This window comes from Alligator mississippiensis, chromosome 8 (assembly GCF_030867095.1).
Source record: "Alligator mississippiensis isolate rAllMis1 chromosome 8, rAllMis1, whole genome shotgun sequence".
Lineage (NCBI taxonomy): Eukaryota > Metazoa > Chordata > Crocodylia > Alligatoridae > Alligator > Alligator mississippiensis.
The window spans coordinates 34916786-35060594 of NC_081831.1; the positions used below are offsets into that span (position 1 = coordinate 34916786).

The 143809-nt window shown below is 47.3% G+C and overlaps 2 protein-coding genes and 1 long non-coding RNA gene across 8 annotated transcripts; 1 reads left to right on the plus strand and 2 right to left on the minus strand.

The window, feature by feature from the left end:
* Positions 1–1546: 1546 nt before the first annotated feature.
* LOC106738039 (BTB/POZ domain-containing protein KCTD8) lies at positions 1547–64472 on the minus strand. 5 transcript variants are annotated; one of them, XM_019481884.2, is made up of 5 exons: positions 64384–64466; positions 64189–64245; positions 28438–28563; positions 7712–7816; positions 1547–2692 (listed from the first exon to the last, which is right to left on the minus strand). In XM_019481884.2, exons 1-5 carry the CDS (start codon positions 64409–64411, stop codon positions 2166–2168), a joined length of 843 nt encoding a protein of 280 aa, XP_019337429.1. In that variant the 5' UTR covers positions 64412–64466; the 3' UTR covers positions 1547–2165. The 5 variants fall into 5 exon arrangements, 3 of the variants coding, with proteins under 3 accessions (XP_019337429.1, XP_019337430.1, XP_059588603.1); XM_019481885.2 differs by lacking the exon at positions 7712–7816; XM_059732620.1 differs by lacking the exons at positions 64189–64245; positions 64384–64466 and adding an exon at positions 43562–43796.
* LOC109281791 (uncharacterized) lies at positions 53249–65393 on the plus strand. Its single transcript, XR_002088556.2, has 2 exons — positions 53249–53539; positions 64904–65393. It is a non-coding gene; the product is annotated as an uncharacterized LOC109281791 (long non-coding RNA).
* Positions 65394–127225: 61832 nt separating this feature from the next.
* Positions 127226–133732, minus strand: LOC102576170 (BTB/POZ domain-containing protein KCTD12). 2 transcript variants are annotated; one of them, XM_014609908.3, is made up of 2 exons: positions 133664–133732; positions 127226–130626 (listed from the first exon to the last, which is right to left on the minus strand). In XM_014609908.3, exon 2 carries the CDS (start codon positions 130600–130602, stop codon positions 129712–129714), a length of 891 nt encoding a protein of 296 aa, XP_014465394.1. In that variant the 5' UTR covers positions 130603–130626; positions 133664–133732; the 3' UTR covers positions 127226–129711. The 2 variants fall into 2 exon arrangements, with proteins under 2 accessions (XP_014465394.1, XP_006276436.1); XM_006276374.4 differs by having other exon boundaries at positions 133585–133668.
* Positions 133733–143809: the final 10077 nt, after the last annotated feature.

Genomic DNA, 143809 nt, shown 5'->3' on the forward strand with positions numbered 1-143809 from the left:
TTAACAATAAATATTGGCCTCTTTTTTTGCCTTTTAGCTTCCAGGCTGTTGGGCTACACTTCAGTCAGTTTTTAAGCTTTTCTTTGTAAGTGAAAGGGCTAAAAGTTTTTTCTTTCTTATAAAAAAAGAAAGAAATTAAAGCATTAGATAACTTCAGGAGCAGGTGCTTGAAAAAAATCAAACCCTGGGTGTTTTGGCAGCACTGACTTGAAGCTGATCGTGTCACACTTCCTGTCAGAAGCCCAGAGGGAGCTGCCTCCACCTGCAGTGCATTCCAGTGCAGCTGCTCCCAGTGCAGTAATCTCCCCTACTTCTCTTCCCCTCTTTTCAGGTTATGATCATGATTTTCCTTTTTTTCCTTAGGTTACACCTGGCTTCCTGTGCCATATTTTGCAGGCTATCATTGTGTTGCTGTCTATGACACAATGTCCCCATAATACTGGCCTGTCACTGTAACAGTAAGAGTTGCTATGCACAGGAACTTAAGGTATACATCATGGAGACCACATGAGAAAGCACTCGTAGTCTGAATCCATCCCCAGGTACAGCAAGATGTTGACCAGTGGTTCTCAACCTTTTCGGACTTGGGTACCCCTTGGAAAATGCCAGCTTAATTTTTACTTTTTTTTTGACTGCTGAAAAATAATACAACAATTTTTCTCCTGAATAAAACCTCAGAAAAATGACAACAGGTCAGAATGTTTTCAACCATATGGATTCCTATTCACAATCTCTGAGTTATCTTGTGAATCATATTTGCATACCTAACAGTGCTAACATTGTGTGGTATTCCATAGTACTCTTGAAAAGATCTCAAGGCATCCTAGCTGAGAATCATTGATGTAGGTTGGCTGCCCTGATGCTACTTAAAAGTGTGCCTATTCCTTAATGGAACTTGCACTTGATTCTAGCTGAGCAGCATACCTGCATGTTACATGTATGTTGGAAAGATTCAATTATGTACACCACCTTTAATCACCCATGTCTCGTGGAAATTTTTCATTAGGTACCTTATATTCCCATTTGCTCCTATAGACGGAGCTTCTTGGCTAGACTACATCTCCCAGGAGGAAGCATGGTTTTCTGTCTTAGCACGGGGAAGTGATACATCACGGTAGTCTTGCAGCCAGAGTACATCATAAGGAAACAAAGTCCAATGGGATAGCTTCACCCAAAAGGAAGAATGAGGGTGTGAGGGACCTAAACTAGTATTTCCAAATGGAACTATTTCCATTTTTTAGCCCAAACCTAACAACTCTTCATTTTTGAGCACTGAGAAAAAAAGGAAATGTGGCTTTACATGAAAAACAGACAATATGTGGGGGAAAAAAGCATCGTTGAAAACCCAATTTTCAGCCTCCCCCAAGAAAGGGTTTAGATGGAAATTTTTTTACCAGTTCTAGTTACATCTAGGGGATTTAGATGTGTAACTCCTATTAACTTCACCAAGAGCTGTACATCTAAATTTCTTCTCCCCTTTTGCACAGCCTAGCCCTGATATTTGTTTTGGAATAAAAATAGATGCAAAGGGACTAAGAAATTTTCAGCATCTCCTACATTTTATTATCTTGGATAATAAAATACAAGTCACACTTGTAAATGCAGGAATGTTCACATTCCTCAGGTGTAAGTTTGGCTCAGAATGTCCTGAACCACCCTTAGTTTTCTCCTTCTTTCTTCCTCCTTTTTTGAAATGACCAGTTCTAGCACTGGTGTAGCTCTTTTCATGACTCTATTGCTCTTCAGCCTCAAGTCATTGCCTGTGACCTCTCTGCCTATGAAGCAGCCATAGCTAGAATGACTGAGTGATCAAGACCACTGCTCTTCATTCTGAATGTGTAGGCCAAACTCTGTCCTTTGGTTATATAGACTCAATGAAGTCAATGAAGTTCCACAAGGTGCAAATCAGGGTCCCCGTCTCTCAAAACAAATTCTTTTTAAATAACATGCTGTCACATATGCATGTCTTTAAATAAGGTCTGATCCTGCAAGATGCTGGATTCCTCCTGGTTGCCAAAGCATGTTGAGGATATCAGCAGATAGCAAGTTGGCCTCTCAGGGAAAGGATGCAGAAAGGATTCTGTGGTTGTGAAAGTCATCTCCTCAGTATGGCAGGGTTTTATCAGTTTGGGAGTGAGGGGAGTTCTTTGGCCCAGTCCTTCCCCTCAGACATGGTATTTTTTCAGCAGTTCACTTTGCCACTGTCGCTTTCTGTTGGGAAAGGAGATGGGGATCTTGATTTTCCTGAAGTCCTCAATGCACTTTCCCAGCTCAGACTCTAGTGCCCTGCGCTCCTCACTTACTGGTAGCACCTTGGAGCAGTTCTCCACCCCATTCTCCTTGATGTTTGAATGGTCACTATTCCTCATCTGCCCCATCTGCTTTACCTCTTCCACATTTTTTAGGGTCTTGGAGAAATCCAAAGTGTTAGGCCGAGGTGGGCATTCCTCTGGGGCTTCCAGCTGTGGCAAGGAAGCTGTTGAGCTGGGTTCACCAGTCTCTACCAGGGGAACTTTGTCAGCAAGGTTTGATCTAGGGGCCAGAGCTAGGTCAGGTCCACAATGGCTGTCCATGCTGGAGGCTGGAAATTCACAAGTGCTGTTCATGCCAGATGAGTCCATGCAGGTCACTAGGGTTTGGTTCAGTTCTTCTGTTGCCACAGAGATGCCGCCTGCTGCTACAGAGGTGTCTACTGAGGGAGAAAACAGAAGTCCATGTTAGGATATTTGAGTCCTCTATACCTAAAAGATTGCAAGGCATGTAATATGCCAAAGATAGTTCTCCTCAAAACCTCAGAGTGAAAGTGGTGAGGGCTACGGCAGTCAGCAGAGAACCTAGCCTGTTTCTCTTCACCTGGAACCTGTTTTAATGGCATTTTAGGGCAGTAACGTGGGAAAGGAATATGACACAAGTGCTTATGGTTCTTTAGCTGTATTAGATTTTGCCCTTTTAGAAAGGATCATCACTTCATTCTTACCCCCCATATCTTTAATTTCTCTGTCTAGCAATCAAGGAGAATGTTACCAGAAGGGGAGCCTCACTACCATCTCCATCTACATAACCCTACTGCTGCCCAGACTACAGTTCAGAAATAACTGCTTTCATTCAAATAACAAACAGGTGGACACTATGGTGTTCAGCAATCACTTCTAGCTAAGCGACTCTTAACTCCTTTGAAGTCAGTAGCCAAGCTCCACCAATAACCTTTACAAGAACAGGAGATTAGAGAAGTCAGTGGGCACATCTACACAAGATGCTTAATGCACAGTACATTAATTCTACTTCACATTAGTTCATCATGGCAAAAGCTGTGCTAATGCACAGTAAAATTAGTCTGCTGTGCATTAAGCATCACAAAAAAATTGTGCACCTTTGGTACTGTGCAGTAGAACCAGCTACTGCACATTTAGTTAGTACCTCATATTAGAGGTACTAAATTTAATGCACAGTAGCAACAGCGTATTAATGTACATGTAGATGCACCCAGTGTGTATCATAACATTTCAGAGAGACCTAGACAAATTGGAGGATTGGATCAAGAGAAATCTCATGGGATTCAATAAGGACAAATGCAAAGTCCTGCACTTAGGAAAGAACAATCCCATGCACTGCTACAAGCTGGGGAATCACTGGCTAGGGAGCAGCTCCGTAGAAAAGGACCTGAGGGTTACAACAAACAATAAGTTAAATATGAGCCAACAGTGTGCCCTTGGGCATGTGTAGATAAAATGGGGGCCCTAAATTGAAGTGGTGGGTTTTAAAAAACACTGCTTCACTTTAAGGCTGATTAAACCCCCATGTTGTGCATACACCCCACTGACTTACCTGCCTAGCTGGTGGGGAGGGAAGAGCGATCTGCCGGCAGGCGGAGCAATCCCTGGGTTGCAGGGGGAGGGGCTGGTGCTTCCCTTCATGGCAGTGGTGGCCCCCCAACAGGCGGCACTCACCTGCAGGCACCTGGCTCGGATGGTCCTGGTGGGGGGCAGGCACCGCGGCTGCGGAGGGAAGCATCAGGACCCTGTGTAGCTCAGGCAGGCTCCAGGGGGGAGGAAAAAAAAAATCAGGCTCGCTGCTTTTCTTGGGCAGAGCCTGCTTTCCCAAGCTGTTGCCAAGAAGGCTAATGGTATACTGGACTGCATTGGTAGGATTGTTGGCAGAAGATCAAGGGAAGTGATATTTCCCTCTGTTCAGTGTTGGTGAGGCCACATCTGGTGTACTGTGTTCAGTTTTGGGCCCCCACTGCAGAAGGAATATGGACAACAAAAATGGTGAAGAGGCTGGGGCATATGACTCCCAAGGAGAGGCTGAGGGAACTTGACTTATTTAGTCTGGAGAAGAGAAGCCTAAGGAGGGATTTAATAGCAGCCTTCAACCGCCTGAAGGGGGGTTCCAAGGAGAATGGAGCGACTGATCTCAGTGGTGGCAGATGACAGAACAAGCAGCAATGGTCTCAAGTTGCAGCAAGGGAAGTTTAGCTTAGGTATTAGGAACAACTTTCTCACTAGGAGGGTAGTAAAACACTGGAACAGGTTACCCAGGAAGTTTGTGGAATCTCCATCCTTGTAGGTTTTTAAGACCTGACTAGACAAAGCCGTGACTGGTATGATCTAGTTGGGGGTGGTCCTGGTTTAAGCAGGAGGTCAGAAACATAGAAAGGGTTGGAAGGGACCTCAGGAGGTCATCTAGTCCAACCCCTTGCTCAAAGCAGGACCTTCCAAGCTCCCTTCCAACCCTATTTTTCTATGATTCTATGATTCTATATATGGGCTTGGCTGTTTTCCATTTCCTATGCAACTCATAAAACCTCACACAATTGAATCTCTTAAGGATAATTTGCAGAGCTGGGCTCAGCTCTTGTTTTGAAACAGGACTGTGGTTAGAAAGCTGAGCCCTGTTAATAAATCCTTCTGCAAACCTGAACTAAAATATTGGAAAACCTGGGGCTGAGCTGTGGGTTGGGGTGGATATCATGTAGAGCAGCAGTTGGCAAAGTATTCTAGCAGTGAACTAGAATGGCTCGGCCTGGGTCCAAAGAAGGCTGGCCCTAGGACCCAGCTGTGGCTGTCCCCATCACTTCTCCCCAGCTATGGCATTGGCAAAGCCCCCTACTGCTGAAACACCACCCAAGTCCCCTGTTGCTGGAACACCAGCAAGGCCCCCTGGCTTTGCAGGCCAGATCCTTTGGCTCCATGGAAAAGACACTGGTTTCATATAATTTTGGGAGCTGAACATGCTGGAACAGAGCTTAGCTGTGTGATGATTTAAATGAGCAACCCAGAGAAATGGAATCTAGAGAGTGAAGAACGAGTTATACCATCTCCGACAGGACTAGCTGTTCAGTTTCAAACAGCCTCCAGACAGTCACTGTTCACTTTTGTTTGTTAAAATTATTGGAAAAGAAGCAGTGACTACACTGGAAACAACCACTATGTTTCAATTACTAGCCCTAGGAACAAATCAAACAATAAGAGATACTAATGGAAAGTGATACAAAACCATTTAACAAAGGTCAGCCTTAATCCCTCACCTTGGCTTGGGGAAGAACTGCAGTCTTTGACTGATCCCTGTGCCCAGCCATGGAGAGATTGATTACAGGGCTACTCTCCTAAACTCATCTGATTGCTGCAGACTTTTAAAAGTTATCTTGTCAAGGCAGCAGCATCCTTGAGGTTCTCTTATGAGTAGAACACCCCTCCCCCCCAAACCGCTGGCAAAACATCTGTAGCTGGGAGGAAACATTTTCCCAGCACGCATGTATCCAGCCCAATTGCATGCCAGTGTGTGCCTGAAACATTACGGATAGGAGGCAACTATGAAAAACAAGGCAGTTCCACTTGCATGCTTCTAAAGAAGTTGCTGCTGTGTGACCATCTCAAATTCGGAGACACAAAGGGGAATCCTATAGATTAGTGAGAGCTGAATAGACAGTGAGATGAGCAATTTATGCAGAGCAATGGCTTTCTAAAGTCATATGTTTTGTTTTAGCTGCAGCATTACCAATTATAGCTGGTAGAAAGCTTTCAAAAAAACCTTTGGGGGCTGGCCATTTCTCAAAGTTAGAATTTTAAAAAGCATTTTCTTTAAAAAAAAAAAAAACCTTTTCCTATTATTTTATTGTTTTTTCTTTGAAATGTTTTTTATGTTACTATCCTGTTATTTTGCTGTATTTTACATTGCTTTGCATCTTGTTGATCAGATTAGTCTCATGGAAGATATTTTTTTCCAAAATGGGAAGCCTTCCCCTTGTTAATAATGTTGAATAGTTATAGAGCATATAGCATCAATAACTCTTTAAAAAATCTGTATAGTTTTTCCCATTTTGTAGATGTAGAAACTGAGGTACAGGGACCCAACAGACCTTGGTCGACCCAACAGGGTCTGTTACAGGTCTGTTGGTCAACCCAACAGACCTGTAACAAAGCTGGAACTAGAACCTACATTTTCTTGTTCTTATTCTTGTTCAATAGACCTTATTGCCTTCAATCAGAAAACTGTTGTATCCAAAGATCAAAATAATTGACTAATAAACTCCAGCTGCACATTCTGAAAACAAACAATGAAGAGTATTGAAAAATTCAGTGAGATGAAGAATGCTTTTAATTTTTTTTAAATCCCTATGGAGTTTATTCCTATTTAAAACACCTCTGCTAGGAGCAATTGTAATGAAGGCTATGTAGATAGCTCCATTTTAAGCCTTCCTCCTGAGTTAGAAAATTTCAAGGTGAATTTGCTTTTCCCCAAAACCTTTTGTGAGGTAACAGAGTTCTTGGTTATGTTTCAGTCTCTCTCTCTTTTTTTAACGTGACATTTACTTGTCAGTGGCAGCACTAAAATGACTGAAGGTAGAAAGTTGAAATTGATAGTGGAAATATCCATGACTAAAAAGTGCCCTTGAAAATTGCAAATCTCTCCAGGAAGTTCAGTGTATGTATCTTATTCCCAAATTCTTTGGCTGGCGTAGTTCAAAGTCTGTCTATCTAAGTACGTGGACAGCCCTATTCAGCATAACCAATGTTTTACAGTTAACTAAGTAATATTCTCCAATTGAGGAGCATCTTTGCACAAATGTGGAGCAAAAGCTCAGGGATTTACAAGTCACATAAGAGGCATGAAGCTGAAGTGGGAAGAGAAGTCTCCTGAATCCTAATCTAAAGCTGTAGTTATTAGGCCAATTAAGGCCAACCTTTTTGGTCAAAGTACCACAAGGTAAGTCCCTCACCTTCCATGAGTGCCACTTTGATCCCCTTCTCCTCTTGGATCTATTGCTCTGCTCTTTACTCCTTTCCTTGCACTCTCTGCTCAATCTGTCACTGTGCTTTCTGCTCCTTGCCCTGTCTGAAACAGCATTCCCCGCTCCTCCCTGATCTGCTGCATGCCAAACACAAAGTTTTTCATGCCACTTATAGCACTTGTGCTGTGGGTTGACCATCCCTGCACTAGAGACTATATAAAATAGTATGTAGCACTCATACAATACTTTTTACCCACAGATCTCAAAATACATTATCAAGAAAGGTCAGTATTATTGCTCTCTTATTGAGGCAGAGAAACAGAGGCAAAATGCTGCAGATCACCTACTACCAGAACTGAACATAGAAACCAGGTCTTCTCAGGCTCAGGCTCATGCTGCTCTCTAGTAAGCAACCTTGACACCTTGTCTTGTGGGTTCAGGGAAGGATGAGCTGGGAGTAAAGAAGCATCAGACACCAACCATCAGGTTTACACAGTCCACCCAGTTCAAAGCTGTCTGCCCTTCTGCTGAGTGCCTCATCATCATTTTCATATCTCCCGGGGGAGAGGTTACTGACTTCTGAGCCTGTAGAAAAACAATTCACAGCACAATTCACTGTCATTAATCAGAAGTAATGCCCATCCATTTAGAAGGTGGGAAGGGTGGGTTTTCCCAGGGTTCACAGGGGGTGTCAGTTTGCAGAGCCGGGCAGGCCACAGGCCCCCTGGGAGCTCTACCAATTCACTTCAGTCCTCGGAGGTATCAAGAGTAAACAAAAACTCCCTCCTGGAGTTGGACTCCACTCAGTATTGCAGGGGTGGGCAATTATTTTGGGCGGAGGGCCGCTTACTGAGTTTTGGCAAGCCATTGAGGGCTGCATGATAGGCAGCCAGGGGCAGATAAATATACATTTTCTAAATTTTTAGGGGCCCCGCGGGCCAGATAGAATGGCCTGGCAGGCTGCATCTTGCCCACCCCTGCAGGATTGACTGTTGTTCCCTGTTGCTCTCTCTACTCCTTCACAATCCAACCTGCCCAGAACTGCCTCTTTGGATGTGTGTGGATGCAAAATAACCTCATTCCTGGAAGAAGAAAAAAAAAAGCATGAGCAAATGTGCTCTGTAGAGTTGAAACATGCCTCCAAAAGGGAATGTTGGATGTTTTGAAACACAGACAAGAATCTCCCTAGGGAATGTCATTGCTTCTCTCTTGCTTAGTAAAGAAATTTTCTACCACAACAAAAGAGCTGGGACCAAAAGTTCTGTTCATTTTCAATAGGACTAGCTCCCCCCCCGCCCCCCACTCTGCAGTCTAATAAGTGCTTTTGAAAATCTCCCTCTACAGCTGCATTTCCTGGGAAAGGGTTACATCATTGTATTATACTTAGTAGGATCCTGCTCTTCAATACACTGCAACAAACTTCATATTGCAGTATCCATCTTTGCTAAATAATTTTTCCCTAGATGTGTATACACTCAGGGGCCAAAATCTCAGCTAGTGTAACTCTACTGACCTGGGCACAGCTCTGTGGATTTGCACCCAGCAGAGGTCTGGACTCCTATGCTCTCACAGTTCAAGCCATGCACATGCAGATCTTCAGTGTGAGGTGAACAATGCCATCTCTGGCTGCCTGAGAGGCTTTGCATTTAGAAGCAGGAAGATGCTAATGCTTTGCCTTTGAAATGCCTTAGCTCAGTACACTCCTGTTAGCTCAGTAATAGCACATATATATCAGCTTAGCCTTATTTCATCCTGTTTGCTGAGGGCATGTCCTCCCTCCACCCATCCACCCTGGCCCTTATGCCAGTGTCTGTAGAAATTATCTGCACTCAGCAAGATGTGTAGACTTTAACAGCTCTTTGCTCTCTCTGTCCAGCTGGTGTCATGACGCCCTCCTCCTGGGCATCATGACACTAGCCAACAACTCAGTTGGTCTAATAAAAGATATCATATCTACTCAAAGAATCTTGCCTGTCTATGTCCTTAGACCAACACAGCTACAACTAAAAACCTAGCTCCTCCTGGGCAAATGTCCCACATGATTCACATAGAGAAGAGCTCCCTTGAACTGGCAAGTATTTCCTGCATATAATACAGTACCAGGTAGAGCTAAAAGGGTGCAGAGACTGTTGTGTTCAGAACTGATTCACAGTTTTTTCCAGCAGGGGGCCCACATTTGATCATGCAGCCTGTAGTATACACTCTCACAGAATACTGAATTGCTAGACATCTCAGGCTAGTGATCCATCTAGTTCAATATCTGGTCTGTGCTGGATGTTTCAATGAAAGATGCAGAAACCAGAAGTGAGATATTACAAGAGAAATGTCTTCTGAACTCTTCACAGTCAGAGGCTGAGTGAGCCTTCATCTTCCCACTTCATGTCAGCAATTCCTATAACAGAGAAATTACCTAGAGACTGGCCAGAATTAAAATTTAAGATTCAAGAACCCTCAGGCATTAGGGCAGTTCAGATGCAATCCCAGCTACATGTATCAAGGCTGTCTCCTTGCTGGTTTGAGTTAAACAAGAGACCCCCAGCATCCTGGCATGCTCTCTGGGCTGGCAGGGGTTCTCTGCTCCACAGCAGGGCTGGCTCCCCAGCCCAAGCAGGAACAGGCAGGGGCAGGAATCTGGCCAGAGAAGGGTTTAATTCCCCCCTCCCTGTGCCACCGGCAGGGACCCAAGCTCAGTCTACCGGTTGCTCCCCTTCCTTCTGCAGCACTAGGCACCATGGCCCCTAAGGCAGATGGGGGCAGAGAGGAGAGTTAGTTTCCCCTGCACACCCACCCCCAGCTGGGCCTGCCCGCCCTCGCCACGGCACTCACTCCCTGCCCAGAATAGGCCCCGGCTGGCCCCTGGCACCACAGCAGGGTCTGCACAGCCTCTCAGCCTGTGCTTGGGGCCAGTGGCTGAATAAGCCCCCTCCTGCCCTGAGCACAGAGAGGCTGCTTGCACTGCTGCTGCCATTCTGTGTTCAGGGCTAGCTCCCTCCCAGCAGGAAGGGGCTTATTCAGCCACTGGCCCTGAGCACAGGGTGGCAGTGGCCAGGCTGGGCAGACCCTGCTGTGATGCCAGCGGCTGCATACGTCCCCTGCTGTTGGGAGCACAGAGACACTGCTTGCACCACGGCGGTGCCTGCCCAGCCCGGCCGCTGCCACCTCTCTATCCCAGCAGGAGAGGTCTTATTTAGCCACTGGCTTCTGGCACCTCAGTGGGGTCTGCCCTGCCTGCCCGCAGGTGAAACTTGGGGGTGGGGTGAACAATGGGCTGCAAGTTAACCCCTCCAGGACTGCAAGTGCTCAGGGCTAGTGGCTGAATAAGCCCCCTCTTACTGGGAGGTAGCTTGCCCCAAACACAGAACCAGTGGTGGGGGCCAGGCCCTGCCCCCGCCACTGCCCCCACCCGGCAGCTGGAGCAGCAAGTGGCTTCCCAGAGTGCGAGCCCCTTCCCAGCAGGGGCTGCGCTCTGGGGCTGGCAGAGCTGCTGTGGAGTGCAGTGGTGCTGTGGGGGGCTTGCAGGGCTCTGGCCCGCTCCAGCCCTTGGTGCTGCTGCATGCAGCCCACCGCAGCTATGCTGGCCCCGCAGCACAGCCCTTCACTGGGAAGGGGCTCACGCTCCCCCACATTATGACAGGGGCTGCTGCCCCCTCCCGGTGCAGTGGCGGGGATGGGGCATGGCCAGGCGGGGCCCTGGAGGGCAGGGACAGGGGTTATTTCTCCTCCCTCTGGTCTCTGGTGAAGGGACAGCCAGGGGGCCTATTCTGGGCAGGGAGTGACTGCCACAGTGACAGCAGGCAGACCTGGCTGCCAGAAGGGGTACAGGGGAAACTAACTCTCCTCCCTGCCCCCTCTGCCTCAGGGGCTGTGGTGCCCCGCTACTGCAGCAGCGAGGGGGGAGCACCAAGCCGACGTGGCTCTGGTCCCTGCCAGTGACACCCCTCCCTGGCCTCGTCAGCCCAGGTTAACCACACATCTCCTACAGCTTCCCTGCAGCCAAGGCATGCTCTAGCACCTCCCAGCACCTGGCCTGAGCAACTGCAGGCATGTGCCTGGATTGCCTCAGTCTAGAGAGCATGTTTGTCCTGTTACAAACTGTTTCAGCCTAGGCAGGTTAAACTAACCTGCAAAGGCTGAATGAATTCAGGCTCTGGCTTTTTAAATGTCTGTCCCTAGATTTACTGTATAGTCATGCAGCTTTTAACATAAGAGTGCTCTGCTCTCAGCTAATTTGTATTATCTACAAACAGTAAATAGTATTTAGCCTTCTCCTGAAAACATCTCACAGGCCAATTGCTCAATCAGAACAAGTTCCTAGTGTATAGCCTGAATTTTTCATCCCTTGCTGTTTTGAAGCCATTGCTGCTTGTCCTCTCATTCTATTTTGGTGTGACAGCTGGAGTGCATAAATGACATTTATTAAGCAGCCCCTGTGTGTCATTGTTTGTAGGAATCCTGCCATGCAGAATTAATGTGCTGGTACAGTGCATAGCCTCTGACTATCCCAGCCTCTTTTATCTTTTTGGCCATCTTATTGCAGAGTGTTTTGGTTGAAGATGAATTAAATGTGGGCAGGGAGACCCTGTCTTTCACTGGTAGGTTTATACTATTTTGTGTACCCCACTGTATCTGTGCTTTCAGCTGCAGACATTTCACAGGATCTTAGATATGGGAACAAACCTCAATGGCTCCAACCTATTCTTGGGGCCTCAGCAATATACTTTGAAAGCATCAAGGTATGGGAGAGGAAAACAACATTTCTAGTCTGAGGATGTTTGTAACCCCTTTAAGAGGCAGCTGTGTGTATTTGGCTTCTCCAGGGACAGACATTCAAAAAGCTTGAGCCTGAATTCATTTAATCTTTGCAGTTAATCTAACCTGTATAGACTAAACCGATTTGCAAGTGAATAGCCATTCACTTTTGATTCTGGAAAGGCAGGCACATGCCTACAGTGGCTCAGGCTAGACACTGGGAGGTGCTAGGGCAGTCCTCCCTTCTCTTCCTCAGCAGCCTCACAGTTGGAGGGAAGCTGACACGGTGGGGTGGGAGCATAGCCAGGCCCCCTGGCAGGTGGCTAAATATGATTGTGGAGTGGTTTAAACCCCCATCCTGGCTGGTAGGAACCCCAGCCGGGGTGTGCCTGGAGGGGGAGAGGGGAAACAGCCCTTGCTAGGCTTATCTCTGAGGCCAGACACTGGCTCAAGCAGCACCTCAGGTAAAGGGGGCAGGAGGGGATTAAACTCCCCTGTCTCCCCTCTTGGTCATGAGGACCCCAGCCGGGATCTGTCTGGCTTTCCCCCTGCTCACTGCTCGCATGACGGGGGCCTGGCCAGAGCCGGTTGTCATGACCTTGTCACCCACACAGGACTGTGGCTGGGGATGGCCTGTGGGCACTGCTGAGAGCAGACACAGAGAGACCAGCCCAGGCTGGGCTGCGGGTGCTAGGCCCATCCTAGTGGGTTGCAGTTTGGGCTGGGGGCATGGGGGCTGCGCAACCAGATTGGTCCTGGCTCCCTGCCCCCAGGCCAGGTGGGGCTGTCATGGAGCCGCAGCCAGTTGGGAAGGGCCTCGCTCCAGGATCTCTGGAGCAGACAGAACAACCCAGCCCAGGGTTGCAAAGCATGCTGGGATGCTGGGGGATTCTGGTTTAACTTAAACCAGGAAGGGGTCTGGGATAGAAATTGCATAAACTGGGTTGACCCAAATTAGTTAAGTCTGATACTACATTCAACCAGGTTTATCTTAAACCAGTTTGGGCCATTTTGAAACTGGTTTATATGCACTGAACTTCTGTTCTGTTGCAGGTTTAAACCAGTTTCTGGTTGGTTAAATCAGTTTATGTGTTAGTTCTGTCCCTGGTGTCCCAGCACATAGCAATGAACCTGAAGAGTACACAAAAAGGATCCTCAGATGAAAGCATTGTCAACCACTTGTAGGCAGAGGCTGCTTCTTCACCAGGACCTTTGCTTTTCCTCCATTCCAGAGCCCATGTTATCTCTCCCAAGAGGCACTCCAGCCAACACAGTTCCATCCCACCTAGGTTTGTCAGCTGTGTGCTTCACAGCGCCACATGCTATTATTCTCCTCCTGACTCACTCATGCATCTGAGTCCCCACCAACTCAAGGGCTGTCTAAAAGGAAGCACCCATTCTTAACCCATCCTTTGGGGAGCTAGACCAGGGGAGCAGTGTCCTCTCTGTATTATCATGGAAGAAGCCTGGCTTTGACTTAAAGCGTCCTGCTGCCATTTTGAAGCACATGGATACTGAATACATGAGATGTTATGGGTGCTTTAATTAGAGCAGCTCCCAAGAGTGTTCTAATTAAAGTGCCCCCCCACCCCAGAGCACAGGTAAAGATACCCACTATGGCTTGTCTCCAATTAGTTAATTAAGCTTCTATGAACTTGAGGGATGCACTCCCATGTTAAGTACAGACAGTCAAAAAAGCCTGAGGCTGTATTGATTTAATTTTTGCAGGTTAGTCTAAGCTACATAGCTTGAACTGTTAAGCAAATTAACTTTTAATTTTAGAAATGCAGCCATATGCCTGCAGTGGCCCAAGCCTAGGGTGACCACCTTTTCAAAAGGGAAAGGCAGGACACATGCCTGCCTTTCATCCTCCCCCCCGCCCACTTCCGCTGGCAGTGGCACAGCCGTACCAGAGCCAAGCAGAGCAGGGGGGTGGATGGGGCTGCCAACTGCAGGCTCAGGGATCCCTGCCCTGCTGTCTTTCTCCTGGAAGCCTCACACTGACCATGCACACTCCCTGCATGCCTGGCAGCAGCAGGGGGCACAACCCCATGCCACCACCACCCCCACTGCTACTGGGTGGGCAGGGGGCACTTCACCATGGTGATGCAGCCAACATGGAGCCCCCAGGGGCAAGGAAGCAAGTCGGGGAGCCCTGAGCCCACAGCAGGCACCCTGCATCTGCTCCTGCCAGACAAATCTGGGGTAGCACATGTCCCCCATGCCTCCTGCCCTCTGGACAAGCCACCTGTGGCTCCATCCTGCTCCATGCTACAGTTCCATGCACCGCTCTGGCTGGACTGTGCTCCCAGCCCCTGCCCCACTCCCTCCCTTGCTGTGAGAGCCTCCATCTGCCCCCATTGTATCCCTTCCCCCTCATACACTTACCTGCAGGAAGTTGCTCTCCACGTTGCTCAGCTGCATCCCCAGCCACGTGACCCCTATGTCCCACTCCCGGCAGCCCCTTGCAGCCAAGCCTGCAAGGGGAAACCTGCCATTTCCTGAGGATTCCTGCACAACACTGCAAATCCAGGACAAATGCTGTCCCAGAGTCATGCAGCCTGGCATCGGGACTTCAGGTTCCCATCCCGGGAACCTTCCCAATTAGGGATGGGTGTCCTTCCCAATTAGGGATGGGAGGTCCCACTCAATTACGGATGAGTTGTCACCCTACCCACCATGCTGTAGTGGGGTCGCTAAAGCATGTCTCTCTGCTTGGCTGGAGCAGACAGCTTGGGTCAAAGCTAGCCTGCTCACCCTCCTTGGGGGGCACTGCAGGTCAGGTGCAAAGTGTCCTGGGAAGTTGAGGGACTGTGAGTTAACTTGGAGGGGAATGTTTATGATTTAGCCTGGGCTGATCCATACAGATCCTGCTGCCTGGGAAGTGCCTAGCATACATGATTTTCAGTACTTATATCTGCCTGTGGTGTCCATGAGGAAGTCACCCAGAGTTTGCAAACCTATATTTGATTCTGCTTCAGCAACTGCTGACAGTGACTTACCCCTGTTGCCTCGTCTGGGAGGGAAAAGGCTATGTGTAAATGTATAGCTTCAAGTACATCTCCTTCAAGCAGCTCCCTGCCACATTTCTGAAAGCCTCAGTAAAGCTGGTGATGCCAGCAAAGGCTGTTCGCTAAATCTGGAAGGTAGTTGATGTTGCAGCTGGATTAACTGCCATGGCAACCCCTCTCTGACACCAGGGTGCCAGCACAAGGTTAGGCAAACAACAGAGAGCCTAGAGTTTGAAACTTGTTTGCTATAAGCCAAGACCTAGCAACCTAACAGTGTTTCATCAGCATCAACTTTCCTTGACTTTGCAAGTTATAAAAAAGTCCGGTTTGTATAATAAAGGCTGCAATGCAGCTAACAGTTGGTGAACAAGCTTTCTACTTGCTGCTGTGTCAGTGCACCTCTCTTCTCCTGACCTGCTGCCCCCACTGCTATTCTAGCAAATGATTACCTTCACGCACACCTCTGCTAATGCTCATCAGTCCCTTGGTATTCTAGCCCTAAACTTGTACTAACAGCTCCACCACTCCTGATCTTTAACAGCCCTTTCTGTTTTAACCCCGGCTCTCCCTGGGCCAGCTGGTGTCTGTCCTATGAGAGGCACTCAAAATCTGGTTATTGTACACACAGACAGAAGTGACAATTTTCACCTGATCTGGCACTCTACAGCTGTGACCAAACAAAGTGCATGGCTGCAAAGCACTTTAAATGGGCCCCATCCTGCAACTCTCCAAAGTGAAGCGCCTTCATTAACTTGTGTCTGCACACACCAGAAGCAGGGCTCGGATGATAGCCCAGCCCTTGCTCCTCAGGTTGTTTTCAGAAGGGTGGGGAGGGAGCAGAGGGAGCTCATTCTGGGGGTTGGTCAGCCAGCGCGGGATGGTGGGACAGGTGGATCGGAGTGGATTGGGTGGGGCAGGTGGACCATCAATCCACCCCCGCTCCATGTCAGCACAGCTGGGGAAACCCCAGAACAAACCTCCCTCCCCTGCTTTCTCTCCCTCCCATCCTGTGATAGAAGGGAGCTGGGAGAAGAGGGGCAGAACTAGAGAAAGAGGCTGCTGAGACACAGCCTCTCTCCCTGGATTGACTCCAAATTAAAGCTCAATCCTCCACCCTCCTGACCCAAAATCTAATGTCTCTTGGGTCAGGAAGATCGGTCTCACTCATGGCACTTTCTGTGAAGTGCCATGAATTAGACCCAGGACCTGCACTCCTGGGACTCACAATTGGGCCTGGTACATATATTATAAGAGATTGGAAACTGATCTATACTTGTAACAGAAGTTCAGCACGCAAAACCAGTCTCTACCCATAACAGAACAAAAATTCAGCACACACAGACTTGTTTAAAAATGGCAGAACCCAGTCTAAGATTTGCCCCCTCTGCCCCAAACAAAAGGGTGAATGTGTGTTCTGTTTACAACCAATCTAAACTACACCACTTACAGAAAACTGCATTACTTAGATCGATTCCACCTCAGGCTTTGTGAATGTCTGTACCTAGCCATAGAGGCCAACTTGTACCAAAACTCATTTTACATGCGATGTAAACCAGGCTCCATACACGTCTATACAGTTGAGACAATCAGGTGCTCCCTAGCTGCTCCTAGTCCCCAATGCTGCTTTTAATGGTCAAATCCTGCTCTTGCATCAAATTAAACTAGCCTGATCCTTTGAAAAAACTAGTCTTGCTTACTTAAAATAAGACTACTTGTATTCCCCTGCCACTCAGCAAATCCTTCACTGCCAGTATGAAGCTATGTGGGCTGAACACTCAGGAGCAGCAAAGGGAGAAGCCAGAGGCCAAGCAGCATCTGGTGAAATTAAAATCAGAGAAGAGCTGCCATCAGCAGAGGGGGACAGAAGGCATGTTTTAATTAGCAATCAAGAAAGCAAGGATTGGGTTTCTAGCTTCTGTTGCAAGTCCAGCTGTGTTTCCACCACAGTCCTTTGAGTTCTAGATTGGAAAGGAACAGAGCAAAAATTGTTGATACCTCTGAGGCCCGTCGGGGCACCTGCAAAATACCTGAAATGGAGGAACTGGGAGGTTTTACTGGAGGTGCAGTAGTCATGGCTAGTGGAGCCTTCAGTTCCACACTTAACATTTGCATATTTCCTGTAAACCCAATATATCCTCTGGTCAATGTGTCTTGACCTTATTTCCCTGTTTTATGTGACAAGTTAGTTTGTTCTCAATGCTTTTGGGCTTGTGCCTGATAGCTATGCAAGAGGGTTGTTTGTGCAACTTTAACAATATGTGAGGCACTTGTCTAGGATGGTTTAGACAGGGATGATAGTGCCTTGAGCAGGAGGTTGGACTAGGTGATCTCCTGAAGTCCCTTCCGGTCCTACTTTTCTGCAATTCTGTGATTCTCTGTGTATCACCCATGGCCAGCGCTTGCCATCGCATGCCTGATCCAAAGAGGTTGCAAGTCTGTTTTAGAGCTTTGCATAAGTTTTGGGGGCCCTTATTTGATCCCAGGTTGTGCTTAAAATGGTGGTCATTACTTATCACACCTGCAAAGTACTAACCCAGCCACCTCTGCTTAAAATCAGCAGCAGGATTCTCAATGTACTCTAATGGGGTGGGACCAGACCCTACGTGTGTAGCATTATTGACCTATATTTATGAAACAGTCTCCTTATAACTCACCTGTGGTTGTGTATGCAGTTGTATAACTGCATGCACAAAGGAGCAACTAGGCAGACATTTGATTGTCCTGTGGCCATGATGAGGTATCCAGTTGTGCTAATGCCTCCGTACAGAATGTGTGCTCTCCAGTTTAAAATTTAGAGCTGCTATTGATAATGATTGTTTCATTTTTGCACAGGTATACGGGGGAGGAGTCCTGGTGACGTGAAAGCTTATACATTTAAATGACAAATATGGGGCTGGTGTAAAGCAGCATGTCTCTGTTCTTTTCAATTTACAACATCTGAAGATCCAAGCCATCACCAGTGGTAAAATTAAGAACTCAATCAAGAAAACACTGAGAACCATTGTGGGAACTATTGTATGAACTACACATGGGTCAACACTCTTATAGTGAACAGCAGCAGTTAAACAGTAGTTGAGAGAGAAAACAGGGTAATATCTTCCCTGGATGGGCCTAGAAGGGGTGTGTAGGTAGGAACACATCAATGCCTAGGTTAGAATTTGCCCAGGCCACCAAAGTTAACACCTACTCTTACATAAGAATGTTGCTTGGGGTCATCAGTAACTAGCAGTTGTTAGAACATCTCCAGCAGCATAGAGGCACCAATACCATGGTAAGGTAGTGGCTCAGTGAAGACTATGACCCACTGGGAGAGATCTATGGGCATCTCACTACACAGAATGATCCAGTTGGTAGAGTACAGACATGGGACTTTGAAGATCAGGCTTCAGTTCTCCATTCTGCCACAGACTTCCAGTACGACTTTGGAGAAGCCATCATCATCTCTCCAGGCCTCAGGTTTCTACATGTAAAATGAGGATAACCATACTTGCCTAGCACATGGGGATGTTGTGAAGATAATGATAATCAAAAGATAATAACAGCAATAGAAAGAGGCTCTCAACTGCCATTCTTTGTATCTCCTGTTGGTTAGTGTCAAACATTCATCTGGTTTAGAGGTGCTGCTTAGCTGGCAGAATCACAGCACAGGAGTATCTAATTATGTGAAACTACACCCTCTTGAGAGTTTCCATAAAATAAAACAAATCTCTGTGTCAGACTGGATTTTTCTGCAGATTTCCTCAAAGAGGAAACTGTATTTGTGCAGTGCTACAAGCATAAGAGCATAAGAACAGTCATTAACTGGGTCCATCTTACCCAGTCTCCTGTATCACACAGTGGCAGGGAGTGGATGCTGAAAGGAAGAAAACTGGGTATGACCAAGGTTTTCTCCACTATTCTTCTCTCACTTGCACCTTCCAGCATTTAAAGGTCTAGGAAGTTCTGATTTAGAGATTGTGCCCCTAACACCCATGCTCAATAGCTACTGATGCATCTTTCCTTCAAGAATTTGTCCATTCCCTTTTAGAAACTGGCTAAACTGTTAGCTTCCACAACATCTTGTTGTAATGAGTTCCAGGCTTATTGGCATGGGGATGGGGTAACTGTCAGTGGCGTTCAGCAGACATAACTAGCCTTCCAGAAGCACCACACAAACACCCTTATACCCCTTCCAGTTTAGGAGCTTGGCATGTTTGAGAGCACCACTTTCTCACATAGTAGGTTGGCCATGTAGATAAGTCTTACAGGACCAAGACCTCCCTTTTGATCTAATTAGGATTATGTTTCTCCCCCGGCCTCAGATGATTCACAGGGCCCACTTGGAATTCATTGAGCAAATGACATAAAATATGCACGACTGCCATAAAACTGGAGCCAAATTCTCCAATGATTATAATTTATATCTCATTACTCTTGATGTCCCCCAGTGAACACTGATACTTATAGTCATCATAGTCCAGGCTTATACGATGGTGCTTTTTAGCCATAACTTCCTCCCTTATTGTCTCTTCTCTCAAGGGATCACAGTAGAGATGGTGGGTACTGGTCTTGCATATGTTGTGGTTAATTATAGTGGAGCAAGTTATATTAGAGGGTGGCAGCAATTTGACTCAGGAAGGGAGGAAAATCTTATGCTTTTCCTGCATTAGGTAATATAGCCCAGCATGGCCATTCAAGCCCAGTTCCTTTGTAGATCACTCATGACTACCAACCATTCCCTCTGCTGGTAACACCCTATTCACTATTTTCCCATTCTAGAACACTGTCTGGGATCCATAAATTTCCACACAACTGGTATTGTTTTGATCTCATAATATCTTTTTATGGATGATACATGCAATCCAATCTGATCACTTCAGCACTGAGAAGCAGCAGTAATGTTACTTGGTCTTGGAATATCCATGTGATGGGAAAAAAATACTGAGCCCCTCAGGGCTTGTCAACATTGCTCCCATGCTACATATGGAGCACCATTAGAAAGCATACCCTGGAGAACACTGTCTTCTTGCACCCAGTTAGTGCAAATCAGCTCCCAGAAATTAGGTGCTTTAGAGTGGTCCTGAGTAAACACCCTAGCACTATTGGCAAGATTTCTGTCTCAAGCATGCTTATTAGTATGTGCTCAGGACTAGTCCAGGACAGGTCCTTATCCCCAGGGTTTGGCATGCACTGAGTAGGAGTGAGTGGGTGCTCCCAGCCATAGGAGGGCAAATCTAGAAAGAATCAGCAGCAAATCTAGAGAGAAGTCCTGTCAAGTCTGGTCCCCTTTTTAAAATGACGATGCTGTTCCTAAATACTGGTCTGAAGTTGGTTTGATTTTTCAAGATACTGAGATTCCCTAGGTATGACCCAAGTGCTAGCAGCATCTTTCAGGTAATAGAATAGTATCTATGTGGCCCAAAAAACCCCAAAAAAACGTCTTTGGAGGACTCTCAGAAAGTGCTGACCAATATGCCCAGGCTAAAAGAGGTAAATTTTCATAAGGCCACCAGCAGCACCTGACTGTTTTGTCTGGTTAAGAACTTTCATAATTGAATCACAGTGTGACAAAAGCTTATGCTTTGGAAAAGTTGAACTAATGTTCAACTTAGTAGTGGGTCAGATTCAACCCTATTCGATCAAAGGTGCAGATCCTCAGCTGGAGTAAATCAGAGTAGTTCCACTGAAGCCAATGGAGCCATATGGATTTACAGCAGGAAAGGATTTGGCCCAAGGTATACATGTGTCTCCAAATGTTAATTGTACATTGATTACAAATACCATGGGTGCAATGAAAGTCGAGAGCCTTCATATCTTCATAATGTCATGTGCATATCCTCCCAATGTGACAATATCAGTGTCAACCACCTCATCTTAATCTTTTCCATGGCTTAGCTTTTCCAGTGTATTGTAGAGCTACCCTGGATGTTGTCTGAATACAGTACTGAATAGTTCACTGGTGGTTACTGTGATGATTGGATCAAGTCTGGAAAGACATTCAGGTCATGATGTAGGCCTCACCTTTTTGGGTAGTGATTTCCCTAAGCTTTGGAATAGCCTTGGTAATGTCTTCTTGGAGTGAACCCTGTATAGTTAGCTATGTAGAAGTACAAGTGAGAAGTGGGTAAGTGTCTGGAAGGGCCCACTTCTAAATGGATGTAATAGCACATAGCTCAGGGATAGCTGAGGACATTATTATATTGCAAGATGCATTTTGTAATGTAATTAGTCTCAATGTTGTTATTGCCCTTAAAATGCTAGTTTCTCCTTAGGTATAGGTCACTTCGCTGATTGCAGTATTTCCTAATCTTGCTATAGAGAATGGATAAAGACTGTTGCAGTGACTGGGGGAAGGTGATTTAGTTTTCATGGGCAGATTTTTAGGCCTTTCCATTTTTTCCTTATATCAAGAACACCCACACCCTGCTAGTCAGTCAAAATTTGGTCCAAAGTGTCAAGAATCATTTATCTGTTTGTTCCTGAGGCATGTCAGCTATGGCCCAACTGCAGCCTCAAAATCAGGTTTAACAAGATTATTAAGAAACAGATTTTGCATATTTAAAACTTAAGCAGTAAATTGTTTGTAACTGATTTAAACAAAACAAAAAGGGGGTTTCTCGATCTGTCCCAAGCCCAGGCTGTGACACAGTACAAGGATGTAATGCCTCATAGGGTTATATGTACTGGAGATGAATGCCTAACAGTTGGATTTATGTTTTTCTAGCTACCCCTTCAGTGAGCTAAGAGCTAGGCAAATCATGCAAAACACTGTTCATAATTTATTGTTTTTTAAATTCCTAGCTAACTTTCAAGGTGACCATGTCCATGTCCCTTTTTTGAATCTCCCATCGTTGGTGTTATTTTGTTTCTTCTTGGAGAATGGCAGTTTTTTTTTAGTTAATGTCTCAGGAGGTCAAATGTGGTTACATGTGAAAACAGATACTTGTCATCATTGCTAGTCTCCTCCATGCAATCAGGGGCAAGTCAGCACATTTATGCACAACATTTCAGCCATAGTCTGCTCTGATGGCTATAAAATGGTATCTAGAAGTTTGCTTTTTGAGAATTGGCTTGTAGGTGAAATAGATATTGCATTAAAACAATGGTCCAGGGGAACGGCAAGGGTTAATTGGTTAATTCTAAAAGGGTTCATTCTAAAAGCCAGTTTGTGACAAAGTTTCCTTCATGGCCCACTGTGTTTGAAGCCAGCAGATACATAGACTGGAAAATTGAAGACATGTACCACACTTTTCCATTACATGAGATAAGGTGGCTGTGACCGGGGGCCATCTTGAGGCCAGTCCAAATGTTGGCCTGCCCACTTTGTCATAAGTAAGTTAAATAGTTTTTCCTAGGTGGGAGGCTGCCCATTTAATGCCCAATGCCAAGGGCATAATAAACAGCTCTGTGCTGTCCCTACATTGTGTCCCATGCCTTGCAGATGGCATCACTATATGGCTCGAGCCCCACACTGGGCCCCACTATATTCCTACTGACATTTGTACCCCAACCTGGATCCCTTCTACTCAGGTGACCTAACCTCCACCATTATCCTGGGCTGCAAAACTCGTTCATCCCCTTTCCCCTCTCAGCAGTGGCCCCCTCTGGGACCTTTGGCTTTGCAGGCCCTGGCCTTACCTCTAGGCCAGTTGGGACTCCAAGCCTCTAGCTATCCCTCGTGGAAGGCATTCTTACCTTTTGACTTCTCATGGTCCTTGTCCCAGCATAGGCCAGTTGAGGTTCCCTGGCTAGGTTTTTGAGCAGCTAGCCCTCTTTCCCATATGGGTCTGGCTTCTCGGGCCCCTCCACTGTCCCCACTCTCTGAGCTTGTGGGCCACATAGTTACTCTCTTGACCCCTCCTGGGCCCTACACGGGGCAACAGTAGGGCCACCAAGCAGCAGGGCTGAGGGCTTCCGGCGCAGCAGGGGTGGGGAGGGAGTGAGGCTCGGGCTGGAGCTGAGGCTAGGGCTAGGGGAGGTGAAAGTGCTGCACAGCCAGCGGGGTGTGGGACTGAGCCACAAGGACTCATCCAGGAATGCAGCTCCTGCTGCTACGCACACCCGGGAGGCATGGGGGGTGTGTACCCCCAGATCTGCGTGGGGCAGGGCAGGCTGCTGCTGTGGGCTGGGAATGGGACTGCACCAGGCTGTTCCTAGTGAGGGAGGGTAAGTTGGGAAGATCCCAGTGCAACCTCCGCCCCTAGCCCACAGCAGCACCCTGCCATGTCCCATGCAGATCTGGGAGCATGTGGCCTTGGGATGCACGCAGTGGTGGGAGCCCCTACCCACTCCCTGCATCCCCCAGAGAGCAACAACAACTTGGGGTGGATGTGGGAGTCCTGGGGGCTCTGTCCCCTCTGGCCTGGCAGCACAGCTGAGGCTGGCCCTGCTCCAGCCCCCAGCTCTTGGCCCCCCGGGCGATGCAAGGCTAGGGCCAGTACGGGGAGGCAGCTGGGGCCAGTGCAGCGCTAGGGGGGTAGTGGATCCACTGGCATGGGGGGTGCCAGCACTGAGCAACAACCCCAGGCGTAAGGGAAGGGGTGGCCGCATGGGCACAGCAGGCCCCGGCCCTAATCCTAGGCCCAGCACTGCTCTGCCCCCTCTCAATCCCTGCCTGGCCTCAGACCTACTCCCTCCCTCCCATGGACCTTCCCCTTTCATCACAGACTTTCCCACCAGGTGGCGGTAGTATGCATGCACTCAACACCCCTGTAAAAAATGTTTCTCCCTCTGCCTATGCCTAGGGTCTGGGCTTATACAGAGGTTTCCCAGCCCTTGTCCAATCCAGGAGCCCTCTTACAGTCATGTGACTGCCTAATTAGGCCCAACTGCTCCTGCCTGCTGCTCACACCTCTTAAAGTGGCATGCATAATCTGTGCCCTGCTACAGTGACATTAGGTCACAATGCCAAACTGCAGAACCCTAGGGATGAGGCTTTGGTGAACAGACCAGGTTAGTAGGAATGGTAAATACCCAAATTAAGATGTGTACATGTGATGGGTTTATTGGAACAAAGGAATATGCTGACAGGACAGAATGTGAACAGTATGACAACCACAGGGGAATCCAATCAACAATGCCTGAAGATGAAGAGTCAGAGAGGAGAAAGAATACAAAAGGAGGGATTTCATAGCAGCAAAGGGTCCCCAAGTGGGGAATGCAAAGGCACCATGGACAGAGGGAACACCACCAGCCCATCTCACCCACCCCAGTTGGGGGGGGGGGGGGGAGGAGGGATTGGGCCTCAGCCCTTGACCTCCATGCTGCTGACATTCAAGGGAACCTCAGGGTGAAGCTTGTGTACTGGCCAGATGTACCTTCCCTCTGTGACAGCCTTAGACCTGGTAGATATAGAGTTGTTTGCATTATTCTTATCTGCTTCACTGCATGTCAATAAAGTGTACCTATTATCAAATGGAGAAGTCATGTTTGGTCTGAGGGTTTGGGTCCAGTCAGAATAAGGTATCTGGGTCATTAATCCACTGTCTACATGCTCTATGCTAATGCCAATGACATGCATGCTGGCTATCTATGTTCTTGAAACAGCTAGGCATGGCCAATTCACTGTGTGTAGGGATAGGTCTAGTGGCGTGTCCAGTATATTGCATGCTTCTCTGTGTATAAATGGTATGGCTGGGCAGACATCTGACTGTATTTGCTAAATTTTGAGAAAGGACACTTAGAATACAGAGATTAATTTTATAGAGCCCCATAAAAAAAAATTAATAAGCATTGTATGAAGGCTTCTATATACAGGCAAAGGTAATTAGCTGTGTTAGGCTGAAGTCAGGCAGAAGAGGCAGAGTAGATTTTCATTTTATAAAACAACTAAATCAGTCTATAAGGTGTAATTCTACCCTGGCTTTCATCTATACATAGACAGATTTTTTTATACATGTGGATATATCCAGGTACTGCCTAACATATTGCGTACATGTGTTCATAACCAGCTACTGGCTAGGCAGTGCCAGAAAAGATTCCTGGAAGAGTTTTCAGGTTTAAGAAGAAATTGTTGCTGCTGCAGACATGATATCAAATGTGCTCATAAGTGCATGACAGAGAAGGGACTCATGCATTGTCACGCTCAGAGAAAAGCAAATAGAGCCTGAACCATACAACCATAAATAAAAAATTCAGATTCCAGTAGAGAAAACTCTTAATGCAGTGATAAAGACTATACTACTTAACAGATACATGTATACTGGTGTTGTATAGGTCTTACAAAAATATTGTCTATTTAATCTGGCAGGTTAAAAATCACAGTTTTTTCCCTGAAAATACTGTTACAAATAGCATATAAGATTATTCAAGAGACTTTTTAAAGGAACTCGCTTTTGCCAGTATGGATTTGTTCATTTATTTTTGGTTTGCCTTTGCATGTTTCTATAGGTGAGCGCTGACAATAGGACTGGCCAATTTCACATTTTATTTTAGCCAGTTTTTATGTCAAGTTCTCATTCACTAGCGAAGTGGGAGCTAACATTTTTGGCAGGCATGCCACTCCCATCCCACTCCCCAGCTTGCTTTGCTTTCTGTTCCCTGCTATGCTGCCTGCCCCCTTCCCAGTCTGCCCTGTGCCCCACACTGAGGCTGCCTGTGCCATGGTTTGACCACCCCTGCACTAGCAGATGCTGTAAACTTCTGGGTGCAAACTATAGGAAGAATTTTTTAAAAAGTAAATGGCATACACTGGAATTACCTAAAGTGTTGCTGGTATGGTTAGGAATTGTATATGCTTAATTTCACAAGAGCTTGAGTTCACATTCATCATTTTAAATCAGGAATGGTATGATAAATTGAAACACAAACAGGTCCAATATATTTCAAATATCCAAAAACAGATCAAAAAGGCTTAGGATCTGCTGGAGCCTAGCGACTCATCGCATTAGTATCAATCACTGAGGCATGCCAGTTGCCTACAGTACAAAAGGGCAATCATGCCTGGCTGCCATTGACCCCCCAGTCCAAAAGACCAACTAAACAGTTACTACTGGGTTAACTGGGACCTTTGGCATAAGTCCAGAGTGAAGGTCAAACTCAAGCATTTACCCGTCTGTTGCCATAGCAGATAGATTATAAACAGCTTTATTGCATATACAGATAGTGATCTACATTCTAAGTATATTTATAATAATAATACTTGCATGTATGTAAGTAAATAGATATAGAACAGGGGCGGGCAATTATTTTGGGTGGAGGGCCACTTACTGAGTTTTGGCAAGCTGTTGAGAGCTGCATGGGTAACCCCACTGTAGCAGCGCACCTTCAGGTACTTGCCACTTTAAGGGCTGAGGGAAGCAGCCGGCAGGTGCCTGATGAAGGAGGCCATTTTCAAATATAGGCCAGCCAGGCAGGGCCAGCAGTTGGCTGCTTGCAGTTGCAGGAACAGCACTATCCAGCTCCTTTGCAGTGTGGAACATCCTGGAGGTAAAGGCAGGAGCTAGGGGGATGGCTTGGAGGATCCTGGTCCTGGGCATGACCTAAAACTGCACCCTGCCAGGGTAGGGAGGCCTGGTGGGGCTCCTTGTGGCCAGGCAGCCCCCAAGAAGTGGCAGGACCATGAACCTCCTTGGTGGAAGGTGGGTAGGGCTGTCTTAACCCCCCCCCCCCTCTGGTGGGTAATAGTATGAACAGGGGGAGCAAGGGGGATCAGATATGTTAGTAGTGAGAAACCTGAGCCCAGCAGGGAAGTGAAAACCTGGAGGCCCCAGAGGGGGTGGTTTGTGGAGTATAGTGTAGTGTGAGGGCCCACTCAGAGTAGGGTGCAATAAGGGGCACCTGAAAAACTAAGTGTGTTGGGGTGCAGAGTAGGGCTGCAAGAGTGGTTGGAAGGACTACACTAGGGGCATACTGAGTAGGGCTGCGAAAGTGGCTTGAAGGACAGTACATGGGCCAGCCCCAGAAGTGTGAGCATGAGAGCAGTTGCCTGGTTAGGGGCTTGTGGCAGAATCAGCTCAGGGTTTGGCACAAGGCTAGGCCACGTGGAGTAGGGGAACTCGCAGGAACCAAAGGACTGCATGGTAGGGCCAGCATGCAAGTAGCAAAGCCTGATGACCAAACAGGGACCACTAAAGAAAAGCAAGGGCAGTGGAGTGTGGCCCAATAATAGGCGGTATGCCAGAGGGTCCTGTGAGAGGGGGCTGAAGTGCAAGAGGCCTCCTGTGAGAGTGGGGGCAGAATGAATGGAGCCTAACTATGAACTGAGTTTGCTCTGGTCTCAGACTGGGGAGCAATTGTAATCAGATTGTCACCTGTGAGACATGGGCCACAGTGTAGGGAAGGTTTGGAGCCATGGATAGCACTCCCTGGCATTGGGGCAAGGAATGGGCAGCCTCCCACTTAATAAATCAAGTTAACAATCAACTCATGGCAGGTGAGTCAGGGTAGACTGCCCTAGGCAGGTGGGTGTCATTTTGGGATCTGTCCTTGAGTTTGCCCACTCTCACACCCAGTCCTTGCCAAGTGCCCTGCCTCCTGGTTGCCATCTTGGGACCGGAAGTCCCACCCCCTAACCGCCAACCTTTGCCACCAGAAGTCCCATCCTTTGCCTCCAGAAATACTCCTTTCAGCAAGGGGTTTTGCCATCTCAGAACCAGAAAAATACCAAAGTATATTCTAAATATCGAACATCTACAACATTCAGTAACCGACTTCAAATAATATTTTTGTCCTGATTTCCATGTGTTTGTGTACTGTACATAGATGTGATTGCACAAGACCTTAAAAGGAAGTCTGACTCATACATATACATATATGGGGGGTGGGTACAGGTTTGTGGAGGAAGATATGGGTATGTGTGGGGTGGATGGGTGGGGAGGTGGATATGTGGGGGGAGGGTGGGTGTGGAGGTCTGCATGTATGGCAGTGTGAGGGGAGGTGTGGCTGAACATGTACAGTGGGCTGTGCATCTGGGACTCACCCCTCCATTGCTGGCCTCTCCCCGCCATTCCATCTGCTTCGTTGCTGCCACCTCCAGGGGCCGCTGCCTCCATCCCCTGTGTCCCTGCCATCATGGTGACACTCTGCTGTGCCACCACCTCCTGTCCAAGCGCTGTATTCGCACTCTGACTGGTTGTTTCAGTCAGCCAATCAGAGTGCGAATGAAGTGTTATGGACCGACAGACAGTCAGACAGACTGATTAAAGCTTTTATAATATTAGAATTTATATAGCACATACTGTACCAGATCCCTGAGTTTCATTAAGGCTCCCAGGCAGCAACATAATACCAGCAAGAATATTCCTGCTAGCTAACTAGCTATTAAGAAAGATGATTGCTAATACTAATAATAAAACCAAGAACTTTGCTACAGGAGCAGTTGGCTCCAAATATGTAGGGGCTTCCACTGATACCCTGTGAATCATGTTTCCTATAGCAGTGGGACCTGGGATATTAGAAAAGATCTGCACTTGTCCTTATGTGCCCATCCCAAATGGCATATCATCCTGAACTGGCAGTCATTCCTACCTGTAAGTCCTGCAGTTACATCTGTCTTGAAGTCCAGTATGGGTTCAGAAGAAGAGGAGAAGTGTGTTTTGAGGCTCTGTGCAAGTTCTGTAGATGGGAGAGCAGCCATGTTGAGCCAGGAGCCACCTAATAAGCCAAAGAGAGAATGCTAAAGATGAGATTCCTAGCTGGAAAATTGGAAGAGATAGCAAAAACTGTAGGTGGTAGGAGTGCAGGGACTGCTCCCACAGTGCAGGCAGGACACAGCACCTCCTGACATTTCTCCCATTCCTAGATTCTCATCATTCAGTTGGATACTGACAACATCTGACTTTGCTTTTCCTCCAGTGCCTCCCACCCTGCTCATCTTTTCCATCCCCATAGTGATACCTTGTCTTATAACAGTACTTCAGTGCCACTTCACAGACTCTCCCTCATACAAAGTACAGGCGTATATAGTGTTCCAATCCTCTTTCAGTTTCAAGAGATCACAGAATCATAGAAAATGAGGGTTGGAAGGGACCACAGGAGGTCATCTAGTCCAATCCCCTGCTCAAAGCAGGACCATCCCCAACTAAATCATCCCAGCCAAAGCTTTGTTCAGCCAGGTCTTAAAAACCTCCAAGGATCCACCTCTCTGGGTAAACTGATCCAGTATTTTACTACCCTCCTAGTAAGACAATTCTTCCTAATATCTAACCTAAACTTCCCTTGCTGCAACTTGAGACTGTTGCTCCTTGTTCTGTAATCTGCCACCACTGAGAAAAGTCTAGCTCCATCCTCTTTGGAACCTGGTTCAGGTAGTTGAAGGCTACTATTTTTATCCTCTCTGTCTTCCACTGAGATCAGTCTAGCTCCATCCTCTTTTGAACCCCACTTTGGGTAGTTGAAGCCGGCAATTGAATCCCCTCTCTGTCTTCTCTTCTTTAGGCTAAATATGCAGAGAGGCTGAGGGAACTGGGGTTAAATCATGTGCCCCAGCCCCTCCACCATTTTTGTTGCAGTCTACTGGACTCTCTCCAATTTGTCCACATCCTGTCTGTAGTGAGCAGCCCAAAACTGAACAGAGTACTCCAGATGTGACCTCATCCGTGCTGAATAGAGGGAAATAATCACTTCCCTGGCCCTACTGGCAACACACCTACCAATCTATCCCTCCCTTCACATTTCATCATTTGTGTGGCCTCTTTCCCTTCCTTAAGAGTTTCATCTCACTACCAAATATACTGACCCAAAGAGAGAAGAAATATGCAGTTGAGTATTATATAATTAAATTAACAATCCAGTTACAATCCACCCAACTTTATTCCTTCCCATGCAATGTAACCCCTTTGCCTTCTAAATTAAGGTGCTAAATAGGCCTCTCCTAATATAATCTAATAGCCAAAGTTATCTACTCTCTCCCCCATACAAGGCCAGCAGAACCATTCAGACAGTACGTTTTTCCTTCCCTATAGTACTTGTAACATGGATTTGTAACAATATCATCACTAAAATGCCCTTGGGATTCTAAGGAAGACCTAAGTGTAGACTGTTTCATTTCCATCCATCATGTTATGTGTGTGTTTCACTGCTAGAAGCTTCTGCAGGATGTGGTCACCATGTGCCCTGCTAAGTGGAGGCTACTAGGACTACAAGTGAATTGCTCATGGGAGCCTGGGACACTGGAAAGTGTATGCATCTGTCCTCACATGCCCTGTGTAACAGAGCACAGGGTGTGCTCTGTTACTCCAAGGGGCATGGGCAGCAGTAAAGAAGTCTGCAGCTGGTTATTTTCCCAATCAGGCCTAATAACCTGATTGGGAACAGGGCCCAGCTGTTTACTTTAAGAGCAGAGCCCTGAGCAGCAATGCTAGAAGTCTGCTGCTAGCAGCCGGGAGAACACCACCTGGCTAGAGCTACTGCTTACAATATCTTGGAGGTAAAGGCAGATGCTATGGGGATGGCTGGAGGCTCCTGGTCTTGGGGCATGACCTAAAACTACACCCTGCTGGGGCTGGATGGTGTGATGGGACTGCTGGTGGCGGGGCAGTCTCCAGGAAATGCCACACCTGGGGCCTCCCTAGTGGAAGGCAAGTATGGGGCATGAGAAAACCTCAGCAGGCTGCTGTCTTGCGGGTGACCCTGTGGAGGGGAAAGGCTAGGGGAGCACACCCTGAAGAACAAAGCAATGGCCCAGACTCACTGTGAGCTCTGAGGTGGCATTACGGAGCCAAGTGCGTGGCTCCAGGGGAGTGGGGACCTAAGCCTGCGGCGAGCTATGCATGAGGCTCCTGGGGTGAGGGGATAAAGGGATTGCAACCCAGTGTGGGGCAGAGGATGAGGCCCAGTGTAGGGCAGGGGATGGGGCTGGGACTCCAGAGCAATGGACTGAAGGAGAGCCCAGTGCTAGGGTACAGTGACTGCAAGCTCCAATGGGGAGTGAAAGTCCCATGTGAAACTCTGGACCACGGATCACAGTTTGAGGCACTGGAGTAACATGGATGTCATCTGTGAGGCATGAGACATGGTATAGAGGAGGTCGGAGCCATATATATATATAAGCCCTTAGCATCAGGGCAAGTAAATGGGTAGCCTCCTGCCTTGTTATCATCATTCAATTGTATCATTTAAGGCATGGTGGGTAAAGTAGGCAGGCAGTTTGCCCAAAGACAAGTGGGTGATTGGCCCGGTCCCAGGATACCTGTTTGTTACATCCTGTAGTAAATTAACTATGCAGACTCTTAAGGAGAACAGGCTGTATGCATGCTGGAAGCTGTAGTGTAGAAGACTAAGTTTGGTGTCAATTAGGAAGGAGGATGTATAGTTAAGAGGGCGACTGCATGTGCACACACACTTACAGGGATGCACACCCTATGGAATGGTTCAGGTTTTGCAAAAAAACCCAACTAGGTTCCAGACATGTTTGTGTCTCAGTTTTGTGGCCAACAAACTTTGGGAGCAAAGGCAAGATTTACAAACACTTTCTCTCCCATCTTCTCCCCTTGTGCAAACCTGCACACTGGACAGTGAACAATAAGCTGGACACTGGTTACAGTGGACAATAAGCTGAATATGAGCCAGCAGTGTGCCCTTGTTGCCAAGAAGGCCAATGACATACTGCGCTGCATTGGTAGGCATGTTTCCAGTAGGGCCAGGGAAGTGATTATTCCCCTCTATTCAGCACTAGTGAAGCCACATTTGGAGTAGTGTGTTTATTTTTAGACCTCCCACTACAGAAAGGATATGGATAAATTGGAGAGAATCCAGTGGAGGGCAACAACAATGGTGAAGGGGCTGGGGGGACATGACTTCTGAGGAGAGGCTGAGGGAACTGGGCTTATTTAGTGTAAAGAAGAGAAGACAGAGAATTAAAATAGTAACCTTTCAGCTACCTGAAGGGAGATTCTAAAGAGCATGGAGCTAGACTTTTCTCAGTGGTGGCAGACTACAGAAAAAGAAGCAACACCCTCAAGTTGCAGCAAAGGAAATTTAGGTTAGGTATCAGGAAGAACTTTTCTCACTAGGAGACTAGTAAAACACTAGAACAGTTTAGGCAGAGAGGTGGTGGAATCTCCATCCTTGGAGGTTTTTAAGACCTGGCTGGACAAAGTTGTCTGGGATGATCTAGTTGGGGGTGGTCCTGCTTTGAGCCAGGGGGTTGGACTAGATAACCTCCTGTGGTCCTTTCCAACCCTCATTTTCTATGATTCTACACTGGTGTTACTTTTGATTTACAGCAAAGTAAGGGAAATGATCACTGGGCCAGATAGGGCAAGGCACTGGAGTGGTGAGCCATTGTATAATCATTTACCTGAGGTGTAAATGCTAACACAAGGGGGAAGGCCATGGGGTAAGGCAGGGTCCTATGGTGTCTTCCTTTTGGGCCAGGTTTTGTGATTCTTATTCACATGAGGTACTGTCTTCCTCTTTGAATATCCCATTGATGTCACCAGCCCTGTTTCTCCTCTCACATACACTAGTATAAATAAAGAGCAACTCTGCTGGGGTCAATACAGTTACACCAGGGTAAAAGCAGAATATGGGACAGGAAAATCAAGCCTACATGCCTATCTGAATTACAGTGGGACTATTCACTGGCCCAGATTCTGACTTCAATCACTCTGGTGTAAATCAGGAGCATTTCCATTGAAGACAGTGAAATGACCCCTAATTTTCACTAGTTTAACTGAGACCAGGGTCTGGTCTTCTATGAAATGAGGTAGCACAATCTGGGCCTTTGTGATTAGGCCACAGCCAGAGATTATTTCATAATCGCCATCCTCAGCAACATCCCTCAGGAAGCATGTGGTTTTGTTCCTGTCCTAATCAGAGCTATTCCACATGGAATAAGGGAATATTATTTCCTCTCAAAAGGTTATGGTTTAAAGAGGCTCTTTTTCAGACATCAAAGTGGAGCATGTGAGCATCCCATTGTCTCCAGCCAGGGTTCACTGGAAGATCAGGGGAGCATTGTATGTTATATACTTCTATCTAATACTTGAAAGCTGGCAAGTGGGGATTACCCAGAATGCACTGGAAAGGATGAGGCAGGATGCATCTAAGGGCTACCCGTGGGCAGGAAGAGACTGCCAGAAAAACAAAGGAGCTTTAAGATAAAGCTGAGGTCTCAGGGGAAAGTGCTGGGAGTGCAAAGAAGTGCTGGAGTGTGTGGAGAAAGGGATGAGCCCCTTTCTTGCTGATGTATGTACACCTCTCCATCAAGGTTGAGAGGAACTGCATTCCCTGGAGACATCATTTCAGCTGTCAGTTAACAGACTCATTGCAGGTATGATATGCCACTGGCAGGCTGTTGTCAGGTAGACTGATAGAACTGGAGAGACAGTTGATATTGCTGTAAGCACTCAACAGATTACTCACAGCCTGAGCAATTCGAAGCCTCACCTTCTCCTAATTTACAAACACATTAATCTGGGGGAGAGGGACTCTGGGCAATAAGGAGTCCTCTGCCTGTGAAGCAAAGGTGTGTGGTGACACAGAGACATGGAGAAACATTCAATTTTCTCTCTCAGGGCATGAGTTCCTCCTGCTTCTGCCTGAGCTTGGAATTCAGACCTAATTCCCATGATACCACTGGCCTGCCCTCAGTCTTCCCTCCTTCTGTCAAACAAATCATATTTAGGAACAACTCCAAGTACTGCCGCCCCCACCAGATATTAGGGCTGTGCCAGTCTTCAGATTGCACTTCGGATCTGGCGCCGCTTCAGACGCTTTGGCGTGTGAAGTGGCATGCCCAGATCAAAGCACGGGCTCAATTAAGCTGTCTGAAGTTGTTCAGAGCATCTGAAGTGCTTTGGATGCTTCAGACACTTTGGACAGCTTAACTGAAAGTTAGAAGAAGGAGGGAGAGTGGAAGGTGAGGGGGGGGGGAAGACTGACATGTATAGGTGGTCAGTGAGAAGGATTTCTCCCTGGCTGCCTTTCCAATGACAGTGTCTGTGGGGTGAAACTACAAGCAGCATAAAAGCCTCTGTTTGGAGGCATGCTGTGCCTTTTCCCCAGCTTGTTCTGTCCCAGGAACTGTGAGAGAGGAACCCTCAGACTGATGCACTGCAGCTTACTGGCTGTATTCAGTAGTTGAACTTGCCTGCTCCTTTTTCTTGTTAGAAAGGATTGGGTAGGATTTAACTTAGCTTATCTTAGCTATTCTATTCAATTACTATTAGTATTACTATTCAATTCATTTCTTTGAATTTATATTTGCTCTCTTTTTTGGAAACTTTGAAAAAAGAAAGCTGTGTTTTTCCTTGCCAGTGTGATCCATCACTGTGCAGGGAGGCACACATTGCTTGCATGCATGCACACAGAGACACAATATAAAGAAAAATCACATATTCAGAGGAGAAGAAGACAGACAGACAGGCAGCACACAATTTTTACAAAACTCTTAACACTGAAGCAAACAACCAAAGAAGAGGCCAGTGCACACACACAACAGAGGGAATAAAATGCACAATACAAAAGGATTGACACACACACAGAGACCTTTTGCAGCACAGGAAACATCAATATGAAGCATCCTGGAAAAGCAGGTCCCAGGTCTTCTGGCAGGGGAGGAAGAGGGGGTTGGGGGAGAGCTAGAGCTGCGAGCCCTGCCCATCCCAAACACGGACACATTCTCTTCCCAAGCAGCCATGACATCAGTGCTGCCAATGGAAGCAAGGAGGTGGGAGCAGTGTCTGCACCTGACATCCCTGCACGTGCACCACCTCCACTCAGTCCAGAAGTGGGCACCAGCAGTGAAATCACTGTCTCCTCCACCCCAATTTCATCTCTCAGCGTGAGCCTCGTACTGTCAGAGGAGGAGCTGGAGCTGGAACCAGGGATGCTGAGCACGCTGGCTCAAGCAATTCTGAGGACTGAGGGGGAATCAGAGTTTGTGCTCCACACCTCTCAAGTTTCCCTAGACCCAGGTCTCCTCCAGAAAGCAGCACCTCGGAGGAGGCTGAGGTTGTGGAGGCAAGTGGCTCAGCTGAGGCAGCTCCTCCTGCTCTTCAGCCTCAGTCTGCTGAAGAGTGGGAAAAGACAGGATCCTCACCCTCTACCCAGAAGCAGGGGAGTAGTGTAGTGTGGGAGCATTTTGAGCTGGCAGATGATCCCAGGTTTGCCATCTGCCAGCACTGCCGAAGGCACGTGAGCCATAGCAAGGACATGAGACACTTCACTACGGCGATGCTGCTGCATCTGAGGAGGCACCAACCCCTTGCCCTTCTTCCTGCTCAGCCTGCCACCAGTGCGAGTGTGCTGAAAGGAAAGTCCCCCACTTGCTCCAAAGCCCCCTTCTCCCTGAAACCAGAGGCAGGCCAGCCTGGGCCAGTGGGGGGAAGGTAGACAGAAAGGGGGACACGTTCCCAAAGCGAGTGAGATCACCCAGAGCATTGGGGAGATGCTTGCTCTGGATAGCCAGCCCTTCTCCCAATTTGAGTGGCCAGGGTTCAGGTGGTTCATAGCACTTCTGGCCCCATTTTACAAAGTGCCCGCACATACCACCTTTAGCAGGATAGTGGTGCGCTCCCTATATGAGGCATGCAGGGAGTACTTGAGGGAAGAGCTGCGCAAGGCAGGGCCACAGGTATTGCAAACTGAGGTGCTGGATGAGTCCCACACAGCAGGGGAGATCGTGGGGGCCATGAACCGAATGGTGCAGGGGTGGCTCATTGGGCAGGCTGAGCTCACCCGCGGGTTCACGGTCACTGACAATGGGGCCAATATGGTGAAGGCTGTCCGTGATGCCAACTTTGTTGGCATCTGCTGTGTGGCACACAGGCTGCACCTAATAGTGAGGGATGCCTTGGAGACGGACAGGGCTGCCGGTGATGGTGCCACCACCACTACTGCTACAAGCCAGCTAATTTTGAAATGCAGAAAGGTGCTGAGCTACTTCCACTGCAGTATCAAGGGGGGCAAGATGCTGAGGGAGATACAGGCAGAGCTGAACATCCCACAGCACAGAATCATGCAGGATGTGGAGTCTCGGTGGAACGCCACATATCTGATGCTCGAAAGGTTGGTGAAGCAACAGAAGGCCATCCATAAGATGGCCTTGCTTGAGGAGATCGGGATCAGCGGCCCCCTGAGCTGAGTGGGGTACCATCTCCCAGATGGAAGTCACTCATCATGGTGTCCTGTGACCAGTGTGGTCCCCCAAGGCTCTGTCTTTGGACCCATACTGTTCAACATCTTCATTAATGATGTGGACATTGGAGTCAGAAGCAGACTGGCCAAGTTCGCCGATGACACCAAACTTTGGGGCAAAGCATCCACACCAGAAGACAGGTGGGTGATCCAGGCTGACCTGGACAGGCTCAGCAAGTGGGCGGACGAGAATCTGATGGTGTTCAACGCCAATAAATGCAAGGTTCTCCACCTTGGGAAGAAAAACCCGCAGCATCCTTACAGGCTCGACAGTTGGCTAGCAGTATGGAAGAAAGAGACTTGGGGGTCATCATTGACCACAAGATGAACATGAGCCTGCAATGCGATGCTGCGGCTAGTAAAGCGATCAAAACGCTGGCTTGCATCCATAGATGCTTCTCAAGCAAATCCCGGGACGTCATTCTCCCCTTGTACTTGGCCTTGGTGAGGCCGCAGCTGGAGTACTGCGTCCAGTTTTGGGCTCCACAATTCAAAAAGGATGTGGAGAAGCTTGAGAGAGTCCAGAGAAGAGCCACGCGCATCATCAGAGGTCAGGGAAGCAGACCCTACGATGACAGGCTGAGAGCCCTGGGGCTCTTTAGCCTGGAAAAGCGCAGGCTCAGGGGTGATCTGATCGCCACCTATAAGTTTATCAGGGGTGACCACCAGTATCTGGGGAAATGTTTGTTCACCAGAGCGCCCCTAGTGATGATGACTAGGTTGAATGGTCATAAACTACTACAAGACCGTTTCAGGCTAAGGAAGAATTTCTTTACTATCCGAGCCCCCAAGGTCTGGAACAGCCTGCCACCGGAGGTGGTTCAAGCACCTACATTGAACACCTTCAAGAGCAAACTGGGTGCTTATCTTGCTGGGATCCTATGACCCCAGCTGACTTCCTGCCCTTTGGGCAGGGGGCTGGACTCGATGATCTTCCGAGGTCCCTTCCAGCCCTAATGTCTATGAAATCTTGGTGGTCCTGAAGCCCTTCCTCAAGGCCACTGAGACCCTTAGCGCTGGCGATGCCCTCCTCAGCCAGGTGATCCCCCTAGTGAGGGAACTGGAGAACCAAATGGAGAAGTTCGAGGGGATCAATGTTCCTGGCTGGGGCAGGCCGCTGTCACCAGTGGTTTGCATTGTAATTTGATCCCTCTCAGGATCAGGCCTGAGAGACTGGAGGCAGAGTGCTTTTTTGGTGAGGAATGTGCCCCCACAGGTAGTTGGGTTTTGTTGTCTTTGATAGATTCTGGTGTGCAGTTTGTGGGGGTACTGGAGATAGTTGGCAGGTTTTGTGTATTGAGCTGTAGGAAGTTGGCTTCAGTTCTGGTGAAGAGGTTAGGTGTTTGTTTGAACATACAAAACACTTTTCAGAGCTGGGCCTATGAACTGCACTTCATCAGCCTGCTAGGTAGTAGGTACAGAAACTCACGGACTCAATATAGACAATGGAGTTCTGGCACGCTGCGACCTGCCGGGCATCTGACACACCGAGCACCTCTGCACTTTTACCTGCGCTGCTACATCCCCCTTTCCCCCCTCCCCCCCCTACCTATCCCTCCCCCACTGATGCCTCCATTTCCATTTTCACTGACTGGCTTTAATGTCTGCATTGTGGGTTAGGCCAGCCTCTGGCTTCTTTACTATTCCTTCCATACAGGACTAACTGCAGGTACTTCCTCAGCCTGACAAAGGGGTTTTCAACCTGAAAGCTTCCTAAGATATATTTTTTTAAGTACTCTTTTTTGTTCATAATACACATATAGACATAAAAACACAAGATAAGCCATCACACACCATGAGTAACATCATATGTCCAACACAACACAACACAACATCTTTACTTCTTGCTGTCAATTCCTTTTATAAAAAGAAAGGCTCTGTGATAGTTCTGTTTGGGTACCTTTGAGGTTGCTGCTGATGCTACCGGTGTTGAGCCAGCTAAGTTATTGTACCTGTTGTCATGTAAAGTGGAGGACTGGGCGTGAGGCTGTAGGGGAGGAGGAGACCTCACTGGGGCACACTGCCACATTGTGCAGAGGCCCCAGCACCAGGAAGAGCACACCTTAACACACACAAAATGCCACCCACCCACATCACGAGTTTTGTCTGTCAGCAGCTTGAGGTGCAGGGCCCCAGACGACTGACTCCCCCAGTGAGAGAGACACAGCTGGCAGGCTTCATGGCTTGGCAGGGCCCATCACCCAGGCCTGCACTAGATTCTAATCCCCTGTGCCCCAAGACAGACGCAGTTGCCCAAGCACCCACCCACATCACGAGTTTTGCCTGTCAGCAGCTTGAGGTGCAGTTCCCCCCAAACCCTTGCACTGATGTTCTTGAAACTTGGCATGCTTTGTGGCCTGAGCAGGGGCCACCAGCCCTGCAGTTTTCAGCCCGCTGCACCTTAACACACACAGGGTCATTTGTGTCATGATTTTTGCCTGTCAGCAGCTTGAGGTGCAGCTGCCTCCAAACCCCTGCACCCATCTTCTTGAAACTTGGCAGGCTTCATGCTCTCAGCAGAGGCTACCACACTTTCAGGTTTCACCCAAATCGGAGATAAAACAACAAAGTTATAGATATTTAATTGATTCCCCCATTATAGCTTATGGCCAGATTTCTGAGGCGGCTCCAAAGCTTCGGAGCCGCTTTGGCCAGATCAAAGCGGCAAACCGATCTAGAGCTTCAGATCAGATTGCTGCCATCTGAAGTGGCTGGATCTGAAGCCAGATTGAATACCTGCCTACTCGTACAGGCCTACCAAATATGTTGTGGTGCCACTGGGTTTTCAATCCTACCTAATGTCAGACAGCTCTTCTTTCTCCATATCCTCCAGAATATCTGGAATAGAACTGAGCAGGAACCAGAATTATCAATACATCAAAAATAAAATATAGCAGGACATACAGGAACATCAGAAATAGAATAGGAAGGAAGCTCCCAAGTTACAAATCTTGTCTCCCACAATTTCAGACAAATATGTCATAAATAATAGGGGTGTGTGAAATGGGCCCTTTCAATTTGGATTTGGATTCAGCCTGAATCGGGGACAGTGATTTGATTCATTGATTAGGATCTCTGGCCCTAATTCAATTCAGCTGAATCCAAATCTGAAGATTCGATGCTGATTCAGAAAATCAGCAATTCGGACATAGACACAGCTTTAAATGTTTCTTCTACATACCTCAAGGTACCAGGTGCAACTCGTGAATGCTGTGATCCTGGGGCAGATGGAGCGTCCCACAGGAGCACAGGGCCCCCTGCCCCGCGTGCTTGGTGGCAAAGCTAAAAGTGGACCGGAAGCACTTCTGCTCCACTTCTGGGTCTGCTGGGGAGCATGCTAGAGTCTGCCCCTCCCCCCCCCCAACTGGTGCCTGGGTCTGTGGAGGGCACTTGGGGTCCCCCTGCGGCCAATCACCAAGTTAGAGGGGTGTGGGGGCGGAGGGGCCCAGCATGCTCTCCGGCAGACCCAGAAGTGGACCAGAAGTCATTCCAGTACACTTCTGGGTTCACTACCGAGCATGTGGAGGGCCCCACACACTCCTGTGGAATGATCCATGTGCCCCAGCACCACAGCAATCATGAGCCACTTCTGCTACCTCAAGGTATGTAGAAAAAACTTTAAAGCTGTGTCTATGTCTGAATCGCTGATTATCTGAATCGGCATTGAATCTTCAGATTTGGATTTGGCTGAATCAAATGAGGGACAGTGATCCGAATCAATCCAATCAACAAATTTAATTTTTCTTACAGGTTGGCAGACCTCCTACATAGAGCTTTAAACTAGCTTTGTGGGGGGACGGGGATGCCGAGTTCAGGACAAGATTGGGTAGGACAAGCCATGAACCACATGATGGAAATGATCAGGTAAGTACTAAGGGGCCCACTAAGAATCAGGATAGGAGAATACTAAGGACACCTATGAGCCAAAAAAACCTGTTTGGCTGAGCAGGGAAATCCAGGAAAGCATTCAGGGGAAAAAAGAGGCCTACAGGCTGTGGAAGCAGGGGGCAGCCACCAGGGAAGAGTATACATCTTGCTTGGTTTGCACTTGCAGGGAAGCAGTGAGGAAGGCCAAAGAAGATACAGAACTCAAGTTGGCAACAAAGATTAAGGATAACAAAAAGTCTTTCTTTAAGTACATAGGGACCAGGAAGAAGGCACAGGGTAACATAGGGCTGCTACAGAATGGACTAGGGCAACTCCTAACTGATAGGATGGAAAAAGCAGAGCTCTTTAATAATTTCTTTGCTTCTGTTTTCCTGGACACGGATACAAATACACCTCCCAATGAGTCTTTATTCTGGAGTGAGAGTAATACCAATCCACCATCAGTTAGCACTGACCTAGTGAAGGGGCACATGGAAGGGTTGGACGTATTTAAGTCGGCAGGTCTCAACGATCTTCACCCAGGGGTACTAAAGGAATTGGGCAATGACACATAGCAGAACCACTGGCACAACTGTTTGAGCGCTTGTGGCACTTGGGACAGGTCCCAGAGGCCTGGAAAAGGGCCAACATGGTCCCTATCTTCAAGAAGAAGAGGAAGGAGGACCCGGGTAATTATAGGCCAGTTAGCCTCACCTCTGTTCTTGGCAAGACCTTAGAAAAAATCATGAAGGATCACATTTGCAGGGGGCCAGTGGGTAACACAATGTTAAGGGGCAACCAGCATGGGTTTATAGCAGGCAGATCCTGCCTGACTAACCTGGTCTCTTTTTATGACCAGGTCACAAAGTGTTTAGATGCAGAAGTGGAAGTAGATATTATTTACCTGGATTTTAAAAAGATTTTTGACATAGTGTCGCACTCAGTTCTTATGGTCATACCAAGTAGCTGTGATGTGGATTTTTTCACAGGAAGGTGGGTGAAAAACTGGCTTATGGGACGCACCCAGAGAGTGGTGGTGGATGGGTTGGTTTCTCCCTGGAGGGATGTGGGCAGTGGTCCAAGGCTCTGTCCTTGGACCAGTACCATTTAATATTGTCATCAGCGATTTGGATGAAGGTGTTGAAAGCACCTTGTCCAAATTCGCAGATGACATTAAACTATGGAGTATAGTAAACACACTGGAAGGCAGGGAGCAAATCCAGGCAGATCTGCACAGACTGGGGAAGTGGACAGATCAGAATAGGATGCAATTTAACAAGGATAAATGCCAGGTGCTGCACCTGGGGAGAAAGAATCTCCAACACACCGATAGACTGGGGGGTACCATTCTGAGTACCACAACAGTGGAAAGATATCGCAGAGTCCTGGTTGATGCAAAAATGAACATGGGTCGCCAGTGTGACGAGATAATAAGCAAGGCTAACCGCACTCTTTCTTGCATCAGCAGGTGCATCACGAGCAGGTCTAGGGAAGTGATAATTCCCCTCTATGCGGCGTTGGTGAGGCCACAGTTGGAGTACTGCGTCCAGTTTTGGGCACCGCACTTCAAGAGGGATGTGGACAACCTTGAGAGGGTTCAGAGGAGGGCTACTGGTATGGTTGAGGGCCTGCAGGTAAGACCCTATGAAGAGAGACTGAGGGACCTGAATCTCTTCAGCCTCTGCAAGAGAAGGCTGAGAGGCGATCTTGTGGCTGTCTACAAACTCATCATGGGGGGTCAGCAGGGAATAGGGGACACTTTGTTTACCAGGGCATCCCTTGGGATTACCAGAAATAATGGCCACAAACTGAAGGAGAATAGATTTAGATTGAACATGAGGAAGACATTCTTTACAGTAAGGGTTGCCAAGATACGGAATGGGCTTCTAAGGGAGGTGGTGCTTTCCCCTACCTTGGAGGTGTCCAAGAGGAGATTAGACAGGCATCTGGCTGGGGTCACTTAACCCCAGTGGTCTTTCCTGCCTGGAGCAGGGGGTCAGACCTGATGATCTACCAGGTCCCTTCTGACTCTAGAAATCTATGAATCAGTGCCCCTGATTCAGGCTGAATCTGAATCCAAACCGAATAGGGCCCACTTCACACACCCCTACTAACTAGCAGTGCAGCGGGGGGGGGGGGTGGGATTTGATACCAGGAGATCCCAGTGTCAAAAAAATGCCTCTAAAAAAAACACAAAAGTGATGTGATGCACATGGCAGCAGCATGTGCCACCAGAAACGTAGCCGGCTCAGCCAGAGCCATGCTCTGGTTGCTGGCTAGGCTTTAAGCAGTCTGCTTGGCACTGCTGCTGCCCCAGGAGGGCCCCAGGACCCCAGGTAAGGCTTCTGGGGTCAGCCCAGATCCTGGCCCCAGCCCCCCTACCCCACCTACGACAATTTGCTGCGTGCCGGAGCACACGTGCCAGGGCATGCCCGAGGACAAATAGCAGCAGCACAAATGTGCAGTTGCTATTTGTCCCGTGGGGAACACACACCCCTGCATGTGCATGCTTGTGGGGATGTGCCTCTTGGCTCCTGTCTTCTCAGCAACTAGTAATACACCACTCTGGGTAGGTAGTTCACATTGTTGATATGTAATCATGGGTGAATGTAGGATTTTGAAAAGGGACAGGGTGCAAACTAATGGTGCATCCACACAACATATTTTCTCCAGTTAAAGAGAAACTAGATTTACCAATATGCTAGAGTTCCAGATATGTATTCTTCAGTTTCAGATCGAGGCAAAACTAAGTACAACTTTACTGTAATATGCACTAATTTGCTAATTATATATTAAATTAAAAAACCTCGCAGTGAACTAGGCAAAGATAGTCAAAAGATACTGTTTTATTAGTCCTGTAGTCATTATGGTTAAGTATACATCTCCTATTCTTCAGCATCTTGACAGTGCATCCAACACTTAGCTGTTACTCATTTCCACGCCTGAGTTAATATACACCGGAGTTAAAATTACCATGACTGAATTAAGGTTTTTAGCTAGAACTGAAAAACAGTCGGCAGAGCTGTGAAATAGAAGAGAGATATTACCAGGAATGGCTAAAAAAAGCAAAAGCGCAGAAGGAAGGATAAATTAATTAATGGAACATCCAGACTATTAAAAAAGAAAAAGGGTCATTAACATCTATAAAGAGAGATTAGCAGGAAAGGTAGATTATAATGAGCCATTAAGTCAATTGACCCCCTCAGTACTTCCTGAGTAGAAATGCTACTGACCCTCCCAAGCAGTTGGTTTTAAATATGACTGTGACAATAAACCCAAACTTGCCTATTTATAAAGAGCTCCAGTCTTAAGGCCAGGAAACACTTCTGGTTAGTGTATAAAGCTCTCAAAACACTTGGGTAATCACCAGAAAACAAAAGACAATGTTTGTAGGGAAACAGCAGGCTTGAGAATTAAGACCTAATGAGATTCCAGATCCTTTGTATCAAACATCTGGCTTCACCATGCCAAGTAAGATATAGATCACAGCTAGTCCTGTCAGTACCTCACGGAGGTGCTGGATTCACCTGGTCCATGATTGGTTATGAAGGAGGGATGAATATGGGACTGTGGAAGACATCTAAACTGGAGTATCTAATAATCCATTTCCCTATAAGGTTCTTCTCCAAAGGAACAGACTTACTCATTCTGTGTCAGTAGAAGCCACTCAGTAAATGACAAACTTCAATGTTGACCTTTAATGTTGCTTTTCAAGTTGCCATGCAAAGAAAGAAGATGTACTCAGCTTGGTCTCTGAATGACATCTCCTCCACCCCATGTTCTGCAACAAAAAACACTCTGTCTGCTAACATCAAGCATCTAGTTTCTCACAAGGTCTCATAAGAGCTCCATCCACCTCCCCCTGCTTCCCTTCACTTCCTTTTCCAGCTAATTGGCAAAAAAATGACTTCAGTAAACAGCAAATTAGAAGCCAATTACTGAACAAATCTGGTGGCTCAGGCCCTAGCTGTGTGCTAATGAGGTGAAGAGGTGCTGTAGAATGAGCTCTGCACTGGCAGCTCTCAACATGCTGACGCAGAGAGAAGGGACTCATGCTGCTTATGCAGTATACTAGTGAAGGGTAGCATCTCTGTTTCTCCAGGGCACGCTGTTTTCCCTAAGGAGTCAGCAACCTAGTAAGCATGTGGCAAATGGATTTGTGTTTTAAGAAGCTGGAATGCAACTCAGGACACCTGGGTGCCAGAGAATATCTGGGACAGGTAAATTAATCTCTTGATCTGGTTCTTACATGGGGTAATACTCCTTACTCTGTCTGCAAACAGTGCAGCGGGGACTCTGCCTTACTCTGGCATGTGCAGTGCTGAGTGTAATGAGGCCTTTAGCTTGGCTGGAGAGCATGCAGATGAACATCATGTGTAAAGGCACACTGAGAGTCCATCAATAACAGAAATCACTCTAATTAGCCTGGGAGGTCTGCACTATTTTACCTTGAAAAACAGAAACATTGACCAATGTACAGGACAACTACCTGTTTACTTTGGGATCTCTAATTTCTACCAGGACAATTGAAGCTAAAGTAGTTGAAAAATATCAAGTTGTTGCTGTACATTTTTGGAAAATATTTTTTTTTTCAAAATTTCTAAGTGCCATTTATTTTTTTTCCTGAAAACTGCTAGTAGAATGGTTCAGGTTTTGGTGCAATAATCATTTTTCAAATCTACTGTCAGATTTGTTAACCAAAAACTGCATTTGAAAAAAATTACCCCTGAACGACCATTTTAACCAAAATCACATGAGTTTCAGTTTCCATTTCTCACAATCAAAATGAAAGTTTTCCGTGGAAATTTTCATTTTGGCCATAAAGTTATTAGTCATCCAAAACTGTTTTGACAACAAATTTTGGATATGCTCTAAATAGTTTTGCCTAACTAAGCAAGGGTTAAGTATATTGAATAAGGGCTACATTAGACACAGACATATTGGATTCCATCCATGGTGATGGAACCTGGGATATTTAGCATAAACATCAAAATTCTACCTAATCTAAGGAATGGCTTGGGTGCATACAGATACCTTAAGATATTGCTCATTTTCTGGGCAGATCTCCAGGATCACCAACATCTGCTCAGCATCACCTTATAATAGCCTATAGATGCATCAACACAGCAACTTCATGGTAATTTAAAAGCTGACTATGAAGAGTCCATCAAGAAAGAGTAGAACTCTCCAATTTGAAACAAACAGACCTTTTCTGGGGCACTAATAGAGCAACTAGCTAATAGACAGTTCCTGAGTAATGCCTAGCACTTCTCCTATGTCATTAAGGTCAATAGGAATGATAGGCTTTCAGACACTGACCTTTGTGTGGCACCTTTTATGCAGAAAAACATTTACCAGCACACCCTGGAATGCAGCCATTGGTACTCTAGGGACGGAAAGGATGTATTTGGTCAAGGAAACCCTTACTCTGAAAAGACTTGCGAAGGAGTCCTTGACTTCCTCTACACCATATAGATGTGTGTGTGAAAGCACAAGAGGGAATACCTCTGTCAGAAAAATAAAAGCCTGAGGAGGTTAGAAATTCTGTTTGCAAGAAACATGGATATCACAAGCTTAATGTGTAGATCAGTAAACCATGTCCTCCAGCTGGCTCAACCTGCAACAGCCATTACATACTTGGGCAAGCTGTAGATATTCCATGCAGTAGAGGACAATGGAGTACAAGCTTGCTCTGTACCCTTTGCCAGTGGTGCTAGGTAAAAAGACCATACCTTCAGAGTCTAAATTTAATCCTATTTGCTCTATGGACATTTCATGATTTCCCTGAAATATAAATGCCATTTTAATTCATTCTAGGGCAATATAATAGCCTACAGATAGGGCAGTATAATAGCCAATGTCCTCATCCATGTGGGAACAAATGACGTGGCCAGGAGCAGCTAGGATTGCATCATGAGAGACTACAAGGCTCTGGGGGGCAAGCTCAAGGAGATGGGGGCGCAGGTGGTTTTCTCTTCTATTCTTCCAGTGAGCAGACATGGATGGCGCCACGAGGCATGCATCGATGAGGTCAGCCAGCAGGCAGCTTCGGAGCTGGCATTACTAGGCGGGCCTTGGGTTCTTGGACCGTGACCCACATTTCCTCACAGAAGACAAGCTCAGGCAGGATGGGCTTCATCTCTCCCTAAAAGGTAAGCGTGTTTTTTTTCCAGGTTGGCTTATCTTATTCAGTGAGCTTTAAACTAGGTTCACTGGGGGACGGGGACGGGGTCGCAGAGGAACATGAGGACACTTCACCGTCAAGCCAGGTGACATGCACAGGTAGCACCCAGATAAGTGATGGGCCAGGGCAGGCTTAGGAACAAGGGGGCAGCACGTGCACCCACAGGAGGCCTCAAATGCCTCTGCACAAATGCTCGAAGCATGGGGAATAAGCAGGAGAAACTCACCCTCCTGCTAGCTAGCAAAAACCCAGACTTAGTGGGGCTCATGGAGACCTGGTGGGATTCTACCCACGACTGGGCAGTAGACGTCGAGAGCTATAGGTTGTATAGACAGGATAGAGTAGGGAAAAAAAGGTGGGAGGTGTAGCGCTCTATGTTAAAGAGCAATATACGTCCTTGATGATCAGGATGGGGTCAAAGGAAGGGAAAACTGAGGCACTCTGGGTAAGAATGCAAGGGGGTCGTGGGGAAAGGGACTTGCTAGTGGGTGTCTATTACAGACCACCTCACCAGGGGGACGAGCTGGACCTGGAATTCTCAGGTCAGCTCACGGGGGCTGTAAGGACAAGAGATGTGGTTGTCATGGGTGGCCTAAACTACCCAGACATCTGCTGGAAGGAGCAGTCAGCCAGGTCTGACTGCTCACATAGATTCCTAGCTGGGATACAGGACCTCCACCTAACCCAGGAGGTGCATAGTCCCACCAGGGGAAATCCCTTGCTGGACTTGGTCCTTGCCACAGGCGACAACCTGGTGGGGGGTCTGCGGGTACTCGACCACCTGGACGATAGAGATCATCGCGTGCTGGAATTTACTATCCAGCACAGGGTGGTGAAAGCAAGCAGTAAGGCAATAGTCCTTGACTTCAGGAGAGCCAACTTCAATGAGCTAAGAAGATTAGTAGGAGAGGCATTGAGGTCTCGGAGCCTCAATGAGATGGGAATCTAAGACTGATGGTTGTTCCTCAAGGAGACGATCCTCTGAGCTCAAAGGGAGTCAGTCCCAATGCGCACCAAGGTGGGCAGGAGTGCTAAAAAGCCCTCATAGCTCAGCAAAGGCATCCAGGAATGCCTGGGGGCAAAAAAGGAGGCGTGGAAGCAAGGGGCCATCACCAAGGAGGATTACACCTCCATTGCTCATGACTGCAGGGAGGCTGTTAGGAAGGCCAAGGCAGAGATGGAGCTAGGGCTAGTGACCAGAATTAGGGATAACAAAAAGTCCTTTTTCAAATACATAGGGAGTAAGAAGAAGGCTCCGTTGAAGAAGAAGGCTCCCAGAAGGTAACGTGGGGACCCTACAGGACAGGCTTGGCAATCTGGTGATTGCAGCAAATGAACAAGCTGACCTCTTAAATGAATTCTTTGCCTCCATATTTCTGAACAGGGACCAGGACATTTTCCCCACTAGGATTATGGATAGACCCAGGGGAGGCAAAGCCATGCCTAAGGTCAGGGATGACCTAGTTAGGGAACTTTTGGAGGGGCTGGATGTGTTTTAAATCAGCAGGTCCAGATGCTCTTCACCAAAGGTTGCTGAGGGAATTGGCGGGGGTCATAGTGGGGCCCCTGGCATGGCTTTATGAGCACTCATGGGGCTCTGGCCAGGTACCAGGCGATTGGAAAAGGGCCAGTGTGGTCCCCATTTACAAGAAGGGGAGAAAGGAGGACCCCAGCACTTATAGGCCAGTCAGTCTTACCTTGGTCCTTGGGAAGATCTTTGAGAAAATTATCAAGGAACACATCTGCAAGGGCCCAGCAGGGGAGGTAATGCTCAGGGGCAACCAACATGGGTTCACTGAGGGCAGATCCTGCCCGACTAACCTGGTTTCCTTTTATGATCAGGTCACAAAGTCCCTGGATGAGGACATCGAGGTGGATGTCATCTTCCTGGACTTTAAGAAGGCCTTTGACACTGTCTCTCACCACATTCTCTTAAAAAAACTAGGTGACTGCAGCACTGATGCTTACACAGTCAGATGGGTGGTACATTGGCTAGATGGTTGCACCCAGAGAGTGGTGGTGGACAGGTCATTTTTGACCTGGAGGGATGTGGGCAGTGGAGTCCCCCAGGGCTCAGTCCTGGGGCCTGTACTGTTCAACATCTTTATCAGCGATCTGGATGTGGAAAGCACACTGTCCAAATCTGCTGACGACACCAAGATATGGGGCAAGGTGGGCATGCCGGAGGGGAGGAACAGAATCCAGCTAGATCTAGGCAATTTACAGAGGTGGGCGGATGAGAACAGGATGGAATTCAATGCAGACAAGTACAGGGTACTGCACTGAGGGAGAAGGAACCAGCAACACACCTATAAGCTGGGGAACACCCTTCTCAACAACACAGTGGCAGAAAGGGATCTTGGAATCATTGTTTACTTCAGGATGAACATGAGCCACCAATGTGAGGAAGTGGTCAGTAAGGCTAACTGCACCTTGTCGTGCATCTATAGATGCATCACAAGCAGGTCCAGGGAGGTGATCCTTCCTCTCTGTGCGGTACTGGTCAGGCCACAGTTGGAGCGCTGCATCCAATTCTGGGCACCGCACTTCAAGAGGGATGTGACTAGCATTGAGAGGGTCCAGAGGAAGGCTACTCGCATGCTCAAAGGGCAGCAGGTCAGGCCCCGCTGACCTGAAGAGAGGCTAAAGGGCCTGAATCTATTCAGCCTCCACACGAGAAGGCTGAGAGGGGACCTGATGGCCTTTTACAAACTCACCGGGGGGGACCAGCAGAAATTGGGTGAGGCTCTGTTCCCCCGGGCACCACCCAGGGTTACTAGGAATAATGGCCACAAATTGTTAGAGGGAAGGTTCAGGCTGGACATCAGGAGACATTATGTTACAGTTAGGGCTGCCAGGCTCTGGAATGGGCTCCCAAGGGAGGTGGTACTCTCTCCTACCTTGGGGGTCTTCAAGAGGAGGCTGGATAGATATTTGGCTGAGGTGTTATGACCCCAGCACTTGTTCCTGCCCGGGGCAAGGGGTCGGACCTGATGATCTGTTTAGGTCCCTTCTGACCCTAAGCACTATGAATAATCTCTACCCAGAGAAGCTGGTAATGTGGGTACAGCTACAACTGTCCCTCAGTCTTCAAAGGTTTAAAATAAATAGAAAATGGCTGTTATTATGTGCCCTTTAAAACTGCGCTCCCAAATCTGAAATAGAATGACATCGAAACAAAAAGTTTTAATCCGCTTTGTAAAGAAAGGTTATTTTGGGTATTGTCCATTGCGCTGTTTTGAAGGCTAACTACAGACGGTCAAAAAGCCAGAGGCTGAATTGATTCATTCTTTGCAATTTAGTCTCAGCTGCAGAGTTTGAACTGATAAGCAAATGAACACACATTCACTTTTGATTCCGGAAATGCAGCCACATGCCTACAGGAGCTCAAGCAAGAAGCTGGGTTGAGGAAGGCAGGGCACTAAACCTTGCCTGCCAGCCACCCCAAGTCTATCCATACTCCCTGCTGGAGCAGAGGGGACATGGCCAGGCCCCAGCCCATATTCTGCCTGGGTTGGGGGGAGGAGGTTGTAGCATTTAATTCATAAAAGCTTGAACAAGAATAGGTTTCTCTAAAAAACTATAAACTAAAAATTATAAACACAACCTAAGAGGCATATTCGCTTCCTCTTCCTGCTGCCCCTAAGGTCTCTGGGATTTGTAGTTGAGCAGCTGGACTCCACACCATTGCTCACTACTTCTTCCTGCTTCCAGTTGCTTCTGGGATTTGTAGTCCACAGTTGCAGGCAGCATTACTTAAGTCAGCAGGGCAGCTCCTACTCTGGGGAAGGTGAGTTTAACTGTCCTTTCTGGCTCCAGATCTTAGCTGGGGTTTGCAGGACAGAGGTGGAGCAGTCAGTCTGCCCTTACTGCTCCAGCTAGGGAGCAGAAGGGTGGGGCCAGCCCTGCTCTCTGGAGTAGACTGTACAGCCTAGCCCATCCCAGGGCTGGAAAGCGTGCTGAGGACTCTGATTTAACTTGAACATGGAAGGAATCTGGGGCAGAAGTTTCATAAATTGGTTTGACCTAAATCAGTTAAGTCAACAAGGTTTATCTTAAACCAGACTCAGCCATTTTGAAACTGGTTTATGTGCACTGAACTTATGTTCTGTCACAGGTTTAAACTAGTTTCTGATCATTTAAACTGGTTTATGTGTATCTTCTGTCCCTAGTTAGAATGTTTGGGTTTTATTCTCACTTGTAATGAAGCCAGAATTTGCAATGTCAATGCAACCCCTGATGGATGCCCAGCTTTCATGTTAAGCAAATTGCTTGAAGTCACACAAGGAAGCCCAGAGCAGAGGACAAAACTGGATCACTCCATGGCCTACTTCTGTTCCTCTCTACACTGTCATAGCCTTGCCAGCACTTATGGAAGCTGAATAGGGTGGCTGGGGTAGAACATGACTGCAGAAAATGAAACATAAACAAAATCATTGCAGGGAGTTTTTTTGTTTTACTTCCCTCTTGGGATCTGCAATGAGGTTTGTTTCCCTTGTGGTTGTGGAAACCCTTGCAAAGTATCTGGTAAAAACCAGCTACGCTGGCATCAACTCTTCAAAGGAATTACAGGTCCCTTTGTTTAGGTCATGGCAGATGAGTGGAGAAGAAACATTTTTAAATAAAATCGCAAGTCACTGCGTTTAGGCCACCTACAAATAACACCCTAACGCATGTTAATAAGAGAGCTCTCTCATCCACCTTTCACACATCCAACTGTCTGGATGGCAGCTTCATCTGGGGTAGGCCAGATAGGCTTCCACTCCCATGCTGTTCTGCAGCACATCTGAGCTGCTGCTAAAGCTAATGCTTATTAAAGATTTAAAAGGCAAGCTGTCAGCAGTGCTGCTAAGAGACGGGCTTTTTTCCTGTTATAGCTCTATCTACTCTCTAATACTAATAGGATTGGAAGGAGGAAGGAAAAAGGAGTTCCCTGCAGAGGCTGTTCTGACCTAGTGAGTGCAAGGGGCTTGCTATTATTGAATCCATAACAGATGCTTGGTGCAATTTGGGTTGGTGATATTCCTACAAGATCTCTCTCTTATGGCTGTCTCTTTCCCTCATGTCACTTCAAATTCTGAAATGTGAAGTTAATAACTCAGTATCTCCTGTAGTTAACAGTGATTGAAAGGCAGAAGTGAAGTTTGTTTGGTAATATCTTTTATTGAACCAAAGTAGTATAGGAGTGACTAACTATATACTTAAGAGAGATGTTACACAAGCTTTTGAGCACAAAATGCCCTTCCTCAGGTCTGGGAAAGCCTGAGCTGTCTGACTTCTCTCCCAACTATGTATTTGGTCCAATTGAAGATATTACCAAACAGACCGGACCTCCTACATATTCCTTGGACAATCATGGCTGAAATAACTGTAGCCTGGGTACACCCGAGGGTGTGCCTGGACCTTGGTCAGAGTGGATCTGGGCAGGCAATCCAAAAACGGAAAAGTATTTCTCCCATAACACTTTCACTACAGTCTTTGCAGTTTGATTGTGAGTGACAAATGCCTGGGCATACCGGGTAAAGTGATCAGTGACAACAAGGACATTCCCCCTTTGATGGCCCTCCCCTTCAATAGACAGGAAGTCCATACACACTAGCTCCATGGGTTGCGAGCTTTAAATAATATGGAGATAAGTTGTGCACATCAGCAAAGTTTTACGTTTCACACAAAGGTCACAGTTGAAACACTTGGCCCTGATGTCCCTTTCAAGTTGGGGGAGGGGGGGGAGGTTCTCCAGGGCCCACATGGTTTCCCATAACTGGAGTATCTCTTCCTCCTTTCTCACCTCTTTCACGAGCTGGCTTTACCCCGGGGGATTGGTCTTCCACCCAGATAGATTCAGGTCCCAAATAAGAGCTAGACTTTAACAGGCCCCAATCTGGACTTGGTGAAGCCGTACGTGATCCGCCTCCACGGTGCTAAGGCCCCCTTGTTCCACTATACACCATAGCACTTCATAGAATCATAGAATCATAGATGTAGGGTCGGAAGGGACCTTGTAGATCTTCAGGTCCGACCCCTTGCCTGGGCAGGAAGAAAACTGGGCTCAAATGACCCCAGCCAGGTAGGCATTAAGCTGCTTCTTAAAGACCCCCACGGTAGGAGCCAGCACCACTTCCCTGGGAAGTTGGTTCCAGATCCTAGCCGCCCTGACTGTGAAGTAGTTCCTATGGATGTCTAATCTAAACCTACTCCCCAACAATTTGTGGCCATTATTCCTTGTTATCCCAGGGGGCGCTAGGGGAAACAAGATCTCCCCCAAACCCTTCTGGTCCCCCCTCAGCTTTCTCTTGTGAAGGCTGAACAGGTTCAGGTCCTGTAGCCTCTCAAGAGGGTAGACGGATGTCATCAGAGGTCAGATTCATTGCTGCTATAAGTTGGGAAACTAAAGAAATAGTAGTGATGGGATTCAAACCCACACCCCTGGAGAGACTAGAGTCTAAATCCAGCACCTTAGACCGCTCAGCCACACTACCAACTAAAGGAGAGGCAGCCTATGGCCCCCAGGAGGTCTCCCATCCAGGTCCAAGCCTGCTTAGCTTCCCAGATAACATGCAATCAGTCCCACCTGGCCACAGGCCAAACTTGTTCTAAATATAGTAGGTATGAGGACATAGCCTCACCCTTGTGCTGAAAGATACTAAATAGCTTATAGTGTTCTTCTCCGCATGGAGAGCTAGCACCCAAACATATCTTCTAGAGTCTGAAGGCACTGGTGCATAGTGATCCTAGGATCCCGTAATCTGGCGGTTCAGATAAACCCCAAAAGCAGGTTCCTGCAGTACATCTAAGAGATGGCGGTGTGTTTCATCATCGGGGATCTGCCATGTCAACAGAGTCTCTTGGATATGGACAACCCAGGCCTTGAAACCTTCTTTCCCCACAGGCACTGGAAGTTTTCTCAAAAAACTCCTCAATCTCTTATATGCAGCCCTGTCATTAGAGGACTTGGTCACCTCTCTAACAACTTGGCAAAGGACCGTGACCCAATCCACCAAGACTGATGCCCCTCCAGACTCCTGAGGCCTGGGTGCTGGTAGGGTTGGACATGTCTCCTTTTCTGGTCTTCTACAGAGAGGCACAGCACCTGCATGGACAAGTTGCCTGTCACCATATCCTCGACAAGCCCCCAAAAATGTAGCCCGAGTATACCCAAGGGTGTGCCCCGTCCTCAGACAGAAAAGATAGGTAGTCAGGCAATTGTGCTGCGAGGGATCTGATCACCTCTGGATCAGTTCCCTCTATTTCTCCATAGAGCCATGCCAGGACATGTAACATAACTATGTACAAGTTTATTAATATATACACATAAATATAGATAAGACCCATAAATGAATAGTAAATATTTACAATATGATTTTACATATACAGCCACTTTCGACAAACAATGGCCAGGAAAGGGTACCACCACCAGTGGCTATCAAGTCCCCACAGGTAAGTGACCAGTCTTAGAACAGGAAAATGAAGGTAAAGACAAACAATCAGCACCTGGCACAGGTGAGTAATTGGGTCCTGGAACAAGTAAGCACAAGTAAGTACAAGTAAGTACAACAATTTTCAAACACAAGCTAACAGCAGGTAACTTGACTATTTATGAAGGACATTCACCAGGAACCAATAGGTAAAGGTAAGACTCTTATGTATCGTGGAGAGTTTGCTCACAATAATCTGAAATATAACAAAATATAAGGTGCTCTCACCCCCTTAGAGGTGCCAGTGGTATACCTGGACTTCCCCTATCAACTTTGAGGAGCTCTGCTGTGACTTGCCAGGGAGGGAAACAATGCCCAGGCCTCCCTACCTCTCAGGGACTGTATCAGACACCTCTTACCCTGCAGGGGCCTTTGTTGGTTCCTCCTGAGAGTTCTCTCCCCTGTGGGAGACACCTTTTTCCAACAATTCATGACTCCTGGCGAGGTTTGGGCTATCTCCGGCTGTCTTGGTTCGGGCACCGCTTCCAGGCAGGGGTGGCCCTCCACTGTCCAGGCTCTCTCCTACTCTATAGCTGGCTTGTAGCCCTTTGCACTGTTACGTGTACTGTGAGGCTCGTCCTTCTGCTGAAGGTTGGAAGCCCGGGCCCCCTTGTGCAGTGCCAGGGCTCGATCAGCTCTTGCATCAATTGCCTGGCTGCGTGCCAGGGAATGGAGACTTGAGCCACTCAACAATGGCTCCCCAAGTTGTGATCCCCTCCTGGATCCTCCATGCAGCAATCCCTGCACCGTGCCCTGGCCACTTGCCAAGGGTTGCAGACCCGAGCTGCCTTGAGCGGCTTCCAGAGTCTTAGCCCCATGTGCCATGCTGCACACTGAATGGGGCTGAGGCAATGGTCCCAGCGAGGGAGTCTTTGGGGCACTGGCTCCACCTGCTGGGCAGCTCTTCCCAGCTCTTCTCCAACCCCCAATGCATCTCCTACGTTCTGGACATGCAGCTCCTTTTATTCACTTCAGATGCTCCGCCCCCATAGTCTTGCCAGACCTGCAGAACACAGACTTCAGTCAGGTCCGGGAGGCTCTTGGCTCCCCCCCTTCCATGCAGGGGGCAGAGCTGGCCCCGCCCAGTCCTTACCTGATTGGTGGACAGGCTCCACCAATCAAAATGAAGATTTTCTGAGCCCGTTCGAGCTGGGCTGTATTGGTAAGTCCATCACATAACCCTCCATCCTGACTATCAAAAGTTAGTGCAGTCTGAGTGCAGCAGCAGGAATGAGCTGAAATGGTCTCAGATCACTTGAATGTTTTGCATTCTGCCCGCCTTACCAAGAGATAGTATGGAAGACGCCCACTGAAAGTTAGACACAGCATACCGATGTGGTCAGATAAGTGATAAGACATGGTGACAACACAGATTCCTGTGCATCAAGGTTTTCCTTCTCAGTGGAAGAAGAAGAAAGGCAACTACTGTTCTTGGATGTCCAAGGGAATGCACTCGCTTCTCTCTCCAACTATTTGCACAGAGAGCCACCCCTGGAATTGTCATTAGCAGCTAGAGAGGAAGGATGGTATTGCAGTTAAGACTGACTTGACTAACGGATCAGAGTAAATTCTGTGCTGCACTCCATGGTGCTTGCAGGCGTTAAAAAAACCAAGCCAAACTGTGCTTTACCAGAAGCAGCAGCATGTTACTTCAGCCCAGCTCTGCACCATCTGTAAAGATCAAGCATTTCAGTGGAGCTTTTTGGTGCTTTTAGCTAAAGCTGACTCAGTGAGCCATTAGATAAATGCCAAAGAAGTCCCACTAAAGCACCTGATCTTTACAGACATTGGGTGGGCGGAGTTGAAGTAACGTGCTGCCTCTTCTGGGCACACACAGGGCTCGACATGAGAACACACAGAGTTTAAACTACCAGTTGTTGGGTTTTTTTTTACGTCTGCAAGTACCCTACGTTCCCTGGGTGACTTTAAACAAGTAGCAGCTGAACTGAGCAAAGAACACAAGCTCTGTTTCAGAAAGTAGTATGAGATTTGAACATTTGTCTTTATTCCAAATCATTAAAAAACCTTGAGAATGTTCAGAATTTTTCCACCAAATAATTATAAACACAAAGTTTATTTCAAAACTGATCAAAATAGCACAATTTAATATTGACTTCTTAAATTTGCTTATTAGATAAAATATTAAGTTTTTAAAAAATGAACGAATAGCCATTTTTAAATAAAACACTGAAATGTTTCACTTCTACAGATGTCATTTTTTGGACAATTTAACACTATCTGAGCTTTTCCCCTGGTTTTCTTTCCCCCCAAAATCCCAACAAATTCAATTTAATTTCATGAAACTTTTCATTCTCAACAGAGCTCTATATTTTAATGGAATATGTTTCCATCAAAGTTTTCTGTTCAACCTTACTTAATATTTAACCTTTCCAATTCCCTACCTGGCTAAATTCATTAATATTTATTATGTGCTCAGAAACACTGGAAGTGATGGGGTTGTATAAGTAGTTTTGCTTAAAGGGTATTAGGAATCAGCCTGGAGCAAATGATGTCACAACCAGCTCCAACCCTGTGCCATGTACTGGTTTTAAAAGATCATTGGCAAGAACTTTGTTCAAAGGACACTGGCAAATCTTCTGCCCTGTTTTGTTGCAATTGGTCTCCCTTTCTGTCACTGACATGCAAACCTTCTCTACACATTTCTCTTGCTACACAGGATGTGCTGTGTTTTCGTAATTTCCCCTTGCAGTTAGTTTGTTCAGCACTGCTCCGCCTTCATGGACAAAAGTGCAGTTGCTGTAATTTACATGTGTGAATTACACACGAGTTTGTGTCTAATAATTCACCGGAGGGAAATTCATGACTGTGCAGAGGGACTATTTGGGAGGCTGGTGTTGTTGGAGCTGAGCTGCTTAACATCAAGTAAGAAGCTCCCTCATTCTTCTTAAGGAAAGACAAGAGGGATTGGGCTCTTCTGAAAAAAATCAAGCATCTAGTGATTTGTCCAAAGACACAGAAGGAGTCTGCAACAGTCAGGAATTGAACCCACACCTCCAGTATCCTGGGTGTTAAACCGTACCACAAAATTGAGATTTTGGGGGGTGTAATGTACTACATATGTGCAAGTGATTCTTTGTATTACTGACAATGATCACTGTGCCATTAGGGAGCATTGCAGAGGCCCTATAGCCCAGCATTCCCTCTTTTATCAATTACATATATGCAAGCCATGGATCAAGTCCAATTTATGGGTTGATTGGAAGTGATGGCCTTGAAACTATAAAATGCTATTTAGTGTCATTGTAATTCATACACTGACCTTTTTGTCTCACTCATGAAGGACATTTAAAAGCTGCTGGGTTGCTCATGCCATTGGTTCTGGATTTAAACTTTCCATCACTGATGGTAATGCGTGCTCAGTGGAGGGCTCATCAAATGTGCTCCTCTTGGTAATCAACCAAATCCTGGGGCTGGGGACTTCCAGAACTCAGTGTGCATGTTGGACTTGGAATTTGTAATGGGGGATGGTGGTGTTAACAAAATAGGGTTAGGGACAGACATTGCACATAAACCAGTTTAAATGATCAGAAACTGGTTTAAACCTGTAACAGGACAGATGTTCAGTGCACATAAACCAGTCTGAAAATGGCTGAAACCGGTTTGAGATAAACCTAGTTGAATGTAGTATCAGATTTAACTGATTTGGTGCAAATCAGTTTATGCAATGCCTGTCCCAGACCCCTTGCTGGTTTAAGATAAATCAGACTCTACCAGCATCCCGGCATGCTCTCTGGGCTGGGCTGGGCAGCGCTGTCTGCTCCACAGCAGAACTTGCCCCCCTCCCCTCCTCTCCCCCCTCTGTTCCCTGGCTGCAGCTCAGGCAGAGACTGCAGGCTGCTCAACCCCCCCCCCCCCCCCGACCACTCCATGTTAAGCAGGAATGCCCCCCTCCCCTCTGCCTTGCAGAATGGTGTCTGTGTATTAGTTAGCAGACCACATGCTGGCTACAGTCTGTGCTGAATCAACAGGCAGAATCAACAGGTAGCTGGTAATGTCCCTCTGTTGTTTTCTTAATGGGGTGATAAACACTGTTATCAATTCTCTGCTGGGCTAATCAGAGCATCCTGCCAGGCCTGGCCATGCGCCTCCCCCCCCACCCCCCCAGCTCAGTTCTGTGCAAGGGAAAGGAGGGCTGCTCTAGCACCCCCCAGATTCTAGCCTGAGGCACTGCAGGCATGTGCCTGTATTTCTGGGATGTCTCTTCATTTACAAACTGGTTTAGCCTAGCCAGGTTAGACTAACCTGCAAAGATTGAATCAATTCAGGCTGAGGCTTTTTGAATGGGTGTTCCTAAAGGGTTCTTGCAGATGCAGCATTTATCAGTTTGGATCTAGGTTTGGATTCCTAGATGCTGTAGCCATGGGCACTAAATGAACACTTCCAATTAAAACAAAGCTCTCCTGATTCTGATTGCACTGACAGTGTGGTAAATAAGGAGTAGAGCCACTAAGACAGCAGAAGTGAGATAACCCTGCTTGATTTTTATGAAGGGCTATGAGACGTATACATGAAAAGCATTTCACAGAAGATCAGGTGTAGTATCACCATTCTGCAGCAGGGAAGCTAAAGCAAAGTTTAAGCAACAGGTTGGAGCTGGGGTTAGAATACCACTCTCCTGATTTATAATCTAGTACCTACCTCATTAGCTGGACCTTGCTGCTTTCCAGAACCAGATTCCAAAGGTATGTCTACAAGGTACAATGCAATGCTATACAGATATCATATGAACTCTGAACGAGCTACTTTAGGTACCAGAGGCAGCATAGGCATTTTAACACAGCATTTTGCCTAGCTTAAATATCCTGGTTTTTAGCAGACTTTATTAGCTCAGATGCAGTGCGTATCAGGCCCTGCCTCCCTGTTGCTTTAAGGAGAAAGCAACAGCAGAGAATTCCCTGGGTGGAGGGAAACAATGCCTTGATGAGCTGGCAGCAGGGCAAATAGGCAGTTAGGGCTCTAAGGTTACACGTGTGACTATTGCAGACCTAGCTGCCCTGCTTTAGTACAGTGGGGCAGAGCCCTGCCTGGGCAGCAGAGGCACTGCTACAGCAGCCAGATCAGCATCCCAATTAGAATGAAAGAGAGACAGCTGTGCCAGGGGTAGCAGATCACCTGACCAGAAGGGTCAGGGCTCAAGAGGTATATAAGCCCAGGGCTTAAGCCAGGGCAGTCAAACCACAAGGCTAGAGCTTTGCAGTGATCTGGCTGTTGCTGAGCTAATGCCTGGGATCCTACTACAGCTGGAACTGCACGTAAGGAGCTGAGCACTTGCAGAGGGCCAGGACCCAGGAGGACTAGGGTGTTGTTATACAGCCAGTGGGCTTAGCATTTTAGTTATAGCCAGTATGCTTATGTTTTCCTTTATGACAGGCAGACTGAGTTTGGACTGTCAGAGGAGGAGGAGGAGGTCCCAGTGATGCCCAAGGGGCATGTAGCCATTTTGAGTGCTGCCAGGGGCTGGGCTCAAGGCACATACAGGTAGCTACCAGGAAGGGGTTGAAGCCTAGGTTGAACTAAGTCAAGGCCCAAGAGGGTGAGAAGCCCAAGAGGGCAAGAACCAGGGCCAAGGGCCCAAAGTGCAAGAGGGGTGAAATCATAACCCAGGAGAGTTGAGAACCAGGGCCGAAGTCCCAAAGCCCAGGAGGGAAAAAATTGAAACTTGAGAGGGTGAGACTAGGGCTGGAGCCCAGAAGCCAGGTCCGGTGCAGTGGACCTAGGCAAAAGGGACCAGCTAGAGTAGAGGGGCAGAAGCCAGTAAGACTGAGGCCCCAGTAAGGGAACAGAGGTCTGAGGGGGCCTGATATTGTTTTGGGGCAGAGTGCCTCACCTAAGTGATGACCAGTACCATCTGTGAGGCATGGGTATGGTTGTAGGGGAGGTCAGAGCCATAAAATTAGCCCATAAGTGCCCTGGGGCATGGATGGGCTAGGAGGGCCTATGTGGTGTTTGAGGGCGGGATGGAGATCAGTAAGATTTGGGAAGAGCCTACCAGTTGCTAGCAGAGAAGGTCTTGCTCTGGGACTCTGCGCAGTCTTCCTTCCCCCCCCCCCCCCCCCCGCCCCCGCCAATAAATAAATAAATGGAATTAACAGCAAGGCATGGCAGGAAAGAAGGCAAAAGAGGGAGGATACCCAGAGAGCCAGAGCAGGGCAGAAATTGCAAAGCCACCAGGGGTATCACAGCCATGTCGGGGATTCAGTCCTGTTACACAGTGTCATGCTAATGTGGTGCCCCTGGTAGGTAATTTTAGAGCAAGCTTGGCATTCTATGCCTAGCACTGCACTGTGCCCTATAGACATACTTGGAGTCTCACACACGTCCTCTCTGAACACAGTTACATCAGTTCTTGTTTTCAGAAGTGCTGCTAAAATATGACTTTTTCTGGGTGGCCACCATGGTCCCTGTTTAGCCACAGAAAAAAAGAGGAAAATCATTTGTTTTGGCTCAGCATCTCTTTTTATTCAACTTCTCCATTAGCTTTGAGAGAGACGTGATTCTGCAGGTTCAAATCTTAGTCTCCTTTTGCACATTCTTCTCTCACCCTACACCCTATACTTCATCTGCTGCATCTTCTGTGAAAAACCAAGCCTGCCTCATTCTTTGCACAGCAAATGTAACTATTTAAAAGGATACTATCCAATTTCTATATACCATATCACTTAATCAAGAGGGATGAAGCAAGAGACTCCATCAGAGGTAACACCAAAATGGAACTCACGAATGAGTCAGTTGGCATGTTCTAAAGAACATTCCCCACGTCATAATTTCTGGTAGAACATTATAAATACACATCCAGTTTCCAATATTTAATCTTTGGCAGGACCTGCTTTGTGGGAACAGCTCCAGAGCTTTCTTTTATGACATAGGAATTTGTCCTCCTATGGATTTTATAGGGGTCACTTTTCAGGAAGTAACACTAACCAGAAGTTTCCATGCAGCAGCAGGTGTGATGTGGCTACCCTTCTTGAGTACATGTTTCTGACAGATGGGAATTCCAGAGACTAGCAGCCCATAGATGAAGACAACAATCAGAGCTATGCAAATAACTGTTTTCCAGTTCAGTGGCCAAACTGGTTTAAAAGAAGTTTCAGGTCAACCCAAAGTCACATTTAGTTTAGCATTCAGTGAATAAAAATGATTAGTTTAATGTTAAAGGAAAATGAATTGTTACATTTTTGTTTTGGGGCAATTTTAATAAGAGAAAAGGTTTGAATTCACAAAATGAAGGAGGAGGTAGAATCTGCAGCCCTTTCATGAGTATATTTACCTGTGGTATGGAGTCACATACTCTTTCTTCCTGATTCAGAGCACAGAAGCTGTAGCCAGGTTTCCTATATTTCAGGAGAGTGGCCAAACTGCTGAGCTATAAGCTATTTGGGGAGAAGGATGAGGGAAGTCATTACATCACTTACTGAAGTTGTCTCATTTTGTATCAGATAGTTGGATACAGGTGTGGAGCCAGGTTCCCTCATCTCCCAGAGTAAGTTCTACCCATTGAGCTGTAAGGGAGACAGGTGTCACCACCATTTCTCCCCCCTCAGTTTGTGAATCTAGCTTCCCCCCCCCCCAAAAAAAAAACCCCACAAAAATCCCCCAAAGAAAGACATTTTGAGATATTTTGTTTGTTTGTTTGCTTGGTTTTTATTTGGCTGAAAGGATTTGCTGAATTTTACCCACATTCCAAAGTTCAACCAAGACTATTTCTTAATGATTAAACTGTTCACTGAAGTAAAAATTCACTCAGCTCTAGCCTCAAATCAGTGCCCCTGGTTCACTTCTCATTCAGACGCTGTGAGAGGTAGTTGAGCATGACACTTTATCACTCATTCCCTTTTGTGTCCTGCGTGTTGGTATCACCTGGTAGCCCATCCTTCTCTTTAGTTGCTGAATTATAAAGGGCCAAGCTTTCCAGTTGGCCTCTATTGATGTAGATTTAAGTGTCAGATCTGCAGCTAGTTTAAACTGGCAGAGTTCTGATGAAATCACCAGGGTCCACTGAAGTCAGTAGAGCTGTGTTGATTTACACAAGCTGAAGATCTGGCCCTTAAATATTGACTTTGTCCAAGTAAACAAAATACTTTATTTTTATTTTAATAGTGCAACAAGACTCCCAGTGGGGGCAGGGCCTCATTGTACTAGACTCTGTGCAAACACAGAATACAAGAAAGTTCATGGTCAAGTCTATGTAGAAAAAAGAAAACACAGGGCACAAAGTTTGAAGAGAGGACCTGAAGCAGTTGGCCCAAGAATTGAACCTAGATGTTCTGTGTCCTAGATCCATGCCTCAGTCATAAGACTTTCCTGCCATTTGCTTGATCTCTTTCTCATTCTCTCTAGCTCTCCTTATTCAAAGACAGTCTAAGGCTTGCATTGCAGATTTACAAGAGGCAAGAAACCAGGGAACACCCAGCAAAGCCAGGTCTCGCCCCAGAAAACCTTCCTTTTAGATTATACTTATGTCTTTTTCCCCTACAGTCTGTTTGCATTGTTTCAATTCTAGTAGCGTAACTAGGAGTGGGTGATCAGGGCACAAGCCCCAGGTGCCAACCCTGCCACTGTTGCTGTCATTTCATTGTCACTGCTGCTCTTTCCAGTGCTATGACCCAAAGTGAAAAGTTTTTGTGCGTCTGAGCTTTGGATTAAGCACCTTCTTGAAGCCCTTTAAGTGGTGTGGAATTTTCAGTGCATCAGAGGAAGGGCTTGACACACCACACTCTTTGAAACAGGAACCAGCTCAGCTTGAGAAGTGCCAGTGCATTGCCATACTGCCCTAGGAGACCAGTTAATTCAAACCAAATCCCAAACTCCTAACTAGTGATTCCAGGAGTGGATCTGCTAACAAATATGCTGTTTGTGAGCTTGCTTTCATTCTCTAGTCTGTCTAACGTTCTTCATAAGGTTTAGAGTAATGGAATCTTTGAGAGATCAGCATTATGGTAACTCATTTGACTGAAACCATGGGCCTGATGACAGAGTTGTCCTCATGCCCCCAAGATGCATTATTTGCCACAGATGCAAATCCAAGAGAGCAAATCTGTGAGTAGAGTTGACATTTTATTCCTTCCCAAGATCTAGTGCAGGTAATGCTCACTAAAGTAAAAATCTTGCAGGTCAGTCCACTTCAACTTGGAATCTTGAAATGGATTGACCTCAGTAATCACCATTATCACATGTGTGCGACCCCTACACTTTCAGAAAAGCAGAGGATACCTGGAGCTAGGTAGCAAAGACTGTCAGCATCTCCTCCTCTTGGATTTCAGTATCCTATTGATTCTAACCAGGCAATACTTTGTCCGGTACTAAAGGGGCTATCCTTTATGCAGTAGCCAATATTCCTTTCAGTACATCTACATCTTAGATTTTTCTCTGATAGGTTTCAGGCCTAAAACCAAAAAACAGTCTCCTGTGGGGGAAGGGGGTTGCAAGGAAGGGGTTCAAAGATTGGATCCAGATTTAAATTTTGCAGCTCAGATCTGTCTCTGATTAGAACTTTATATTTTCACATCTGGAGACCTAAATTCAAATCTATTTAATTTCATAAGCAGCATAAATTGGATGATCTCCAGACCCTGTGTGTTTCTATACCTCCCAAAAGAATATAACAGCTTGGTGCAACTGGTAATAGTTGAGAAGAAGGCATCCAGCATGGATTTGCTGGTGACTGAAATAGCAAGAAACTTTCCCTCCCTTTTCTGGTCTCTTTGAAATCAGTGGCAAAGCTCCCAATGACTTCAGTGCATCTAGGATTTAACCCTCTACACCCTGTTTTCACTGGATATTTAGACAAATTCCAGCCCAACTGCCATCAGTTTACTCTTTGGTTGGCAGGCTAAGCAGAGAGACCTGGGATTAAGTGGACCTCTATGGCTGTATCCAGATGAGCAGGGCTGTGCAGTATGTGGCACTGCAGACACGTCTGCGAGACTACAAACCAGACATTCAGCTGTTCTCTGCGCTGCAAGGGAGCAGTGTGGGGTTTTTTTTGACCTCTGGATATCCAGGGGTCAAAAAAACGCATGCAAAAAAAAAAGCGAAGTGGAGCAGCATATACCGGGGCAGTGCACACTGCTCAAAACTGGAGCCAGGCCGGCCAGAGCCATGCTCTGGCTGCTGGCCAAGCTCTGAGCAGCAGAATCACCACTGCTGGAGCCCTAGGAGGCCCCCAGAACCCCAGGTAAGACTGCTGGCGCCAGCCCAATGCTGGCCCCAGCCTCCCCTACTCCCACCATGGGTAACCTGCTGCATACCACAGGGCACATGGCACAGGTGTTCCCCTGTGAGAACTAGCAGTGGCACAAGGTGTCTCACTCCTAGTTATCCCCAGGGAACCAAACATCCACACTCGTGTTGCAGCCTATGAAACTAAAAAACCTTCTCATACTCCTCCTGGAGAAGGTCTTGTTAAGTGAAGTCCAGGTTTCTGTAGTTTGTGTTAACCTTAAATACCCACAAAACACCCCACACTTCCCTGCCCTTTTCAGATGCCTCCCTTCACACACACAAGCTAACTCTACCCATCAATTCCTTTTGATTCCTCTCACTAAAGTTATTTCTGCTTGAACAGTCGTAGACCTGTATGGTGCACCTTACCTTGAAAGCTGAAGTGCCCAGAAACCTGTCTTGAGCTTTGTCCTCGGCCTAAGGGACCTAGATGAAAAAGCAAAGAGAAGAAGTTGGTCTGGCTTTCCGTTTCACCATACAGTTCTCTGGTAATATCCCTTTATATACATTCCCCAAATTGGCAAGGATTCAGTGGAACACCCCCCCGCCCCAAGGATCCTGTACTGTTAAACGTCATTTTCAGGGAATGCATTCCCCATGAAGATGAAGCAGCAGAGCAGCCATATTTTATGCGTAAAGTTTCATTGTTGTCTGTGGAACTGTCTCTGACACCCAGTTTGTAATATGCTAGTTCTTCACAAACCAAAACCAACCCTTTGCTTGGACTTAGATCTGAATTTGCAGGTCAGGCTGAGTTCAATATTTCAGTGAAAGAGATGTCCTTGGACTTAGAGTAGAGCTACTTGGGACTGTTCCAACAAAATGTTTATCGGAAAGAATCAATTTATCAAAACCAAACCTGTTTACAGGAAAGGGTCAGTTTCAATGAATGTCCCGATTTGAAACATTTTTAGAGATACACTCTGAATTGTTGAAATATCCTGGTCCAACATTTTTAAACAAAGACATCAGGATTTGGGGCTTGAAATGACTTCTTTTAGAAATTGTTGTTAGTATGTTAATTGCTGTTTCAATGTGTTCATATGAATGACCATTTTCACAGAAACTTTATCTTTCTTTCTAGCGGCAGCAGAGCCAGGGCAGCCTGGCACACCCTATATAAACTGCCATTTGCCAAGAGAACTGGTGACCTCCAATGGACCTTGGCCACTTCATCGAGCACCTGCACCCAGCAGAATCAGTGGTCTGCCTCTTCCACGAGAAGCAAGTAAAGGAAATACTCTTCCACACCTTTCTTGACATCCCTAAAAAGCAGCCGCTCTTTGCTGCACTTAGTGGCCTCTTTGGCATGCTAGACTTGGACTTCTCCTTGCAACATAATGTACACTAATTTGTTTCCCTCAGGGCTACTGAAGGAACTCTATGTAGAGTTGAAGATGGCCAGCTGGTCTTAAAGGTGTGACCACATGAATGGTGGAGGGAAGGGGAAGGGAAAGGGGTTCACTGGTTATGATGTACATTGATTGACAGATGCTTTCATACCCAGCTCCTTGTGGGGATATGCACTTTTACCTTGTCTTTAACATTTTTATAATAAAGATTGAAAAAAAGTCTTTCTTTCTTTCTTCTTTGTCTTCTATTGTACTAGGAGTGATAGGCCTATTTGTTGACCACAACCGTGGGCCTAGCTCACTATGTAACTAGGAGTGATAGGAAAGGATGTTCTTTCTGGGGTTAGGGATAGAGAAACTTGAGATCCTTCAGGATCTGCTGTTACTGCAAGTACTTTATGTGGGAGATTGAACTGGATGAACTGTTCAAACAAATAAACCTTGGGCTACAATCAGCCTATTAGAGTTTGTTGTCATGATGTCATGTCTGTAACTTCATAACTGGGAAGCTTTGCCCAGATTAAGTGGGCAGAAGTTTGCTAGAAATAGGGATAAACTAAAACCACAACATTTGAATTTAGCTGTGAACTTTCTTTCCCAAAGCTTGAGGATATTCACACGTGGGACAGACTTGGTCCCTCTTGTCCTGGAACCAGACAGAGTTTTGAATGATCTCTCACCTACTCTTGCAGACTGTAATAGGGTGCTCCTCTGGAGACAACCAGGCACCCCCTTGTGGTGTGATGGTACCTGGCTACCTACTCTGATCCCTTAGTCTGGTCCCCTAGTCTTGATGTTAATTGGGACATTTTTGAGAGGCTGTCTTCAAGGAAACTAAGCTTAGGCCATAGGCATCTTGTCTCCGTATCATGTCCCCATCCTTAGGTCTGATGGGACTGAACTGGGCTTTGACCCCTCCCTGTCTTCTGCACCCACCCCTTTTTGCTGATAGGTGGATGACCAGCCCTGCCAGGCTTTGGTCTGTCTTAGTCCTCCTCCTCTTTGTCCAGCATCTGGCCAATCTGAGTTCTATCCTTACTCCCTGGTCTCTTGCCCCACAAAACCATCAAGGTAAGCTCAAAAAAAAAAAGCCACAGAAAAATCTCTGTGCACTGGACCCTCTGCTCTGTGGCGTCCTTGCCTCCCATAACAGGTGCCTTGGTCCATTAGATGTTACTACTGTCATGAGCAGAAAAACAAAGGAAAAATAAATAAAACAGCAAGCAGGCCTGCTCTAGGCTCTCTAGACAGTCTGTGCTCCTCAACGTGTTCCACTTCCCTGGGCCCCCTGGCACATTTCACACAAATTCTTCCAGAAGAAGACTCTGGGGAACAGGAGGACTGAGTAATGAATTCAGTGACCTTTCACTAGTTCAGAGGACTAGTTTGGTCTGGTGATGTCTGAAGTCCCTATTCAATGGTGCAAGAAGTGAGTGGTACAGATTTTATACACTTCTGTTCTATATATGTTTTTATGCTGCCCTCCTCCCCACCCCCCATAGTATCTGAGCATTAGTTCTCTCATATGTGACTTGTTCTCTCAGAGAAATAATTTTGTGTGTAATGAGTGCTTTGGAACGGGGTTGGGGTTTTTTGTTTTTTTGTTTGTTTTGGGGGGGGCTCTTTTTGTAAATGTGCATGCTACTCTGTATGTATTAGAGAGAATGGTCAAAACAAACAGAAGAGGAATAGAAGGTGGGGAGATTTACAAAGGCCCATACTTTCTGTGAGAGTTCATAGTACACTCTCAGGCCAAATTTATCCACCAAGTTGGGAGGGGGCCTCCTAGTCAGTTGGAGAGAACATAAAATATTATTCCCAGGAACTTCTGAGAGACAGTGTTAGCAAGAAGCCCAGGACTATTTTTGGACTGCAGCCACTGTTGACTAACTGGATATGTGCCTTCAGACCAGTGAGACTACCTCATGGCTGCCAGCTCCTCTCCATGTTTTCTTCCTATTGCCTACCAGATGATATCACCAAAACTGAAATCACAATGAGGTCCTCATGGACAGCATCAGACAAGGGGCTGAGAACTACAGAGGTTACAGAGGCTGATCTCATCTCATTGCTCCAGGATAGGGCTGAGGATATTGTAGCAACACTCAGAGAGAAGTTGGGATGGCCACTGACCCTGTCCTTCTAGCAGACAAAATCAGTCTCCAAGCTATTACTCCTGGTGCTTTCAGCAGCCCTGAATTCCTTTAAATATGTATATATTAAATGTCAGAAAACTTCCCTAAATAGATATTTCCCAGGTAATTCTGATCTGTCTCAGCTGAATAGCTAAATATTATTCCTTTAAAAAAAAGCTCACTTTGTATGTATTTATTCAGCAGGCTCCAGCTGCTACAATCCATCCGGCCACTAATCCATGTTTTAAACAAAACCTTCGATACATAATCCATGTTCTCAAAACTGTTCAGATAGCCTGGGCCAGATCACCACTGATGTGAATTGCTATAGTTGCATTGAAACAAGTGGATCTACACTAATTTGTGCCATAAGAAAATCTGGCCCTCTTGTGTTTGAGAACTTCACTGGTCTCATTCTGTGCTGTATTCTTCCAGTTTTACATCAGCATAGTTCCACTGAAATTTGATTATACTGAAGTATTGGCATATGAAATCAGTGTAGTGCAGCAAAGAGTCAGGCCCATGTGTACCAGTTATGGCCTAGTGTATTGCTCTCCCTGTGACCCTGTTGGGGTCTGGGAAGTTTTCTGTCTTACTGGACAAACTAGGATAACTTAAGTCAGCTTCGCCGGGGCCCAGACATGCCCCTTAGCACTGTTTTCCTTTGGATTATGGGGCAAAGCAGAGTATTGTATCTGTTATGGGGCACCCTCCTGTGGCCGGGTCTCATGTTGGCCTGCCCACCTGTCACTGCAAAGCAATCCTCCCAGCCTCGCCTGCCATGACTTTGCTGTTCCTACAAACAGATGGTAAATACAGGAGCCTGCCCATTACATGCCCCAATGCCAGGGGGTGCTATCTCCAAAGCCCACCCGAAGATGGGGGTTGGGGTAAAGGCACCTCTCCTCACCTTTCACTGGGGAGGTAACTGATCTGGCATTTCCTGGGGACTCCTGCACTATCAGGAGCCCCACCACGCCACCTTTCCCTCACAGGGTGCAGTTTTAGGTCATGCCCAGGACCATGAGCCTCCCGCTCCTACCTGCTAGATGTTCCATGCAGCAGTTCAGTCAGGCAATGTTCCTACCTGGCTGCCAGCAGCGAACTGCCCTGTTTATATAGGCAGCCAGTGTTCTAAAACAGCCACAATCAAGCACCTGCCGGCTGCTTGACTCAGCCCTTAAAGTGGCAGGCACTACCAGTGCCCTGCCACAGTGTCTCACAACATCCCCACCCTCAGCAGCCCTTTTGCAGTTACAGAGAAGAGATAACAGGGTCTTGAAGGCTGTGGGAGGGGAGACAGAAGCCCCCCTCCCAGCATGTCCCGGGACTCTGCCCGACGAGCCCCGATACTTACTGCAGGGGCCAGGATGAGCAGCAGCTGGGAGAAGATGCTGACGCAGGCTTGGCAGCTCCACAGCTGCCTGAGCTTGTGGATCAGCAAACCCCAGGGGTGGAGCCTGAAAGCAGCGCGGGCTGCTCAAAAGGTAGCTGGGGGAACACCCAGCTGCCAGGAGGGAGAAAGGGAGGCTGCCGGCATGAGGCGGGCAGCGGAGCCAAGCAGGGAACAATAGGATGCCAGCAAGCAGAATCAAGAGGACAGCGAGGAGCCACAGGCGGCGAAGTCAGGTAGGAGTGGTGGAGTGGGGAGCAGGGTGAGAAGCCCCAGTGTCCAACAGGGCAGCCTGGCAGGAAAAACCCCGGGGCTGAGTTCAAGGAGCCAGAGTTGGCCAGAGAGGCACAGCAGGGAGAGGAAGGTTGTCCCCTCAGTCCTGGGTGAAGATCAAGCTCCATGGGAGCGGCCAAGTATCCCTGTGGGGAAGGGCGGTGAGCAGCACCAAGACGTGGCGGGAAGCCAGGTGAAGAAAGAGAAACAGGTGGGTACTGGCCAGCGTCCAGTGGGGAAGGGGCAACTCCCACCAGGTGGTGGGAACATAAGTAATTAGCTCCTAACCTGCAGGTCCCTGGGAAGAGTAAGTGGAGGGACTGACATCGAGTCTCTCTCCCACCCCAGGGAGGCAGAAGGGTCCAGGGAGCCAGAGTCCCCTGTACCTCATCAGTAGGCGCCTAATGCCTTCGCCGGGGGCGAAGGACCTTTTGAGTTATCGTCCCCCCAGGCTGGGGCATGTTTAGTTTGTCCATGGGTTGGCCTGAAAATTAAGGATCAATCCAGTGGTGATTGACAGCCAGACACCTGACCCTGCTTGGGGTAGGCCTTGCAGGTGAGAAGAGATCTCTCCCAGGCTGTGGATGTGGTACGGGTGGGGTAAAGGGAAGGTTTGGAGCCCCACGAAGAAAGATCCAGGGTTACGACCTCTTTGGGACCACTGATAGGGAACTGCCTCCCCCATCTATCAACATCAAAGTCTTGGCAGGTGAGTAGGGGCAGCGCTCAGAACCATCTCAGTGGCCCTAGGGTACAGTCTCACCCTGACGTTGCTAGGGAGGAAGGTGCCAACCAAAAAGGGGCTGAAGCCATATAACACCTACCAGCGAAAAAGGCCTAAGCTCTTCTTTGGCTGCCAGGACTGTGGCAGCTTGTCAGCTCTTTCAGCCAGGATAGGGGTTGGAGGCATTCATTCAGGGAAGGGGGTGAGATTTCATGTATTTCATAGACATATTGCTTGAAGGGACCTCAAAGATTATCAAGTCCAGCCCCCTGCCCCAGAGGCAGGAAGTCATTTAGGCTCAAAGGATTCCAGCAAGATAAGCATCCAAACGTTTCTTGAATGAGTCCAGAGTAGGTGCCTGTACCACTTCTGGAGGGAGTCTATTTCAGGTCTTGGGGGCTTAGATAGTAAAGAATTTTTTTCCTCTGTCCAGCCTAAAACAGTCTTGGAGGAGTTTATGACCACTGGTCCTTGTTTTACCTTGGGGCGCTCTGGTGAACAGATGTTCTCCCAGATCCTGATGCACACCCCTTATGTACTTATAAGCAGCCACCAGGTCCCCCCGATCCTGCGTTTTTCCAGGCTGAAGAGTCTCATGGCTCTCACCCTCTCTTCATAAGGCCTATTCTCTTGCTCTCTGATCATGCGCATAGCTCTCCTCTGGATTCTCTCAAGCTTCTCGACATCCTTCTTGAATTGTGGAGCCCAGAATTGGATGCAGTACTCCAGCTCCGGCCTCATCAAGGCCAAGTACAGCGGAAGGATAACAACCTGAGATTTACTTGAGAAGCATCTATGGATGCAAACCAGAGTTTTGTTTGCTTTCCCAGCTGTGACATTGCATTGGTGGCTCATGTTCATTTTGTGGTCAATCATGACCCCCAAGTCTCTTTCAGCAGTGGTGCTAGCAAGCTTAGCGCTGCTGAGCCTATAAGAATGCTGTGGGGTTTTTTCCCCCGAGGTAGAGTACCTTACATTTATTGGTATTGAACATCATCAGGTTTGTATCCGCCTACTTACTAAGTTTATCCAAGTCAGTCTGGATCACTAGCCTGTCCTCAGGTGTGGATGCTATGCCCCAAAGTTTAGTGTCATCGGCGAACTTAGCCAGTGCACTTCTGACACTGATGTCCACATTGTTGATAAAGATGTTAAAGAGAACCAGTCCAAGGACAGAGCCTTGGGGGACACCACTGGTCATGGAGCACCATAATGATTTGCTACCATCGACCACTACTCTCTGGGTTTGACCTTGGAGCCAATTTCTCAGTCATCGGACTGTGGTGTAGCCGAGGCCATGGTTCACCTATTTTTCCATGAGGAGGTCATGGGACACCAGATCAAAGGCTTTTTAAAAGTCCAGATATATGACATAAATCTCTTCTCCTTTATCCAGGTGATATGTCACCTGGTCATAGAAGGAGATGAGGTTGGTCAGGCAAGACCTATCCATGACAAACTCATGCTGGCTGTCCCTCAGGATGTTGCCCTCAGCCAGCTTACCAAGAAGGGTCTCTTTGATAATTTTCTCCAGAATCTTACCAGGGATTGAGGTCAAGCTGATTGGCCTGTAATTCCTGGGATCTACTCTCCACCCTTTCTTGAAGATGGGTACCACATTGGCCTTCTTCCAGTCTTCAGGTACTTCAACTGAGTGCCATGAGTTTTCGAATATTTTTGCCAACGGTTGGGCTATGACACCTGCCAGCTCCTTGAGTATTCTAGGGTGTAGTCTGTCAGGACCAGCTGACTTGAAGGAGTCCAGTCTCTCAAGGTGATCCTTTACCGATGCTGGGTATAAATACGCCCTCACCCTGGCCATCCCGCGTGTTCCTAGGGAGGGGGGTCCCATTGGGCTGATGAAAGACCTACACAACGTACCCATTAAGCAGATTGGCCTTTTCCTGGGAGTCTGTTAATAGTTGTCCCATATGGTTAAGCAGTGGTCTGTCACAACCCAAGGGTGTGATTTTTGTTTGTGTGTGCTTCGGCACTGCTGAATTATTTCCCACCACTTGTAGCTTTCTTTGCAGGGTGCATTTCTTCGTTGCAACACAGAAATGCACATTGCAAGGAGTTCCCGCCATTTGTATTTAAATTCGTGCCCCACTATTGGTCAGTTCTAAAGTATTCCTACATGGCGGCTAGCGAATGGTTTGCTAGCCGTATAAGAGGCTTGAGTGGTTTCCGCCCAAGTTGGAGGACTCCACGAACATTAGGAGGAGGAGACTTCACATCTCGTGAAGATCTCTAAGCGCTGCGGAGCCTATTGAACCCAGTGTGAATATCAAGAAGGCTACAGGGGTCTGATCAGCCTCTCGCCTCTCCCTGTCGCCGCCTAATCCCTCGACGTACCCTTCCCTGCGCGCAAGTTCCACGGATCCTAGCAAACTTCGTGTGAGTGAATCCAGAGCTCTGTCCGAGTCCTTAAACTGGGACTTAAGTGAAGTTTTCCTGGAAGTTTTCCAGCCTGCACCGCGACCATCTACGGTGTAAGTAAACAATCTTAAATCAACCATTAAGCGTCCATGCCTAATTCTAGCATGCCGCCTGCCTTCCCCGACCCGGCGTGTCCGGGCTGCTGGCCACAGCCCACCACGTGAAAAAAGGGCCTCGGACCGCTCCCGGCCCGCACATGGCGACGAGGATGGGATCAGGGGAAGGCACGCTGGAGCTAGAATTAGTTAAGAACTGCCCTTGGCGCAGTGGAAAACGCCAAGTAGAAAACCTTATGGAACTGGAGGTGCATATCGCTTACCACCAGGTGGGCGGAACGGGTGAGAGATTTATCAGTGGACGTCTTTCGCTGAAGGGAGAAGAGGGAGCTTCCAAAGATGGAGCCCCGAAAGAGAGGGAAGTGTACTTGCACCCCGCGGCATTCGGGTGTATAATGGGTGATAAGCGGGTCCTGTTCAGGCCCCTCGACACTGTGTCCCTCGCCAGAGTCAACCCAGCGGGCAAGTAAACCCGACCCTCACCTGGGAGTGTGCCCGTTGCCTAAGATGTGCTTGGGAGAGTGAAGAACCGGTGCCGATCGACCGGTTCGCCCCCTTTATGCTGGCGTCTAGATTAAGGGGTCGCGAGCTTCCATCCGAGCTCCGCAAAGATCTGGAGACGGAGGAACGCGCCACGGATGAGAGGGTGGCCCCACAATACGACAAGGGGGGAGTGTTAACTGCAACTTTTCGTACTGTAACTAAACTAATGCAGAAGAATTTAAGTTTGAAAGCCCAGCTGCGTATGGCCATTCGAGCGGTCAAAGAAGCGGCTGCGAAAGAGAATCCTGAAATGCCAGCCCAAGATGGCGCCAAGCAAGAGGGAGACCGCGTGGAAGAACCGGAAGAGAAGGGTGGAGCTTTGGAGGAACCCACGAGAGTTCGGTCAGCGACTCCGCCCACCGATGCAGCGTCGTTTCCGGCGACCCTGCCCACCGACGCAGCGTCGCTTCTGGCGACCACGCCTTCATGCCAACGAAAGGGAGAATTGAGCGGAGGAGTGTATCCGCCCCTCCTGCCTGAAGAAATAACAGCAGCAGAGACTCCCACAGCAGCAGTTCAGCCTATAACAACAACTAACCGAGTTGCTACTGCCTACTATGCTCGCACCAGAACTGAACTACAGGATTTGTGTAGAGAATCTAGAATCCAACCTGAAGAAACTCTAGCTGTATGGTTGGGACGTTTAGTCGTGGAACTTGGATCCGACCTGCTGAACCAGGAAGAAGCAAGCTTCTTGGTCAGACAAGCTTCATGGAGTACAGGACATGTCACTTACATTGACATGGTAGCAGTTAACGTTCATTGGCCTATTCCGCTGCCAGCGCTTGTTGCAGGACTGATCGGTCAGAAAGCCCATGTATGGCATGACGGACGGCCAGAATATACCAGCGCAGAACATCTCATGCTAGCAATCATCGGAGTCTCGTACTGTGCCTGGAACCCCAGAGCATGTGTGCTGGGACTAACGTCACTCCAGAGAATAAGACCATGGCCTCATCGTCATCTACGAGACCCTGGAACCGTTCCAGTGACCGTTCACAGCATAGATAGTTGTTTTGAGGTTTATGGACGAAAGAATATCGTCATTCTCCGGATTCTGCTCAACCCAATGGTAAAGCAACCTGTGAGTAACCTCCTTCGTCAGTTGTCCTGACTGCGTATCCTGATGGAGCCAAGATTATCCGGTGATCGGGAACGTCGACACCCGACCGAGATTCAAGGCACAAGACACTGCGAATCCGATCTTCCATCATTGCCACAGAGAACACCAGAAGAACGATACATGTTTGGATTTCTCCTACAGCGTTCTGGACTCAATAAGCGGCAACTTCAGATTTTAGGGGACGCAGGCCAATGGCAACTGGCCTATGAGTTAGGTTTCCATTATCTAGAAGAATTAAACGACGGCTCCTCGACGATTTCATCTAGTTGAGTGTACAAGAGAGGGTAGTTATGTTTTAGAAATGATAATGTAGTTCCATGGAAGTTTTGTAAATATTTTGTTATACGTTAACTTATTTTTTGAGAGTTTTGTTTACAGATCTGGAATTCAGAGTGCGTGGTGAAGAGAAGCCCCAAAAAGGATAACATCATCGAAAGAAGTGAGGGCCTGACGCGCGACTTCGCCATGACGCCCACTGAAGCCCTGATCGTGCAGTTTTTTGTTATGAATCTGATTATGTGTATATGTATTTGTGTCGGTTATTATTTGATTCGATCCCTAGAGAACGAACTTATGTTAGCAAATTTTGTGTTTACCCGTTTAGTTCGACGACCCGTGATAAGAGCTCTTGATCATTCGAGTGACGAACGTGCAGCATAATTCAGCTATGCCTTCAGCAAGGGGGGATGTCACAACCCAAGGGTGTGATTTTTGTTTGTGTGTGCTTCGGCACTGCTGAATTATTTCCCGCCACTTGTAGCTTTCTTTGTAGGGTGCATTTCTTCGTTGCAACACAGAAATGCACATTGCAAGGAGTTCCCGCCATTTGTATTTAAATTCGTGCCCCACTATTGGTCAATTCTAAATTATTCCTACGTGGCGGCTAGCGAATGGTTTGCTAGCCGTATAAGAGGCTTGAGTGGTTTCCGCCCAAGTTGGAGGACTCCACGAACATCAGGAGGAGGAGACTTCACATCTCGTGAAGATCTCTAAGCGCTGCGGAGCCTATTGAACCCAGCGTGAATATCAAGAAGGCTACAGGGGTCTGATCAGCCTCTCCCTGTCGCCGCCTAATCCCTCGATGTACTCTTCCCTGCGTGCAAGTTCCACGGATCCTAGCAAACTTCGTGTGAGTGAATCCAGAGCTCTGTCCAAGTCCTTAAACTGGGACTTAAGTGAAGTCTTCCTGGAAGTTTTCCAGCCTGCACCGTGACCATCTACGGTGTAAGTAAACAATCTTAGATCAACCATTAAGCGTCCATGCCTAATTCTAGCATGCCGCCTGCCTTCCCCGACCCAGCGTGTCCGGGCTGCTGGCCACAGCCCGCCACGCGAAAAATGGGCCTCGGACCGTTCCCGGCCCGCACATGGTCCATTGTTACCCTTGCTTTTTTTCCAACTCCCTACATATCTGAAAAAGGGCTTTTTGTTATCCTTGATATGTGAAGCCAGATGTAATTCGGTTGCAGCTTTGGTTTTCCTGATCCACTCCCTACAGGTACAGACCAGTGCTGAGTACTCCTCCTTGGTGGTAATTCCAGCCTTTCATCTTTTATAAGTCTCTCTTTTTAGGTGTAGGAGGTCCTCAAGTTCCCTTCTGAGCCATGGGGGTTGCTGTGCCCTTTTGCTACTCTTCCCCCGAGGTGGGATGGCCATCTCTCGTGCTGTCAGGATCACTCCCTTGAAGAGCAACCACTCCTCTTGAACTCCTCTTCCTTTTGAGTTGTGGTCTCTTAGGACCTCAACAACGAGTCTCCTGAGCTTGTCAAAGTCAGCTTTCCTGAAGTCAAGGACTTCTGTATTGCTGACTGACTTGCAAGCTTTGCGACGGATAGTAAAGGTGATCAGCTCATGGTCACTACCAGGGTTTCCTACAGGTTTTTTAACTCTCCTTATAATCTTGTTATGTACAGGTTAGCAGGGATCTCTGTCAATCCAAAATGCTGAGGCTCATGAGCAAGATACCTAAAATGTGAGTTATAAACCACAAGTGATTATTCAAACAGCACTGCCCACGTTCCCAAGGTTATGCTTTCCAAAACATGGAGCCTAGTGTAGCACCTGGGACAGAGATGCTGGAAGCTGCCTTCTACGCTTGTTCCAAAGTTCTCACCAGGACTAAGGAGGGATTGTGCAAGGACATGATAGGCCATGGCCAACAATCAAGGGTAAATAACACTAAAGAAAAGGGGAGACTATAGAGAAGAAAATCACTATGTGCTTCTTTCCACCTGAAACTAGATGTTCTGTCTTAGGAAGATATTTTTATTTTTTAATGTTTTTATTATGGCCAATCTCAAAATGTCACTTGAAAATGAAAAACTGAAATATTTCATTCAGATGTTGAAATGAAACATTTTGACTTTTCAAAGAGAAAAAAAAATGTCAGCTCTACTTGGGAAGTACAACCCAGTAAACTGTATTCTGCATCTGATAAAAATGAACAATAGAGATTAAAAAAACAAAGGAAAACAAACCCCCCCAAATATGTTCCTGATATGCACTGTGCAAACCAACATACCTTTTGTAAATAGCATTGTGGTTCTCTAAGCCATTAGATCTGTTCGAGAAAGTGGATAGGAGAACCAGTTGTTCCTTTTATTGCAACTTTAAGATCTTTTTATAACCTTTTAAAAGGTTTTGAAGCATGTGCCATAGCACTGCTTTCAGCCTATCTCAAGACAGGTATCTGAGGGCAGAATTGTGGAACATGCTCAGAACCTCTCTAAGACTTCTAGGATGCTTGGGTGGATATGGGGAGTGAATAAATGAGCAATGTGCTAGTGGTTCCAAGCTCAACAGGGAGGTGTTATAGAAATGCCTTTGAAAATAATTTAATAGTGGAGCATCCCTGTGGATCTGTGATAAGACTGATATTATTCAACAGATTTTTTAATAATTTGGAAAAAGGAGTGAGCAGGGAGGTGTCAAGAATATGCAGATGACACCAAATAATTTAGGTTGGTCAGAGCAAAGGAAGAGAGTAAGAAAATTTGGAGAGACCTAACACAGGGAGATGGAAAAGCAACATGATTGTGGATGAAATTCAATGCCAAAAAATGCAAACTAATGCACACTAGAAGGGATAATCTGAACTATTCATATGCCTTGATGAGTTCTAAATTAACTGTACCACTCAAGAAAAAAAGTCCTTGGTGTAATTGTGAACAGAAACACCTGCTCCGCATGCATCTGTGGTCTCAGAAGCAGACAAGACATTGGGCTGTATTAAGAAAGGGATAGAAAATTGCACAGGGAGGAACAAATTGCCATGATATAAATGAATGGACATCTTCTTATGAACTTATATTCAGTTCTGGTCACCTCACCTCAAAAAAAGGATGTAGCAGAATTATGAAGTGCCCAGATAAGGTCAACAAAAATGATTAGAGGCATGAAAAAATTTCCATATGAAATTAAAAAGGTTAGGACAAAATAGCCTGCTAAGGAGATGAATGAGGTGAGATATGATAGGGATCATTATCATAATCAAAATAATCAGTGGTTTATAGAACATAATCCAGGAACTCCTATTTACTCTTTGTCTTAATCCAATAGCAAGGGGACATTCCATGAAATTGAAAGGCAACATTTAAACTTCATAGAATTGAAATGGGTTCAACATTAGCATGAATAATACTACAGTAATAGCAGGCCAGATCCTTGGCTGGGGTAACTTGAGGTAGCCCTATGAAATCTCACTGATTTATACCAGCTGGAGATCTGGCCCAGTATCTAGAATTAGATTAAAGAACATAACATTTTAGAAGGGCTTTAAATCCTGATGCTTTAGGACACCAGACACCCACTAACAGGTTGGGGTTGAGAATAAATTTCCCACAGACAAATCAGTGCAAAACTGTCAGTTAAATAGGGATGTGTTGTACCTTGCTCTGAGACATCTGGGACTGGCCACTGTCAGAAGCAGGATACGGGTCCAGACAGGCCATTCAACTGTTCCTGTCTGGTAAATCTTGTGTTCCTTCCCATTTTGTTTCCTAATGTGAGTATTTGCAGTGTTTAGGTCTGTGTGTATCACTACTGGATGAGCTGCGGCTCTTAATCTCCATTTGATCATTGGTTTTGTTAGAAAGATTTTCAGTTCACCTTTAACATTACTCACATGTAATTTAATTACAGGGTATGCTCAGAGCTGACTTTGCCTTATGAGAAAGGAGCATGAATTAGATCATGAGCAGTTGAGAGGAGGGGAAGGCTCAGAGGAGAGCTGTTGGTAGAGGGGAGTTACATCATGTAAGCAAATGAGTTTATCATCTTTCTCTTCTCTATGGGTTCATCATACAAATCAGTGGTTTCACATACTGGAACTTCACTTTCAAACCTTCATCATAAGACTCATTTTTAAAAGCCTTACGTGAAAAGGATTCACATGCCTGCCTCCATGAAGGTGGACACAATGGTGCTTTCACTAAGTGTGGGGCTGAAGGAAAGTGTCAGTTGTGCTTGATTCTGCGTCATAGGGACCACACTGAAGGCAAAGGTGGTCCTCTTGTAACTCAGAGAGCAAAGGGTTGTATTTTGGAGCAGAAGGATACTAATTCTCCTTCCAAAAAGGCCATTGCTGTGGGTGTAGAAGAGAGAAACATGACTGAGAATTCACAGGAAACTTTCCCCTGGGCAAAATCCCTCAGGAGTGAATGAAAGAACTATCCTCTTGTCCTGAACACTGACTTCTATTTGCTTCTTCTTAATCACAACAAAGAGATAACCTCGCTCAGGTTGAACACCAAGGGCCTGATTCTCCTGGCACTTGGTGTAACTCAGTGGCAATCCATCCCAGTCAGGGCAGTTACACCTATGCAAAGCCAGCATTACTACAAGCAGGATCAGGACCAGGATGTTTCTCATTGTTTATGGAAGAACTAATCAGAAAATTGCAGTCCATCAAGCTGTGGGACAGGAGCTAAATCCCTTTAAATCATCTATCCCATGTCACTGAGCTCTCAGCCACACTTTAAATAATGGCTTGGTTTTTTAATATTTTTATTTTATTCTATTTTTATAAAGAAATGTGCCCCAGGATTTTGTATCAAATCAGATGTAAAATGAAATTAATCATAAACCACAGCTCTCCTGGATTACATCCTTCCTGCTCAGCTGCATAGATGGATGAGGGGCAGTCTGGACTAATGATTATGATGGTCTAGCAATGAAGTAACAGCCTAGGAAGAACACTCACAAGGTGTGGGAGGAGAGAGAAGAGTAGGGCTCTACTCATTCCTTTGAATCCCATAGATCTGATATAAAATTGAGATTAGATCACATCTGAAATAAGCATTGTGCTCCTAGCCTAATCCACAGTCCACTGCACGTGAGAGCTTTTGTCTTTGCTCCCAGGCCTACCCCACTGGATCACCCTTCTGCCTCCTTAGTGGTGATATACTAGACTGGACTGCCACAGGGCACCTTGCCCTTCACCTGCCTATAAAGCAAAGTTTATGATTCCAGAGTTACTCAACATTTGTCCTGGGTGAAATTCTGCCCAACTGGATTTGAGATCAATTGGAATTAATGCCCATTTGTACCATGAATAAATTTCAAACTCTAGATAGACAGACAGATAGCTTACTAGATCAATTGATCATGTAGCAAAACCCCCCCGTTTTTCTTTTTTTTATATTTATTTTAAAATGCGTTCCCTCCCTTTCCCCAACCATTTCTGACCTTTTTTCTCCCTCTCTTTTCCCTGTAGATAAGTATAAGTAAGCTAAAATGTAGAATAAGCTTTAAACATTTTTATTTTGGTAGCAAGTTTTTGATTTTGGATATCTACTGTTTTATATTATAAAATTATTAGGTTTGTATTGATTCTTGCTGTTGTATATTGTATTACTAACATTTTCATATTGATTTTTATTGTTTCATATGGATATTGTATGGTTTAGGCCTGTGTTTGTAAGTGAACCAAAGTCATGTCAAGTTTCCATTTTATATTCATAGATTCATAGATGTTAGGGTCGGAAGGAACCTCAATAGATCATCGCATCCGACCCGCTGCATAGGCAGGAAAGAGTGCTGGGTCTAGATTACTCCAGCTAGATGCATATCCAACCTCCTCTTGAAGACCCCCAGGGTAGGGGAGAGCACCACCGCCCTTGGGAGCCTGTTCTAGACCTTGGCCACTCTAACTGTGAAAAAGTTCTTCCTAATGTCCAATCTAAATCTGCTCTCTGCTAGCTTGTGGCCATTATTTCTTGTAACCCTCGGGTGCGCTTTGGTGAATAAAACCTCACCAATTCCCTTCTGTGCCCCCGTGATGAAATTATAGGCAGCCACAAGGTCGCCTCTCAACCTTCTCTTGCGGAGGCTGAAAAGGTCCAGGTTCTCTAGTCTCTCCTCGTAGGGCTTGGTTTGCAGGCCCTTAACCATACGAGTGGCCCTTCTCTGGACCCTCTCCAGGTTATCCACATCCTTCTTGAAGTGCAGTGCCCAGAATTGCACGCAGTACTCCAACTGCAGTCTGACCAGCGCTCGATAGAGGGGAAGTATCACCTCTTTGGATCTATTCATCATGCATCTGCTGATGCACGATAAAGTGCCATTGGCTTTTCTGATGGCTTTGTCACACTGCCAACTCATGTTCATCTTGGAGTCCACTAGGACTCCAAGATCCCTTTCCACTTCTGTGCCACCCAGCTGGTCATTTCCTAGGCAGTAGGTGTGCTGGACATTTTTCCTCCCTAGGTGCAGTGCTTTGCACTTCTCCTTGTTGAACTGCATCCTGTTGTTTTCTGCCCACTTGTCTAACCTGTCCAGTTCTGCTTGCAGCTGTTCCCTGCCCTCCGGCGTGTCCACTTCTCCCCATAGCTTTGTGTCATCCGCAAACTTGGACAGAGTACACTTCACTCCCTCGTCCAAGTCACTGATGAAGACATTAAAGAGTATCGGTCCAAGGACCGAGTCCTGCGAGACCCCACTGCCCACACCCTTCCAGGTCAATACCGACCCATCCACTATGGCTTTCTGGGTGCGACCCTCTAGCCAATTCGCCACCCACCAGACTGTGTAGTCATCCAAGTCACAGCCTTTTAACTTGTTCACCAGTATGGGGTGGGATACTGTATTGAAGGCCTTCCTGAAGTCTAAGTATACGACATCCACCCCTCCTCCTGTGTCCAGGTGTTCTATAACCTGGTCATAAAAAGAGACTAGATTAGTCAGGCACGATCTGCCTGCTACAAACCCGTGCTGGTTTCCCCTCAGCATAATTTGTCCTGCCGGGCTCTCGCAAATGTGAGCCTTGATAATTTTTTCAAAGACTTTGCCAAGGATGGAGGTGAGACTGACTGGCCTATAGTTGCCCGGGTCCTCCTTCCTCCCTTTCTTGAAAATGGGGACCACATTGACCCTTTTCCAGTTCTCCGGGACTTGGCCCGTGCGCCACGAGTGTTCAAATATTCCTGCCAGTGGCTGTGCAATAATGTCGGCCAGTGCCTTCAGTACCCTTGGATGGAGCTCATCCGGGCCTGCCGACTTAAAGGCATCCAATTCTTCCAAGTGACTCTGCACCATCTCAGGGTCTACACATGGAAGTCTGGCACCTTGCTCCTGCCTCTCTACAACCCCAGTGAGAGATTTGTTGTGCCCCTCGCTTAGGAACACTGAGGCAAAGAACTCGTTGAGGAGTTCAGCCTTGTCCCCCCTGTCCATCACCAATTGCTTCTGCCCATTTAGTAGGGGTCCTATTCCTCCCTGGGCCTTCCTTTTACTCCCTATATATCTAAAAAACAATTTCTTGTTGTCCTTTACTTGGGTTGCCATCCTCAGCTCCATGGTAGCTTTGGCCCATCTAACTGCCTCCCTACAAGCGCGAGCAGAGGAGGTATACTCCTCTTTGGTGATCTCCCCCTGTTTCCACTTTTTATGTGCTCCCCTTTTGGCTCGTAGGCTGCCCTGGATTTCTCTGGTCAGCCAAGAAAGCCTCCTGGCCCCTTTCCCTCTTTTTCCTCACATCGGGATTGTCTCCCTTTGTGCCCGAAGGATCGTTTCCTTAAGGCACAGCCACCCTTCTTAGCTCCCATTACTTCAAAATTCCTACTTTGCAGTGCATCCTTGACTAATCGCCTGAGTTCATTGAAATCAGCTTTCCTAAAGTCTAGCACTTTCACCCTACTAGTTACCTTACCCACTCGACGTCTTATGAAGAATTCTATTATTAGGTGATCACTGTCCCCCAGATGGCTACCGATCTGTAGGTCCCCTACCATGTCATCCTCCGTTGCCAATACCAGATCCAGTAAGGCATTCCCCCTATTGGGACCGTGTACCTCCTGTGTCAGGTGGAGGTCCTGTACACAGGTTAGAAACCTGCATGAACGGTGGGACTTTGCTGTCTGCGTCTCCCAGCAGATGTCTGGGTCAAGCTTCCATCTTCTGTCCTCTGCCTGGGCATCCCATGTTGCAACTGTATGAGTCACATACCCCTCCCATGTAAATTGGTTCCCCGATGAATGAGAATGATTGGGAATGACTGAAATACAATGGTAGCAGGCCTCTACTGAATGGCCTGTAACAACTGGGCCATCACCTCACATTGATTCATCCAGGAACCACTGACCTCACCCAGGAACAGAGACAAGACTAGCATTTGAAAGACAAAAGACCATGCAAAACCAGCAACTCTCACCATTACAGACACCTGAAACTGCACATCCCTGCATGGAGCACACATGCTCAGTACGCCAGGGGTTGACCCTTGCCTGGGCATGCCTCCTGTCATTAGGGTCACACAAGGTCTGCCCCTATAAAAAGGGGCAGTGAAGACAGACCCAGTGGGAACGCCATTTCCATCTGGACCAGCACCATGCCACACCATCTATCCTCCCAGAGGCCCTGCCGGCGACCCCCCTCTGGACAACACCCACTGGACAAGGACCCCTTCCAGCCTGGATAGGTAAATATTACCTGCATACCTCCTCCTACAATTTGGACTCTCTCTCTCTCTCTCTCTCCTCCTGGACTTCAGTAGACTTCAGCCCCTGCACCAAGCCTCTTTAACCCCTGCTGCCAGTGTGTGTGTGTGTGTGGGGGGGGCGGGGTGTGTGTGTGTGTGTGTGTGTGTGTGTGTGTGTGTGTGGGTGCAAGGGAACCAATTTGGCATTGTGTCACTGTCACAACCCAAGGGTGTGATTTTGTGTGTGTGCGCTTCGGCACTGCTAGATTATTTCCCGCCACGAGGAGCTTTCTTTGCAGGGTGCATTTCTCAGTTGCAAAGAGAAAACCCCGGTGCAAAGGAGTTCCTGCCACCCGCATGCAAATTTGTGTCCCACTATTGGCCAGTTCTAAATTATTCCCACATGGTGGTTAGCGATTGGCTTGCTAGCTGTATAAGAGGCTTGAGCGGTTTCCGCCCAAGTTGGAGGACTCCACAACCATCTCATGGAGGAGGAGGACTTCATGTCTCGTGAAGAACTCTAAGCGCTGCGGAGCCTAACGGACCCAGCATGTGCCTTAAGAAGGCTATAGGGGTCTGATCAACCTCTGGCCTCTCCCCGTCGCCGAGCGCGATCCCTCAACGAACCCTTCCCTGTGCGCTTGTTCCACGGAGCCTAGCAAGCTTCGTGTGTGTGTGTATCCAGAGCTCTGTCCGAGTTATTTCAAGAGGCTCGAGTTTTCTGTGGGTCTTGTTCGAGTTCGTGTTGTGGAGCCTAGCATACTCCATGTGTCTGTCTGTAACTGCAACTCAAGCAAGTTTTTCCTGCCTGCACCGCAACCATCTACGGTGTAAGTAAAATAATCTTTAATCAACCGCTACGTGTCCGTGCCTAATTCTAGTCCGCCGGCCTGCATTCCCCGACCCGCGTGCCAGGGCTGCTGGCCACAGCCCGCCACGCGCCCCCGAGGGCCTCAGACCGCTCTCGGCCCGCACAGTCACCATCTCCCATGTTCAATAAAACCACTGTCATTTGCAACCCTGAGTTGGGTCATGTTTTACTGAATCCTAGTCCCTTCCTTATCTTAAATTCCAGCCTCATTCTCTCTCTCTCTCTCAATTCCAGCCCCCACCCCTCTCCACTAGTTTCCCAATCTCCTCTCAATTCCTACTGCCTTTTCCCTGTGACTTTCTGCTGCCTTTCTCTGCTTTCCCACTGCCCCTGCTGCCTTTCAGTCTCTCCTGCTGCTTTTTCTGTGATTTTCTGCTGTCCCCCTGCTTCCCACGCTCCTACTGCCTTCTCCCTCTGACTTTCTGCTGTCTTTCTCTGCTTTCCCGTTGCCCCTGCTGCCTTTCAGTCTCTCCTGCTGCTTTTTCTGTGATTTTCTGCTGTCCATCTCTCTGGTTTCAGGCCCCCCCCCCGCCCGCAGCTTCCCAGCTCCTGCAGTTTTCTCCAGCAGCTGGAGCCTTTCTCTAGCTCCCAGCACCTACTGCCCCTCCCTGCAACTTCTCTAGCTGCCCCGGAGCCATCCTCTGGCTCCCCCACACCCAGAGCCCCTCTTTAACACCCACACTTTTCCTTAGTCCCACTTTCCTTCTCCAGCACCTACCTTTTCAGTTCCCCCGTGGCTCTGGCTCCAGTCCCAGACTGTGCCAGCATACTTCCCTGTTCTGCAGGCTTTGGGCGTTGTCTTTTAATCAATTAAGATCAATTAACCTAAAGTTACCTCCCAGCCTCAGTTCTTCAGCCCAGGCCCCTGCAGTCTACTGGCTCTAATCCCGGTCCTGGCAACTTTAACTCCTTACACTTCTACTTTCTTACCTTAACCTTTCCCCAGGTATCCCAAGTACACCAAGCATATGCATACATACACATCACAATACCCAACTTGGGAACTTACCTGTGTGTATGCGTAGGTGGGTGGTATGTGTTTGAATTAATTAATACACATATATATACACATATATAGATATCATTGTGTGTGTGTGTGTGTGTGTGTGTGTGTGTGTGTGTGGTATATGAATTAGTAATCCACGTATGTGTATTGCATGTGCAGGTGTTGGTAACTGGTAACTGATTCTGTCTAAATGTGGTATGTGTAGCGTGTATGGGCTTAAACTGGTGATAGGTGTGCATGAACCTAGACTGGTTATTTTGAACGTGTGTGTATCTGAGTTGCTAGTGTGTGTGTATATATATATATATATATGTATATATATATATATATATATATAAATGAGAGAGAGAGAGAGAGAGAGCATTGTGTGCATGATATACAAATTAGTGATTTGTGTCTAACTTTTGGGGTGTATAGTGTATGTGTTTGAATTGGTGATAAGTATGCATGTGCCTAGGCTGGTTTGGATGTGTATGTGCCTGAGCAGGTAGTGTGTGTGTGTGTATGCACCTAATTGATTTGTGTGTGTTGTGTATATGTGCAATTGTGTCACACCCTCCTGTCTAACAGCGCAATATTGAGATCCTGAGAGTTGGCCTGACCCCCCAGGGCAACAATCCCACAGGCATGACAGAAAGAAAATCTGTTTCCCAACAGATTTTCACATACTATGGGAACCATATTCTGATCCTTAAAAAAGAAGATAAAAAATGAAAAGCATCCTGCATACATCTTAAAAAGATACAGTACACACCCATGACCAAGCTACCTCTGGTGTCTCAGGCTGTAACATTATCTTCAGGAAAGTTTGTTACTCTAAGCAGACTCACTGCAGCTTTTCTTTTGGCTTGTTCTCAGTTTCTCAGAGAATGCAGTGCATTTTTCCACACGAGTAATACAGGGTATCATCACATGCAGCTCAGCACTTGAGGAACTGCATAATGGGCCAGACTCCAAGGTGTCTAGAAAGTCCTCCAAGGCAGGACACAATAGGAACCCTGCAGCAGGGAGGGACTTGGTGCTTTTGCAAAGTTATAGACTCCCTTTTTGTAGGCAGTGTGAAGGAGCAAGCCTGTAAATGTGACTGACTTGAATGAGGATAGTGTGTTGGGTGGAACCTGGACTGAGGAATCTGCCACATTTGGGGCCTGGGAACAGTTTGGGGTATAGGGGTGGGGAGGGGTGTCATTGATGGAGTACAGGCAGCAAGCGTCAGACATGCTAAGAATTGAGACCAGAGGTAGGCCATAGTGGAGTCAGTAGCAATAGTCCATCTGAGAAGCCAGTGCTGCTCTAATAGAGTTGTTCTTGCTGAGCTGTGAGGTACTCTAGCAGGATCTAACCATGCCAAGGAGATGGACTACAAGATAGTAGGTTAAATTTAGCATAGAAGAGTTCAACCTAGTGTGTGCTAGAACAGTTTAAACCATTTCTGCACAGAGATAGGTAATCAGCAATCTATGAGCCATCGTAGGCTGCTCAGCATAACTGTCTGCTCAGTGTACCATGATAGCAATCAGAACTCAGAGGTTGGAAGGCATTGATTAACTCTTCCAGCCTTAGCACAACTAATTGCACTGAAGATGAGTATGTTTTTCTTGGGTGCATCCAGCCTACTACCCTTTCCAGTGCTTTCCCCATAGCTCTTTCACTCCCCATTTCAAAATGTGCTTCCTCCCTTCATGCTGGAGGCTTAGATGAAAATATTTATGGATTCTTCTATCCACAAATGGAATACTCCCTCCTTTCCTCCTCTTCTATGGGAGATCACATCCACATGAATCATGAGGTCAACCCAGACTAAAGGATGGACATTTTTCTTTGCGCCTCTTGTAACAATACTGTGATGCCTTCCTGCATATATTTTATAGGCCTGCAATGCAAGTTGCTATCCATGTTTGTATTCAGTAGTCACTTTCCATGATTTAGCTGGGGAATGACATTTGATAAAGGTGCCAATCATTATTATCTTTAATCTTTACCAGGCACAATTCCTTCTGTTCTGCATTATTCCAGCCCTTCTGCAGGTAATTCTTTGCCATTCCAAACACTATGGTAAATCTTAGACGTATTAAGATGAACCATCCTTACTAAAAACATCAAGTTGTCACCAAATAAGCTCAAAGGTTGGCATTATTGGTAGTAGAGCTACAAAGAATAATCGGTAGATACTCTTCGTGAATAAGCACTGAGTTAGGTTTGCTGTTATTCATGAGGTGGTTACTGGTTTGGGTAGTTTCTTCATTAAAATGTATGCACTTCCTCAAATGCCCCAGAAAGATTTTTCATCAGACAATTTGGCCTCATTTGCAATCAGATAAATCTCCTCTAACAAAAGTTTTAGCCTTCCAATGAACAAAGGAGAAAGAACAGCGTTAGCTGCAGATGAGTATGTTACAGATCTTTCTTTCTCTGTGTCTTATTCATAAAGGAGACAAAATGGTTATAGTCTCAGATATGATGCATGGCCCCTTAGCACAAGCTGCTTTCAGCTCTCTGGGTTCCTAGTTCAATGCCTATTATTTTGGCTAAGATGGCAGTTTTCATATCAACATGTAACCATCCACGTCACAGCTACTCACCAAAGAGTCCCAGGGCTATTCATGTGCCATCTACTGTATGAAAAGGTCCTGCCCAAACTCTCTGCTGAATTCCTACAAATAGTGGTTGCATTAAGAAGAAATAAGGATCAGGTCATAAACAATTCCTTGAACAAAGACAGGATTAACAACCAGTTCCAGCTCTGGGCATAGGATGTGGTGACATCTGCCATAAGGAATGGAGACTTCTAGAAGCAAAGTCACAGCTTTCCTCCAATGGAAACGTTAGCCTTTTTTTACCTGAAGTCTATTGTGCCTACACTGGGCCAGTCCTGAGCTTGCCCTACTCACCCACTCCCACATTCACACTCCAAACCTGGAAATAGGCCAAGAGCACTTTAGAATTGTCCCCAGTTGCTATTCTCAAATATGCCAGAGAAGAAGGTCCCAGGAGTGGGTAAAGAGAGATGCCTCACAGCATCTTCACCAGCATATTTCCAGGTATGGATCATGTGTCCAGAAATGAGCACGCAGGGAATACTTAGGAACAGCTTGCCATGCTGCCACCACAGCATAGACATGCCCTAGATGTCTTGGGTGTGCTGTACATATTTCCGGGCAGGGCCTTGTCTCTAGTAAACAAGACAGACAATGGTGGGACCAAAACTGTACAGAAGCTTGTTTGATTGAGTCTGTACTTTTAAAGATTTTGCTTTTTAAAACGGGCCTCCTGTTTATTAAGACCCATGATTTCATGGAGGCCAGGCAGACTCCAGAATGGCTGCACCAATCAAGGCTGGACAGTGCATGGGAGCTATATTGTCTGCAGAGGTATTTACTAACTAAAACAAGCCAAGCTGGGTGGGGGCTGTCATGACTAGTTAGTGGCCTCAAATTTTAAAATATCCCGGCAAAATGATCCAGCAGGAGTCTGAACAGCTCCAAACCACAAGCCTGTCTACCTTCAAGTTTTAAGTATCATGTAGGAAGACTCCTGTCTGCAAAGGTAGGGAAGAGAGTACAGGAGAGGAGAGAACTGCAGAGACTTCTGTGTGAATTGCCCTGAGGATCAGAACCTTTCTGACGGGCCCTTTGTGTAATTTCAGTGTTTAATATATAAATTTAGCCCTTCTTTACATCCTCTCTTGTGTAATTCAATTTGGCTGTCAGCAGACTGGCAGGGAGCCCAGGCGTCACAGAACAGCACAAGGAACATGTCAGGCTACAAGAAACACCTTCCATAGGCGGCAGGCCTGGGGCACCACTCTCATCCCAGAGCTGCCTGGAGCCTGGCAGTTTGTTGCTATTTGTGGGAAGCAAGGAACTGAAAGCACTAGCGGTCTTTTGAATTGCGTTTAAGTAGAGTTAGAACTAGGTGCTGGATATGGTGCCAGACAGGCAGACTGTGGCGACGTGCCCTGGCAGCTTTCTCCCTCTCTGCCCTGCTAAGAAGCCTAAACCATGTCCTAGAAGGGCTCTCCTGCTTGGATTAAGGTGGAAATTCAGCTCAGCCAGAGCCTTCTGTTTCTCTTTATGATTAAAGGGAGTTCAGACTTTGTAGGGGGCCCCTCACCCACCATACCATCAGCTGGTAGAAGTGAGGCAGAGATTTCAGTCATTAGGGAACATGCCATGAGCAGCATCTCTCGCTCACCATTCAGCTCCACAGCTGTATCACACAATCCAATGAAAAGGACTCAGCAAGGCATGGGGCAGCATGGCATGTATTACAGCCTCCCTCCTTCCCTCCCTAACTCCTTTGTGCTGGGTTGGAGTACTACCTCTCCATGCTATGCTGTGTTAGTGGGTGGGAGACAGGTAGCTTATGACTCTGTTTTGGCATTTGAAAGCTATGTCCATTGTGACCTCTACATTCTTCGCCTGGGGCCTCACTTCTGAAGCTACCAACTCACTATTAGCCCCCCGCCCTCCCCATGCACCTCATGTGAGGCCACCAAACTGGCTAATGGTAGCTTCTGATCACTGCCCTGAGATGAAGCTGGATTAGCCCCATATCTCATTGCCCAGCTTCTGCTCCAGCCAGTTTCCAAGGAAAAAGGAAAACCATATTATGAGCAAGAAAGTGAGGGTAAGCAGATTGCAATAAGCCAATATCACATGTACTGATCAGCATCTGTGACATGGAGAGTTAGCACCTGCAAGCCAGCCATTAACAGATACAGGGCAGGAGAGGGAGGCACTGATAATACTTTTCCCACACCCACCTTCCTCCCCACTATGGTGAAAGCTGCTCACCCCAGAGACCACAAAAGGCCATATTTTCTGTTGGCTATGTTCTAGCATCACTCATGGTACTGAAGGGTTTGGATTAGCTATGATTATAAAGAGGGACTATTTACTCAGGCTTCTGAATGGAGATGCTGAAGTTTTCACTAGTTCTCAGACTGATTGCACAACAGGCACTGAGTAGGGTCATCACAAAGAGTATTGGTGTGGTCTGACCTGGAGAAAGAGTTGTGGAAAGGACTGATGACCTATTGTGGTGGGGTCTGGATTCTTGTGAACTCCACTTTCTCAGCAAGCCTGTGCTTAACAGCAGTGAGTGAATTACCTACCTGTTTTCTCCTTATCAACTTGTAAGACTGAAGGTGTCCCCCTTCCATCACAGGTGTCCCTGTGGCAGGAGATAAAGCCATTCTCTGACAGCCCAAGAGCAAAACTCAGCATGAACAGGATACAGAAATAAACAGACTCCTGCCTACAAAGTGAGCAGTTCAAATCCAGCCCAGCAGTGACCGTCCTTAAGTTAACTGCTGACATGCAATGAATTGGTTGGTCTCAGTCCCATCCTGTGTGTCAGTATGTGGATCAGAAAACCTATCAATCCACCAGCCAGTAAGTAGCCACTGCAGGGGAGAACGTTTGAGCGGGCCATGGAGTCCAAACTTTCCTGTATCTCTCTAAAAGACAGGACTTCTGGGACACATGGGTTAAACTCAGGAAGTTGCTGTGTTGTTTCTTTGCTCTCATCACAGGAATAACTTTAGGAAGAAACCAGGAAGACACAGTTGGATCCCAGATATCCCTGTTTATTAATAATGTACAAACAAACAAGGCCTAGCTACCTATACAAGAGGCTGTTCTGCTCGGGTATGGTGACTTCTGCAATAGCAAGTAAGGAGGCTCACCAATACACATTATTTAAAAAGATACTGCCCAATTCCTATGCACTACACTAGGAGTCAGCAATGTTTTTGGGCAGAATGCCAAAAACATCTGAAACCTCAACTTGGAAGATGTAGGCATGCCAGGGGTAGATGGCAAGGGAGCCACGAGGAGCCCAATCCTTGTTGTGGCAGCACAGCCCTGGCCCCTTCTCCAAGATGCAAGTGCCAAGCAAATGCCTTCATGTGCCATGCTCTGGCATGCATGCCGGAGGTTGCGTACCCCTGCACTACACACTTTCTCAGCTCTGTTCAGGGTTAAAGTGACAAATACCCAAGGTTATTAATCCAGCCCACAATAACACATCATTACCAACCTCTCACTTGCAAAAGAATGAGTCAGCGTCCTACCCTACCCAGAACGAGGCTGACTTTAAAATCTTGAAATTAAAAAACAAACAAACCTATAAGCAGGTTTTTAACCTGCTTTTCCCCCCTTCAGGCCAGACTTGTGTCATGTTTCAAGCATTGCTACATAAGCATCAGGGTTAGGAATTTACATTAAAAAGAGTCAAGTCCCTCATGTATTCACAAGACTCTGAGAGCTGGGACTTGAAGAAATGTGTCAAATATCATTAGTCTCAAAATGAAATTATGAGAACTGGCTACTCTGGAAATATAGGGGGAGCAGAGAAAATTCCTCACCTCCTCCCCACACACACACAGCTTGAAAATCCTTCCTCAGAACTATTTGAAAAGAAACTACTGCAGCAGCAGTCACCCTTTTTGGCAAGAGTGTCACGTTAAGTCCAAAGAATAAAACAGTGCCACCTCCATCACCTAATGTTGAAGACAGTTGCCACTGCAATGTAGTTACACACAATTCATTGGTATCTACCTCCGCAGCTCCCACAGGGGCACACCCTCAAGGCAGCCCCAACCCCCAACTCCCATCCCCCTTCCCCAAGAGCCACTCTGATCCCTATTATGTTCCTGAGTACCACTCTAATCCCTGCCCCCTTTCTAGGGGCTGTTCAGATCCCTGCCCCCTCCCTAATTGTTTCCCGGACTCCCATCATCACTGCCCTCTTTAACTCAGCACCCAGGGCTCATATGCCAAACTCACCAGGTGCCTGTGCACCTGGACAGGTTGGCCACCACTGAACTACCAGATTCAAGTTACCTTCTGCCTAACTGAGATGAGAGGGTGACAGGGAGCTGATTCACCTTATTAGAAAGTCAGGGAAGATGCTCCTTTGATGAGAGGGACTCTTCACCTTTAGGAAAGAGCATGGAGTCAGCCCTCTCTTTACTCAGCCAGGAAAGGCACAGATAAGCCTTGTGGAGCCAAAGGGTAACTGTGCCGCAGAAGCTGAGCTATCTACAGGGATCCCAGCCAATTTCAAGTGTTCGCCCTTCCCTTGCCCTCCAGCCCTCACCCTCTGCAAGGAAACCTCTTGAATGTTTGCCAGAGAGGAAAAACAAATCAAGAATATCTCATTAAGCAATGAACTTGAGGTGGGTTCTTCATAGGCTCAGCAGCACTGTTCATGCAGCTGTTGATGACACCAATGCTATTGGCATCCATGTGTGAGGCAAAGGGGTGTCCTCTCCCCAGCACTGTGACCTGGGAGCTCTGCAAAATCTACTTTGATTCTCTCCTGTGCAAGATGCACCAGTGAAAGAGAAAGAGATGAAGCAAAATTAACTAAACAGGCAGGGATGTTCCCCATTTACCCTCTCACACTTTAACTGTGTACCTCTTGTCCAGCCAGCTAGACCCTACCTATCATTTGTTATCAGCTGTGCTCAGTTCAATACCACCTCTGTAGGTTAAGAATAAGACTTCACACTACTCTCTTGTATCCGGTGTGTGCAGTACCTAGCAATGGCTTTGTTCAGTTTTCTCCCCTTGGATTTCCCACCTTCTGGCCTGTTCAGACAAGACAGAACAGAGGACAAGAAGCTGCTGTGTTTGAAGCAGAGGAATGGAGAGTCTGGAGGCACATTAAAAATATAAATGAGGGTATTACTAAGAGCTGGGATTATCCAGGAGAAAGCAAATTCTGAATGCCTGGCCCTTAAACTCTGTAGCAGGATATTGCTGTACTCTTCCTGGGAGTCAGGACTCCTGGGTTCCTGGCTGGCTGCGGACCATGTGAATTCATACCTCTGTGCCATTGTTTCCCCTTCTGTAAAATGGGATGATGGTTCTGATCTACATCAAGGGCAGCTCAGGGTGCTTAATAATGGTCACAAGGACTTTGCTCTTTTACGCAGGTCTCTGTGACCCAGGCTGTTGATATCAATCTACTGCTTGTCAGTCCTGTTTCCAAAGCTCCTGATCCCTGCAGCCTTCCACTGCTGGCTTAGTTCTGGTCTCACCCCCTTGTCGGACTGGTCTCCCTCTCTTCTACTCTGGGATCCTCCCTCCTACCAGCACAGCCCTGCTTCCTTCAGGCCTTTCCTTTCCAAGCTGCTTTCCAGCAATAAACAAATATCCCGTGCTGATTATGAACAAAACCTCCCATCTCCCAGATCTGCTCCCAGCTGACAGGCATCCTGTTGTCACTGCCATGTGTACATAAGTTTCCATTTCTGAGATCCACTCATCACTTTGGCAGGCATTCCTGGCCTTTCACCTTTTATCTAGGATCTAAACCGTAAACAAACGAGGTGACGCAGGCAAACAGGCAGGGGCCAGGGCCGCAGGAAGTGCACAGCCTCCCCTACACACAGCCCTGCCACTTCACTGTGGTCCTGGCAATCAGTAAAACCTGGGTGGCCAGTGCATGAAACAACATACAGCTGCAGGACAACAGCGCTGCTGGCTTTCGTGATTTATCCTGGATCTCACAGTCACTGGGCTTTGTCTGGGATGGTTCTTCCTTGAGCAGGGAGTTGAGCTAGATCAGAGGTCAGCAACCAATGGCTCATGGTTATTTGGCCTGTGTAGCCAGAGGGCTACTGTGGCATTTTGGAGGCTGGGGGCTTTGCCTGCACTTGGAGCTAAAATATTGTTAATCCCTATTCTAGATATCTTCTTAAGGTCCTGATCTTTCTATGGTTCTGTGATTCTTAAAGCCCCGGCTGCTGGTGTCAGGGAAATGCCTAAGAATTTCACCTTGATTTAAAAAAGGCAAGGTTCTAAAGCTTGTAGTAACTGAGAAAGGGTTGACACTATAATCCCCAAAGCTCAGAAACTAGAAGGAAAATTAAAAGAACCAGTTTTTATATTTTGTCACTAAACCTCACTATTTTTACATCATTTTTTTAAAGGGGGGTAAGGTGTGGTTCATGATTTTGGACCATGAAGCGGGCAGCACTGCAGGTCAAAGATTCCTCCATTCCTATATGTGCTGCTCCCTTGCCATGTCACTCCTGGAGCCCCTAGACAGCTCTGCCAATACACCTCAGTTCTAGCCTGGAAAACTGCGATCCTGCTGTCTGGGCTCCACACAAAGCTCTTCAGTCTGCAGTATTAGGGAATCTGCTGAAGGGATTTGAATCCAAATATCCCAGACTAGACCCCTCTCTTCAAACCATTCACCATTTTGGTTGTTCCCTTTGCCAGCCCATCTTCATCTGGATGTGCAGCCCCACTGCTACTCCAGTGCCTGGCTTTCAGCAGAGTCCACCTGATATGCTGCAGCTCTCTGCTCCCCTCCCCCTCTGCAAATATCCTGCCTGTAAACTGAGGCACCGAATTTAGGAGTCAGCTTTTCAAGATCCCTGGGCACTACATTAGGATGTACAAAATTAATTTCCTAAGTGAACCCAGCCTCCAGATGACCAAGGCCTGAGCTAATGTTGAGACCTACTAGACAAAGCGGCTTTTTTGGACATTACCTTCCTGGCATAATTAGCTCACAGAAAAACCTTCCCAACCCACACAAAAGCCACAGCCTGCAAATGCTTGTTTGCTGTCTGGAATAGAGAAACCAGAGACACTGGGGCTCAAGCTGTGTTTTCCTAAGGCTAAAAACACAGGGTATGGATGTTATTTTAGTAAATGTCTGAGCCCACTAAAAACCTTCTGATAAATGGATATGTCCCTTGCTCCTGTTTGTGCAGATCCAATGTCAAGCTAGGCTCAGTGCCATGGTCCTCCCACAGCTCTGGAAGCAACTGTCTCCTCCAGTGGGAATGCCATTGTGCTATGGAAGGAACTTGGAAGGAGATACTGAGAAACTATTTTTCAGGGTGCTAGGGATCACCCACCAAGAAAGCTAGATGGTCAAAGCCAGTAATAATTCCAGCTCAGCTAGACCATTGGTATTGAGGAAACATGGTAAAGGAAAGCAACTCATAGACTGGAACTGAACTCTGTCCGACCCTGCTGCGTCCAAGTTTTGTTGATGTAGAACAGAACTGCAGGCTCCAAGGTTTAGGTTGGAGTCAACGGAGATAATTACCTACGGAGGAGGAGGAATGAGACTATTTTGCAAAGGAGTAAATTAATTGTGGGAGCCTAAGCTGTCCCAGAAGAAACAAAACAGTAACTGAGCAAAGGCAGGGAGGCTGCTTCCAGACCCTAAGGGAGGAGGCAGGGATGGACTGTGCTTCGGCATGACAGCAGACAGCTGTAAAATGGAGTGAGCTTTTACTCAGTGTTGGTGCTGCTGGAAGGAGAGCTCATGAACAGAGAAGAGAGAGACCTACATTAATTCTTACTATTTCAGTCCTGGACCTCCACAAACTCTGTTAATGCACCTCAGTCCTGTCTCACGGCATCCTCTGCTATTCTGCTGCCTGTTCTGTAGTTCACACCAGCTCTGCAATTATACCTTAACCCTCATCTGCAGCATCTCATCTGCCGTGGTCCTGATGACGCTTATCTGCTCTGAAGCACCCCTTTCTGTTCACCTCATTAAGGAAGCATTAAGGCAGGCCCACAAACACAAGCTGCAGCAGTGAGTAAAAGGCCTAAAAGAGTAAGTATGGCATAGAGGTGAGGGGGAAGTAGCATTTCCCCAGTAAAAAGATAGGACTGACCCACAGGTTAATAGCTACTCCTGAGTCCTACTGTCAGTGACAAGCACACAGACACATGGCTCTTGACTGGGCCCCACAAAGCCACCTGGTGTCATCCTTCCCACCAGCAGGCTCTTCCCTGTGGGTATAATTTTTCTCTGGGGTTTGAACCAAAGCAAGTTTGCCTACAGGCCGTGTGCTGAATACCTCCCAACCTTAGATGACCTTCTCCTAAGGGCAAGCTGACAGTCCCCTTTGTCCCCTCACACACTCTCTTGGAGCTGTCACTGGGCTCATCTGCCCACACGAGGGAGAAAGGGACCACCGGGGAAGAAGAGTCAATCTGGATACTTTGTCCTGAGGCTTCACGTGCTGGAACACTGTTCAGTCATTACCTACTGTTATCCACTGAGGTCCACTTCAGCAGTGTGCTGAACTCCAAGTTTTTCATTGTGTCAACATGAAGTTCTGGCAGTTTCTGGATCATGCTCATTGGCCCATGAATAACTGTCCAGCAATATATGCCTTAGGATACTTGCTGTTTAGCCCCCAAACATCTACTGAAGCAAGGATCATGCTGGATAAACACATTTCACATTCCCTACATGAGGGAGTTTATATCTGTGCTGTGTTTTTACTGCTATGACACATGACAAGCATCAAATGCAGTAACATGTCATGAACTGGGCCTGATTCTGTGCTCTCTGAAACCAGTTTTATATTGAAATCGGTGAAGTTACTGTTATTTACATGGGGATAAGAAAAATCAGAATCAGACTCACTGGAAAATATTTTGCTTTGTGTAACTAATCTAAATTCTGTTCTGAAGACCTCCCAATTGAAGGCAAAATACAACAGATGGACACAGACCAAGGCACGTGGGCAGGAGGGAGGGAGGACCTGAAAACAACCGCACAGTAATGGTTGGCAGGATAAGAAGTGATCACAGCACATCAATTGCATAACTGCTCCTGAGTGCTCTATTGGAAATGGTGGGACATAGACTAAAACCCTGAGGACTAAACTGTTTCAATTTGACCATCACCTTACGATGAAGGGCCTGATCCTTTTGTTGATGTTGTTGGACCCAGAGCCTGCCTGCAGCCAAGGGGTGAGCTGTCAGCGGGCCAAGCTGTGGGGAGCCCCAGTCCTTCCCTCCATAGCAGTGGTGCCCCCTGGGGCTGCCTGGGTGGGCTTCTGCCTCACCTGGCCTGATCCAACTGTTCCCTGAGCCCACCAAGTTTTTGAATCTAAAACACAGGCCTGAACTGTGGGAAAGCAGCAATCCAATTCAGTCTCATGCTCACTTATAAATGCTGTGTGTGTACGTGTGTGCGTTTTGTGTATGTGTAAGGCATAAATTATCTAAACCTCATTTAGCATCCTGATGATCCATTTCCTGCTACTTTTTTCATGCCACTATTTTCAAATCCCTACATTGTGACATTCCAGCCTAGGAAGGGCAAACAAAGTCACTCCCAGGGTCTGGCAGCGTTTCTTCTGATCTTAGCATGAGGGAGGGGTCCCTGCAGAATTCCACACTGTGCTGCCCTCCTCCAGACAGCCAGGTCACAACACAAATCTGTAACCCAAAGTCCAGGGAAATATTCTCGGTGTCAGTGGTGGCACCAGACCAAATAATACATGGCATGAGGCTGAATATCTAGCTCTCTGTTCTGGTAATGAGTACAAATCATTTCTGTTACGGCAGAGGCCTGAATCTCTTGGGTCTGCTTTCTACTACACCTTGCTGCCTGCCAGGGGACAAGATCAGTCATCAAAGCATGCTTAATTGCACTCAGGATTGTATTCTCAGTCTCACACACATGCACACACATTCGAGTTCATAAGCACATTCTCACACACACGCATATCATGCACACTCTATGAACAACACACTGTGAGCCCGTCTGTTCAGATACTCTGATCTGAGCTGTACTTCAAAAATATTCTGGAACCCAGTGAAATCAGCTCTTCAAGCCAGCCCTATTTTCTCAATAAATAAAGTGAGAGAGCAAGAGATCTAACAACACATCACCCCTTGGACAGCAGGTCATGAGTGGAAGGAGCATTCTTCCTTGTGGGATGTATGCTGCACTGTGCATTACAAACACATTTTCTGTTTCTGCCAGCAACAGTCCACCTGCACCTTACTACTAGCCCAGCAAGCTTTCCATCCCTCCTGGACAGTGAATTGAGTAACCTTGCAAAAACCAAGCCAAGCATGTTATAAATGAGGGGTGTCAAAATCACCCAGGTCATGGGCTACATCTGGACCCAGCAGCAGTGGAAGTGGGAATAGCAGCACAGGGGTTAACACAGCTGTTGCTTGTTCCCCTGACATGCATCCCCAGTGGAGCTCCATAGCTGCAAATTCAGCAGTGGGCCCTGCCACCAAATTCCTGGCCCCTCTAGGAGACCCATAGGCTGGGTGAAATGGTTCAGCCAGTTCTCTGGCACCCCTAATATAAACTGTTACATCTCTGGATCCTTTCTCACTATGACTCCCTTGTGACTGGGTGGCTATGTCCACATGAGTGTGCACATGCATTTTATGGAACCTCAAAGGCTTTTGAGGCACCACAAAACACACCCCACTCACATGATTTGGTTCTCCACACTTTATATTTAGATACTGGGAAATCTAAAATTAGAGAGTGGGAAATTTAGATCCTGGGAAAAAAGCTTGTGGAAAAAAGCAGGGCGGCATATGTGGCAGCAGCATGTACCACCCGAAACCAAAGCCTGGCCATCCAGAGCCATGCTGCATTTGCAAGCAACAGCTGTGATAACCCCTGTGCAGCTACTGCCTGGATCACCACCACTGGGCCCCAGAGGCCCCCAGGATACTGGGTAAGGCTGCTGGGGCCATCCTCCCCTACCCCACCCAGAGCATTTTTCCCCACACTAAACCAAGGTGCAGGGGCATGCGCCAGGGCAAAAAACAGAGGCACAAATTTGTACTGCTGCTTTTTTCCCTGTGGCAACTACACCCCCCTGCTTGTGGGGATGCAGCTGATGTTGTCAAATCAAACATCCAGTTTAACCTTGGTGTCATGTCATCTCACTGTGCTGGTGATTGTACCCTAGACATTCAGCAACACTGCACATGTTGGACTCAAAGTTTTGGTCTTTCAGGTATGTGTTGTGATGCTGGATGAATCTCACCCAGTCCTTCTGCTGATAATAGCTTGGCAGTTTTGACTGCTAAATAGTACCTTGTACTGCCTCATCTCTTTGTTATATCTTCCCATGTTGTTGCTCATGAGCTGCTTAGACTGTGAGATAGTTGGAACTTTCTGTTACATGCTTTGAGACCACAGAGCATAATGGACTTCAGCATGAACAACTTGTGCCCACGGTGGCTGGGGGGGCACGGCGGGAGTGTGGCGGTGGTAAGCAGGGGAGCTCCCGCAGACGCCACCGACACTGTGGGCAGCTGGAGGGGAGGGGCGGGCAAGTGCCGACCAAGGCTCGGTGACCACCCACAGCCGCCACCAGCAGCGTTGGTGGTGGCCAGCAGGGATTGTGGGCCACTGGCAGACACCACCAATGGTGTCGGCAGCGGGGTGGCGAGCGGTGACCACCCACAGGCACTGCTGACAGTGTCAGCAGCTCCTTTTAGTAGGGGGTGCACTGCCACGCTCACAGGGTGCACATGCACCTGCGTGTGCTCCCTATGTGTCAGCCTTGGACTTCAGTCTCTATCTCAGGACACTTGTCAGTAGTCTGAGATCATCATCCTCATCCCCATCATCACTGGGGAATGTAACAATTCTTTGTATATAATACACACTTCTTCAACCATGGAATTTGCCACTTGATTCACAGCTTGCCATAGAACTATACTCTAGGATCAAAACAGATCTTGAAAACTGTGCTTCAGTTATGGCTGAAAAGAATGCTATAAACATGTCGCTTGAGTACAACCCATACAATGATGCCTGCCTCAGACTGCACACAGTTTAAGGCAATGGCTCTGAAAAAGGGAAGAATTGATCGATGTACCTAACTGGGGTGGGGAGTGTTGAAATGTGAACACTGCTATCTCACCACTTAACTGTGGCACAATAAATATCCCATTGTCTTGATCCCAAATTGCTTCCCACACCCCTCCAATACCAAAAGACCTCTCCTTTGTACATCTGCTAAAGCCTTCAAAAACAACCAACTTTGACTGGACAGTTTTGTGGTGAGATCAGAAAACTAACAAGAGAAAGGAAAACTGGAGATGTGGCTAGCACAGTACTGCTAAACCCATGAGATGCCCTCTTCCCCCACCACACATGAGATTTTAAAGGATAATATGTCTGGGACCAGACTCTATTCCACCTATTAGGAGCTTATGTGTGAACCTATTTCACCCTTCTTCAGCCCCTGAAAAACTGTTAATACAAAAGGTGAGTAGATCCCTCTCTTCCTTGATGCTTTTTTGTGACTCAGTCTTAAGGGTCAGATGATGATGTGTTATGAAAGTAGATGTATTCATGGATTTTCAGGACTTGAACAGGGTGGAACAGAACCACACTTTGGTACCTAACTCCAGGTGCAATAGAATAGAATCTGGCCCAAGCTCTTTACCTGAGCATCTTGCATTCCTTTTGTTGGGTCTCTAATTAACACCTCTACCATTGGTGACATGTAGGGGGTACACGCGAGTGCATGCGCACCTCTTGAGATTGGCTGTGCACCCCCTGAGATTGGGCGCTGCTGCTGGTGGGGTCTGCAGGCAGCTACCACTTGCCCCCCCTCCACTGTCGGTGGCATCTGTGGGCAGCCGCTGATCACCACCTGGCGCTGCCCCCCCACCCACCAGTGACACTGCTGCGACTGCCTGCAGGCAGTTCTCGCTCTGCCCGCCCTCGCCGCTGACATCACCGCGGCCGCCTGCGGGCGGTCACCATGCCCCCACCAGCCTTGGGAGGCACGAAGCATTCATGACCTCTACTACAGTCTGTGATACTTATGTCCTATCTCAGGGTGGCTTTGCAAAAAGTGTATGCTACAAACAATGCTGCACCCCCACTGCAAGGCACTCAGGCCCTCTCACTTTCATTTCCTTTTGAAGGCTTCTGCCAAGTAGACGTGTACTGTACAGCTGTATCTGTGACACTGGAGTGATTTATGCAGTCTTATGGAGAGAAAGCTAATATAAAATATGTTAAGATAGTCTTGGTCTACTAAAAAGAAGAGACTGATGGTAACTAGATAGATAGATAGTCTTGTTGTTCACCGTAATAAGATTCTGTTCATAATTAGCAGGGCACTGACCCATAAGTACCCACTTGTCTCCAGCTTTGTCTCACAGGTCATCTTGGCATATAGAAGACCTGAGGGAGATGCAGCAAGAAGGAAATCAGTGAGAATGACACTTTAAAAGTCCCAGAGTATGTCTAAGCCTCTGCAACATAAAACATGTAGTTTTATGCCAGGGAACAAAGAAAGGATGGTTTGCTTCCAGACAGTTCCTGATGGTGGTGGACATGTTCTGGCTGGGACTAAGTCTTTGCTGTCTGCTTTGGTAGAAGAGCTGAATTATTAATTGTTATGGGGAGTGTTCATTTACTTTCTCATCAGTTCATATTAGTCTTTGTGGGTTCACATTCAGACCACTGCAAGCTCCTTTCTCCTTGAGTGCTAATGTCTAGGAGGCCCTGGTGGTGATAGGTGGCTAGGTTAGCATAGGCAAGGCTGAACACCAGTGAGAGTAGTCACGCAAGCCTCTCCTAAGGCTAAGTGTTCCTCAGCCCCATCCTGGAACAAACGACCTCCAGGAAGGTGATGGGAGTTCTTTCAATATTTGGCTTCAGCATTGAGGTTGTTAATGAGGCTTCATGTTGTCCACTGAGAAAGGGACTGAAACCAAGAGTGTTTTTCATTTTTAATTATTTAATATTTTGAATGATAGTTTTTAAAAAGCCTGCCTACTACTAAGGTCAAATAAGGTAAATGGACTCATCATCTGGTACAGTAATTCAGTCAACATATGTGTGCAGCATCAGGGGCTCAGCACACCGCATTGTCTCATTCAACCACTGATGAATCCACAAAATGGACCATTAATTCTGATTTTTTTTATCAGTTTTGGTACCAGGAAGACAATCAACTATTATTAAAAGGGAAACCCTGCCATCAGGTCACTGCAGTGCACCAATATTTTATCCTTCTAATCGGGCGTCAGTTGAGAAGGCTCTGTTCTTCTGGTTTGGTGCCCAGAGCATTTGTTAATTTAATGGTCCTCTCTTGTCACTGGGTCATTTCCAATTACATCTTCCCTGGTTTGACACTAATGATAATAACTTTGTGCTATTGCAGCACCCTCTGTTTCTGCATTGTGAACTTTTAACAGAATTTCCCAACTGCCCTCTGTGGTAAGCCTATATCGTGATTCTTATATAGAAGTGGGGTAGTTGGGGCATGGAGAGTGGGTGGCTTCCCCACATCACAAAGAAATTAGCCATAGAATGTCTAACAGATTTTAGGACTCCTGACTTTTGGCTCCTGTCTACCCTTCCAAGGCAAAGTCAGAAAACTATGGTCTCTCTCAATCAAATGGACTTCTCTTTAGTTCTCGCCACTAGCACGTTTCCCTTCAAGGGGCAAAATGGAAAATACAGAAGGTTATGAGGAAGGATTTGGTGGAAAAGGACTTTGCAAAGGCTGCAGTTTAGGTCTTAATTAAAAAGTTTGGTAGTAATCTTGAAATCAGAAATGAACCACCTCTCAGACCATCCAGTCTGCCTCCTGAGCTGAGTGGTATTGTTTGTTCCCTGGGACAGATTCTTGGTGGCTTTGTTGTCCTGGCTGATTTAAAATGACTTGGGTGATAGGTCATCATTTTTACATCCACATTTTCACATCCACTTTACATCCACTTTTACATCATTCCACACTCCAATAGATCCTTCTGCTGGGAGATCTTTCACCTCAGTTTCACCGTCACACAGAATAAATAACTGCAGCCTCTTTGAACTCCTCACTTTTCCTTCAGTGTTGGCAGCTCTCAGAAACGTGTAGTCCACCAACCTATTGACAACTGCACGCAAACAGAGCTCTTTTCTCTTCCTGGCCTTGTAAATTAGCTTTTGAATCTGAGCTGTTGCTTCCTCTCTGAACTCCCTCCAGTTCCAGCACTCCTTGCTCTCTGTAGGGTGGACACAGATTTTACCTGTGCACAAAGGGAGAGTGATTCTTTTAGCAGATGTCCATTGAAGTGGACTCCCCTCTTTAGCCTCAGAGCTCTGTTTAGCCTGAGCCCTGGCAGGATTGATCACCTCCCTTTCCATGCAACCCTTTCACCATCTGTTCACCCCCTAATTACAGAAGCAAAGAGAGCAGAACTCTCACAGTATTGCTGCTGCAAATAAAGAGCAGGAGGAAGGAAAAGCGAGTGATTTACAGGCCACTGGTGTGCGTGTTTGGGATGCTCAATCCAGCACTGCTGCAATCCCATAACTCAAGCCCAAATCAGGGAAACAGCTCCTCTGTAGTGCTAGAGAATTGCTAGATGAAACACAGACTGCTCAGGCAAAGAGGACTTCAGAGGACCAGACTCTCACTGGAATTCAATCAAATTAGATTCCTCTGGGTTCCTTGGAAATTCCTGGTGGCCTTAATTAGAGGAGAAAAGAAAAGTGGGAAACTTTCAGTCCTGCTTCTCTGTGCATTGAAGCTATCAGTGAGGAGGAGATGATGTTTTATGGTTTATTTGTCAAACTCAGACCCACAAGATACCCCTTGTGGCACAGTACCATTTTGTGAGCATCATATCTGACAGGATGCTCAAGACTGAGGAACACCCCCAGCCTAGGCACTCTGTGAGCAAACCAACAAATCCAGTCCCACCCATTAAGCTGTGGACTTCACAGTTAAGCTAAGTGAAACTGGAGACATTCTGCTTCCCTGAGGGGGCTGTAATAGGAGGTGGTCTGATGGGTCTCTCCAATAGCCTGTAGCACAATTCAAATCTTGTCATCATTAAGGGAGTTGTGGTTCAGAGGCACTGAGTCATGGCACGAGGATGTGATTAGACCCATATGACCTCCTTCATCTTGTGCTTCATTCTCTTCCTATTCCTCCTCCAATCCCACCGCTTCCCACAGTCCCTGCAGAAATTGCCTTTATTCAACATCCTTCTAGGAAAAAAGAACAAATTCAAGGTGCCATGTTGGATTTTCACTTCCGCAGGCTCTTCATTTGCATAACTTATACTCTTAGACAGGAGGTGTAATCTACAGTAGATAAAATTCCTATATGAGATACCATTAGGTAGGTGGTGGTCAGGAGAGAACTGAATCTAAGCCCTGAAAATTCAAGCACCCAGGACACTTTTACATGTGCTCTGCGGGTGGTGGGGACGGCGCTTAAATTAGAGCTGCTCTAAGTGTCTCATGTATCAGTGTCCCCATGCTTAAAATGGCGGTGGGGGTACTTGAACTAAAGCTTGTTCAATGAGCTGAGTTCAAGCACCCCTGCCGCCATTTTTAAGCATGGGGACTATATCACAGACACAGGAGGTGGCTGTAGTGCAGTAGTGACCACGCTCCAGCAGACTCAATTCATCAAGTCTACTCTGAGACTGTAATTACAGCACCTTGGAGCAGTCTCCACACTCATGTACAGGTACCCACAGATCTCTACCACTTGAACTATAGAATCATTGCGTACCTATACACATGTACTCTGGGGTCGTGGGGAAGGTGTTTTAATTAGAGTGGCTCTCATGTATTAACTAAAGCACCGTTCAATGAGCTTTAGTTAAAATGCCCCCATCACCATTTTGAAATGCAAGGATGCTGAATACACAAGACACTGCAACACTTGGACCGTGCTGATTAGAACGCTCCAACAGACTCAATTAATTGAGTCTTCTCCCATGCGTTCTAATTAAAGCACGCGTAAAAAGTGCCTGATAATCAATCAGTTATCAATCAATACTAGCTAGGAAGCAGTAATAAATAGCTACATTTTAGGCTGGCCACTAGAGGGAGACATCCACACAGGTATTTAGGCTCCAGGTTGAGCATGCTTTCAACAAGCCTCAGTCACCTGAGCTGCCCCTTCCTTCTCAACATGATATTTAGCAGCCTACACCATGCCTGTCCACATTGTGCTCCTAATTTCTCAAATCCAGCATCAAGCAGTATTCCTTGCTCCCCTGCAGTGCCCATCTAGGAATCGATCTATGGACAACTTGTCTGTTTTCCAGGATTGTCTCTACTTACAGATAGCAGAGATAGGAAGTAGGGTACAAAGGGGCTAGAAGGCAAATACAGTGTCTTGTGGGATTGCTGCTGGAAGACTTCCCTTGTTGGGTTTGCATGAGATACACAAGTTCCTCTTTCCAAAGCCATATCCTTCATTTCCACGCACAGCACCATAGAGAAGTAGAGGGCTATACTGCAGTTACAATTAATCAAATAAGAATACTAATAAAAGGAGAACCTTTCCCAAGCAGACCTTCCACCCCAAACCACTCAGAGCTGCTTCCTGCCTCCCATCAATTCTGCCACTGAATGGCTCAATCATTTCCCCCTCTAAAAGGACTATAATAATTCACATAACTCCTTCAGTGGGTACAGCTAATTCCCAGAATCCTTTGCTTTGCCTGCAGTGTGCTTGCTCTCCCAAAGGATTCTGGAATGTCTCTGTTCTCCCTTTGTGCCTGCTTCATAGAACTGGTGAGCAGAAATCAAGATCTGCTAATGGAGTAGGCATGGGGAACACTACAGAGAGGCAAAATTTCCATAGCTAGAGACAAGCAATGGATCTATGATCTTAATGGGGCTAGTAGTGCTATCCCAGGGCTCCTGTGTCCACTAACATTTCGTGGGGGCCTATACAGCCCATGTTGCAGCCTATCTGTGGAAACAATGCAAGGGGAGTACAAGGGGCCTCCTTGCAGCTGGCAGTAATTAGTGCAGGCTCAGTTAGGCAGAAGCCTAGATCCCCTTCTCCTTTACACACAGAGAACCACCACAGGGATTTCAGACTGTACCTTCAGATAGAAAGGAAGGCACTTTTCCAAGCTGTGCGGAAGGGGATGGGGGGGAGCTCAAATGCACCAGAACTGCAAGGACGTGGACCCTCCCCTCTGCTGCTGCCTGGAGGCTGAGTTTGCCTAGCCTTGCCAGACCACGGTGGAGCATGACAGGTTGCCAGTAAGGCAGGGGCCAGGGTGGGGGAGGGTGCGAGCAGCTCTGCAGCTATGGCTTGCTTGCTTTCTCTCCTCTCCAGCAGACTTGTCACTATGTGTGCGCAGCACCAGGAAGGAGGGGGTGGGGGGATGGGTGGAAACACATCTGTTCTGTTACCAGACAGCAAGGCATTAGCAAAAGAAGAAGGAGGATGTAGCTGAGGGGAGCCTTGAGCTGAAACATGTGCAAAGGGTTTAGTGCTTCCTAGACTGGCATTGCTACACTCTGATGCCAGGCTGGGTGATAATGCCTTGGCTGGATTCTCTTGTGAGGATTACATCCTGTCTAGTGATGCTCTCCCCACTGTAGTTCAGTTCTCTCTGAAAGGTACCATGGTTGTTGCTCATATCCCAGAAGCAAAGGTCTACCCACCTTTCCCCCTTCAGTCACTTCTCTATGCCAGCTCTTGATTAATCACTTAAGGAATTCTCAGTCATTAACACTTAACCATACACCTAACTCTTCCAACTGTTGGGACACCTACCCTCACCCAGAGCTGCTGGTCCTAGGAACACCAAGTCATAATGACTAGACTGCTGCATTTCCATATCTGTTATTTCATGGATGGAGGGGGAAAAAACTTCTTTTCAATAATGTCCTATCAGCTAGGCTGGGAGGCCCTTCCAAGCAGTATGGAAGGAAGCTAGAAGCATATTTCCTCTTAACAACTAGGCACCTCTTCTCTGCAGCTCATACCAAAAATGCACTCCTATTTCTATTACAGCCTACCCTCTGGCCTGGCTTTCACTGATAGACACCTCCCATCAACTGTCATGTCTTTAAGATCGAAGTTATTCATTCCAACTACCGCTCAGTTGCTGAGGTGAATGGATTAAATGTGTCTGTGCGATTCCTTTCTCACAACCTGTAGCAGCTGCAGTCCAGCCAAACACCACCCAGGCTCCTGGAGATAAAAAGCCTCATTTTAATGTTATGTTATTATTTATGTGGGTTAAGGCCCTACCTAATCTTGTCTTGTTGATGCTCACCCCCCCCCCAACACACACACTTCCTCAGCCTGACAAAGGGTGTTTGTACCCAAAAGCTTGCAAAGAATTTTTTTTTCCAACTATTTTAGTTAGTCTAATAAAATATATCAGATTTACCCAAAAAAACTTGTCTACAAAAATAATTAACACTTTCCAACAAGTTCTAGTCCTAAACAAGTGTTTCCTAGACTCAGACTTTTAGAGTAGTTCCACAAGGGCAGAGAACAGAGGCAAATACTAAAAAATAAAAACTGCTTCCTATATTGTCTGGCAGTTAGGATTCCTGCTCTTTTACCTAAGCAGCTGAGGTTTGACTCCCAGTATAGAAAGTTCCACTTTTGGATAGAAAACTGGCTGGAGCTTTGGGCTCAGAGAGTTGTAGTCAATGGCTTGGTGTCTAGTTGGCAGCCAGTATCAAGTGGATTGCCCCAGGGGTTGGTACTTGGGCTGGTTTTGTTCAATGTCTTCATCAGCAGTCTGGAAGATGGCACAGAGTGCACCCTCAGCAAGTTTGCAGATTACACCAAGCTAAGGAGAGTAGTAGATATGCCGGAGGGTAGGGCTAGGATTCAGAGTGACCTAGACAATTGGATGATTGGGCCAAAAGGAATCTCATGAAGTTCAACAAGGACAAGTGCAAAGTCCTGCACTTAGAATGGAACAATCCCATGCACCAGTACAGGCTGGGGCTGACTTGTGGAGCAGCTCTGCAGAAAAGGACCTGGGAGTTACAGTGGGCAATAAGCTGAATACGAGTCAGCAGGGTGCCCTTGTTGCCAAGAAGGCTAATGGCATACTGGGCTGCATTGGTGCATGTGTTGCCAGGAGGCCAGGGAAGTGATTATTCCCCTCTGTTCAGCACTGGTGAGGCCACATCTGGAGTATTGTGTTCAGTTTTGGGCCTCCCACTGCAGAAAGGATGTGGATAAGTTGGAGGGAGTCCAGTGGAGGGCAACAAAGTGCGGGCTGAGACACATGACTTCCAAGGAGAGGTTGAGGGAACTGGGCTTATTTAGTGTAGAGAAGAGAAGACTGAGAGGGGATTTGATAGCAGCCTTCAACTACCTGAAGGGAGGTTTGAAAGAGGATGGAGCTAGACTGTTCTCAGTGGTGGCAGGTGACAGAACAAGGAGCAACTATCTCTAGTTGCAGAAAAAGAAATTTAGGTTAGATATTAGGAAGAAGTTTCTCACTAGGAGGGTAGTAAAACACTGGAACAGGTACCCAGAGGGGTGGTGGAAGCTCCATCCTTGGGGGTTTTCAAAACCTGGATAGACAAAGCTTTGGCTGAGATGATCTAGTTGGTGATGATCATCTCAGCCAAAACTTTGTCTAGCCAGGTTTTGAAAACCTCCAAGGATGGAGCTTCTACCACCTCTCTGGGTTTGAGCAGGGGGTTGGACTAGATGACCTCCTGAGGTCCCTTCCACCCTAACTTTCTATGATTCTATGATTCTAAGTGCTGCCTCACTATAGATTTGCCCTATTGTCTGTCTTCAACTGCAATTGGTCTGGCTAAAGCACTGGATGGTTCCTTAAAAGCTCTTCCTTGTTCCTTGCAGTAATTTGTCATTGAGTCCTGACTCCAGTGCACATTTTTCATGTTTCTTGAATCCAATGCCAGCAAATTTAGAGAGTGTCATAGAAGTCCAGATTCTTACTTCCTATCCTAGAAGGCAATATTTTTAGACCAGGACTACAGAAAAGGTTATACCACATTCTTCAATGGAGGAAGGAAGGTAAAGGGATTTCTGGTTCTCATTCTGTCATGTGACTGAGTGTTAAAACTTCTTTTTACATGAAACTAGTTGGAGGAGTCTCAGTTTAGCCTTGTGCCAGCATCCTTCAAGGATCAGGCAACTTGGCACTCCTCACCCACTCTGTTCAGTGGTCCTGGCTCAGTAGAATGGGATAGAAATAAGAGGGGAAAGGATGTTGCCAGGTAGAATGAGGTATAGTGGAAACACTTCATGGGGTCTGTGCTTAGCAAAGCAGGGAGGATTGACTGAGAGGCAGAGGGGCATTGGAAGACCTGTAGTGGGACTAGGACTAGAATAGCAGGTAGGGCAGCTATTCAGATTGGATTGAGTGCTGGGGGTTACTGGCAGATGTGTATACAGGGATTGGTAGAGGAACAGCAAGGACATTGAGCAAACGCTGGCAGAACTCAGCTGTGGTACTAGACGGGGAGTATCAGGGAGTTCTGAATTCTAGAAGCTAATGACATTTGCAGAACTGTGAGAAGGAAGCATCTCAATTCCTGCCAGTCTTCAGTCTGACTCAAGATAGAGCTTTTTCTCCCTCATTTGCATAAAACTAAAATATGAACTACACTCATGGAAACAGAGAGTCAGTAATCAAGTGAGAGAAAGAATTGTGTACTCTGCCTTTCTCCATTGCTGGGAGCACACCATCCTTGGAACTCAGCTCACAAACTATTTCCATCTGCATGAAAAGCTTTGCATTTCAGCGTCTGTAATAAAAAAAACATAATTTGATGGGATACGGAATTACCAACAATAATAAATTGAGGGTAACAATAAAAAAGGAGGAAATATTCCAGGTATTCTGCTGAAGTTGAGCTAGAGGTAGTTGACATAAAACAACAAGTCTTCATTGTAGTGTTGATGTATTTGTTTGGTTTGTCTCCAGCTTTCTGGCATTTTGAGAAATGGGTTTATGTCCTGTTTTGCCGGTATGACTTCTAGAGAACTGGGAATTCTTCCAAATTAGGACTTGGGGAATACTTTAGTTGCACTGAAGAAAACTAATATTAAAAAGCTGCAGCCTTTGAATCTTCTGGTTGTTTTTCTTTCTCCCTGTGATTATATGTTGTCAAATCCATGAATTTAAAGATGAGTGATATTTTTGAAAAAAACATTTAAAACGTATCAGAGCAGATTGTCAGCAACTGAAATCAATTGAGGAAAGTCCATTTACACTAGCTGAAGGTGAGGGCTGCTGAGGCTGAAAACACAACATTGTTGTTTGGAGGTTTAAAAATATAATCAGTGTTTCACAGAGAAATTACAAACTTGAGGCCAGTTTCTTTTTTTCTGCACTGCCTGCTCATACTAGCTATAAAGCCAAAGGACTGGAATCCTGGCTAGAGCAGTGATTCTTAACCAGGGTGTTGCAGCACCCAAGTGTGTCTTGAGATCCTTTCATGGGGTGCCATACAATATTAGCACTGTTTGGTGTGCAAACATGATTCACAATACAAAAGCAGAGATTTCAAATAAGAATCCATAGTATCCAAACCATTCTCGCTTCCTGTGGTCTTTCTTAGATTTTTTCATCTCTGAGCTAGAGAAGCCTGTATATAGCTCTTGCTTCTTGCTAGGCAAGTCTCTAGCCTGGCCATTGGTGCAAGGGCCTTGCATAGGGTGAGGGGACAAGGGGTCAAGACATGCATGGCATTTATCTGGGTCTGTGGTCAGCCAAACATAAATTGGAACAGCACTAAGCCTGCCTCAGGTTATTCTGGGGACTAGCTCAGGTCGAGCCAAAGGATCAGGAATTAAAACTGACTTTAAATGACCTATGCCCCTGCCTGAAGCCTTGAGTCAACCACCATCAGATTAGACCCCAGACAGAATAACAGATGCTTCTTTTCCCTTTCATGTTATTTTCAAATTACTGGTTTGTGGTAATGCCAGGAACAAGGAAAGAGGAATGATTTAAAGGATAGTTTTCACTATCTTCGGGTAGAAAAACACATTCACTATATATAAAGGCCTTGTGAGGAATCAAAAGGACGTCTTCTCCTATTGAATGCTGTAGTTGGTCATTTTGTTGAATGGACTGAGAGACAAGATGCAAGTCAGGACTAAGGTGCCTCAGCAAAGCTCAGGACAGAAATAGCAGAGGGACTTTCTGAGCCAGGTTAAAGTGCTGCTACAAAGCTGTATCACTCATGTTTGAAAGCTGCAAGAGGGCCTAGAGGCAGGGTGGGTCACTGGGAAGAAGCTGGACGAGGCACCCAAAGACTGAGTGAAAAGATGAGCCAGTGGTTAAGCACTAAGCTGGGACTTGGGAGACCTTGGCTTAGTGTTCCTGCTGTGCCACAGACTTTCTGTGTAATCTTGAGCACATCACTTAGCCCCTTTGGGTCTTTCCATCTGCACAGTGGGCATACTGGCATTTTGCCATGTCTCACAGGGTGTTATGAGGATAAACACATTGGAGTCTGTGAGGCATTGGGACACCATGATAACAGGGGCACAGTATCTCAGAGCAGCCTTGGCGTGTCTCTTACCTGCTTTATCATCTTGAGCTTTTCCCCTCTTTGCTGTGCCATTTCTCCCCCTGCCAAGCACCTGCCCTGTCTATTTACATTGCAGAGCATTTGTGAGAAGCTTGTCTCCTGGATTGTGCCTAGCACAGAGGGTCCCTCATCTCAGGTAGGAGCTCTTGGTAAAACTACTCCTGTTACATGTTGCATTACATACAAACCAGTGCACTTAGGGCCTGAATCTCAGCAGAGAAGAGTCATTAGAAAGACTCCCCTTGATTTATGTGGACTGTAGCACAGGCCCTTGCTTGCAATCAACTCAATTAAAGCAGAATGGCAATGAAGCATTGAGCTGTGTGTGGCATAGTGCAGGGACAGCTGGCAGCCCCATGACAGGCGGGTTGCTAAAGAATTTCCTGTTTGTGCGCCACACTTCCTTCTTCATCCAGGCAGCAAGCTGCTGCCTTCACACATGAAACTCCATGAGGGCCCTGTCCCCAGCCAACCTGTGACCCCTCATCAAGATCAGTCCCAAACATGGAAGGCACATTCAACAGTCCTCAGAGCCCCCTGTTTTCATTTCACTCTCAGCTGGAAGCAGGAGGAGGAGGAGGGCTGATGCAGCCCTAGAGGGTCATTAATGAGTTTTAATCCTTTGAGTTGATTAATACTGTATATTAACTGGAACCCCTGAATGTAAAGGGGATAATAGATGCATGAGGACAATAATTGCATGGAAAGTCATATTTTACTAAATGAAATTTAATCCATTGTTCTGATGCAAAAGGGAGGGATTAGGAGCATTTGTTTATTTTTATTTATTTAGTTAGTTAGTTTTGTGAAAGCCTCTGTAAAGGGGGCCAGATCTTCAGCTGCTATTATATGCTAGAATTTGATGGAGATCAATGGGTTTACACTGAATTACACCAGCTATGATTGTGGTTGTTTTAGGCATGCTTACAGGAGAAATGTCCTTGCCATGCTTAAATCCCAGTGCTCTCTGGTGAGAGGAGAAGGGCACAAATAGGTTACATTCCTTGTCATGCTGGGCTTGGCACTAGGTTAAAGGCTATGCAAAGAGTGGGGAGCTGGGTTTTCTATTTTGTCTTAGTAGTACCACTTTTCCCTGCTTTTCAGCAGAGCCACTGTGCACAGATCTCAAAGCATGTTTACAAGGACCCATTCACTAGGGGTTATAGTTAAGAAATATTATTTCTGTGCTACACATGGAGAAATTGAGGCATGGGGCTCGGAAGGGACTTCCTTAAGGTCACATAATGTCTGTTGGTGGCAAGTTGTCAGTGATATTAAAAGTGGATCTTTGTTACTTATGTGACTCCTGTTGTTTTCCTTTTCCTCAGCTACATGTGCTTAGGAAGCTTGAGGCATCATGGCCTTCCTGACTGGCTCCTTCTCACAAGGGAGTTTGTATTTCCTTCTCTTTCAAAGGCAGTAGGCATAGATGACATATAGGGGGGCATGGAGGAGCATGTGCCCCCCCGACACGGCTGCTGCTGCCAGTGCCTGCCGGTGCCTACCGGTGCTTGGAGCTCCGGCCCTGCTGCCGATGCCACTGGCAGCACCTGCGGGAGCTTGCCAGCTCTGCCCCCGCCACTGATGCCACTGGTGGCACCTATGAGAGCTGGGCAGCTCTGCCAATGACGCTGCTGGTGGCGCCTGTAGGTGACCCCAGGTTCAGGGGACACCAGTCACCCATGGCAGTGGGTGCATCAACAACAGATGATTTACTGTGCAGTAGAGCTAATTACTGCACAGTAATTGTCTGCATCTACATGTGCAGATACTTACTGCGCAGTGAATACAAGTATTAAATTTAGTTGTGAATACTGACTGTACAGTAGCACACATGTATATGCCTGATCCGGAGCAAATATGCTACCGGGCAGCCGGGCAGCAGGGACCAGGAGATTGCTCCCTGCCCCTGGGAGCTGCCTGCTGCCAGGGCAGGTTCCACCACTGGCGCTCCAGTGGGGACAATGTCTCCCTGCCCTGGCATCAGGGAGCTCCCAGCTCCCGCTCCACGATCAGGAGGCTGGGACTGGGAGACCCTTATCTCCCAACACCAGCTCTGTGGTCATGGTGCCAGTGCTGGGAGATTCTCCTCTCCCAGCCCAAGCTCCACCATCACAGGACCTGGGCTGGGAGATCCAACCGAGGGGTTCAGGCTGGAAGAGAAGGATCTCCTAGCACTGGCCCTGCATACATAGAGCTGGTGCTGGGACATAAGGATCTCCCAGCCCAGGTCCCATGATCTCAGAGCAGGGTCTGGGAGCTCCCTGCTGCCAGGTCAGGGGAACATTATCCCCGCTGCAGCAGCAGGCAGCTCCCAGGGGTAGGGAGCAATGTCTCAGCTCCTGCCTGGAGACAGCTATCTCCTGAGCCCTGGGCTAGCACACAGGGGAAGCCTAGACCTCCCCTTGGCTGCTGCAGAGCAGCAGGATGCAGGAGCAGTCTGCTGCTAGGAGCAGCAAATCTGCTTCCACATCCCCACGTGTGTAGAAGTATGCCTGGGAGAGTTTATTCTTGAGTAGTTTACTTGGGAATAAACTGCTCCCAGAGTATTTGCACATGTAGACAAGCCCATTGTGCGTCCAGCTGTTTAATGACAGAGAGAGCTATAAGGCTGTGCCAAGCTTGCATCCCTTTTGCCCTATGGTCTCTCTTAGTGCCATAATGATATCCTTAGATGGTCAAAAACCATGACTGAGGTTATTTCAAAATCATGGCATTAGACTAAAACCCCTTAGATTTAAAAAGAATATATTTGGGTTCTTTTTATTTCTTTGAAATATTAACTGCCTTCAATCTTCATGTTCCCACCTTTTCTCCAGAACTGAGAGAGCTAGATACATAATAAAGCCTCCAAAGCTGACTTCTGCAAAGTAATCAGACTCTAGCAAAATCAGCAGTGGCTTTATATCACCCAACAAATATTGTGAGACTCACAAAGAAGCCACAAGAGTTACCAACACTCAGTTTCCGGGTTGTACGTGTAGATACATGTGTCCAGATGGATATTGGAACAAACATGAATGTGTTCATATACTTTTGTTTCTACTTTACATTGGTGTGTGAGCACATGTGTTTTTGAGCACAGTGTGTGCAGACATGTGTGCTGCTATGTGCATCACTGTGTTTGCGCATACAAATCACGTGTCAGTCTCCCAACACTCCAGCTGACAGTATGGGGGCATTTGTATATGCCTATGTAGATTAGTGCATCAATAAATGTGGGTTGTGAATTCAATATGCCTATCTGCTGTGAGGCAGAAAAGCGTGTGTGCTAGTGCATATTTATGCCTCTGTGAATGTATTTATATAAAGTTTGGATTGTGCAATCAGTGTTATGGGTATTTCTGTCCATTCACAATGTGTCAGATGTTATTCCACTTATTAGGTGCCTATATGGACTTAAGGACCAAATGCTATTCTATTTCACCCTATTGAAGCCCTGAAAAATCTATTAATAGCTCTACTTTTGTATCATGCCATCATCTCACCGTTAAGACTGAGTCACAAAAATTCAGTGAGGAAGAAGGTGTTAGGAACTGGGGTGTGGGAAGTTGGGGATGTTCAGCTGATACACAGATGAAGTCCAGGGCTGGGTTGTCAGGGAGCTGGGGGTGCCAGAAGTCAGAAATGGAACCAGGAGCCAAAGCCAGAATCAGGATATGTCAGGATCCAGAGACAGGATCAGGATTTGCCAGGAGTCAGGAATCAAAACCAGAAATCCAGTAGATGAACCAAGGATACATATAAGGGTCAGGGGCAAGTACTTAAGGGTGCCTGTACACAAGCCCAGAGGCTGCTCCGATGTGCTGTAACTACAGCATGCTGGAGCAGACTCAATTAATCACCATGCTCCACGTCAGACTTCATGGCTTGCATATCAGTGTCCCCACACTTCAGAATGGTGGCAGGGTCACTTTATCTAAAACTTGTTTGACAAGCTTTAAATAAAACACTGCCCTTTTGAAGCATGGGGATGCTGATATATAAGATGCTCTGTGTGCTTTAATTAGAGCAGTTCTCGTAGTTGCTCTAATTAAAGTGTCCCCGACCCATTCCCAGAGCACATGTGAAAAGGCCCCAAGTCTTTGCCCAGACAGAGTACTGTAGGCTGGGCCTAGCCTTTAAGGCTGGAGCAGGTGGGGCCTGTTGCCTGTGGCCTCAGGGACTGGACAGTGATTGCCCCACTAGGACCAGCTGGGCCCTGGACACTGATCCAAGCTTGCTACAGGTGGTGCCTGTTCTCTACTAACCTCAGGAGATGGTGTGTCCTGATTCCCTAATTGTAACTGGCTGGGCCCAGAGCTCTGATCTGGCCTCCTTACAGAAGGCGACTTACCCATTTTCAAGTATGAAAGCAAGGTAAAATAGAATCACACTTAGGTGTCTAAATCCACTTGTGTGTCTTATAAGTAGAAAAGAATCTGGCCCATATATGTCAGTGCATTTGTGTATATTGTAGTGTACTCACTGGTAGGCAAGAAGTTGGCGCAGTCCTGGAATCATTTCTGTGTCCTTATGTGTGCATTTGCACACAATGGGAACAAGACTGTGTCTAATTCTAGACAGCAGACACTGATGGGCTCTAACCCATGGGCTCTAACTGTGACACTTCAGCACTGAATGAAAGCATGAAACATTGCTTATGAAATGGCACTCACTGTACCGAGCTGTCTGAGGACATTTACAACACAGAGCTGCAGGAGGTAATTATTTGGTCCAGTTAGCAAAGGGAACCTCCTGTGTTTGAGGCAGGTAGGACCCAAGTCATGCAGAAAACTCTTTGGAGCTGAGTTCATGGTACAGCTGGGTTCTGCTGAGTTCATGGTACAGCAGGAAACAATTTAGTGACTTGGTTTTGGTACCTGTGTGGGCTGGTCAAACTAGCTCCTCAGGAGTGACCCATTCCCTGCAGGGACGAGATTGAAACATCCAGAGGGTTGAGAGATGCACTCTCACTATGGCAGTGACACTACTTCCTTCAGATGATAGACAGAGCTTTGTGGGGAATAGAGACAGGCAGATAACCAGAGTCCCCCACCAGAAGAATGATTAGATGTGTCCAAGGACTCCAAATGGGTCTGAACCAGGATCTGAATGTCTCATCTCTAGGGAAAGGCACTCTTAAGACCACAGAGCAAAAAACAGGTATGGAACATACCAGCCATGTCTGCTACTCCAGACTCAGCCCCTTCGTGGTGAATTTCTGTCACAACGTATGCCAGGTGTTAATCCTGTATTTTCCAATCTATAGTGCAGACCCCTCATTCTCCCTTATAGTTATGAAGCATTCTGTCTGCAGTCCTGTGGCTGAAGTTTGAAGGCTCTTAAGAGCTCTGGATGCCCAGTTTTACAGTCCCAGCCTACATAGGGAGCAAAGTTCTCATACTGCCATAGCTGTGGAAGAGTGCTTTGTGTGGGGGTTGTGTTACTGTATCTGAAATTTCTACATTACTCTTTCTGAGGAATATTTTTGCCCACAGGAGATATCTGCTCAGTGTAGTGCCTGTAGCTATGGAACTGCTTTGTGTTCTCCAGGGTCTCTAAATTTCTGAAAACTCATTTAACACGCAAAGGTCAGCAGCAATATTATTCTGCATTTCTCCACCAGAAAAGAGATGCAAACTCTGCTCTCTCATACAGATTTTATTTTGGTTCTTCCTGCTTTTCTTCCTTAAACTAAATGGAACAAGTCTTGCTTATAGATACTTATTTGTCTGTGTTCTGACATCAGAACACTATATGTATAAGAATGAATGAACACTGGTCTGACATCAATTGCAAAATAATACAATTGCAAAAGCCTGTGGCAGAACACTTCAACCTCCCAGGATACTCCATCACTGACCTCAAGATTGCTGTTTTCAGGCAACAACATTTTTAAAAACAGTTTGAATGGGAAATTGCAGAACAAGAAATCATCCACGGACTGGACTGTATTAAGTATCTCATCACCTAGATTAGCTTTTGTGTCCCCCTTTGATCTTAGGGTTTGCTGCTCTTTTGCTTTTCTCTTCTAGCACTGCCCCCCACCCATCTCTCTCTCTCTCCCACACTCTTGTCTTTTGCATTCTAATTTCTTTTTCCTTCTTGTACTTTGCTTTCTGAAGGTACTTTCACAGCATCTGATTAAGTTAACATAGGTTCATAAAAGCTTATGTTCTCTCTATATATCTAATTTTGTTAGTCTATAAAACTGTGTATCTGCCCTGCCTTTTGACTTCTCTAACTGCCATTGCACTTGCTTACTAAATGGTTGGCCAGTTGTCTTCTCCAATCAAGCCACAGAGCACAGAACAGCTGATGGGCATATGCAGCTCCATCAAAAGGGAACCAGAAACCTCTGCAGGGTATAATGTGAGAGGCAGGTGGCTTCCTTTGGCAAATTGCATGGGTGGAAGTAGAGCTTGAGGCTTGCCTTAAATCTGATCCCTGGTTGATGATGCACTGATCATTAGTATGTTCATTTGATCTTTCTAAAATGCCTTCTCCTGCAGTAGATGCTCTACCAAGGTAATATGGGAACAGTTAAAATCTATCTTTATAGGCCGCAGGGTCACACACCCACAGCATCCCTCTTGATGTTGCCAAGAGAGCTTGTAAAGAAATGACTGTGTCTTTGATAAATGTAAAATGGAGGTGAAAGGTATCTTCAAGATGCATACAGCCAGAACCAGCTAGAAAACAACTCTGGGTTAAGAAATTCCTTTGCTCTAGAATTTTCTTATGAAACATTAATCATTTTAAAACTTACTGAACTTACAGCTTGATATTTTTTCTTTCTCAGCTACTTGATCAGATACTGCTAGGCTGGGCTATAAATATGGAAGGGATCATTTAAGGGGCACAGCTGATGGGAACTGTAGCAATATGTACAGTTTTGAATGTGGTTACTTTGACAGTTAAAAAAAATTCTATTTTAAAGCTCTTGGTCCAGATCCTCACTGGTGTAAATCTGTATAGCTTAATTTACATTAGCTAAAGAGTTGCCCTATAACCATGGACGAATAAGGTGGGAGTAATATTGTATCTGTCTCACTGCCCCTTGATTCCCTCCAAATAATAACCCCCTTCTGTATCTAAGTGGGAGTATTCCCTGGGCCTCAAGCCAACACATGTCAGTGCCTGTGTTATTCGGAGAGGGTGGATGCACAAACCCTAGGACTGCAGCTAGAAATGAGAACACCCAGCATCTCTGGACATCAGGCTACTATCATGGATTTAGACAAAAGCTTGACTTGTTCTTGTGTGGGATTTGCTCTTGAGGTAAACCCAGGAAGGCTACATTACAAACCTCTATCTGTAGCTACATTGCATGTTCAAGTCCTACTCAGCTTACTAACCAGTCCCTGCCCATACAGGATGTTTGGTACATCCAGGTGCTCATGTGATTTCTCTGAATGCAGGGTGTGTCAAATAGTTTAAACAAAACGATTAGCGACTTGGGGGCTCTGCTTGCTAATTGCTTCTTCCTATCCTGCTAAGTACTGAGCAGCCACTGGTTGCAACTTTGGCTCCTAAAGGCACATCAAACCGAGTGCATTAAAATTGGAGGCTTCCAGAATTATGAGTCACTCCTGAAAATCTTGGCTTCCATTTGAGAATGGGCCTACAGTGTATACAGCCCTTTTGACTAATGTTATTTTGTCTGTTTAGTTGGTTCAGGAAATGCCTCTACTGAGAGGAACGCTGAACAGCCATGAGGAGAATGTCCATCTAGTCGTGCCTTTCCCTTGGAGGGTAGGGGAAAATCAGGAAATCTAGCTATTCCTTGCTTTCAGTCCTCCTGAAAATACCTGGGTAAGGGAGGATACAGGTGCCCTAGCTCAAGGTAACAATACCACAAAGAGGCTGTGCAAGCTTCTCTTAATAGCTCTGTTGCCCCTCAGTGGCTTTGCTGATGTTCCTCGGGATTCTGTGGCTTGGAATTTGTCTCTTGCCCTGGGCCGGACTAACTCAGACAGGGGAAGTTTTCCAAAATATGGGACTCCATGTGCCATTGAAAACCAATGGCCTTAGCTCCTAAATCTGGTGGAGTGCTTTTCGGAACCTCCTTATTGGCAATTGCTTCAAAATGTAATTGTTCAGATGTGTAGCTGAGTTTAGTGTGAGACCACAGAACTCACTCCACTTTATTATACCAAAACCAGCCTTATTATTCCATTAGCCAGAAACAGGAAGCTCAATCAGACTTGAATAAGGTTTCTAGACTGATGGGAAGTGGGTTGGAAAGAAGGAGGGGAATAATGCCCTTCTTGCCACCCGAGTCAAATGCACAATTTGGGATTCCATAAAAGAACCAAACTCTTATGCTGTTGTCTGCAGTTAGAATTGAGTTTCTCTGACACTCATTAGCAAAGAGCGGCGTGTATTCAGCAAAATTCTAATATTATAAAAGCTTACGTCTGTCTGTCTGTCTGTCCCTAATGCTTTATTTGTGCTCTGATTGGCTGACGTAAACAGCCAATCAGAGTGCTCCAAGCATGGGCAAGCGCTGCCATGATTCCAAAGCTGCACCAAGGACTGGACAGAGGGTGCTGGCCTCAGCTCCTCCACCCCACTTCCTTGAGTCAAAAGGGCATCTGAGCTTGGCTACAGGCCAAGAACTAAAATAGGAGAGAGTCTGTGGAACAATGCTCTGCTGCACTTCCATAGCTGGAGGACTGAGAGAGAGAATGAGACCTGGAGTAGCAGGGGAGGCTGAGAGTCTGGAGGGAGTCTCATAATTGAAACCAATATCTCATCTGCCTTCCCAAATTTCTTTACAGTGCTTTTTTTTTTTTTTTTTTACCTTGGGAACATGAAATATTGCAGTCAGATTCCTGGCCAGTCCTGTGTGCCTTTCATGGATCACTTGGTGTCTAACTTTGTTTGGCTCAGGTTAGTTGATTCCATTCTCCATCCCATCTTGCCAAAGCCTTCCCCTCCATGTGGCAAGGTCACCAGAGCAGAGAAGCTAGGAGGCAGAGTTCTGTATGTCTTAGTTATACGGTACCAGTTACCCAACATGCTTCCTCCTTAACCTTCTATCACAAGAAAAGATCTCTTCCATCTTAAATACCTTTCAGCCTTGTTACTCATCTGTCTTCTAAACCTGCAGTAGCCTGGAGCCTCAGGGCCAGCAGTATATTGTATTCATCTTTCTATTTGTGTAGGTCATTTCTAGACTAGAGTGAGATGCAAATAGCTCCAATGACTGGACCCTTGTTGTATTTGTCCATAGCCAGAAAAGGGTATATGCAGTCACAGCAACTGGAGAGGCAGGCTGTACATAGTCCTGCCATGGCCCACCAAAGTTCTACTGGGGCAAAGTGGGGAAGCAATGAAAGATCTTTCACTGATGTTTACTCCACTGTCTGCTCAGATCAATGTAAAGTCTTATCCCACTGAAACCAAACAGAATCCTCTCATGGGACTAGGTTCTTGCTCAATCTTGGCTCTGCTACTGACTTCATAGATTTCATAGACATTGGGGGCTGGAAGGGACCTCGTGAGATCATTGAGTCCAGCCACCCTGCCAGAGGCAGGAAGTCTGCAGGGATCAGATGATCCCAGCAAGACAAACATCCAAATGCCTTTTGAATGAGTCCAGAGCAGGTGCTTGCACCACCTCTGGGGGGAGTTTTTTTTTTTTCTTCCAAGGTGAAGTACCCTGCATTTCTCTACATTGAATGCCATCAGGTTTTGGTCTCCCCACTTTACAAGTGTGTCCAGGTCGGCCTGTATCCCCAGCCTGTCCTCCAGTGTGACTGCCTTCCCCCATAGTTTAGTGTCATCCACAAATTTTGCCAGTCTGCGTCTGATGCCCAAATCCAGGTCATTAATGAAGATATTAAAGCACTGGGCCCTGGGGGGCTCCACTAGTAGCCTTGCACCACACTGATTTGTTCCCATCAGCTAGTACCCTTTGGGTCCGACCCTGGAGCCAGTTCCCCAGCCATCAGACCGTGAGATGGTCAATGGACTTGTGTGCCCTTAGGCAGCTTGCTTCCCCTCTGAGCCTCATCCCAAGCTGTACTTGGGGATAATAAAAGTGACCCAGGTCATAGCACTTCCCAAAGAGTAAGCAAGGCAGCAAAATTCCTGGCACTTCTACTGCCTGGCAAATTCACTAAATAATTGTGCTCAGTTGAGGAGGGGAGGAGGCTGAACCCATTCTTGCAGGCTCAGGAGAACTTTAAAGGGCCAGGACTACAAATGTCTGGACTGTAATCAGGAGGATGCTAGTGCTACAAGAACACATTCCGTGGAGTTAAGGAAGCTAAATTGGCTAATAGGAGTCTTTCCTCATTGCCATGGCCATCTCAGAGTAGCTCTCTTAGAAGCCCTTTGCCCTTTGATGGATGGAACAACTGGATAACCTGTTCAAGCGGACACCAGTTGTGCTGGAGTTGCCTACCGGAGCTGATAGGAAAACTTCATCTCTTGGCTCTGAGGAGACTAATGCAGATCCTTGGGTCACTCAAGCTGTCTGATGCCCTCTCTTTTGGTCAAGTTATTGCTTCTAGGTCTTGATCCTTCCCTTTTTAAGGGGCTGAGACTCAGCAAGAGGGAGAAAGGAAGCTTTTCTTATTCCATGACTGGCCTTGCAGGGTACCTGCTGGCCATGAGATATGCACCTTTCATGCCAGTGGTGAGCAGACTTTTCCCTGAGAAGACACATCAGCAGCTAGATTGCCTGAATTTCCTACCCACCTCCATAACAGTCATAAGACTTGTATCTAGAGATGGGTACAAACCTGCCCATGAAGGTGAGGACTAGGAGTAAACAGTTACAAGTTGGAGTGATGGATTTTGGGGTCACAGCATTCTTGAAGGCAGCTTCAGAGCACTGGGTTGCAGTTCAGGAGACCTGGGTTCTCTGGGTCTGCTGTCCTGCTGACTGGTCATTTGTCTTTTACCTCTCTGCCATGGTCCTCCCACTTCTAAAGTGAGGACATATTACTACCTTGAGATGTGCTCTGAGGTTTGCAAGGGAAGGCTACCATTCTTCAAATCTCCCTACATGACTGAGCAATATGAGACAGGTGAGTAGATAATAACTCCAGTGAGGCCTGCTCCTACTCCTATGGACAGCCCTTTAAAGTAAGTTATATCCCTAAGGGCAAGGGAGCCCTCTTAAATTGGCCATCCAGATGGTTGAGATGATTCTACTGAATAGTCTCTATCAAGGACTGCTGCTTTAGCCAAAGCCTGTTGAGGGATGAACACTTTCCCATGCCAAACGGATAGCATGGCAGCCCCTGGCACGGATCTTTGAGAACTCCTGGCACTCTGGTGAAGTGCCTGAAAACTGGAAGAAGGCCAATGTGGTACCTATCTTCAAGAAGGGGAGGAAAGTGGATCCGGCAAACTATAGGACCATCAGCCTGACTTCTATCCCGGGGAAGGTCTTAGAAAAGTTTATTAAAGAGGCCATCTTTAATGGAGTGGCCAACACCCACATCCTGAGGGATAGCCAGCATGGGTTTGTTGTGGGTAGGTCTTGCTTGACCAATCTCATTTCCTTTTACAACCAGGTGACCTATCACCTGGACAAGGGAGAATAGATTGAGGTCATATATCTTGACTTCAAAAAAGCATTCGATCTGGTATCCCATGATCACCTGTTGGCAAAACTGGCCAATTGTGGTCTTGGGTCAACCACAACCTGCTGGCTGGGAAATTGGCTCCACCGTTGGACCCAGAGGGTGGTAACTGACAGAAGTCAATCATCATGGTGCCCTGTGACCAGTGGGGTCCCCAAGGCTCTGTCCTTGGACCCATATTGTTCAACATCTTCATTAATGATGTGGACATTGGAGTCAGAAGTGGACTGGCTAAGTTCGCCGATGACACCAAACTTTGGGGCAAAGCATCCACACCAGAAGACAGGAGGGCGATCCAGGCTGACCTGGACAGGTTCAGCAAATGGGTGGATGAGAACCTGATGGTGTTGAACACTGAAAAATGCAAGGTTCTCCACCTTGGGAGGAAAAACCTGCAGCAACCTTATAGGCTCAGCAGTGCTACACTGCCTAGCACTATGGAAGAAAGAGACTTGGGGGTCATTATTGACCACAAGATGAACATGAGCCTTCAATGTGATGCTGCAGCTAGTAAAGCGACCAAAACGCTGGCTTGCATCCATAGATGCTTCTCAAGCAAATTCCGGGATGTCATTCTCCCCTTGTACTCGGCCTTGGTGAGGCCGCAGCTGGAGTACTGCGTCCAGTTCTAGGCCCCACAATTCAAAAAGGATGCGGAGAAGCTTGAGAGAGTCCAGAGAAGAGCCACACACATGATCAGAGGTCAGGAAAACAGACCTTACAATGACAGGCTGAGAGCTATGGGACTCTTTAGCCTGGAAAAGCACAGGCTTGGGGGTGATCTGATGGCCACCTATAAGTTTATCAGGGGTGATCACCAGTATCTGGCAAATGTTTGTTCACCAGGGTGCCCCAGGGATGACGAGGTCAAATGGTTATAAACTACTGCAAGACTGTTTCAGGCTGAACATAAGGAAGAATTTCTTTACTGTCCGAGCCCCCAAAGTCTGGAATAGCCTGTCGTCGGAGGTGGTTCAAGCACCTACATAGAACACCTTCAAGAGAAAATTGGATGCTTATCTTGCTGGGATCCTATGACCCAAACTGACTTCCTGCCCTTCGGGTGTGGGGCTGGACTCTGATCTTCCGAGGTCCCTTCCAGCCCTAATGTCTATGAAATCTATGAAAATGACAGATGTGACTAAAACCCCTAGGAGAGGATGGCCCTGCGATACGGGCACTGACTTTGACCTCTGTTTGCAGTACACTGTATAAGCAGCCTAGTATTCTATTAATATGGCCCATAGAAAAGGTCTCCTAGGAAATGCTTTTGGCAGTAGCTTGTACGGTGGGTACTGCTGCCCTACGCCTTGCTGCTTTTAAGAAAATAGCTCAACTCAATGGATAGAGCACTGCTCCCTAAGGGCCTAGATTCTATTTGTGGCTTTGCAGTTAGGTATACTGGGCAAAAACTTTTTTTGGCAAACTTTTTGCCAAAAGCCCTGCAGTTGCCAAAAGTGAATTGCATATGCAGATTGTTGGCTTCCCAAACCTGCCAGAATAAACGCTCTTTTTACACTTGTGAAATAAGCAGCATCCTGGTTTTTTTAATCGCTTCATTCCAGAATAGTGTTTGATTCTTTATTCCTTTACATTGGCCCAAAAACTTCATGGTAAAGTGAACAATAGTTTTGTTCATCCTGAAACAAGCCCTTTGACTTCAGAATTGCCAGCAAACCAAAAATACATTTGTCCAGCTCTGCTCTCTCTGCTTCTCCCACAGTCCCAAGAAGCTCTCTTGTGGGCACAGTGTTAAGAAATTAAAGCCAGAAGGGACCTCTAGATCATCCAATCTGACCTCCAGTATAATCATTGAATCTCACCTATTTATTCCTGTCTTGAGCCTAATAACAAGCTTGGGTAAAGCCCCAAGCTGGATTTTAGACTTCACAAGATGGAAAATCCACCGCTTCCTTGCTGGTTTGTACAGTGGTTAATCACAAATTCAAATGAGGAATTGTCTGGCTTCAGCTACCAGTCATTGGTTCTTACGTCTGCGCTGGCTTGATTAAACAGCCCTTACTACTTAAACACTAATTGAATCACTCTTGATCTTTTTGGATAAGCTAAACAGACTGAGCCCCTTAAATCTCTCAATGCTAGGGACTAGTGCTGGACCTAGAATGATTTTTGTGGCTCTCCAATTTTCCTCACATCCTTTTAAAAAAGTGGACAGTAGCAGTGGATGCAGTGTTCTAGTATCATGCTCAATGGTGTCTGCTGCAAGAGCAAGATCACCTTGCTGCTCCCTGATCCCTGTTCCTGTACCAGGATCCAGTTGCTCCATTCTGTACTGAGCAGGGGCATGTAGGGGTATCTGTGCTGGCAGCCTGATGCATCATAGCAGAGAGTAGCTCCATTTGCTCCATTCTCTGCTTTGTGGCATGTTTGCAGGTGCTGGAAGGAGAAGGAGCTCCGTATGATCTGGAACCCAGAGAAGTGGTTAACACATTTCTTGTGGTCCCTTGACACTTCTGAAATGTTTTCATCCCTCAGGCTAACAGGCAGGCATGACTGCAGTGAAGACGATCTTCAATGCAGTAAAGATGTTTAACTGAAGACTGAGTTTGCTGTAATAAATAATGTAGTGCTGAGAAAAATAAATGATAGAACCTAAATACTAGAACACTTGGAAACAAGGCATCCTGAAGTTACTGCTTTCTAATCTGGAGAGACGTTACATGTGGCTATGTAACTTAATGTGGCAACCTTCACTTGAAAGCAGTTTTTTGTCAGGAATGTCTTAGGTTTTTAGACACTCTATATAGAGTGTCATCTGTTGCTGCACAGGTGAACAGTGGGCTTTGCTACTGAGTCTGCTCTCTGCCAATGGTCACCCTCTAATGAGGAATATATTGCAGTGGTCAAAGCTTCTGCTTGCCTTGTTTGCTTTTATCTATGAGACAACACTAAGCAGAGGTCTGCATGGCTACGTACACCTGCACGCATTGCATACTGTTCTGGCGGTTCAAAGAATCATGTGAAGTGATGGGTGTCAAAATAATACAAGTTGATACTACCTCTCTCTTCATCCATAGATCCCAAAGGGCCTTAGCAGCTATCACTGACCCCATCTTAACCAATGGGTAAATGGAGATTCAAAGGTGGAAGAGATTTATCTCACTGAGAAGCAGAACAAGGACTACAACTCGGTATAATACAAAAGTCTGCCCATGCTTAAGTAACAAGGGCCACAGCTTACCAAGGGGTGGTGGTGAAAAGGGCTGGAAGAGGCTAGGAAGACTTTTTATAAGACACTTTAGTTTCCCTGAAAAAAAACAACCTGGTTCTGACTGCTCTTGTTTGGAAGGTTTCTCAGGTTCTGGAATTCCTAGTATAAATGCACCCCAGAATACCAAATCGCCTGCTGACTGGGCAGCTTGCCTGGGGAAGTGGGAGGCCAGCATCCAAGCTTCTGCTCTGTCTGAGTAGAAGCAGATGTTTAGGAGGTGGGGAAAGCAGTTTTTTTTACCCATTCTTTTAAAGGTTTTGCTTGATTCCGTTATCAGGGAAAAATGAGAGCTTGAAGCCTCAGCCCTTCTCATGAAATGGCATTCTTGTTTTCTGGCCCCCCTAGTGCTGGGCTCAGCATCGCTGAAAACCTTTACATCAAGACTGCAGGCTTTTCCAAAAGCAGTATGCGATGTCAAACTAAATATCAAACCATGACTGCAGCAGTCTGTCCACTAAGACTCTATGGACCCAGGTCTACTGAAGCACAGTCCAGTAAAAACATTGTTTTTTTCTGTGAAGACTTCCTAGCACTTCAGTTTTTGATGGCTGAAATTACTGGGGTGTGACCAAACCTGATTTTGCTTCAGCCGCATATATGTTCTGGCCTGGTTTGAGGTGAGGGTGGAGGAAAGCTCATAGGAAAACATTAATATAAACATTCAGATAGCTAAGTTTTTCCAGGTTCCTCTGAAACAGCAAAGTCCAGGCTTAATAACTGTGGACAGACTACAAGCTAAATATTTAAAGTATTGCACAGAAATGCAGACACAGAGCAAAGGGGGCTTGCCAGTAAGGCATTCACTCTGCATGCAAAACACTTCTAAACTCTTGTTTCTCCTTCAAATGCTTAAAACTGAAAAGATCTTCTCATTACACTTTAATAATTTACTCTACTCTTTCAGTCTTTGCCCTTTGCTCAGCCACTGATGTCATGCACCAAGAATATGAAGGGATGAGAACATCTGAATGAATTTTCCCTCCTTTTGCCTACCAGTCCCCAAACCCTTTGTTGCCTCACAGAGTAACATCCCTTCCAAAGGACTATTTTTATAAAAAGGATCCCTCTCTCTTACATCCTTAGGATGGACAAGGAATTAATCTAGAGCCACATGAGTTTCAGGTGATATTTTCAAATGTGCCTATCTCCTGTGGAGTGGCCCGCTCTATCCTATGCACAACTTTTTATGGGATTTCTTGAGGGTTAGATTAGTCAGCTGCACCTTTGCTAAATCACGCTATTTAAATTACCATTTATGCCAGTCAAAACAAACCTGGTATCAGTTTTCCAACGGAACATCTATTTCATTGAAATCTAAGGCCATGTTTAGGTGGCACGCTTCTGGCCTTGGCCATAGTGCCCTTAAGCACACTGCATTGCTGTCAGATGGTTTCCTCCTAAACTGAAAACAGTATAGCTGCCTGTGTATGGCACTTGCAGAAAGCTAATTTAGCACTAATGAATGATGGTGCCAATTAGCCCACCCATGTAGACACAGCTATGTTGCTCACAGCTCAGGAAGCAGCCTGCCCAGCACAGCATGTTTGAGGGCACCACTGCTGGTGCTGGCACACTTACAATGTATTTTGCAGAAAGCATCAATTGTAATGACATTTGACAAGCTTTAAAACAATTCAACACTGAAATGAAAGTGGTCTGAGTTCTGGTCTTGCTTTGACATTTCATTTTAATAAAAAAAAAAATTATACTCTGTGATGTATCACTATCAAAATAGCACATTTCATTTAGATATGGCCCTTTCAATATATGTGCAGAGTGCAATACTGCGTTCAAAGAGACTGCTTCTTCATCCCGATTCAGGACAAACTCTGACTTCAAATGCTGGCATTTCCCAGAGGACCGGCTCCATATTCTAATCAGCTCTAGTTGCCAGTGTTCTAGGAGAACGTTTAAATATTAAGAAAATAAACATGGAAATTACCATAGGATTTTCAGAGTGCGTCAGCACCATGCTTCCCTCCCACATGCAAATCCTTTCAAGGTTTTACTACCCTCCCCCTCCCCTTAAAGGAATTTAAAACTAGGTGAAAGTTTTCTAGTATGGAAAAACAGTGACTTGTGGCAAATGATAGAACATACCCATTTTGAAAAATCACTGAAGAAGGGAAGGTGTGAGCAGTTATAAACTTAGTGAATTCTTCCTCCACATAATGTCTTAAGAGAACACTAAAGCCACTAGGCTCTTAAGAAACCACCAGTACAGTTTCCCCCCAGTTGTACCCAAACTACCCAAACTCTGGTTTGGAGCCAAGTGATACGATGATCTTAATCTTTTTAAGCTACGTGTATTGCTTCTAGGACAGTCTCTGCTAGCTGGCCAACTAGAACAGGAATAGAGTGGTAGACTGTGGGTCAGGAATGAGGGAGACTTCCAATCACAGGCTCCTAGCAAATTCTGGCAAAGCAGGCAGTAGCAATGGTGGATCAGAACTGAGGGGCATCTGCAGAACTGCGTGTGAAAAACCAGGTCTGGAATGAGGAGTGGGGAAATGGGACATCAGGACAGAGATGCTTTGGCAAAGTTATGCAAAATCCTGGGCCTGCAGGTCAGGATTCAGAGGGAAGATTGCATGGCAGCTGCTGGCACAATAAGGCCCTGACCTGCAGCCCATTTGTGAATCAGGTGAAGACTTCCCTTTGTCCTTCATGAGCTATGGATCAGACCCCAACTAGCTTGGTATCTCTTGCTCTTAGGAACACTGATTTCTAGTAATCATCTAATAGCTTCTATCTGGAACTGCAAAGCTGGGAAGGAAGGGTCTGAAAGCAAGCACTGGAGGAGGAAAACAGGGTCAGAACACGACAGGAGGACAAGTGGCTGGAGGGGAAATTCATTCCACAATTGCAGGTATCACCAATATTTGCCTTCAAAGGAAAGTAAAAATGCTTTCAAAGGAAAGGTCCATGCTATAATGCTTTGTGTCTGGCTGGTTCTCTTACCCTAATCTACTTGCACTGTGGACAAGAACCGGTTCCACATCCTTTCACTATGAAGAGGGGCACCAGTTTTTCTTCTTTTCACATCAGCACATTAACACAGAGGCAGGTCTCTTTTGTTCCTTTATTACATGTTACCCAGGCATGGTAAAGCAGAAGCCAGCCTCAGGCCTGCAGACAGCAGAGCGCCGCAATTAGAAAGAGACCTAGTGAGAGGTTGCCACCAAAGTGGCAAAGACTTTTTTTTTTTTTTTTTTTTTTTTAAGATTTCATTTTAAATCTTTAAATAAAAGTCATATCTCTGGTCAAACCAAAATGCTACTCACTGTAGCAATCAAAGTCTGTCCTTCTGAAGCCCAATTATCTTTTTCCTACTTTAAGTAAGGGGAAAATGAAGGTAAAAATTTGACAGACATTAAACTGGCCTAAAGATCTATAACACATCCCATTGTGTACAAGGCCCTTTTCCCACTTGGGGTATATACGCAGAAGCATGTGTCTGCACCTCAGCCCAGGAACTGAGAAGGCATCTCAGGGCAGCAGCAATGTTTTGCATCCAAAGATGTGAACATGGGGTGCATCTCTCTCTAACCGTTCCAAGCACTGACGGTCAAAATGCTAAGCTGCTTACACAGGCTAATGGCGACCTATCTATGCTGAGGCTCTCTTTTTCCTTTGCTCCCCCGTTGCTCCTTAACATCAAACCAATATCCCTCTTGCGTGTTTGCATTCCCCAGCAAATCAACTACAGTGTATATGGCACATTTTTTAGATTTGTAAAGGATAAGATACAGCGATGAGGCCAGGAATTGGCTCCAATTATGATTATAACCAGGCTGAAGTTCAGTGTCTCTTTGCTTTTCCGGCTGTAAAAATCCCAACCAGTTTGTCCCCAGTACGAACACATTTGTTCCCCTCCCTCCCCCCCCCCAAATCTAAGAATGTCCAAGTCCACAAATCCAAGGAGGGCTGGGAGCTACAGTTGGCTACTGCTGGAAGTTGGAAAGAGGGGAGGTTGGTGTTCAGCAACTGGTACAAGAGGGAGTCGGAGAGGGTTCAACGTGGAAAAACAAAATGTAAAGGGAAAAGGAAAAAGTAATATTGAGGTTCAAGGGTCGGATGTCTATGTTCTAAAGAAAACAGCCGGCACAGGAAGGGTGGGGGGAGTTTGCATTTGGTTTGGTTTTTTGGTAAGTGTCACTCACGGTAGAAAACATATTCGGTGTAAGAGGTCCAGATCTTGTCATCTGTCTGGTCATGGGCAAAGGCGCAGGTGCCTGTAGAGTTGCATGCCACCATGTGGAAGCCAGCATCAGCCAGTTTGTCAAAGGCTTGCTCCAGGAAGGTGAATTTGAGGTAGTACCTGGAGGTGTACCTCTCTGGGGGTCTGTCAGGGTCCCTGCTTTCATTCAAGGTGTCCCCAAAGACTTCCTTGGCTAGCGAGGTCTTGCCACACACCATGATCCTTGCCACCCTGCGGAACTTGGCATCTGTTTGGCTGTCCCTGCCGAGGGTGTAGGAGCCCCGATAGCCGATGGTGATGAAGCCTGATCTGCGGATATCCGGGCCTGCACTACCCCCACTGGCAGTGACAGAGCCCCCAGGGGTGCCAGTTCCGGCACTGGTCAGGGCAGCACTGGCAGAGGCCAGATTGCGGGTAGTGTCAGCATTGGGCGACAGCTCCTCCGGGTCACTTTGGCATGGGTCATCCCCAATGGAGTTCTGCTTGCTGAGTTTTGGGGCCAACATCTTGACAAGCTCTGGCAGCTTGAAGTACTCAGCTTCCCGCTGCAGGCGACTCCTCTCTGGGAAGTGGTCAGGCAGCACCAGCTGCTGGTCTCGCATGTAATCCAGGATGTAGCGGAAGAGAAAACCATCTCGGTCCACGAAGAACCGACCCTTGCTGTCCCGGGCCAAGGAACGGATGTTCTTCTGGGTGAACATTTCCCAAAGCAGTGACCCGGGCACACTGACCAGTGTGGGGTGGCGAGTGATGTACACCTGTCCACCCACATTGAGCTCCACGATCTCTGGGAAAGGGAACTCCTCACTGGTTTTGGCACAGCTTGCATTGTCCGCCAAGGCCATGATGAGGCACTGTCTCCTTCTCAACTGCAAAAGCAAGCAACAGCCCACAATGATGTTAAATACACCAGGCAACACAACACAGTGCTCCTTTCTAAAACCCTCTATGCATCTGGATCTTGCAGCCCTTCTCATCTGAGTGATTTTTGGAAGGGCATCAGTTAAGGTCACCTGGTGCACTGCCTACCTCAGAGCCTACCCCTGTCTCTGAGATACTTGAAGTCGGCTGGGCAATTTGCTATTGTCCCCAAATCATGGCGTCTCAGTGGCAAACATTGCTGGGGAAACCCATGCCTCTAAAACTGACTCCCCAGCCAAGATATGACTGATGTCACATTTGACCTTCAGGGCACGTTCTAACACCCGTCTGTTTCCTCAGGCTGTTGCCCAAGTGAGCAATTTCAGGTTATTCTGTGGACTGAGAGTTCAATGAGAGAGTTTTTGCTGACATCGGTCAATTTATTCTGTATTTTTAAACAACATAGAAACTGTCACCCACTTGATCTGACTAGTGATCTGCCTTGTATGTTGTCTGACAGTGGATAGGAGCAGCTCCCTGAGGAGGGTAAGACACCCCTCAAGGGATACTTACATGAGAACACCAACAAGGGGTAACTTTTCAGGTAACCCCAGAGTAAACTTCTGCCCTGACACTGGATGTTCCTATGAAGATTTATTCCAGGAAGTACAACTGTGATGTTAAGTTCCTAACGCACAGAAATGACCAATCCCTCTGGAATCCTCATTTTGTTTATGGGCCCAGAAAGGATCTGATGGAGATGCCGCGGACAAAATTTGAAACAGGTGGAAGAAGGCACAATTCCACTGAAGGCGATGGACCACCAACCACCACCGAGTCTGATGTTAACCCTATAAATATTTAAATAAACTCTTATTTCCAGCACAAAGTGAAGCTTTACAGTGTGCTTTCTACAGTCAAACTGAATAGCTTTTAGAAAGGTCATATCACCAAATCCAGCTTCTGAAGAACCTGGAACTTTGGCTGTTTGAAATCCAAATATTACCAGTAGATATGAAATATGATGATCAGTTTTGGCTGAACTATCTTTGCTGAAGGAACTTGGGAGGAGGAAGAAGGGGCAAAGATAGGAAGTTATAAATCTATATTTTAGGATTGGCTTTGGGCTCTGCCCAACCCTTGGTGTCAGTTAAAATCAGCCTTGAAGACACTCTAATTTCTATTTGATTGTCCATGTCCCCAGGGACCATTCTGTTAGTCAAAAATGGTTACACAAAAAAGCACTCAAGTAACTTCCTTTCCTTTAGGCGTCACTCGCACCCCTTCGCAGTGGGGCTTTGAGAGCACAGGAGCGCTGCTGTGAGAGTACTGCACAGAACTGTTACAGCGACTTTACACCACTCACAGTTAGTTACCCTACACTGGGTGTATTCCCCAGAGGCCCGTTCTGCTATCTGAATACCAGTCATGTAAAAGATAATAATGCAACAGACAGGTGGATGCTCTCTTTGCAAAGCCCAAAACCGACTGCAGTGAGGGGGGGGCTACGGCCTAGGATTCTGAATTGAGCTCTGAGGCTGCTGGCTTCCTCCACACTGTTTTCTATTTCTAACAAGACACAGCAAAAGTTTTTAAAAGTCTGAGTCCCCTCACCTCCGCTTCCCGCTCACACAGTGATCAGAACACAGCCTATTGCTTGCTCTTCACTTGGCACAAGCCTGTGCTGCAACAACACACACCTACAGTGAAAACAGTAATCATGCAACCACCAGCTTCTGACTTCCTAGATCTACTGCTTGTGGCTTTGAGTCGCAGCAGCTCTTTCCTGCCAGGCACAAACTGCGAGTGCCATTATCCCCGTGGAGGCAACAGCTACGTGCTTGAACTCCCCCAAAGGAAGCGCTGTGGGCCAAGCTGCAGTTCCAGGCCACTTGTGTCAGGCAAGGGCAAAGGCAGAAGGAGCACAGCTGGTTCTCTTTCCACTGTGCAGCTGGACTCGGTAATGACACAAACTAAACACTGCTTGCTTATGAAGGCAACACATTTGTTATGGAAGCTGGAGGCTTTTGGAGCCAGGTTCTTCTCCCAGCCTAATGTAAGGGCAGCACAACAGCACCAAGGGTTATGGGGCTGCACTCTACTCGCCCTTTTTGTGATGCTGAGCACGGCTTGCCCCGAAACATGGAACCTGCTGACTGTCACTTTGCTGATGGCTGCAAAGGGGCGCTCTGAAGCTCACTGAAGACATGGGAAGACTTTCTCAGCTGTGCTCAGCTGGCAGAAAGCAACTCTTAGCTCAGATGCCAATGCACCAGCCAAGGAGCAGTGGGTGGGTGGGTGGGTGGGACGGTCCCCCAACTTTGGATCAAGCTCCAGAAAACCAAGAGAGGGCTCGAAGTCTGAAATCCACGGAGCGCCCCGCTACCCTGCTGCCCTGACGGGAGGACCCTGCAGCTACAAGCCGCTCTCCACAAGGGCCATTTCCTCAGTGCTGTGAAGGACGTTTCCGAGCCCCTGGAGGCCGGGAGCCCTGTCCTGGGGGGTCCAGCCCCGAAACTGTTTGGGCAGTGGAAGCACTTGCCAGGTCCCGCGCCCCTCTCCTTCCCTGGGGCTGGGAGCAGGGCTCCGCCGGCGGGGGCCCTCCAGGCCGGGCTGGGCTCAGCGGGGCCGGGCGCAACTTCAGCCCGGGCGGCCGCGTGAAGTTGGCGGCCGGCCGCGGCCCGCGGAGACTCGGGCCCGGGCAGGGCGCTGGCCGAGGCGCAGGGCGCGGCCGCGAGCCGAGGCTCGCTCGGCCCGAGGCGCTGGCAGGAGCGGGCGGGCTGCGGCCCCCGCCTCTCCAGCGAGGAAGCCAAGGGCGAGAGGCAAAGCGAGCGGGCGCCGCGACCGACCTCCCTCCCTGCGCCCGCCCCGCTCCCGCTCCCGCTCCCGCCGCCCCGCGGTGCGCCCAGCCCACGCGTCCCCTCGGCCCGCGGCAGCCCCGGGAGGCGGCAGAGCGGGGCAGTTACCTGCGCGCTGCCCCGGCCCGGCCCGGCCCGCGCTGCGCTGCGCTCACTCCCCCTCTCCGGCGCCCGGCCCGGCTCCTACCTTTTATCGCGGACAGCCAGAGCCCGCCCTGCGCCTCCGCCTCTGCCTCCGCCTCCGCCTCCCTCCTGTCTTACGACACGCGGCTCCCTCCCTGCCAGCGGCTTGCGAGAGCTGCTGCCTCGACAGCGGGCGAGCGGGGCCGGGGCCGTGGGGTGCTGCCTGCCTCGCCCTCTGCTGGCGCTGGCCCCCGGCCGGCTCACGGGGCAGGCCTGGCCGCGTCTTCCCCGGCCGTGATCGCCCGCAGCAGCGCGAGGGCTGAGCTCCAGGCGCGACCCCCAGGCCTTGCCCTGCCGCACCCTGGAGGGAGCCCCCCGCCCGGCCCGGCCCGGCCCGGCCCGGCCCGCGGTTTGGCCAGGGAGGAGGTAGATGGGGCGGCCCTGCTCCGCCAGCCCGCTGCCCCACGCACGTGGCGGAGCGGTGCAACACGCCCGCCCCGGGGCTCCTTGCGGGGAGCGCGTCTCCTGTCTCTGCCGCTGCCTCGGCCACCGCCCGGCCTCCTCCAGCGTGTGGGTGCTGAGCCCCAGCCCTGCCTGCCAGGCACAGGCACAGGCACAGGCCCAGCTCAAAGCACTGCCAGAAGCCGGGTGGGCGGTGGAGACCGAGGCACGGAGAGCCGCCCCCTGGCCCACGCCTGAGAGCAGTGTGGCACCCCACACGGCAGCAGGGCCCACCACCGCCACCTCTCTTGGTTTGCCCATCAGTCAGGGGTGCGCTGCCCGCTGAACGTGTGTGGGCCCACCCCTGCCCGCGGTGGGAGCGCAGGCAAGACACTAGCTTTTTTACCAGGAGGGCAGCAAAGCATGGAAAAGGCTCCGCAGAGAGGCGGTGGAATCTCCGCCCTTGGAGGTTTTTAAGGCCCGGGTGGAGAAAGCCTTGGCTGGCATGATGTCGATGGGGATGGTCCTGCTTTGGGCAGGGGGCTGCAGTAGAGCACCCCCGAGGACTCCTGAGGTCCCTCCAACCCTTATTTTCTATGATTGTGAGACAGCCTGGCCAGACCCTCAGCTGCTTTGATGACCAACTCAATCCTCACTGAAGTCTGAGGTGCTCCATCTCCCAGGCTACAGTACCCCAGCTGTCACCCCTCAGACTGCAGTGTAGACACACCCACACAGAGGGGAACTGTATTTCCCAAGGCTAGGGAGAAGGTCCCTGACAGAACGAGAGATAAAATCAAGGACTCCTGACTCTGAGTGCCTTGCTCAACTCCTGTCTATTAAATGCTTTAATCTAGCCAGTGATTTATGTTGCTTATTTATAACACTGGTTTGTATTGATATAAAGAGAGAGCATTTTTCTCAGCTGCTTCTCAGCAGGGTAAATTAACCCATGCCCAGGCCAGCTGCTGTGGCTAGACTGCTTCCCATACCCAGGCCAGCTGGTTTAAAGCCAGCTAAGCTATGTCTACACCGCACTACAGTTTGCAGTGTAGATGTTCCCACAGTCTGTTTCCCAAATGGAGTTAGGTTCATTGACCAGGACAAATCACAGAGTGAAAGAATTAGGGTAGGCATGTCATTGTTCTAATACTAGCAAATTGCCTGTCAAGAATGACGGGCTGGCAGGGACAGAGGCCCATGCACCTCCACTTAGGGTCCAGGCCCATCCCCCGCTGCCCCACCCTACATCTCTGGAGGAGCTGCTGGGCTCCAATTGTCCCATGACCCAGTCCGACTGGGTCCCCATTCATTGTGACTGCGGCCCCGGCTGGGCTGGGGTGTGGGGCAATCAGAGCCCAGTGGCTTGTCCAGGGACATGGTGTTGGGGAGTCAAAGGGGGGGGGGTTGTGGCCCCCCGTTCTGTGCATGGGGCAAGGGCAGGCAGCAGCTGTGGACAGTGCTTGGCCTCTGCTCCCTGCCTCGCTGCTGCTGCTTTTGACAGCAGCATGGCATGATGCCATGTGAGTCCTGCCGCCAGGCAGGCTGGGCAGCGAGGCACGTGGTGCCATACCGCACTGATGTCAAAGCAGCAGCAGTGAGGCAGGGAGCAGAGGCTGAGCACAGTCCGCAGCTGCGGCCCACCCTTGCCTGCCCTATCGGTGGCACATATGCAGTTGGCCTGGAGTGTTATGAGCAGACAGACAGACAAACAGACAGACTAAGACTTTTATTATATTAGAATAAAGGGCTTTGTCTGTCTGTCTGTAATGCTTTTGATCAAGTGCGCGTGTGCTGCCGAGATAGACTTACCATATGTCCGTGTCCTCTTTTTTAAGCCCTCTGATTGCAGTCGGGGCAGGGTTTTTTTTAAATCTGACCAAATGTTCAGGACATTCCTTTGCTCCACCAGTGGGAGCAGGGGGAGGGCGATCTGAAGCAGCAGGGAGCACACGCGTACCTGCCTGCAGCTGCGGAGGTGCAGACCCATGCGGTGCTCCCTACTGCCTCTGATCATCTCCCTCTGCTTCTACCCCCAGAGCACAGCAAAATCTCGGACATTTGGTCAGGGCAGAGGGAGCGGGGGCTGGGGCTGCAACAGGGCATGGGGGAGGGGAGGGTTGCCTGTTCTCCAGTGGGAGAAAGCAGTGGGGGTGGGAGTTTGGTGGGCTGCAGGTAACTCCGTGGCCAGGCCAGCAGCACAGGAGCCGGTGCCCATGCTCTCCTTGCAGAGCAGGCATGAGATGCTGGAAGGGGCAAGTGGGGAAGAGGGAAGGGGAGGGAGGGGGCTGTGGCCAGGCTGCCTGATGTGGTGTGGCAGCCCCATCCCAGGCTGGGGGTGTGGGGGGCCACAACTTCCCCTTCTCTTCCTTCCAGCCCACGCTGGGGTCGGGCACACTCTGCTGCTGCCTGCTGACCATTTTTCATTTGTTCTGGCATTGATGTGCCAGGCCCTTGAAGGGGAGCATGTGCAAAGTTATTTGGGGCCAAGTAGGTATCACAGAGTGTTTGGATTTATCTCCGGGTATGAACCAGCCCATTGCCACTTCTTAATATGAAGTTTAGTATTGGAGCCACTGCGCTCCAGCCAGTCAGGATAGGGACACCTGAGGCCCCTTCAGCAGGGTCGGTGGGGCAGGAGGCTGTAGGTCAGGAGTGAGGGGCACCAGGGAGGGGACAGGGGACTGTGGGTTGGGCATGCGGGGAGCACCGGCAGCACCAGGGGGCTCTGGGTCAGGAGTGAGGGGCACCAGCACGGATGGAGGGGTGGGGAGGCTGCAGGTCGGGAGTGAGGGGCACCAGCAGCGCCCAGGGGAGTAGGGTACTGCAGTTTGATGGGTGAAGGGCAATAGCAGGGCTGGGGTCAGTGGGTTCGGAGTGAAGGGCAGCAGCAGGGCTGCTGGAGCTGTGGCTTGGCAGTGAGGGGCAACAGAATGGGCAGGGGCAGGGCCACACTTCAGGGCCAGCCACGTAAACACTCCTTTGAAATCCATCATTCATGATGGGCAATTGGCTAGTGACAACATATTGGTTGGAGTTGGGAACGTAATAGGAGAGGAAAAATTGCAAAAAAACAGCCCCATCGTTTCATTGAAATTTTAACAATGTTGTCAAAACACAGTGAAACTTCAGCAGAACCTATCTCCATTTTTCAAAACTCCTTCATATTGGAAAATGCGGAATCAATTCTTCCATTTGTGCTTTTTATTTTCTGTGGAATGCAATTACAAATCATATCCATAGAGTGAAACTATAATAGATTGAGACAGGCCCATAAACCTGACTGGCATTTGGTTTGGAAAATACACATCCATCAGATTTCACAACAGGGGAGCGGGCTTGTACTTTATCTATAGCGCCAGGGTTCTGGCCTGGGCAGAACAGACCTATGATTCTGTTTTTGCCCATTTCCTGATAGTTTTTTCAAACAGATGTGCCATATACTTTCTACCCTACAGGCCTGTAATTTTCCCTTAGAAAGATATAGTCTAGTGCCAATGGAACAGGAGCACTTCTGTGTGTGTGGTTGCTGTGTGAGTGATCTAGGATACCATTAATTCAGTCTCAGTGTAATTCTAAGAAATCAATCAATAACCACTGGTAGTGTCAGCCTTGCCATCACAAATCAAAGGCTGCTTACTGCTACCTGAAGCAAGGCCTCTGGCATAGAATAGTAAACACAGCATTGTTATGCATGGAGCACACAGAGAAGGGGATGCATTGGCATTGCAATGAGATGGCAGATTAGGTTTGCATATGTGCATATCAAAACGGATTGTTTATTTTCAATAGAGTTTGGGGATCCCAGTAATGTCTGTCAGCAGTTTTGTTTGTGGGTAAATAGGTGTGAGCACTTCTACAGTCCCAAATTAGGGGAAGTTGACTGAATTAATATGTGTAATTCAGTAGGCTCAGCAGTCAAGTAATTATCAACTTCACTGATCACAGCTGCACTACTTAGGTTTGCACCTTGTGTTGCAGGCATCTGAGGAAATGGGTGTTCAAAGATTGTGACATAAACCAAGCTCATGGTTTATTAAGTCGTCATGATTCCCACCTTAGTGTACCAGCTCATTAGAGATGCACCAGATCATCAGAGAACTAAATTTTCTCTTGTCTTTTCACAAAGTCTAATATCAACTGATTAAAATTGGCTGTTTGACCTTACCAAAATCCTCTTAGCTAACCAAGCAAGCCTCTCACATGGATGGTTGACATGTTTTATAGATGGTTCTTTTGCATTTGGTAAAACAACCTATGAGTGAGTTTAAATCACTGTGGAAGTGAATGAGCAATAGAATCATAGAAACATAGAAAATTAGGAGTGGAAGGGACCTCAGGAGGTCATCTACTCCAGCCCCAACTAGACCATCCCAGCCAAGGCCTTGTTTAGTCTTATCTTAAAAACCTCCAAGGATGGAGGTTCTACCACCTCTACCACCTCTCTGGGTAACCTGCTCTAATGTTTTACTACCCACCTAGTGAGAATTTTTTTCCTAATATCTACCCTAAACGTACCTTGTTGCAACTTGAGACCATTCTTCCTTGTTCTGTCATCACTGAGAACATCCTCCACCTAGTTCCATCCTCTTTAGAATCCCCCTTCAGGTAGTTGAAGGTTGCTATTAAATCCCCTTCAGTCTTCTCTACTCCAGACTAAATCAGCCCAATTCCCTCAGCCTCTCCTCATAACTCATGTGCCCCAGCCTTCTAACCATTTTCATTGCCCTCTGCTGGACTCTGTCCATTTTGTCTACTTCCTTTCTGTTATCGGGAGCCCAAAACTGGATGCAGTACTCCAGATGTGGTCTCACAGATGCCAAATAGAAGGGAAGTATCACTTCCCTTGATCTGCTGGCAACGCTTCTACCAGTGCAGTCCACTGTGCCGTTAGCCTTCTTGGCAACAAGGGCACACTGTTGGCTCATATTCAGTATTGTCCACTGTAACCCTCAGGTCGTTTTCTGCAGAGCTGCTGCTTAGCCCATCAGTCCACAGCTTGTACTGGTGCATGGGATGTTCTTTCCTAAGTGCAGGTCTTTACAGTTGTCCTTAGTGAACTTCATAAGATTCCTTTAGGTACAACCCTCCAATTTGTCAAAGTTTCCCTGAATACTAGCCCCACCCCCAAGTTTATCTACTCCTCCTCTCAGCTTGGTGTCATCTTCAAACTTGCTGAAGGTGCACTCCATCCCATCTTCCAGATCATTGATGAAGGTATCGAACAAAACAGGCCCCAGGATTGACCCCAAAGGCACTCCACTTGATACCAGCTGCCAACTGGACATCAAGCCATTGCTTACTACCTTTTGAGCCTGACAATCCAGCCAGTTTTTATCCACCGTACAGTCCATTCATCTAACCCGTACTTCCTTAGCTTGCTTGCAAGAGTGTTGCAGGAGACTAAAAGCGTTGCTAAAGTCAAGGTACACCACATCCACTGCTCTCCCCACATCCACAGAGCCAGTCACCTCATCACAGAATGAAATCAGGTTGGTCAGGCATGACTTGCCCTTGGTGAATCCATGCTGACTGTTCCTAATCACCTTTTTTTTCTCCTACAAGTGCTTAGAAATAGATTCATTGAGGACCTGTTCCATGATTTTTTCAGGGACTGAGGTGAGGCTGACCAGTCTGTAATTCCCTGCATCCTCCTTCTTCCCTTTGCTGGCACAGTGCTGTTCAATATCTTCATCAATGACCTGGATGAGGGGGTGAAAAGCCCATTGGCCAAGTTTGTGGACAATACCAAGATATGGGGTTGTGTGGACACACCTGCAGATAGGCTCCAGACACAAGCAGACCTAGACAGGCTGGCATGTTGGGCAGAACGGAACCAGATGAGGTTCAACGTAGAAACATGCAAAGTGCTGCATCTGGGAAGGAAGAATCCCCAGCACACCTACAGACTGGCATTGCTAACCTGACCAGCACTACAAATGAAAGGGATCTGAGGGTAACAATAGACCCTGGCATGAATATGAGCCAGCAATGCAATGCAGTAGCTGCTAGGGCCAATAAAACTCTAGCATGCATCAATTGATGCATCTCCAGTAAATCCAAAGAAGTTATTCTCCTGCTTTACTCAACATTGGTGTGGCCGCAGCTGGAGTATTGCATCCAGTTCTGGGCATCACACTTCATCAAGGACGTGCTAAAGCTCGAGAGGGTCCAAAGAAGGGCCACCCACATAATTAGAGACTTGCATGGCAAGCCATATGAAGAGAGGCTGAGGGATCTCGGACTCTTCATCCTAAAGAAAAGACGGCTGAGAGGGGACCTGATTGAGGCTTACTGCTATATCAGAGGTGTACATCAGGGACTCGGTGAACAACTGCTCACCAGGGCACCCTGGGGGAAAACTAGAAACAATGGCCACAAACTGCTGGAAGATAGTTTCAGGCTGAACATTAGGAAAAACTTCTTTACAACTAGGGTGTCCAGACTATGGAACAAGCTCCCGGCAAAGGTGATGCAATCATCTACCCTAGAGGTCTTCAACAGAAGACTGGACGGTCACCTGGCTGAGGTTGTCTGACCTCAGATGTCTTTCCTGCTCATGAAGGGGGCTGGACCCAATGATCCTTTGGGGTCCCTTCCAGCCCTATGACTGTATGATTCTTTCTTAAAGACAGGCACTAGACTTGCCCTTTTCCAAAAGTCTGAAACCCCTCCCAATTGCCACAAGTTTTCAAAGATAATGGACAGCAGCTCTGCAATCACATCAGCCAACTTCTTCACATCAGTTTCCCTCCCTTGGGCGCAACGTGTCTGGACCCATGAATTTGTACACATCCAGTTTTTCTAAATAGTCTTTAACCTGTTTTTTGCCACTGTTGGCTGCCCACCTTCTCTCCAAACTGTGCTGCCAAGTGTAGTAGTCTGGGAGCTGACCTTGCCTGTGAGGGTGGAGGTGAAAAAGACATTGAGTCCTTCAACCTTTTCTACATCATCTGTCACCATGGGTGTTTATACACATGCTTCAGGAATGGGAGAGGGGTGCTTTAATTAGCTCCAAGAACTGCTCTAATTAAAGTGCCCAGAGCATCTTGTGTATGTGTATGCTCTCATTTAAAAATGATGGCAGGATCACTTTAACTAAAGCTTGTTCAATGAGCTTTAGTTGAAGTGTCCCATCACCATTTGTTTGCACAGGGATGCTGATGCATAAGACGCTGGAGTCTGCTGGAGAGTGGTAATTACCATACTCTAGCACACTCGATTAATCGAGTCTGTCCCGACACACTAATTACAGCACGTTGGAGCAGCCTCACTTCTCTTGTATAGGTGCTCTAGGTTGCCTCCTCCATTCAGTAAGAGACCCACACTTTCTCTGATCTTCCTTTTCTAAGGTCTGTGATCTGAAAATTTTCACTAGCTGTTTGAAGAAAGCCTCATCCACCTCATCCTCCTGATCTCGTGGTCTGTAAGCAAGGGGTAGCCCAATACTTCTCTGATCAGTTGAAATCAATGTAATGATTCCCCTTGACTTCAATGACCAAGCCTTAAACCAGAGGTGGACAATTATTTCAGCTGGTGGGCCACTTAACAAGCTTTGATGAGCTGTTGAGGGCTGCATGCATCATTTTTTTCAGAAGACATAATTTTAATAAATTGTATATAAAAAAATCATATACTAAAATCCAATATCTACTATAACATACATTAATTTTATTTCAAAAATATTTTTTGCTTGGGTTTATGTTTTTTTAGTAGTGTATATAGCTCAAAATAATAGCTCAAAGTCTTATTCTTGTATATTGTATATGTGGGAGGTTGGGTGTGGGAAGGGTGTAGGGGGTGTGGGTAAGTATGTGTGGGGGGTATGAAGTGTTTGTGGGAGTGTGGACATGTGTGCAGAGGTTGGGGGGGGGGTTGTGTGGGGAGCTGCCCCTGTTTGTGTGGGAAGCTAGGTCCTGGGAGCCAGCTGGTAGTAGGGAGAGGGAGGGGGCAGGGGGTGCACACAGCACAGCTCACCCAGGTAGTGTGCTACAGGTATGGTCTGCCCCCTGCTTCTCCCCCCATCCAGCCCACAGCACTCCTTATGGGGCTGAGCTCTACCTGCTCCTGCCCAGACCAGCCCTCACTGCGCTATGCTTCTGCCTGCACCTGCCCCATGCCTACCAGTGGCAATGGCCAGACCCTGGTCCCAGTCAGCAAGCACAGTGTTGCTGCTTCAGCTGGCCAGGTACTGCTCAGCTCCTCCAACCTCCAGTGGCTCCTCCTCCTGCCCCTGTTAGGCCACTTTGGGTAGGGGGGGAGCTGCAGCAGGGCAGCTCCTGGCCACCTTCTATTCTATTCTGTCTGCCTGGTGCGTTAAGCAGCCCCCTGTGGGTGGCTAAGTATCTGTTAGACAGCTCTGCTGGGAAGCTGCGCATACTGGCCAGGGTTGGGGCCATCAGCAGATGATGGGTGGGTGCATATAGATGCAAGATGCAGGCTGCCCTGGGTGGAAGTGGGAGGGGCTTGGCCCCATGTGGAGCACTGTGTGGGCAGCAGCAAGCCAGATACAATCAGTTGGTGAGCTGAATCTGACCTGCAGGCCATTTTCTGCCCATCCCTGCCTTAAACGCTCCTTATTCATGGTTTGCAACATCCTATCTCCAGAGGATGCTGAGCCCAACAAAGCTCAAGTTTACCAGTAATTTTGCACTTCAAACCATTTTGTCTTTCTCTCTGCCCCTGGCCTGTTCATGTCTGCTTTTGTATTGGGATCTTTCTGGGTTTTTCTTGTACTATATCACACAATGGCAGAGATCAGTAGGGCATACAAGATAAGCTAATTCATGAGGGATTGTACATAAGCAAAGAACAGAGTTCTTAGTACCAGCTTTCATGGACAGAATTCTCCTTTGTCCCTCTCACTACTTCCTCCCCAACAGATATATCTGAGGGAATCTCATTGTAATGGAGCTTTGTGGCTGTGCAAACTTGAGTGCAGTTGGAGAAGCCTTATTGTAGGGAGTCAGATAATGAGGGGGGAATGTAGTTATGCTTTGGAATTAAAATCTCTATCATAAAATATATACGATGGTTCCACAAGCCTCTCTGGTATTATAAAAAAAAAGTTTACACCCATGCATAAAATGGATGCCAATAAACAGTCCTGCTTCCTGTTATTGCCAGCTGGCAGGCTTGTGCTCCTGGCTGTCAGCCACTGATGGTTTTATCAACGCTGACAGGACAGGCAAATCTGTGGATGGGCTTAGCATGGGGTCTTGCACAGTCAGCATCCACAAAGCCACATGGACTTCAACATAAGGGTCTGGATCAAAGGATCCTTACCAGCACAGATTCCACTCCCAGGGCTCGTGCCAAGGGGAGATGCTCAGAAAAAGAAACGCTCTGAACCAAATACTCACACACTGATTGGAACTCAGGGCTTGCTTCAACTACTGCTGAAGTCAGTGGGATATGTCCTTCCACAGAGAAGGCGAACAGCCAAGGCATGCCCTGGAATGTCCACTTCCCTATGGTGGAAGCATGGCTAGTGAGGTTGGTGGGAGAAGGTATTCTTCACTTTCTGCACTAAGCTGCAATGCTGTGCTTCTGTGTAGTGCTAGCAGCTGCATTCCAGCATCCAGGAGTCCTCACAGATAACTCCATGTCAGCAGCCTCCAGCTGTGCAAAATTCCATTGAAAATCCCACTGTTCTAATGAAGAGGACTGGGCACTGCAAGCCAAGACTGAGATGCATGAATAGAGTTATATGAAGGTCTCAAGCACAGAAGAACCAAGGGTCTGCATATCACAACTGAGGGAATTTGAC

What these genes read in the sequence shown, in the direction of transcription:
- LOC106738039 (XM_019481884.2), bottom strand. Translation starts at nt 64,411, where the DNA reads ATGCATTCCCTGAAAATGACGTTTAACA. An exon ending in CCTGAAAATGACGTTTAACA is followed by an intron (nt 64,246 to 64,383) that starts GTACAGGATCCT and finishes TTTTTCATCTAG; the next exon opens with GTCCCTTAGGCCGAGGACAA. An exon ending in TGGGCACTTCAGCTTTCAAG is followed by an intron (nt 28,564 to 64,188) that starts GTAAGGTGCACC and finishes TTGGCTTATTAG; the next exon opens with GTGGCTCCTGGCTCAACATG.
- LOC102576170 (XM_014609908.3), bottom strand. Translation starts at nt 130,602, where the DNA reads ATGGCCTTGGCGGACAATGCAAGCTGTGCCAAAACCAGTGAGGAGTTC.